At 33.9% G+C, this 121,896-nt stretch overlaps 1 protein-coding gene across 4 annotated transcripts; it reads left to right on the top strand.

Annotated features, from left to right (window-relative positions):
• The first annotated feature begins 307 nt into the window (after window positions 1-307).
• On the top strand, window positions 308-93,555 carry LOC129748482 (probable serine/threonine-protein kinase DDB_G0282963). 4 transcript variants are annotated; one of them, XM_055743133.1, is made up of 9 exons: window positions 309-522; window positions 853-1,782; window positions 8,935-9,323; window positions 39,192-39,376; window positions 39,443-39,801; window positions 82,466-82,836; window positions 83,027-83,176; window positions 83,310-84,036; window positions 84,343-93,555. In XM_055743133.1, the coding sequence occupies exons 2-9, from the start codon at window positions 1,772-1,774 to the stop codon at window positions 84,749-84,751; spliced, it is 2,601 nt and encodes an 866-aa protein (XP_055599108.1). In that variant the 5' UTR covers window positions 309-522; window positions 853-1,771; the 3' UTR covers window positions 84,752-93,555. The 4 variants fall into 4 exon arrangements, with proteins under 4 accessions (XP_055599124.1, XP_055599108.1, XP_055599100.1 ...); XM_055743125.1 differs by having other exon boundaries at window positions 309-713; XM_055743149.1 differs by having other exon boundaries at window positions 308-1,782; window positions 83,310-83,795; window positions 84,377-84,600.
• Window positions 93,556-121,896: the final 28,341 nt, after the last annotated feature.

The raw sequence follows: 121,896 nt of genomic DNA, 5'->3' as shown, positions 1-121,896 counted from the left end.
CTGTTTTCCGAACTGTCAGACGGATGGAAGCTAAACGATTACTTTTTTATGCAATGTCCCTTCTCTCTTACCCATCATTGAACATTCCAGCAACATACCTTTTTGGCGAAAGCAAGAGAGAAGACAAAGATACCAAAAGCAAACCATTCACAACTGCTGCAGTCCGCTCGTCGATGCAGTAGGAGAAAACGAGAACGCAGGAGTTTGTTTTGCTCCCGATCTCCCGTTAGCAATTGATTGAGCAAAGAGGAGAGAACTACGGGATTGAGTGAGTGAGGAGGAGAAAAAAAACGATAAAAAAACTGGTGGCTCCCTGACTGGGCTGACTGCTTGCAGCAGTATTGCAGAAATCGGTGTCAAGTGATATGGGTGCGAACGGTTGAAACGGGGATTATTCTGTTTGCTACGGGTCCCGTGTTATGTTCCGTTTTCGTGTGTCTCGGGAGGACAATTTTTTTAATTTTAATGACGTTGGTGTTTTTCGGTGTTTTGGTTTAGTAAAGTGTTTATCGTTGCTTAAAGGTTGAGTGATGTTTTGATGATTATGGATGGGATTAAGTGATGTGTTAATCTGTCGTATCAGAAGATGTTGACAGGAAATTCCAATCAATGAATCAATTAGTCCCAGTAGTCAGTGTTCATTGCTGGTGTCTCTTTCGTGGGAATGGTTCAGGGTCATTTGCTTCTCGACGTTGCAGTCGTCAGTGTCAGTGGTAGTGTTTTTGTGTTTTGATCTGTTACCAAAATAAGTGCCTTATCGTCAAGGTTGCGTCCGGAATTCGTGACGTTGACAACCGTTAAACAACGGCGGGGAATCTGCATATTTATCCATTTGGATTGTTTCAATTTTAGTATATGTCCAAGAAGCTTTAAGCAGCAAAACGCAAATTCAGATTGGGATTTGGGTTGTTAGTGTATGAGTGTTGGTGGTAAGAAGCAGAGTTGTCCGGATCAAGTTTAAGTGCAATCAAGGGGGAAAGAACCGGGACCGGGTGTGTGTATCCCAGAGAGGTTGCAGCAACGGTACGGCAACAGCCAGCAAGCAAAACAAAGGAGGCCACCGAGCAAAGAAGGCCGTGAGAGACGAACGACAAACAAAACGGGAGAAACTCCAGGGAAAGTATTTGTATACGGGAACAGAAACTAACTGTGGGAACCTAGGGAAGTCTCTAAGCAGCAGCAGCTAAGCCGACAGCTTGGCACGGTTCGTTGGTTTCTGGTCATTTGTGCAGGGCACTAATACACTGCGAAATTAATGTAATACCGTTCGGGGTTCCGCTGATCTTGTCCATTCTCAGCGAGCAAGCAAGCAAAACAGCAGTAAGGAATGCAAGTCAGCCCAAGTGTCGCACACTCTTCGTCCGAATAAGTTTAAGTTTTCCTCTACACACACGTAACAGTAACAACTTCAACAACAAGAATAGAGGGGACAACGCGAAAAGCCGAAGAGCAGGTAAACATTGACCGGACCGATATTGCACGCAACCCAGAAGACACATGTTCGGATAGACTGCGGTCCGTGGTTTGTAATTGTTATTATTGAAGTGGAATAGCAGCAGGAACAGTTTTGCGCAAATGTACCTACACCTGTTTAACCTGAAGCAGCCTACAACATCAACAACAAGAGCCATAAAAGTGTTCTATTGATACACAAGCCGTCGTAACATTCCGGTTGCCACCTCTGCCCTTCGCTGTCCCGAAGAAGGTAAAAAGCGAGGGAGGTGGACAGGACCAGAGACTTCTATTATAGCACCGTGCCGTGTCATTTGTCATGGAGAAAAGGTAATGCTCGTCGTTCGACGGTTTTTGAGCGTTGACTCACATTTTTTCGTGGTTCGTTTTCGTACTTGCTGTCCAGGGATGGACTCATGTGATTAACCGACCGTTCTTATCACTCGAGTTGTGCAACCATGTTAAATGTTAATGCCCATCTGTCATATGACCGATCGTACGTAAGCGATAAGCACCTTTAACAGGTTCATGATGGGTTTGCGTTAATGAGGAGTGCACATCGATGTCAACCGTACGAGAGTGCTTCACGATTTTGAAACGATTTGGCGATGGTTCATTTGGAAGACACAAACCTTCGATTTTTATGCAGGAATTCGTTTAGAGACTTAAACTGTATGAGATAGAGGTCGATAGATGAAAGTGTGCCTCTCAAAATGATTCCCATTCTTCATTGTTTAGTGAATACCTACATGTGTATTCGTGTATTCAACTCTCAATTAAGATATCCAAATTCAAAATTTAAATTACGAAAATTTGGAACTCAAATTTAACATATAATAAGCCCATTATTTTGAAATGCAATGGTTTAATCGATTCATAATCTTGATATCCAGCTCTGTTGACATCTCTAGCATATATTTTCATTTTTTTTTGGAATCTTATTTTATATCTCCTTTAATTGCAACTTGAGTTTTACGTGAAACTGAAAGTTTGTGAATTTAAGAAGCTTTCTGGCGACGTAAGTAATAATGTTGCAGAAACTCGTTTGTCGAATTGTTAAATGTGAAGTTATGGTGTATATAAATCTATTCTTGAGTCAACCTTTCATATTTAAGGGGGGGTAGGGTCTAACACTTTCAAAAAATCGATTTTTTTATTATTCTATTTTCTTGTTGTAAAATATTTCAAGAATGTTGTGTCAAATTTTCAAGTCAATTGAAGCAAAACTGTAGAAATTATAGGCCTTTATCTCCTCCTATCTAATACTGCAAGAAAGCAAGAGCAGAAACTTCAAACGCGTTTTTCTCGAAAGCACATTTTTAAAGTCCGTGGACATCGTCATTTGAAAACTACTTATCCGATTCTTTTCAAATTTGGAACATATTTTCTACATACAAAATACCAGACCCCAACGTTTTTCTTTTTTGTTTTTTTTTACTTTGGGGAGATTTTACAGGGTAAAAATGGCGGATTTTTTCGTGAAAAATCGTATTTTTTACTTTAAACAGCCACAAAAATTTCATAAAATTTTTTTTAAGTTAAATAAAAACGTTGGGGTCTAGAAAAACATCTATTAAAAATATTCTGCTCTGATTTTTTTACTTCAGATGATTCTGTGCTGAGATACAGTGTCCACCGCAAATCCTGTTTTCTAAAAGGCATCCTCGAAAGTGCTCCGTCACCGGCTCATTTTTCAATATTTTTCTACGAAAAAGTTATTAAATGTTTTTTTAACGATGCTTTGTATAATGCAAAAAAATTGAAAACGTTTGTTTGAACGATTGCTCTAGAAAAAAATCGTGAAAATGGTGTTTTTTTTTATAGCCGTTAGACCCTACCCCCCTTTTAATAGACCGTGCAACAAAAAACCTTATAAAACGTTGAATGGGTTTGTTTTCCACATTTTAAAAATGAATCGGACCGGAAAAAAATTAAATTTTTTCAAAAACAAATATTATAATAATGATAATTTAACGGAAAATCTGCCAGTGTTGCTAGTTTCTTTTCATTATAAAAACAATGCTCTGTTTGAGGGGTTAAAACTATTATATTGCTACTCTTATAGCTTTGCCGTTTTCGGCAAATTGTAGGCAGAAAATTTTGCCAGAAAGCTCTATATATTGGAATTTTTTTTGCCTTTCGTATGAACAAAATATTCAAGAAAGATCTAAAAAGTGTCATCTTCCGATCACATATTTTGTGATCTTTCATACAAAATTTCAAATCGAAACATGGGTATCTAAATCTTATTTTCAAAATTTACGAAAATTTTGTCGTTCTTTTTGACCAAAAAGGAAACTTTTAAGGCTTTCATTTTAAATCTCATGAGGTTTCAGTGATTTGAATTTTTGTAACTGATTCAGAATAAAGAATTAATTATGATTAGGATTAAATTTCTGGTCACTATGGTAGTTCTGACTGAAGTTTGATTTCTCGGAAGAATCAACATGAAAAGTGCTCTGGAGGTTCACTTTATGCATTTTCTTTGAGTTGGGAGGACCAACATGAAGAGTGTTCAAAACGTTCACTTTCTCAATTTTCGTTGGATCGGGAGGACCAACATGAAGAGTGTTCTGAAGGTTCACTTTATGAATTTTTGTTGGATTGGGAGGACCAACATGAAGAGTGTTCTGGAGGTGCACTTTATGGATTTCCGCTGAATTGGAAGGAACAACATGAAAGTGTTCTGAAGGTTCACTTAATGGATTTTCGTTGGATTGGGAGGCCCACCATGAAGAGTGTTCTGGAGGTTCACTTTATGAATTTTTGTTGGATCGGGAAGACCAACATGAAAAGTGTTCTGGCGGTTCACTTTATGCATTTTCTTTGATCGGGAAGACCAAAATGAAAAGTGGTCGTCCACCAGGTTCACTTTAAAAATTTTTGTTGAATTGGGAGGACCAACATGAAGAGTGTTCTGAAGTTCACTTTATGGATTTTCGCCAAATTGAGAGGTCCAACATGGAAAGCGTTCTAAAGGTTCTCTTTATGAATTTTCGTTGGATCGGGAGGACCGACATGAAGAGTGTTCTGGAGGTTCACTTAATGGATATTCGTTGGATCGGGAGGACAACATAAAGAGTGAATGTTCACTTTATGAATTTTTTCATTGGATTGGGAGGACCAACATGAAGAATGTTCTGAAGGTTCACTTTATGGATTTTCGCTGAATTGGGCGGACCAACATGGAAAGCATTCTAAAGGTTCTTTTTATTAATTTTCGTTGAATCGGGAGGCCCACCATGAAGAGTGTTCTGGAGGTTCACTTTATGGATTTAAGTTGGATCGGGAGGTCCAACACGAAGAGTATGATGAAGGTTTACTTTATGGATTTTCGTTGGATCGAGAACAACAATATGAAGAAGGTTCTGGAAGTTCATTTTATGGATTTTCGTTGGATCGGGAAGACCAACATGAAATGTTTTCTGGCGGTTCACTTTATGCATCTTCTTTGATCGGGAAGACCAACATGAAGAGTGTTCTGAAGGTTCACTTTATGAATTTTCGTTGGATTGGGAGGACCAACATTAAGAGTGTTATGAAGGTTCACTTCTCGGATTTTCGCTGAATTGGGAGGACCTAAATGGAAAGCGTTCTTAAGGTTCTCTTTATGAATTTTCGTTGAATCGGGAGGACCAACATGAAGAGTGTTTTGGAGGTTCACTTATTTGATATTGGGCATTCGTTGGATTGGGAGGTCCAACGTTAAGAGTTAATGTTCACTTGATGAATTTTCGTTGGATCGGGAGGACCGACACGAAGAGTTTGCTGAAGGTTCACTTTATGGATTTTCTTTGGATCGAGAAGAACAACATGAAGAAGGTTTTGGAAGTTCACTTTACACTTTATGGATTTTCGTTGGATCGGGAAGACCAACATGAAAAGTGTTCTGGAAGTTCACTTTATGCATTTTCTTTGATCGGGAAGACCAAAATGAAGAGTGTTCTGATGGTTCAGTTATGAATTTTCGCTTGATTAAGAGGACCAACATGTAAAGTGTTCTGAAGGTTCATTATATGGTTTTTTGTTGGATCGAGAGGACGAACACGAATAGTTTGCTAGAGGTTCACTTTATGAATTTTCGTTGGATTGGGAGGACCAACATGAAGAGTGTTCTGGAGGTTCACTTTATGGATTTTCGCTGAATTGGGAGGACCAACATGGAAAGCGTTCTAAATGTTCTCTTTATGAATTTTCGTTGAATCGGGAGGACCAACATGAAGAGTGTTTTGGAGGTTCACTTCATGGATATTCATTGGATTGGGAGGACTAACATTAAGAGTTAATGTTCACTTTATGAATTTTCGTTGGATCAGGAGGACCGACACGAAGAGTTTGCTGTAGGTTCACGTTATGGATTTTCGTTGGATCGAGAAGAACAACATGAAGAAGGTTCTGGAAGTTCACTTTATGGATTTTCGTTGGATCGGGAGGACCAACATGAAAAGTGTTCTGGAAGTTCACTTTATGCATTTTCTTTGATCGGGAAGACCAACATGAAGAGTGTTCTGATGGTTCAGTTATGAATTTTTGCTTGATTAAGAGGATCAACATGGAAAGTATTCTGAAGGTTCACTGTATGGTTTTTTGTTGGATCGAGAGGACGAACACGAATAGTTTGCTAGAGGTTCACTTTATGAATTTTCGTTGGATTGGGAGGACCAACATGAAGAGTGTTCTTGAGGTTCACTTAATGGATTTTTGCTGAATTGGGAGGACCAACATGGAAAGCGTTCTAAAGGTTCTCTTTATGAATTTTCGTTGGATCGGGAGGACCGACATGAAGAGTGTTCTGGAGGTTCACTTTATGGATATTCGTTGGATCGGGAGGACCAACATAAAGAGTTAATGTTCACTTTATGTACATATAAAGGGTGTTCGGATAAAAAATGATCAAACTAAATTGTGTGAAAATCGATTGTTTGCTTATCAAAAAAAATCTAAATTCTAAACCGTTTGACAGTTTATGGAACGCGAGTGGGGTTGTCACTTTTTTCGCTGGATTAGATCTTGTTTCGTTGGTCCAATCCTTGTTTAACTATCGTCCAATATATTTCGATCAGGCGAAGTTCTGATGTGTTCGGAGGGTTCTTATCCTTGGGCACAACTTGAATATTGTTGGTGACCTTTCTTTCCTAATGGAAGTATGCCAAATTCGGTCAAAACAGCACAGACACGTCAAATTTCTTCAGGAAAGGCAGCAAACGCTTTCGAAGACACTCTTTCTTGTAAATTTCCTGGTTGACAGTTCTGGTTGCAACTAAAATTTCGCTTTTCAAGCCACAGGTACAGATAGTTCATCAAACGAGATATTCCTAGGCAAACTTTGATAGTTTGATATGCTTGAAAATGTCTGCCACCTTTCCCATTCCGGTTGCTATATTATACTCTTGTCCAGGAAGCTGTCTGAAGACTGCCTTGGCGTAGGTTTTGTCGTCCATTGCCACGCAACCGAACTTTGTAACACCCAGAAAATATTTTGGTTGCTGTATTTTTATGCTGTTTTGATATACGTTTCATGTTCATTATAAAATGATCGTATGAAAGTTAAAAACAGTATTTACCTACCAAAGTCGAATTTTAAGTTCGGGTTTTGAAAAATGTTCCCACTTTAAGCTAAAATTAAGTCATAAAAAATCGATACTAACATTTAGTCAAAAACATACAAAGAAGGTTTTGCTCACGATCTCTTGATTGAGATCAAAAGAATTCCGATATAGAATAAGATGGCTGAGATATGGCCAATCAAAATGTTCATGTTTTTGAGGGGATGATCCCAAACTTTTGGCCGGCAGTGTTTATACATGATATTCAATTCTTTCTAAAGCGATGAAAACTAAACCAATTGGGCGTTATCCGACACCTTATTCGTACATATCGAATGCAAGAGAGCGCAAGATGTTGCTCTCATAGCCTTCAAATCATTGCCAGCGACAGTATTTTCCAGTTTCTCATTGGTCAATATAACTCAATTTCCATCTTATTTTTAGCCATCTGGATGCACTGCTGGTTGCAGAGAAAACATGATAATGATTTTCTCACTTGAAGCTTGCGCGGGAGCAAAATCATTCCGAAATTCACAATCGTGGCGGACCTTATATTATATCCGATTTAAACTGACTTCTTATAACATTTTATACGATCTTTTTACTATTCAGATATTGTTAACTTAAGTTATCATTTCTGATATGATTTAATGTTTGCTGGTTATCGTGTAAGGTTATCGTTGGCATTTGAAGTCACTACCTTTTTATAAGTCGATAGTCCGGATCGCCTTTTAGCTTCATGCACGGTTGTAGACGATATTCCCAACTTATTGGCGATATCTCGAATGGAAAGATTGAAGTTTCGCATGAAAGTGCTAACCACTCTTCTGTTTGTCACTGTGGCTGCTGGATTTTGATTTTCCCCAGATCCCGGCTTCCTAGTGTTCGAAATATGTTCCTCGAACACTTTTATTACTTTGGTGCCTGTCGATTTGGCCACATTCAACGACTTTGCTGTTTCTGCGTGCGTGTAGTTCGGGTTTACACGTCGCATGTACAAAATTTTGATTCGTAGCTCCTCTTGCTTGGACGCCATTTTAATAACTAAAGATCTTAGAATCCAAATCGAAGCATCATTCTACACACACAAAAACTATAGAAGGAGGGGTGTTAAGTTTTTTTTTTATATGAATAATTTTTGAAAATAATTGGCAAATTTAAGTTGATCACTTTTTGATCGGTACCACATTTTACGTATTTTTTCATGGCTAGTTTTAATTATGAGATAAATACTTGAAAAAAAACGTTGCAAGGTGATTCAAAATATACTTCTGCTCTAAAACAAGTCTTAGACTGATAAACGAAAGTAAAACACGAACAAATATTCAATAGACAGTAGGTATATAAAATGTAATCATATATTCTTCCTCTGTAATGATTTGCTAGTTATTTTCATTAGAAAAGCAACAAGCTGATAAAAATTGCTCATCTTTCTATTTAGCAATAGAAAGAAAACTCACTAAGAACACCTGAACCGAACTCGATGTTTAGTAATCCATCATGCTTTACAAGCTCGTTCATTCGCTTACTTGGGCCTAAGTATGTACCATTCGATGCTCAAAACCCCAGACAGGTCTCTCAACCACGTTTTGCCTATAAAGTACGAATCCACCGAACAACCGAAAGCCGGTGAGCTGGCTCAGATGTTTTTAATTGCATAAAACGCATACCGAGGTATCTTACGACGAAACGTGCTCTTCGGGGACGATGCGTTTTCTAACTAGCTATACGCGCCGTTTTTCCACCAAATCCACTTTAGTAGCTCCGCAGGCATTAGCGTGTTTAGCGGGAGAGAGTGAGTGCTAGTAGTTGTACTATCCCTAGCTAGACGCATACCTACCTTGAAGGTAACTAACCGTAATTTTTGTTTTTCTTCTTTCCTTTTTCGGGGTTTGCCGCTGCTATTCCACGGTGTTTTTCCTTTGGATCCGCACAGCTTCGATGAAATAACAGTCTCCAGTCTGTCGGACCTGCAACTGGGAGGAGGAGGAGAAGGAAGTGCTACAGCAACGGTTGGTTCCTCACCATCGGCCCTGTCCATCGGCACGATTGGTCCACTGCTAGGCCTAGGCCATCAACAACATCATCAGCATCGGCCCCAACATCAACATCAACAACAGCACCAGGTCACGTTACAGTCGTCGCCATCAGCGGACCTCTTCGATTCGACCGGCACAGCCATTGCGCCATCCGCATCATTCCTGAGGGAAACCTCTCAACGAAGACACACCGGCAATAGCAGCAGCAATAACAGTAACAACAACCACAACCTAAACAACCAAAACAACAGCAACAACAACAACAACGGCAACAGCTCCAGTAACGGTGAGAAAATTGTTATGCTAATTAATTGAATTATCATTTGGGAACGACCGAGTACGACGACGACGACCAAGAAGACGACGTCTTTTTCCCTCGGCTTTGAGATTGTTGTTTGTTGGGGAGCTTAGAAGAGATACCTAGTGTGAAAGGCGGACCCCCCTCCCCTACTCTTTATTGGCATTGTACGGAAGTGTCGGCGAGAAATATGTATTTGAGCTTGTCTAGGGGAACCTTGGAAGAAATCAGTGCAAAACGAGATTGGAGAATCAATGAAATCGCATTAGAAATGAGAGTTCAATTGGTTAACAATCTCAATGCAAATATCGTAATTCCAACTAAATAAGTAAATGATCGTAAAAATGGGTACTTTAAATCGGTATAAATCGGATATGATAAGAAGTTGTGCATTGAGAGCAAAACTTGCATCTGTTGCATACTTTCAGGCTGTACGAATAAGATGTAGAATATTGTCGCACTTTTATATATTTTATCACTCTAGATCAGGGATCGGCAACCGATGAATAGGAAGTAGACCTTGGTGAAGGTTGCAAAATTTCAATGAGAGTCCGGATTCTGCCCGGCTGTATTAACTTTATTTGCCAAAACAAACAATTTGTGTTATATTTTTTTTATGTTGGCGTCCAAAACTAAACTTTTTGAGAAAGATTTATAAAAACAATCATGAAAAGTTAATTGATAGTCTAGAATACGATTAAGAAAATGCTTATGGAAAAAAATGTTTTTCAAGTTTTTTTTTCCTGATCGGTGTTGAGTTCCTGGGTTTCGACCTAATTTGCCCGGATATTGCCCGGAAATTTGGTTAACATTTTGAAATCGAATGCCTGGATTTTGCCAGGTTTTTATATTAAATATTCCGTATTTGTCTGGCCCGGATACGTGCTGAAAAAATCTGTCAACCTAAGCCTTGGTGCAAGGGACAGTGAATTTTTTTTTTGTGCCAAAATTTCAAAATATTATCAAATGTAAAGCTTAACACTTTTAGCAATAGGACACTTTCTTCTGCTAATAGCTCGTTTACCAGTAATCGGAAATTCAAAATTTTGATTGCATTTTGCTGCCTGTGAAAAGAACTATCCGACGATTTTTATTCATTTTTATTTACGATGCAAGAGAAAAAGAAAAAAAAATTTGCACAGTTTCCTTCAGAATTCATCATTATCAAATTGATAGCTGACAAAACCGTTGGTTTCTCAAAGAATAACTGTGTGTGAGTGGTGGAAAAGTATGCAAATAATGTCAAAAATGCCAACAAAGTTTAAATCAAATCAAGTTTTTTTTTCAGCAGGGAAAAGCCCGCGGGAGTTGAGTTGAGTTGAAGTTTAATATTGAATAAGCGAAAAACTAAGGAGAGATCGCTGAAATGTCAAAAAAAAAATCTCCATTAAACTGAAAGTGTTGCCTTATAATAAGTCATTCAAACTTAACCTATTTTTTGCCAGTTCCAGAGCTTGTAAGCTGTATAGCCGGTACCGAGTCTTTGGAACAGATGATTTCTGATTAACGACACAATTTATAAAATACCTTATTTCAAACAAATTCCAGCGTTTGAATCCTATACCATATCTGCTCGTGGCATGGTCCTGAGCATATTCAAGTATATTTTTTGCTGGTTATTTTGTATAAAATATTATGCCACAATTCTGCTCCTGTGGAAAAAACAAAAATTTTCAATACGGAAACTTTGGTTTTGGCTGTTTTTAAAAACCTAAAAAGAGTTATCTTGTACGTATCCTTCGCAACCTACGATCTATACTAACCGACTATACTTTAAGTTCAATCTCATGATGGTTTTACTTCATTATTGTCAGAGTTTGCCTGCAGAAATCCCAGTAAAAACGCCTTAAAGTGACTCAAAAACAGGCGCGGTCCTATGGGGGGTGGGGGGGTGATCGGAGTGATCACCCCCCCAAGCGGCAAAAAACCGTTACAAAATACCCGTAAATGCTCGAATTTCTATAAAAATTTTGAACTTCCCCTAGTAGATGTCCTTTTGAATTTTCAAAAATTTTCCACTCCATGGGGGTATTTAATCAACGAAAAAGTTTCTTATCACTTAAAGGCTCACGATTAAAGAAAAGTCGGTCTACCAAACTCAAGCAGCTGTAACTTGCAATTCCCTGGATCGAATTATAGCAATCAACTTCTGTTAAATTGTTCAGAGTGTTGACTTTGAATTTGCTAACCATTTATCTACTTAACATTCGAGCTAGGTAATTAAATGTGGGGACATTTTTTTTAATTGTCACTAATATCCCTCATATGCCTAGATTTACATGAGCAAATTGTGATAAATTTTGTATTTGTTTCAAAATCTTAGCTTCTTAATTCTTCATTATGTTTTAAATTTTATTGGAATTTAAAATTTGAAAAAGTCAAATAGGGGAGAGAATATTGTTGTAACACTGAAATACTTTTTTCTACTGAATCATATATTGATTGCCTTTACCATGCAGTTTCTTTTTTTATTCTGTCAGACAGAAAAAAAAAACAAAAAAATACTTAAACTATATACAAATGTATGAAATCATCAGATTTCTAATTTCCTTCAATTTTCATAAATTACTATCGTGTTGAGTGGATTTACAGATCTTGGTCATTCTAAGAAGTGAAAAAAATACCTTTGGCTTTAAGTTTTAAAATTATTAGTAAGAAATTTAAATTGTAGTCACACTCTTAATTGGAGTGATCAGTTTTCCAGTATGCGCTTAAGAAACGTGTGATTTCAATTCACAGTCTTTGGTATCTTCTCATCTTTCTGTTTGACACTAATGTTTCACAAAATAAATTCAATCGTAATATACAATATGTTGAGGCCGCATGAAATCAATTTTCAAGAGAGATTCGTCAACGGAAAGTTCCTCATAAGGATTTTTCTTTCTAGTTCCAAATATCTTAAAAAGCGAAGGAACAAAATATTATAATAAAACTTTACTTCAAGAATAAAAAGCTAAAACGAATCTTAAATTCAAATATAAATTAGAATTTCCAATTCTGTATTTTTTTTTGTTTACAGTTGGTGTATTGATAATTTTGAATCTTTCAAAGTGATGTCTAACTCATTCCAAAATCCAATGCAGTACTATTCTCACTTGCGTTTACAAGGAATTCATAATTGGATTCAAAAATAACAATTGAGTTTTTTAATCATAGTAAAGATTCTCTTGCACGAATTCATCTCTCCCTCGATTTTACATCATTCAAATATGAATTTGGAAACTTCAAACTATCCTTTATTAAGAAATCCAAAAAAAAAAATGAGATCCAATTTTATTTAATTTGGTTTGAAATCTATCACATAAAGCATTCATATAATGGATAACCGTAAAAAGATCAAGTACATACTACCAAACAGAAATTGAACGTGAAAATTTAAAATTTTAATTTGGAAACTGACTTTGATTTATTTCAAGGTACAGAATGCAATTTTATATTTTTTCTATCTGCTCTGTTTTTCGTTATAACATTTGAAAATACATGGTTAGATAAAATTCCTAGACAAAAATAAGTGCACTTTTTAGCAAATGCTAACAGTATCAAATAAAAGGTTCTAACTTCATGATCAATTTTTTTGAAGACTGTGAGTAATTTACCGTGACTTCTGGACGACAAAATTATAGAATTAAGAAAAATGTTAAATTTATTTTTATCAAATCGTTGTTTTTAAGGAAAAAAAATCTGTATCATTTTTTTCTGAAATTCGCCACTTAATGGCATTTTTTCCTAATATTTGCATTGATGAATGAATAAAAGATAATTTATAGATTCATCATAATTATTTGTTGTTCATGTAGGTAAAGGTAAGTTGCTTCATCATTAATCGATTAAACTCTAAACTAATTAATTTTCTTACAAAAAATCTGACGAAAAAATCGAGTTAAGGACACAAACAAATTTTCCAAAATAAGTTAGCCTATTTTTATTTTTTTCCCTTGTGGATTAAAACTTTCCCGTTATCAGTCGATTATTTTTTCGTCAAGAAGGCAATCCATTTAGTTAACATTCGAAAAAGCTTTTTGTGACATTTGACTTATACTGCTGGATTTCAAGATCTACACCAATTATATTGCCGAATTTGCTTTCAGCTCACCCACATAACAATTTTGAAATTTTAAGTTAAAATTCAGTTTAAGATTTGATACTCAACATCTGAAAGTTTGGCTATTTCAATTGTAATTGATAAATACTATTCACTAAACTAACCATGAAGGGTTCATTCCATGTTTTTTTATTATAAATCAAGATCATTTCAAGAGTTTGGTATTATGAAGATACATACATGAAGAAAAAACGATTTTTAACATTTTTTATAATTTAATTGTTGCTATTTTAATTTGTTTCTGTACAATAAAAATTGAAACTTTTGTATTATAACCTGAAATTCAAGAGCAAATCAATTAAAATTATGTTCCAGAAGCTTCATACTTCAGTATCTGATTTTGATAATCTCATTTTCAACTAAATTTATATTTAGAGTGTTGATTTTTATTTTCGAGAATTTGAAAAATCAAAGCCAGAATTTCGAATCACTTTTCAGTAAATTAATCCAATGTAAAATTTAATCACCGATAATCAGTTTGAAATTCATAGCGATAATTAACTAAAACTTATCTCAAAAATATACTTTTTGTTTGGCCTAGCACTAATATACAGAAGCTCAACAACGTGTGTATAATTTTCATTTGTAAAATGAGATTTTGGTGAAATAATAATAAATAAATAACAAGAAATTCTTTAAAGATCTTTGAAAGTGACAATTTCAAACTACCAGATGTACGAATCATGACAATTTTCTTTTTATTAACATTTTTTTGCAGTGAATATTATAGATTTGCTGGTTGTTCTATAATTAATGAAAAAGTTTGATAAAAGATTTCATTATTCTTCTCTTATTTCATATTTTTCAAAATACATCTGATTTTGTTCAGTGAAATAGAAGTGGGGGAGGAGGAGCAGTGTGCAGTTATACAGTACTTATTTGAAAGTGACAACCCTCAACGCCCCCCTGCCCCCCCCCCCCCAAGAGCCAACTCTAGGACCGCCCCTGCTCAAAAATAATCGAGTTTCGTTAATTTCGAAACAACTGTATCCAATAAATTGTCCTCAGTTTCTTTTAAAGAAGAAGTATTGGAACGAGAAGTAGCAGAAATTTAAGGAGGAGAATGTAGCCAGCTAAAATACAGGTTAGACGAAGTATAATTTTGAAAAACTGATCAATATTATGACTGAAAAAAGAACTAAGCTTTAATGGTTATAAATTGTGGAAAACTGATAAATCGTAAGCGTTATTAAAAACCTGTTACTGGTCAGTTTTGACCATTCAGTGACCAAGCTGTATCACAAGCATTTTTTTAAAGCATTTGTTAGCTTAAAGTTGCCAGATGTTTTTCGGCATGTATCCGGGCTATTTTATCCAAAATCCTGGCAAAATCCAGGCATTTGATTTCAAAATGGTCAACTAAAAATCCAGGCCCTGGGCCTCATTACTCAGCACAAAAAAAATTGAAAAAAAATTTCATCTTCAAGCTCATCAGCAGTATTTTAGGCTTTCAAAAAACTTTTCATGATTATTTTTAATACTTTTTTTAAACAATTTTGTTTTGGACGCATAAATAAAAAAAAAAATCACAACACAACTCGCTTTTTAGCAAATGAAGTGCATGATTCCTGGCAAAATCCGGACATTTTTCAATGAAATCTGGAAACCGACCGGACCGGATCGGCTTTTGTCAAATTTTTTGTATCGAATATTTTGACAATCTGGCAAACTTATGTGAGCTAGTCTATTTTTTTTTTCTTGAAAGCATGTTTTTACGAATTTTCTCTTGGACTTTGAAAAACTCAAAATGGTTAGTTATAGATGAATATTGTCAGTAAAATATATTTGAGTTCCATCACGAAGTTTTTCAAACTAATTTTAACTGATTTTTGTTTAAATCGGTAGATAAGCAAGAGAGATATAGAAATTTTAAACAAGGAGTGTCAAATTGACACTCAAGATCTGATTCGGGATTTTTTTTTTGTTTATTATATACTTAACAGAAAAAAAAATTAAAACGCAAAATTAATATAACACCTCTGCATAGTTTGTATGAAGAAATTTAATTCATTTATATTTGAACCTCCCAAAAATTTTGTTTTTGGTTGCTTTTACAGCAAAAAACTCCCTTTAGCTTTAAAAAGAGGTACATTCAGTCAAGATGAAGCACAGCAAGCTTCAATATTGTATGGGAAAAAAATTTTCATTCAAAATTCGCAGGAATGTAAAAAATGTTCAAAAATATTTAGCTTTCAGCGATAATTGAAGATTTGTTTCTGTGCTTGATTTTTTGTCAATAAACCATGAATCAAATTTGTACTCCTAGAAAAATATTCAATGTTGTTTGTTTGTTTATAGAAATGTGGCTTAAAAATATTCAAAACGTTAACAAACTTTTTTGTTACTTTTTATAAGATTCAGTTCAATTATCTGAATTCATCCACAAAAAACTTAGCTTCCTCCAATACTAGTGAATACGAAAAAAAAGACAGCAAAAAAACAATAGTTAAAAGATATTCTTTCTTGAGCCTATCTCAGTTTTCTGGATGAGCTAGTTTTCAAAAAAGTTTTTTTTTGTACAAATTTAAATTAAAAAAAAATCAAACTGGATGCCCTTTTTCAAAAAATAGGAATTGTTTCTCAACATTTATATTTGATATTTATCAAATTATAATTTAATTTAAAAAAAAAATCTTTGAAAACATTTTCAACAGCATTTTTTTTCAGAGCATTTCACAATTTTTAGAGCATTCCTATTAAAGTAAATTGTGTTAATAAGAAGTGTATTCGAATAAAAAAAATGCAAAACTGTTAAGTGGTTTTTGAGGTTGCGTACAATGACGAAATGTTTCGACTTTAATTTTTGTGCAACACGTGCGCCATTTATAATGCATACGATGAACCAGCCATTTTTCAAAATCAAGGGTATTTTTGATTACATTTTCTGTCCTGAACATGTTCTGTTTCCGAAGTTATAACAAATTAAGCCGATTATCCTCCTTCGGCACAAAAACAACATATTTGGCTTTTTATCACTCTACCACCGTTTTTGCGAAATGGCACGTTTCCAGATCCAACCAAAACAGATTTTTAACTTTGTGGGGAATTTCGGAGTGATTTGCAAAGAAAACGATCCCATTTGGAGGTATTCTTCTTTGTATTTTTAGCCATTCATCTTGTCAATCATTATGAAAGACTGAGTAATTTGCAGTTTCCACAGATCGTTTGCCTCCTCAAATTCTAAACTTTAAATTTTTCAATTTTTCTCCTTGTTTATCTCCAGGAAATACAGGCGAGGCTTTTCAACGAAAAATTTTTGGTTAGAAACCGGCCAGGTGATCGCTAATGAGTTCGTTTTGCATTTCATTACAAAATTTTTCATAATATTTCCCCGTTAGCAATCCAAATATTTTGCGCACGATTTGACCACCGTATTTTGTTTATTTTACTGGTGAAGAAAGTTAGTGCTATTTTTTTTCGTTTTTGTCTTTTCTGGATTCCTTCTACTACAGGTAGCATTTAATCTTTGAAGAAATGAAGTCTGGCCTATTTGTATGTCAGCTAGATGAACCAGTCAGAAAAATTTGACTTTTTTTTATCACTTTTTCTATTTATATTTGTGGATTGAGCTTCAAATAACCTTTCACATTTCTCTCACTTCATGGAACCAATCATTTTCACTTTTATATAAATTTCAGCTTACAATTGGATCCTCTAGAATTTCTGAAATAATTTACCATGTGAATTTTGATCAAATAGTTGATTTCCAGCTGTTTTTGTGTCTCCTGTTTTAACTTTTCTGGATTTTTCTCGATTTTGTCCAAAAATTGTTATCAATGATCATCAGTATTGGATGCTTACTCAAAATCCACCTAACAGATTGTCTCCAAGTTTTGTACACGTACACATTTCATTACTCAGTAGCTTCACTAAAAATGTCATCAATTTCCATCCATGCATTCAAGAGTTATTTACAAAACAAAGTGTTGCATTTTTTTTTCGAACATCCTTAATTCACGTTTGATTTAGTGCCAAACAAAAAGTTCAATCAGAATTTTAAAGGCTACATTTGATATTAAAAGTTTTCTCTTGATGAAATGGTGATTGGTACGTGAATAATTGAAGTAGTGGCGTCACAACGCGCCACTTTCTAATTGTTTTTTTGTTTTGAAAAAGAAAACAATTTCGAAGCTTACATTTTTAATAAACAAGTCTACAAAATAAGATATTTTTTAAAGTGATGTCTGAAAATAACTTTAATAACAGTGTAATAGATTTTTGTAAATGACGAAAAATAAGAACTGAGGAAATTGGGAATGGGCACTTTGAATGGGCTCTATGATTGATTTGTGATCATTGGACTTTTTTTTTTCAATAAAACAAATATCTATGGAAAGATAAATTCCTGAATAAAGCTTAGTTCTTTTAGAAATGGGACAGTTACGAATGCGTGTATCTCATAAACCTTTCGTTTGATCTAACTACTTTCTATGAAGGAAAAGGTGGTAATCTTATGATAATTCATAAAAAAAATTCGAAAAAAAATATTTTACGTTTTTTGTTAGAACAAATTCTATTTTATTCTATATACCTCCCTTCGGCCAGCGCACACTTTTTTCAGTCATGATAATGATCAGTTTTTCAAACTAATACTTCGTCTTATCTGTATTTTAGGTGGCTACATCCCCCTCCTTCAATTTCTGATACTTTTCGGACCAATACTTCTCTTTTAAAAGAAACTGAAACCACTTTAGTGGATACAGCTGTTTCGAAATTACCAAATTTGATTATTTTTGACCCACTTTTTGAGCTTTTTAATGGAATTTCTGCTGGCAAAATCTGGCAATAACGAAGTAAAACCATGAGGAGATTGAACTTAAAGTATAATCGATTAGTATAGATCGTAGGTTGCAAAGGGTACATAAAAGATTACTCTTTTCAGGCTTTTGAAAAGAGTGAAAACCATAGTTTTCGTTTTGAAAATTGTTGTTTTTTTTTCCACAGGAGCAGAATTTTGGCAAATCTCTATATTTTATACAAAATAATAAGCAAATATATACTTTAATATACTCAGGACCTTGCCACGAGCCGACGTGGTATAGGATTCAAACGCTGAAATTTGTTTAAAATAGGATATTTCATAAGATTTGTCGTTCATCACAAATCATCTGTCCCATAGCCTCGGAACCAGATATACAGCTTACGAGCTGTGGATCTAGCAAAAAATATTTGCTTGAGGTTAGGTTTGAATGACTCATTAAGAGGCAACACTTTCAGCTTATTGAAAAAAATTTTTTTTTAAATTTCAGGGATCTACCCTTAGTTTTTCGCTTATTGAAAATTGAAAATGCTGGTATGAGACTTGACTTCCCCGATGATCCTTAGCCGAAGTTGCCGATCATATGCTTCATTCCAATGGTGGATTTGAACTTTGTGTACATTTTTGACAGTATTTCCATACTTTTCCACCACTCACACACAGTAGTTCTTTGAATAATCAACGGTTTTGTCGGCTATCAATTTGATAATGATGAGTTTTGAATGAAACTGTGCAAAATAATTTTTTCCTTTTTCTCTTGCATCGTAAATATCTGAAAAACGCGTGAATTTTAAATTTTGAAAAAATAGGTCGGATAGTACTTTTTACAGGCAACAAAATGCTTTCAAAATTTTTAATGTCCGATTACTAGTAAACGAGCTATTAGCAAAAGAAAGTGTCCCATTTCTAAAATAACTAAGCTTTAAGCCGTCTTTCAAAGTAAAATTACAGTACTATACTTGTTCTAGTTGAAATTTGGAAAAAATTTGATTAAAAAAACAATTATTATTTTATTTCTGTGTTTTGAAACATAAAGAAATATTATAAAACTGGATATATTTGCAGGGCAGAGTTTCTTTATATTGAAATAATTTGCAAAGTTTAAAATGTTCTTGGATAGCTAAGTTTATCAGAATTCAAGAAAAAAGAATTGAAGTTACGATAAGTTTAAGTTTCTGTGAAAATTTTATTTCAATTATGTTGTGAATTTAGCTCGGTAATTAAACTAAAGAAATTAAAAGTTCGCTTTCAACTCTCAACGTTTCCATAACGATAAAAATCACTCTTCATTTCAATGAGTGGTTTATAGTAAGCAAAAGAGAAACGGAAAACGTTGCAGAGTTTTTTATGAATATTACCTTTAATGGGTAAAATTAATACTGGACAATTTTAAAAACTATTATTTCACTTGATTTTTTTAATAACATAATGTGACAGCAAGGAAATTTCATGTACTGTTTTTCGAATTTTGTTAGTGATGGTTGAGATACATTTTTCGAAATGGTTGAAAAACAATTCAATTCTGAGAATAAAGTAATTTCGGGTATAGTTTGGCGGGCCACAAAAAGTCAGAATATTTCGATGTCTTCGAATTGTAAGTCTTCATTCAACAGTTTTAACAAAGATCAGTACAGTTTCTGATTTTATTGTTCATTTCCAGTTGCACAAAATTGATGGACAAATGTGAAAACTGTATTTTGTTTATTTATATGTTTTATTTATTTAGGATAGTTGAAAATATGTTCTGGTGTTGTATCGTCTTCATTGATTCTGTTTTTTTAAGTTTATCATTTCGCATTTGTTGATTAATCAAGTTGTATAAATAACTTGACTTTTTTTATATTGATTTCTATAATTACACTGTTGCTACCTTAGCACAGAAAAGAATTTTACTTTTGAGGCTTTATCCAGTAATTGCTGGGAAATTTATTTGACAGATTTATGATAGGAAATCAAAACTTTTACATTCCTTTCACTTATTCTAAGTACGTTGTATCCGATACGATTACATAATTTAAAATTTTATCTGTTAAAGCCATTGTTCTGCTGCTTATCAAAGAAAAAGAAAAAACAGAAGAAAATTAAAACTATCCACCGAAAAAGTGTAGCTTTTAGTTCACACGTTGCTCGGTCTGTTGGTTGTTTATACTCTGAACATTTTTTTTATCACATCATTCCATTTTCCAAAGCTCATTGTCGAAAAACTTTACCCGGTTGGTTCGGGGTGACGATTCTTATCTTGCCCCTGTTTATGTCCATTACCAGAATTAGCTGCCTTGGACGGCGCGACGATGACGTCCATTTTTCTTTCTGAGGCTCCTCCTTTTCGCAATGGATGGGGTCCGATAAAAAATGGAACTGATAACGGCTGGAATGTGAATGTTCGAGGAATTTTCGCTGGGAAGACTAAAATTGACACCAAGAAAACACCTAGCAAAAGTGTTCAGGTGACCGACTTTTACTTTGAAAAGTTTATTCTTTTAGATGGGGGACACAACCTGGAGCTTAAAGGTAAAATATTCCTAACAAATAATGAAAACAAAAATTGAAACTTTGCATTTTTTTTCTAAATTACTTGAAAAAAAACTCAAGCTAATACATTTTAAAGCAGCATCTTTTTATGATTGAAGTTACTCGTGAATTCCCGTTGTCAGTTTCTTGATGCAAAGATTCCAACCGCCTTGGATGACACCTCCACAAAGTATTAAAAAGTAAATAATAGCTATACGCATGACGCCTCACCTCAAAACGCGAGCATTCAAGTTCAAACAATTTAAGCTGCGCGAGTACGCGCGCTAAGGTGTTTTTTTCTTTTTTGGTTATTCAAATAATGGTGCAAGTCGTTGCATGGCGTGGTCTACGAGAACACTTCAACCTTTCCGAATAATCAGAGCATGGCGGGCTTCTACATTTGATTATCAAATGAAGACGATCGGAAGTTCACGCTGTGAGCTGTTTGCTCACAGCATTTGTTTCTGAATTTGAATTTCGATTTCAAATTACCACATTAAGCACCAACAATACTGAGACTAATTTTCATCTTTGTGTTGATCCTGTCTCTAAAAAAAATAACTAAGAAATGGCTCTACGCCACCAAAATTTGTTGAATGACACAGCACAGATCTGTTGCAAACAAATATTTACCGTCTATCAATTTGCGTCTCTTTCCATAACCCTTTGCTAGTTGGAACGCGTGGAAGTATCAATGCCAGTTTAATTTGAGTTTTTTGCACGGTTTATATTTTGCTTTCCTCCTCCCTCGCTTGCATGAACAGTACATATTCGTTTGAATTCAATCAAGAACGTAGGCCAGCTCCCTTGCTGCTGTATACGCTGCCATGCAGTTTGCGCAAAGTCACTGAAAAACAGACTTATTGTTAGAATAAATTTGTGATCTTTTTAACAGTTTCAGAATCAATTTTGACTGGTAACAGTTACCTTTTTTTTATCATAATACATTAATTAATTTAACATTTTACGGTTCATTTATCATTATCGAGCTTTCTTGACTTGTGAATCGAAGATTCATGTTAAATCCATTTATCTGTGTCTACAAATTCCCATGATGCAAACTACTCCGTATAGGTTGCGATGCGATTCGCGAACGATATCGACAACAACCGGTCTAAGTTGGAGAGTTCGTACCGAAATACACTAGAAGACTGGTTCAATTTGTGTTATTTGTCATAAAACTTTTGGATGAAAGTTATTGGTTCTTATTTTAAAAAAAAGCAATAAAACATTATATTTTTTCTGAAAATTGTTTACACAAATAGTAATCACTTATTACTCATTTAATTTCAATAGACAGAACTCACGTCTCAATCCTGAAAAATAATAAAATGTTTTCTTATTCCTTTCTTCTTTGTTTATGTTAGAAATAATTTAAACATAAAAATATTATAATGATCATAAACATCAAATGTTAGGCCCACCATAGAGCAAAGAATGCAGAGAAATCTGGAACACAGGAACAGGAAGAAAAGTGGACTACCACCTTATGCTTCAAATGGGCAGAATCGTTCGAAGTATGCTAAGAATAACACTCCTTGGTAAAGAAATCATTCGTAATGTAAAGTCTCTTTGCCAACCGAAAGAACTACTCATCAGTTGCTGGAAATGACTCGCTTTGTACAAAAAAATTATAAATCACGGAATTCAATTGTGTTTTGTTATACAAATTGAAGAAATCAGATTTTAAACAAACTTCATCAAAATTATACAGGCTATGAAAATTTTACCAGTAGTTGAAAAAAAAATAAACGAGTTTTTAAATTATTAAATGATGGTTGAAAACCAAAAGTTAATAAGGCTTTATTTCAAGTGTAGCGAAAAAAAAATCACAATATAAAATAGAGAGAACAGGCTAAGAAACATGAAAACAGGTAAATTGATTTAAAATGGAATCGACAGAAAGTGAGTTGGCAAGACTGCTTGGTGAGAGTAAAATATCCAAGCAAGTTGAGAAGACAGCTTGCAAAAATTTGAAAAAAAAAACAAACAAGTAAGTTGAGAGGACAGCTTGGTGATCCAGCGGGTTGAGGGGACTGCTAGAAATTCATTGAAAACACCGATAAGTGAGTTGAGAGAACAGCTAAGCGATCAAGCGAGTTAAGAGGAAAGCTTGAAACAAATTGAAATCATCATCAAGCGAGTTGAGAGGACAGCTTGGTGATCTAACGGATTGAGTAAACAGCTTGAAATAAATCGAAAACACCAATAAGCGAGTTGCGAGGACAGCTTAAATAAATTGGAATCACAAGTAGGCGAGTTGAGAGAACAGCTTGGTGATCAATCGAATTAAGAGTACAGCTTAAAAGGAATTGAAAACACCAATAAACGAGTTGAGAGGACAGCTTAGTGATCAATCGGGTTGAGAGGACAACTCAAAATAAATTGAAAACACCAACAAGCGAGTTGAGAGTACGGCTTGGTAATCAAGCAAGTTGAGAAAACAGCTTGAAATGAATTGAAAACACCAACAAGCGATTTGAGACGACAGCTTGGTGATCTAGCAGGTTGAGAGGACCGCTTAAAATAAATTAAAAGCAACAACATGCGAATTTAAAGGACAGCTTGGTTATCAAGCGAATTGAGAGGACCGCTTGTAATAAATTTAAAACATCATCAAGCGAGTTGAGAGGATAGCTGGGTGATCAAGCGAGTTGAGAGGACAGCTTGAAATAAATTGAAAACACCAAAAAGTGAGTTGAACAAGTTGAAACAAATTGAAAGAAACCACCACAAAGCGAATTAGGAGGACATCTTGGTGAGAAAGAAAACTAAAGTTGGTTGTGAGGACAGCTTGAAAAAAATTATTTAAGAAAAATACCTTATTTAGAATGATTTCTGGGGGCAATTTGGTTACCCCATAAATGTAAAGCGAGTTAAAAGGACAGTTTGGAGTGGATAGAAACTCAAAGGATTTGAAAACAATTTGAAACAAGGTTTATAAAAATCTATTGAAAGTGAGAAGACAGTTTGAAATTTCAACTGAAGTGAAGTGAGAGGACAGCTAGAAAACTCATAGGCGAAAAACGGCATCGCTACGAAGATTGAACTTATCTGGACACTAAAAATAGAAGCTTTTTTTGAAGAATTGGTAATTTAAATAAAAGGATTGGAAACTGCTCAGCTAAAATATTTCTTCTTTGAACTGTTTTGGATTTTAGTATCACTCATTTCTGGTCATCGACCCAGGATGTAGCGCATAAACTCGTTTTTGAAAATATAAAAAAGAGGAACAGAAAATATAACTGGAACACAAAACCTTTCAAGTTCTGTTTAGAGCTCAAATGGTTTTAATTTCACAACTTATTTTGTGATAAAAGTCTATGATATAAGTCTTACAATCGAAGTACCCGTCCATGGAGCGGGCAGTTTCCAAATTCAAATTGTGCTAGAAAAAACAACTACATTAAAAAATACACGATAAATAAAAGAAATTGATTCCTATAACCATTTTCAAACTAATGAGAAACACACAAACTCGAAAAAACTATAAATTTAACTGATTCGATTCAAAGTTATCCAGAATCAAAGTTTCTAATCGAATCTTTTTCTTTGTTCTGAGATAGAGATTTGTTTCAAAATAAATCTTAAGCAGTCTAGTTTTCAAATGTCAAATCAAGATTTCCGAAACACCGGGAAAAGAATAAGAATTTAAATTTCGTATGCACATCAAAACCAGAATTTTAATTTTTGGGTATGAGAATCAGTGAAAAGAAATAGAATACACAAAAAACAAGACCAGACTTTAAAAAAATTATAAATACTAACCGTAAAATTATTTCAAATCAGGTCAAAAACTAACCTCGATTAGAAATAAGTTAGAAAATTAAATGGACGCTATATTATTTATTAAATTAATTTAAATTTTTTTTTGTTAATCTTCAATTGAAGGGTTGATGAAAAAATTCCACGGTAATATTCCGAATTCGAATTTCTCAATTGAACAAAACTGTTCAGGCTGTGTTTTAATGACTAATTTGTAAGATTTTGACAACTAAGACTAGAATCTTTTGTCAGATTTTGCCTATCATCTCTAGTATTGGCGATAAGACATTAAAATTGATTGTTATTATTATTATTATTATTATTTTTATAGTTTTCCGCCCTCTGTTGAAGTTTAAAAATCAATCAGATTGTCAACTGATGAACCAATAAATGTACATGGAAAAATTGATTCCAGCTGCACTAAACTGCTAGTTCGCTAATCGCTTATTAGTCTGCTAACTTTTGGTAAGCCAATCCATTTTCTCGCTGAACTTTTCATGAGCTATCGGATTAGAATGTTTCGCTTATTTACCATTCTTGTAACTAAAGAATGTTAAACTGATATATGAAACGAAAAAACTTTAATTTCGATCAGGTTTTGATTTTTTTATAAGATTGATTCTATAAGATATTCGAGCTTAATTTTTTACTGGAAACATAGAAAAAGCGTGGAACTCTTTTTGAATTGTCTTTACTCTTCATAAAGTTTGGATAAGCTGAGAAATTTGCATTGATTGATGCAGAAATATAAAAAATGGTTAAATACTGATTCAAATTTTCTCAATGTTTTCGTTCGTTAGTGATGTTTCATATTCTTGTTGTGGTTATTTTTTCGTTCTTGGATTCGAAGCGCACGAATTGCTTTTTGAAATGCCTGACATTTCGACAATTTTAGTTGGTCTTTCTCAAGGGTATCGTCTATCGTCGTCTGTTTTTGTGAGATTTCATTTTTTAACGCTTAGGTGTCTTCGCTGCTCTTGTTTTTCATCGGGGAAAAAGTCCAAAATAGAATATTGATTCAAATGTTTTTTCTTCAACATATCTTTTTAAAATTATATCGTGCACTAACTAAGATGAGTTGGATAGAAACTAAAAAAAAAAGGATCAATTGAGTTTGCAATAGGTTTTTTGTTAAGAATAATTCATATCAGCACAAAAATTGTTATGAAGAACGAGAGCTATAAGAAAAAATTTCGCCAGAGGCAACCCAGTTTTCTGAAATTAAAATACTATCTGGGATCCAGTAACTTATTGTTAGGACAGTAAATCTATTTCTTGTACTTATTCAAGGTTTAAAATTTTGCCACAGTAAAAAAAATCCCGCTTGTTGAAAGGAATTCAGTCCCGAAAATTGAACTTTCAAGCGATTCAACTAAGCTTGCCTGATGTTGGGATGTGTTCAATTTATTTGCAAAATCGAACAAAAATTTTTGAGCGAGTTCTATCATAACAAACTTGAACGCTTTTATGGAAACCTAAAATATGATTTCAAACTAACTGATTGGTGCTGACAAAAAAAAACAAATTTTTAAAAGTTTTTCATCTTTATTTTTATTGAAGAATTCCCAAATTAACCTAAATCATGTTAAAATTTTGGGTTGTAAAATTTAGTAATTTGAATCCTCTGATTTGCGAGGTTTCTAGATAAGACATCTCGCATTTACCTTTGCTTCGTACAGCCTGAGTGCATGCAGAAAAATATTTGTTAAGTTTAAGATTGAATAATTCCGGACATTCTGGGTCCAAATTTGATAAAAATAAATTAAAATTCATTTTTGTGACCATATTATTATTCTTGATTTTTAGTTCGAATCATTATTGGGACCAAATCCTGTGAAGTATTCCAGTTTTGCACTTCAAATCATGATCAAAATTTGGATATTAAAGAAAACTTTTTATGCTTATGCAGAATTTAAACTACAAAAATTTCTAGAAAGGTGAACTAAAACCGGAAAATTAGAAACACTTTAATCATTTTTGATTTTTAAACCTGTTGATTGGTTTATATACGAATAATTAATTGAAAAAAAAAATAAATCTTGGAAACCAAAAATTGAGAATTCAAATGCGAAATTTCTGGTGAAGGTGCTGATAACAATCTCGCCTCTTGGTTTATAATTAATAAGAATTCTTGGCAGGAATTAAGATTCAGAAATTATTTTCAAACTAAGATATCTAAATTTCAATTCAGGTTCAAAATTCAGAACTTAGATTCGAAATTCAAATTCAAATAAAAAAGACGTTGGAATCACAAACCAGGTAAAAGTCGCATAAAATCTGTACGATTTAGATCCATTTTGAAAACTGCGTCCATTGAGAAATCTAGATTCAAATTTAAAAAAAAATTGTAGTACTTTCGTTATGAAATATTTTTTGATGGTTAATTTTTTGTTGATAAAAGATTTTGTATTTAATTTTAAAGTAAATATTCAGCTGGCAATTTTTTTACTAGTTTTTGATAATTATTTCTATTGCAGATTCTCAACAAAGTTTTGAACTTAAATTTGGAATTTTAATCAAATAAAACTGCAAGAAAGAAGTATAAGAGTAGAAAATAAATCTAATTTGAATCGAACATTCAACATCTTTCCACTTTAGGTTATTTCTGGCTGATTCAAGTTAATATAGAAAGTTTTTGTTTTAAGTGAAGCCTTCGAGATCTTCCATTTATTGAAAAAAGCATCACACGTAGGGGAAACGGCAAAAAAATTACTTCAGTGATATTAAAGAATTATTTTCACCCATTCTATACCAAGTTAATTTTGCTTCTCAGAGCAAATCCGAACTTGGACTGGCCTTTTTCTGAAAATTGTTTACGCTTTTTTTCCTGGGATTTTAACTTTGTGAGTAATTCATCCTTCAAAATTGTTTACACAGCGAAACTTTCGTAGTTATAAATGTTCAACTCTCCGAAGAAACTTTGCATTAAGATTAAATGGAAATATTTATTGTGTAGAATTTCAACGGAGATCCCAGGATTGATCTTTTTTTATCAACTCAATATTTTTTCCATGCATTCGAGTATAAAGAATGCCTACGATTCAGACGAAAAATTTAAATAAAAAGAAATGAAATAGAGTACAGAAATGAACAAGCTGGACAGCTTTCTTCGTTAAAAAATAAATTTCTGTAAATTTTTGCAATTATTGGTGAAATCTTAGAGAAAGAGTGTTAGAATTGAAATTTTTAATTAATGTAATTTTTACAAGCCAGCCTGTGGCTGAAAAGCTCTCAAATAAAAACAAAAAATGAAATTTAATAAATATATAAATATTGGATTTAAATAAATAAAAAAAAATACCAGCTAAAAAATCATAAGAAAGTTTTGAAGTTGGAAAGAGCGATAAAGATGGTAGAAATTGAACACTTAGCTGTCGAAAGGAAACATAAATCAAGATTATTGTATTTTGGACTTGAGTTTGAACATTCTCAATTACCAGGAAAAATAGGCTCAAATTGAGGAAAAAAATTTGTTTGGTTCTCCTGTCGAATTTAATTTTTTTCTTTCGTTATATAAAATTCAACTGTTTGTGTGATTTCACCTTTTTCAGAAATTATTTAAAAATATTCTGTGTTGAAGTTTTTCAAATAATATTGAACAACCAAGAATACGACAATTCGTTTTATTTTTTATTTAACTCAAATTTCAGCAAAGCTATACAAAAATTCAATCGATTCAATGTCAAATTCATTGTCATCTTAAAAACATTTCAATGCACATCCTTTTATCTGTTTAAACAAGACAATTATTTGACTTTCCTGGTTCGAGAATTTACTTTCCTTGTCAAAATGGTATAAAAATTGTTCAAATAAAAAAAAAAGTTTTATTTTCATACCAAATCGAGTTTTCAAAATTTCAAAGGCCTCAAAATCCACATTTGCTCGAAGTGCGCCAAAAACAAATTGGTTATAAGATTTTATATCTTTCAGTTTTGTTTTTAAAGTTTAAATGTCAACTACTGAAAATAGGTTAAGTTCAATAAAAGAATGTGTGCACAATTCTTGGCAAAACTGCAGATTAACACTCACTTTAATAAAAAAAATCTCTTAAACGTGCGGATGTTTTTAAGTCGAAAAATTTCCTAGAGGTTAAAATAAATGAATTCTTGATATTTCATTACTGATTTTTCCACTGCAAAAAAAACAAATTTATTAAAAAAAAGAGCTAAAATTCTTTTAAGAAAATCGTTGTTACTTTACAAAATCACCAACAAAATTTCAACTTTGGTTTCAATACATCACAATCATCCTCTGCCATCAGATGAGCAATGATAAGTAGAGTTCAAATTTCAACCTATAATCTGATCAGTTGTGTCGCTCAAAAAAGTATATTGTTCTGATCAGTTATTGCATTACACTCCTGAAAATAAACGAAAAGTTTGAAATTATTAATTCGTTTTTTTTTTTTAATTTTTTGAGCAGTTTTCTTTAGTTGCTTCGTTCAGTGAATTACGGAAATTACGACGAAATTTTAGGCAAAGTTTAAATCCGAATAGAATCTTAAATGTTTTTCAAATTTTTTTGAAATAAATTTACAGTCTTGGACACATTTGACGGAAAAGTTGGAATTCGAAATTTGAAAACACAAAGCACACTTTGAATAGTTCAGAAATTGTAAAATTTTTTTTAAAGAGAATTTTCTTTAAATATAGATTTGGAATTTAACAAAGCATTGTTTCGTTAAAAATTAAATACTAATTGATTATGATCATCTGAATAAATAAGAATAAAAATGAGATATTTTTTTTCAGGTAGATTTGTTAGCTAATCAGTTTCGATGATTTATTTTTTCAAACCGGATTTACTATGAAATTTCCAAAAGCAATATCACAAAAGCAAGAAGTGATAGACCTATTCTAAGTATATGAAATGCTGTTCTTCTGTTTATTTCTCGAAGTCCCTGAATTCTGAACCTAATCATAATACTGTGGGTTTAGAATAAGGTTGCCAGAACTATTTAAGCACGTTTCCGGAACGGACAAATTCAAGCTATTTTATCTAAAAACCTGAAAAAAACCGGGCCTATGATTACAAATTTGTCGACGGAAAAGCCGGGCAAGTTCGGTCAAAACCCAGGAATTAGTCAATAAAAATTCAGAAAAAAAACTTTTTTTCGTCGTCAAATTTTTTATCAAAAAAAATAACAGTCTTGGTTTTGAAAAATCAAAAACACACTTTTTCGATATCAGAAAATGTTTTTTTTTTAGAATTTTCTTTAAATATGAAATTTAATGTTTTTAAGCATTGTTTCTTAGAAACTTGAATATCATATGAATAAAATAGATCCAGAAAATGTTGTATTTTTTTCATGTTGGTTCGTAAGCTCATTATTTTTAAATGATTGATTTTTTTTTTCATTTTTTCCGACGTGATAGACAAGTTCTCGTAAATATGTGAAATGCTATTGCTCGTATCCTGAATCATTTTTCAATTTTTGAATTCTGAATCTGATCACAGCACTGTGAGTTTAGAATAAGCTTGCAAGAATTGTTTCAGCACGTATCCGGACCGGACTAATCCGGGTATACGGTTTAAAAATTATCGACCAAAAATTAGGGCAAATTTGGTCAAAATCCAGGAATTACTCAACAAAAATCGAAAAATAGCATAAAAAAATATTTTCCTCGGAACTCATCAGCAGTTTTGAATCATTTAGTTGTAATTTTTATAAAACTTAAAAATTTCGTTTTGGACGAATACAAAATAAATTCACAACACAATTTGTTATTTTTGTTTTTTTTTTTTTTTTGTTTGATTTGGTTTATGAAGGGAATATATTCGGGCATAATCTAGACTTTTTCCAATGAAACCTGGCAATATCCGGGCATTTGATTCCAAAATGTCGACCAAAATTCCGAGCAAAATCCGGACAACACAAATCAAGGAAAAAAAATACAGGAAAAATATTTGTTTGTTTTGGCAAGTAAAGTGAATAAATCCGGAAAAAATCCGGGCATTTCTAACTGAAATCCGGGCAACCGGGCCGGGCCGGACTTTTGTGAAATTTTGTGTTAAATATCCGGGCAAACCCGGATAAAACCGGGCATACATAAAATCTGGCAACCTTCAACAAGTCTAAAAATAAAAAAAATGTTTTCCGAATTTCAATTTTGAAAGTTTCAAGAATTAACTTATTTAAAAACAGATTATATTTCCTTATCTATTTCGGTTATTCACATTTTTTATAAAAATACCTACGTCTTAGTTGATTTTATGATTTTGAACTAAAAAGCTAGGAAAAATATCAAAACCTTCTGAACAACATTGTGATACTTTCTCCCCTGATAATTTCAAATTTGATACTTTAAGTGTTATTTCAGGATTTCCAATTTCTTCTTTCTATCTAAATAAAAGATAAGTAAAGAAATGCCAACTTCAATATTTTCGATTATTTTTATTTGAAGGACAAAAAATCGAACTCGATCGAAAAATTCTTATTGGGTCCTGAGTTTTCACGATCTTACGATTTAAATATTCGTTTAACCTCCAAACCTTCTTCCTGTAATAATTGTTTTTGGTGCATGAAGATTTAAAAAAAATCATGTTTTGCCCTCATCTTCCATTGATCACATCATTTCGTTCGGAAAAATATCACGCGCGTGGAGGCATATTTAAATTATTGACAATAATTTAACGTTCTTTAAGCCTCCGTTTCACAGTTTAAAGTATTTAGTAAAATTTATACTAAATAATGTATCGAAGTCCGAAAAATAAAGTGAACTTCAAAGCTCTACTGCACACGAATCTCTGATGAAGCAGTTTTTATTGGAAGAAATTTTGCACAGTTATTTTCAAGATCGAGTTCGTATCTGTTCCAGATTTTTTTTTTTTAGGTTTGAAGAATAATTTGGTTCAAGGATCATAACATAATTTTTGTCAACAATTATTTAATTTTGTATGTATACAAACGATATCTATATGAGCAATTGACAAACGAAGAAAAACTTTCTCTATTCGAGTTTATCACTACAAAATAGAATAAAGAACACTTAATTCAAAGATGCTAGCGGATATTTTTGATCATATATGGCAAAATGAAACCTGAAGATTTTTTTTTTAAAGGGGGGAAAATGAGTCAAAACTTTAAGTTTATAAGGTCTCAGTCCAACTTTAAACTGTCGCCATGTGAGAAAGAAAACGACTAAATTTGCGAAATCAAATCAATGCGCCCCAAGGTGGTGTGATTTTTTTCCTCACATGGCGACCGTTAAAAGTTGGTTTAGATCTCAGAAGACTGTAATAGTCTTAACACTACTATCTACAAAAATGAAGATAATAAAAATTCAAGTTTTGATACTTTTCTAAGCAGAGGATATCATTTATGATAAATTATGATAATCTTCATCCGTCGAAATCATTTAAGTTTGCATGGCCTTAGCTAATCCAAATCAGTATTTGTTCACCAAAGTGTTTCGTTTAATAATTTCGAATTGAAATTTAAATGTCACAGTGCGAGCTGCGTCGTTTATAGGAATTATTGAAAAATACTAAGAAAAACTCGATGAGAATTCTGAAAAAAGTGCAACGCATTCGGTCCAATGAGATTACAAACAACAATTACAAAATTTTCAGAACTCAGCCAATACTTCTGGAAAGTTCAACTATCTAACCCCTAAAGAACAGATTTACGATAACAAAAACATATAGAAAATCTTACTCTCCCCTACATTATGGTTTACAGATTGCCTGGTTCTATCCGGGTTTACCCAGATATTTGATATAAAATTTGGAAAAAGTCCGATTCGGCCCGGTTGCCCGGATTTCATTGAAAAAGCCCGGATTTTGACTGGGTTTATTCTCATTTTCATTTTCAAATCAAACTTAAAAAAAATAAATTGTGTAACAATTTTTTCAATTTATGCGTCCAAAACGAAATTTTTGAGCAAGTTTCATAAAAATAATCATGAAAGGTTTTTTGAAAGCCTTGAATACGAATTTAGGTTTTCACCAAATTAGCCCGGATTTTGGTCGACCATTTTAAAAAAAATGCACGGATTTTACCAGGTTTTAAGATAAAAATAGCCCGGTTTGTCCGGCCCGGATACGTGCTGAAAAAATTCTGGCAACCTTAACCTACATTTAATTTAAAAAATCAGATTTTTTGTAGACCCTTAGAAATAGTTTGAAATTTTCTAAATTCTTTGTACTTATTAGAAGTCTTTTGATAATTAACTTTCAATTTCAATGCAATTTTTGTCGGTTTGTAATTGTCGTGGAGGTAAATATTTTGTAAACATTTAAGTTTCTTGAATCATTCCAACTGAACCGTTCATCGGCTGCCAAATGGCATTCGGCCGCCGGTGTTGGTGGTAAATTTCAAGTTTGTTATTTATTTCGCAGCTGCCCGAAAAAAAAACACACACAAAACTAAATGGCAGCTTGCTCCTACCTGTCCCAAATTGACATAGCCCGAGTTGATTTATTTATTAGGGCTGTGTTGTTTTGTGTTCTCTATTGAAAGTCCAAGCTTCAAAGGAACGTTCCAATCGGCCTAAGATTTATTGAATGATTCTTTAATTTTATTCAAGCCGCACGCGGTGTATGATTCATTGTGTTTTACTTTCATTAAGTCATAATTTGTTCGATCAACAAACTACGTATATCAACAACTTAGGTCTTACGGAGCCAATCTTCAAAACCGAAACGATTGATGTTTGAAAGTTCAAAGTCATTCAATCAACACCCACTAATTACAAATTCGTATACCTTAGTCTTTGACTATCAAATTACACCTTCACCTTCTAAGCTTAAGCTGCTTTTATTTATGGCATTTTCAGCTCTGATTCTTCCCAGTGACGATTTTTCTGTGTCTCATTATATTTTGTTGTTGTTTCTGCTTCGTTTTTTTAGACAAATTAAAAATTCACCTTCCCAAAACGTTGGAAATGTAGATGAAAGCTGACGATGGGACTCTTAAAGCCAAAGGGGAAGTATTGTGTTTCGTTCCTTTCTTTTTCACGCTCAGACTGCGAAGTTAAAACGAAACAGAAATAAAAATTCAAAAAAAAAACGTCTCAAATAACCAACAACTGCCATCACTGAAAGTAAACAAAACAGAGCGTCGTCGTTGTCGCCTTTGAATCGGTCAAGCTCATCGGAAAGGTGATGAGAGTGACTTTTGAGCGTCGTTTCATCAACACGCAAATGACACATTGTGTTTGAAGAGAAGTGCACTCAGCTAGGCAGTTCCGGAAATGCTTCCGTGACCAATTATCTTGGATTTTTATTTGTGAGATTTGAATTTTATTTATAATTTTTTTTTTTAAGTTTATTCTTAACAGTTGTAAGCTTCCAGTTTTCAGCATTCAATTTTCAGTTCTCAGTTTTCAGGTCTCAGTTTTCAGTTTTCAGTTTTCAGTTTTCAGTTTTCAGTTTTCAGTTTTCAGTTTTCAGTTTTCAGTTTTCAGTTTTCAGTTTTCAGTTTCAGTTGAAAAAAAAAAAATTTAATTCTAGTATTAATTTTTTTTAACTATAGTAATTGAACTCGAAACTCGAACTTCTAATAAGGAATCTTGCAAATCGCGCATGAATTTTAAATTCGATATCGACTTTCGTCAACTTTCGATTTTCGATTTTGAACCTTAGGCCTTCGAATTTCGACTATCGACTTTCGACTTTCGACGTTCGCTTTTCGACTTTCGACTTTCGACTTTCGACTTTCGACGTTCGACTTTCAACTTTCGACTTTCGACTTTCGACTTTCTTTCGACTTTCGACTTTCGTCTTTCGACTTTCGTCTTTTGACTTTTTTCTTTCGACTTTCGTCTTTCGACTTTCGTCTTTCGATTTTCGTCTTTCGACTTTCGTCTTTCGACTTTCGTCTTTCGATTTTCGTCTTTCGACTTTCGACTTTCGACTTTCCACTTTTGACTTTCGACTTTCGACTTTCGATTTTCGATTTTCGACTTTTGGCTTTCGACTTTCGACTTTAGACTTTAGACTTTAGACTTTAGACTTTCGACTTTCGACTTTCGACTTTCGACTTTCGACTTTCGACTTTCGACTTTCGACTTTCGACTTTCGACTTTCGACTTTCGACTTTCGACTTTCGACTTTCGACTTTCGACTTTCGACTTTCGACTTTCGACTTTCGACTTTCGACTTTCGACTTTCGACTTTCGACTTTCGACTTTCGACTTTCGACTTTCGACTTTCAACATTCGACTTTCGACTTTCGACTTTCGGCTTTTGACTTGCGACTTTCAACTTTTGACTTTCGACTTTCGACTTTCAACTTTCGACTTTCGACTTTCGACTTTCGACTTTCGACTTTCGACTTTCGACTTTCGACTTTCGACTTTCGACTTTCGACTTTCGACTTTCGACTTTCGACTTTCAACTTTCGACTTTCGACTTTCGACTTTCGACTTTCGACTTTCGACTTTCGACTTTCGACTATCGACTTTCGACTTTCGACTTTCGACTTTCGACTTTCGACTTTCGACTTTCGACTTTCGACTTTCGACGTTCGACTTTCAACACTCGGCTTTCAGCTTTCAATTTTATTCTTGTCAAAACACTTTTTTACTCTTTTCTTATCTCTTTTTTATATTTATGACTATTTTTAGATTCCTTCTAACCCTTTTTTGACCCTTTTTTATTTTTTTCTGATTATATTTTTTTCTCATTTTATACTCTATTTTTGAGTCTCTTCCTTACTTTTCTTGATTCTTTTGAGATCCGCTTTTAAAATCTCTTTTTGGCGTTTTTGTCTTTTGAAATTATTTTTTCCTATAATTTTTGCTTTCTGTTTGACTCTCAGTATGATCTTCTTTTGATTTTTTTAACTTTCTTTTTGACTCTCTTTCGTTTCCCTTTTTGGCTCTCTTTTTTTTTCTTTTTATGACTCTCTTGTTGGCTCCTTTTTTGATTCTCTTTTTGACTTGATTTTTAATTCTCTTATTTTCAATTTTTTGACTCTCCTTTAGACAATTTTTTTCACTCTCTTTTTGACTCTCTTTCTGACTTTTTTCTACTCTCTTTTTTTCAATCGCTTTTTGACTTTTTTTACTCTCTTGTTGGTCTCTTTTTGACTCCATCTTTGACTCTATTTTTGACCTACTTTTTCACCCACTTTTTGACTTTCTTCTTGACTCTTTTATGACTCCTTTTTGACTCTCTTTAAAACTATCATTCTGTCCTTTTTGACTTTTATTCTGCCCTCTTTAAGATTTACATTAAAAATGTTTGTTGATTATCTTTTTGACTCTATTTTGAAATATTTTTTTTACTCTTTTTAAACTCCCTTCTTGACTTTTTATTTGATTTATTTTTAACTCTCTTTCTTTCTTTTTTATTCTTTTTTGGCTCAAATAAAACAAATAAAAGTTTTACTTTTGGACTCTCTTTTTGACCCTCCTTTGACTTTATTTTTGACTCTCTTTTTAACTCTTTTTTTACTCTCTTTTTGAATCTCTTTTTAACTCTGTTTTAAATCTTTTTATGACTTTTTTAACTCTTTTGTTGATCTCATTTGACTTTTTTTAACATTTTTTCAACTCTTTATTGACCTTCTGTATTACTTTTTAAAGCTCTCTTTTTGTTCTCTTTTGAACTCTCTTCTTGACTTTCTTTTTTGACTCTTTTTTAACTTTCCTGTTGTTTTTTTACTCTTCTTTTTTATGACTCTTTTTATAACTTACCTTTAAACTTTCTTTTAGACACCATTTTTTATTTGCTATTTGACTCTCTTCTATCTTTGTTGACTCTTTTTTTACCATTTCTTAGACTAACATTTCAATTCTCTCATTGGTTATCTTTTTGACCCTATTTTGAATACATTTGTGATTTTTTTAACTCTCTTACGGATGTTTATTTGATTTACTTTTCATTCTCTACTTAAATTTTTTTGGCTCTTTTTTGAATCTTTTTTTACTCTGTTTTAATTTCTCTTTTGTACTCCCTTTTTAACTCTCTTTTGACTGCCTTTTCGACTCTCTTTTTGACTCTCTTTTTGACTCTTTTTTTGACTCTCTTTTTATCTCCTATTTTGAATTTCTTTTTGACTCTCTTTTCAATCTTTTTATTACTCTTTTTCAACTCTTTTGTTAGTCTCCAAAGAGTCCAAAAAAACTCAATTTTTGACTTTTTTTTTATTTTTTTCGATTCTTTTTAAACTCTTATTCAGACTCTCTTTTTTAACTTCCTTAAACTCTCTTTTCGACCTCTTTAGGACTCTCTTTTTGACTCTCTTTATTATTTTTTGTTTTCTATTTAACTCTCTTGTTTATCTCTTTTGGACTTTTTTTTGAATCTCTTTTTCACTTTGTTCCTGACTCTTTTTGACTATTTTTATGACTCCCTTTGAAACTTTCTTTTAGATACTCTTTTAAACTCACTTTTTGACTTTCTTTTGATCTTTGTTGACTTTTTTTTTATTCTTTCTTTGATTCGCATTTTTTAATATTTTATAAGTAATCTTTTTGTTCCTTTATTTGAATCTATTTAAGTTTTTTTTCTGACGCTCTCGTTGACTCTTGTTTAGATTCTTTTTCGGCTTCCTTTTTTTACTTTTTATTTGACTATTTTTGGACTCTCTTTTTGACATTTTTTTTTATTGTCTTATGGATACTCTTTTGGACTTTTTTTTGAATATCTTTTTGTCTCTCATCTTGACTCTCAGTTTGATTCTAATTTTGACTCCCTTTTTGACTTTCTTTATGACTCTATTTTTCAATATCTTTTTGACTATTTTTTTTATTTCTTTCGAACTCTCTTATTGACTTTCTTTTTTAATTTGTTTTGGGTCTTTTTGTAATCTCTCATTGACTTTTTTATTATTTATTTTTAACTCTCTTTGTTTCTTTTTTATTCTTTGTAGGCTCTTTTTGACTTTTTTAACTCTTTTTCAGACTCTCTTTTGAACTCTCTTTTGAACTCCTACTCCTCCTACTTAATTTTTTTGGCTCTTTGTTGGACTTTTTTTTAAATCTATTTTCAGACTCTTTTAAAACTCTCTTTTTGACTCTCTTTTTTAAAAAAAAAAAAACTCTCTTGTTGGTTTTTTTTTGACTCTTTTCTTGATACTTTTTTCTATTTTCATGACTCTTTTTTAACTCTTTTGTTCATCTTTTTCGGACTCTTTTTTAACATTCTTTTGTTACTTTCTTTCTGAAGGTTTTTCGACTATTTTCATAACTCTCTTTCACAATGTATTTTAGACACTTTTTTTTACTTGCTTTTTTACTCTCTTCCTATCTCTTTTTACTTTTTTTGACCCTTTCTTAGATTGGCATTTAATCTCATGATCATATACCCTTTTTATATATTTTTTAGACTCAATTTTAAACTCTCTTTTTAATAATCTCTCTGACACTTTTTTTACTCATTTTTTTTTACTTTTTAAAAACATTTTATTTAACACCCTTTTAGACTCTCTTTTTGACTGTTTTTTGGTTTTCTTTATGACTTTCTGATTGCCTTTTTTTTACCTTTTTTTACTATCTTTTAGATATTTTTACTCTATTTTTGACACTTTTTTTTTTCTTTCTGATTCTTTTTTGACTTTTTTTGACTTACTTTTAAACTCTTTTAAGATACTCTTTTAATCTCTTTTTTGACTCTCTTTTTAACATTTTTAAATTTTTTTTACCCTTTTTTAGGTTTGCATTCCCTTTATGAATGTTTTTATGACACTCTTTTCATTCTCTTGTTGTTGCTTTTTGGTGTTTGCCTTTCTTTTTTATCATTTTTCCTCATTTTTTTTATTCTCTTATAGTCCTTCTTTTTTTCTCGCTTTTCGATGTTCTTTTTTTATGATTTTTGTTAGACCCTTTTTTAGATTCGCTTTTTTTATCTTTTTTTAACAATCTTTTTGACTATTTCTATACCTTTTCTATCGACCAGTTTTTAACTCTCTTGTTGACTCTTGTTTGGACTCTATTTTTTATTTCCTTTTTTATTTTCTTTTTTACTCTTTTTTGACTAATTTTTGACTTTCCTACTCTCTTTTTTACTCGCTTTTTGACTTTCTTTTTTTCTTTTTTAAACTTCTGTTTGGTCCTTTCTGAGGGTTTCATTTTTCAACTCTTTTGATTATCTATTGACTCTCTTTGAGACTTGTCTATTGACGTTCTATTTGACTCTCTTTTTGTACTTTTTTTTTACTTTATTCTTTTCAATTTTCAAGACCTCCCTCAAATTTTGATACTTTTTGACTTGTTTTGTTTTCTTGGTTCTCTTTAGAGTTTTTACTTTTAATTTTTGTTTACTACAAAAATGTTTTTTATTCCTTATTTTTGTACTTTGTTGATTCATTGATGAGATGCTTTTTGATGACAATTAAAATTTGGGTTTTGTGTTTTTCTTTGAAACGTTGAGTTTGTTTCGATTTTCAAATTTAAATATTTTATTTTGAACCATCCCGACCTTCGCAATGGACAACGTTAAAACTCTCCCAATGACAAATCCACATTCTTCTCGATCACTCCAATTCCATCATCTTTTCCGTCCGCTCAAAACAGAAGTGGGAGGATTACGGTCGTTTCCCTCTCAACAATTCCACCCGCACCACAAAACAGATGCAGAATTCTTTAATAACTTTCTGTTTTTTCCGATTTTTTTTTTTCACGCTCTCCGTCTTGCTTCCAATTTTTTTTTTTGGTATTTCAACCACAACTCCAATTATGAATCATCTCGTTGTCGTCCGCTAACTGAACGGATGGATCGATGAATGGATGATGATCACTCACTGTTGATCATCTCGGCTGCCGGCATCCAGCAGAAAATAATTTAAATCGATCGTCGAAGAGCTCATTCAAACAGGGCCAGCATCTGGACATTTGGTTGGCCAACGCCATTCGAGGGCTAGAACACAGCAACAGCCAAGATTCGTCGGATCAGCTAGACAGTCCCACGTTGAAGGGCACTTTCGGAGGAGATCCACTTTCGTTGCCGCCCAATTTGGTAGGTTGTCATGAGATTACTTTTATAAAACCGTCTTAAAACTGATAATTTCCGTTTTCTTTTTAGGGTTATCCGGAACTCGGACTGAATTCCGATATTTTTTCGCCGACTCATCAACAGCAACGTAGTCACAACTTCTCCTCGCCAAGTGGATCCGGTGTCAATTTGCCGCCCACGTCCCACTATCTGCAAAGTCATCTGCAGTATCAACAACGACCAGGGTACGGAGGAGGAGCCAACTTGCTGCTGAATGACGGTATCGAGTTCGCGAGTTTGCCGCCTCGTATCAGTCACTTGACGCCGAGTCAGTTGCAGCAACTTCAACAGCAGCAGCAGCAGATTTTGCTGGGAAGGAGGGGAGTTCCGGGGATGCAACAGAACCAAAATTCCAGCTCCTATCAAGATCTGCTCGGAGGACAGAGAATGTGAGTACAAGTTTTATGTATTTTTTATTAAAATTAATAACACCACAGCGTACAACTTTTTCGGATTTCATAAAATTGATTGACGAGCACGAATAAGTTAAGGACGTGTAGATAAAGTTAAACATTTAAAACAATTTATTGAGTTGAACGTGGAATGAAGTTTACTGGGTCAGCTAGTAGTTATCTTTACCGTCACACTGTGGCTTTCAACTATGTAATTTCCCTTTTAATTGAAAATTCTCGTACACCCAAAATTGTGATGTCTCATTTTCCGCGAAAACCGGAACTTCATTGACACCCATTGTCAGATAAATAAACCTTAGCCAGTGTCATTTTAGCACGAAAAGCATCCAGCACAGCACAATTCAGATGTTTGGTTTCGAGCGTCAGACTCCAAAATCCAGGATTGGTAGCATGTATGCCCGAAATCGCATCAAACTCAGCAAGTTTATTTCCAGATAGATTCAGTGTACCCAGCTTTGGCATGTTTCCTACCCGAAAATGTCTAAGATGTTCGATTCGGTTTCCTTGAACGTCCAGGTGCATTAGATTAGCCAAAATATGACTTCCGTTCAGCGTTAAATGCTTTATCTGGTTTTCGACTAGTGACAAAACTGTGAGATTTTCAAAAATGCTGAATTGAGCCAAATGACAGGTGGGAAACTTATTATTTGAAATGTCTATGAATTCCAGTTTCTTAAAATTATTCAGACGACGGCCAATTCTTTCCAAACCATTGTCCTTGAATATCACCGATGTTAGTTCTGGGAGAATCCATGAGTCAAATTTTGTTGTATTCAGCTGGACAGAATCGATTGAAAGCGTTTGCAGCTTTGGCAAAAACACTTTTCTACTAGAGCAATTACTATTCGTGAATATTGGGAACATGCTTCCATTCCTTCGATACGCCTGAAGGTGACCCAACTGCAGATTAAAAATATTCAAATAGTTCAAAAACTTCAAATCTTGCAAAGTGAAATCCACGGAGTCAATCGAAAGCCGATCGAGGCGCGATAAACTGGTAAAGTTAACCGAAAATTGAATATTACTCTTCCGGAGCATCAATTGGTTCACTTTTGTAGGTATTGGACCATTACTTAGAAGCTTCACGGAGCTACTCTGGTCTATCATAAGATCTGACAAGCTCTTGAATGCTCCTAAATCAAGATCAAACTTAATACTGCTGTTGAATATTTCAATTCCTTCTAGAAGGCTTCAACGTGCCTTGTCTGGCATGACGATTTCAGTGATATTGCAATCAGCGATAATCAAACGTTTCACTGTTGGTGGAATCGAAATTCTTGCTGCTGATACGTTCGACAACATAAGTACGTGTCTGTTGGCTACCAAATTTTCGAAAAAGGCGCCCGTTAAATTGTCAATAATGCTGTTTTGAAAACGGATGCTGAAATTGAACCACGCATATTTTGCCGGTAGAAAAAAGGTTCCGTCGATCTTTTCGACTTTGATGATGGTACATTTTGGGTAATCAGCAGCATCTGGGCAGAGCTCCAGGTCACATATCGACGATTGAATGCACACACTAAAACTAAAAAAAAAACATTAAGATTTAAATTATAAAACAAAACAAATGTAGACTTACAATAGACAAAATATCAGACGATATCTTTTCAGGTTGCAATTGGGCAACCCCATGCTGGCTGTAACTTTTACTAGACACTGTTTCTCGAATGTGTCAAAGGCCAGCTTTATACTCGTTCAGGTTCAAAACTGTCATTGAATTGAATTATAATAGTCTACCATTTATAAACCGATTTCCACAAAATTGCATTTTTTATGTCGTAACCGTGATTTGATTCCGGATTCATTTTTTGTTCCATATACAATTACATACATTCGACCCATTCCATCCACGAGTTTGAACCCAAAAGTAAACATCGAACTCAGTTGTACAGGATTAAGTTTTTCAATAACTATCTGCCGACAGCAACGTTGATATTAAGTGGCGTATGCCATAAAGATGGTGAAACTGCATAGCGCCTACCTTTTGCTTCCAGGTTATCAAAGCGTTGGAAGTTTTCAATCTACAGAGGTAGGGGAGAAGCAGGTTAAATGCGCAAACTATGCAGAATACTGTTGTTCTTGAATACTTCAACAAATACACCTGAGCAAAAATCTGTTTTGTAAACATTGGAGTTATTTTCAACTGGAAATCTCTTGCAGTTTTCAAGAAGAAGAATTTTTAATAAAGGTTGTTCAAATGCAGGCTTGATGCGCTTATTGGTGCAGGGGATATAAAGGCATAATGGCCACCTTGAGAAGGACGTCTATTTTACCATAGACAGCTTTAATGTGTGAGTTACACCATTGTTTCATTTTCAGACACTTAAAATGTCTAAAGCCACCGGATACGACAATGGCGCGGATCAAGGTAATTCATGCTTCCGAATTTTGAGTATTTAGAAGGTAAATCAAGGCTAATTACTAGTACGAAAAAACAAAACAAAATTGTGCTTTTGTGTAGGGAAAGAAGCGTTATGGTGATAAGGCTAGAAGAAATAATTTAGAGGGAGAGAGTGTTTGCTAAAATGTAATTATCTAAAATGTTTCCAAGAGGCGTGTATGAACTCGATATATCGAATAAAGGAGATGATGGTTGAAATCACAAAAAAGTGCAATTTGGTAGAACAAACCCCCTGAGAGGGGCAGAATTCGAATGGAGGTAAAAACTCCCTGAGAGGTTCAGTACCAGGATGGAAGTTCATACCCTCTGAGAGGAACAGTACATGAGTGAAAGTTTAAACCCCCTGAGAAGGGGAGGACTTGAATGGGGGTATAAACTCCCTTAGAGGAGCAGTACTGTATGTAAGCACAAACCCTCTGAGAGAGGCAGTACTCGAATGGAGGTACAAACTCCCTGAGAGGGGCAGTACCAGGAGGAAAGTACAAACCTCCTGAGAGGGGCAGTACCAGAATAGGGGTCCAAACCTCCTGAGAGGGACAGTACTTGAGTGAAAGTTTAAACCCCCTGAGAGGGGCAGTACTTGAATATAAGTACAAACCCCTCTGAAGGGTGCAGTTCTCGAATAAAAGTTCGAACCCCTTGAGAGGCGCTATACAAAAATGTGAATTCAAGCCCCCTTTGGAGGGGCAGTACTTGAATGTAAGCACAAACCTTCTGAGAGAGGCAGTACTCGAAAAGATGTTCAAACCCCCTGAGAGGGGCAGTACTCGAATGGAGGTTCAAACTCCCTGCGAAGGGCAGTACTAGGATTGAAGTACAAACCTCCTGAGAGGGGCAGTACTTGAGTGAAAGTTTAAACCCCCTGAGAGGGGCAGTTCTTGAATGGGGGTACAAACTACAAACTCCTTAAGAGGAACAGTACTTAAATGTAAGCGCAAACCTTCTGAGGAAGGCAGTATTCGAATAGAGGTTCAAACTCCCTGAGAGAGGCAGCACCAGGATTGAAGTACAGACTCCCTGAGAGGGGCAGTACCTTGAATAAAAGAACAAACCCCTCTGAGAGGTGCAGTACTCGAATAAAAGTTCGAACCCCCTGAGAGGCGCAATACTAGATTGTAAGTACAAGCCTCCTGGGGGGGGCAGTACTTGAATGTAAACACAAACCCTCTGAGGAAGGCATTGCTCGAAAAAAGGTTCGAACCCCCTGAGAGGGGAAGTACTCGAATGGAGGTAAAAACTCCCTGAGAGGGGCAGTATCAGAATGGAAGTTCAAACCCCCTGAGAGGGGCAGTACTTTAGTGAAAGTTTAAACCCCCTGAAAGGAGGGATCAGGCCCCTTACCAACAAGAGGAGGGGTACAAGTGGTCACCTCGAGTCATTACGAGGAGAGGTCAGATTTCAAGTCGTTAGAGGAGAGATCGGGCCTTGAATCGTGCAGAGGAGAGGTAAACCTCGAGTCGATGCGAGGAGGGGTCGGATCTCAAGTCGTTAGAGGAGAGATCAGGCCTCAAGTCGCGAAGAGGAGAGGTTTGTGTGGGAATCTCGAGTCATTGCGAGGAGATGTCGGTTCTCAAGTCGTTAGAGGAGAGTTCAGGCGTCGAGTCGTAAGGATGAGAGGTTTTGCTGAAAGTGGTCTCGTTAATGAGTATTGCCTTTGAGCGCATTAGCGCGAATAGACCTCCCACTATTGAAGCATAGTGTACTAAACAGTTCGAGGTGGGAACCAGGTCTGCGGCCCCAGGTGGAGTTTAGGGAGTAGGGGGTATACACGGAGTATATCATGAGTCTGCCCATTGTACCCATGGACCCAGAGTAGCAAACTGGGGGGACGCGGTGGCTCGCCGTGCCTTGGAATACAATCCGTAAACCGGGATTTACCACCTGTGGTTACCAACTAAAAAAAAAAAAACCCCCCTGAAAGGGGCATTACTTCAATAGGAGTGCAAACTCCCTGAGAGGGGCAGTACTTGAATTTCAGCACAAGCCCTCTGAGAGAGGCAGTACTCGAATAGAGGTTCAAACCCCCTGCGAAGGGAAGTACTCGAATGAAGGTAAAAACTTCATGAAAGGGGCAGTACTAGGATGGAAGTACTAACCCCCTAAGAGGGGCAGTACTCGAATAAAAATTTGAACCCCCTGAGAGGGGCAGTACTTGAATGGGGGTACAAACTCCCTGAAAGGAGCAGTTCTTGAATGTAAGCACAAACCCTCTGAGAGAGGCAGTATTCGAAAAGAGGTTCAAACTCCTTGAGAGGGGCAGTACTCGAATGAAGGTACAAACTCCCTGAGAGGGGCAGTACCTTGAATAAAAGAACAAACCCCACTGAGAGTGGCAGTACTCGAATAAAAGTTCGAACCACCTGAGAGGCGCTATACTAGAATGTGAGTACAAGTCTCCTGGGAGGGGCAGTACTAGAATGTAAGCACAAAACTTCTGAGAGAGGCAGTACTCGAATTGAGGTTCAAGCCCCCTGAGAGGGGATGTACTCGAATGGAGGTACAAACTTCCTGAGAGGGGCAGTACCTTGGATAAAAGAACAAACCTGAGGTGCAGTACTCGAATAAAAGTTCGAACTTCCTGAGAGGCGCAATACTAGAATGTAAGTTCAAGCCCTCTGGGGGGGGGGGGGGGGCAGTACTTGAATTTAAGCAAAAACCTTCTGAGAGAAGCAGTACTCGAATAGAGGTTCAAATCCCCTGAGAGGGGTAGTACTCGAATAGAGGTTCAAACCCCCTGAAAGGGGCAGTACTCGAATGGAGGTACAAATCCTTAGAGAGGGGCAGTACCAGGATGGAAGTAAGCACAAATCCCCTGAGCGGGGCAGTACTCGAATGGAGGTACAAATCTATATCCCGAACACGTCGAAAAATAAACTCCTTAAAGAGGGGCAGTACCAGGATGGAAGTACAACCCTTTGAAAGGGGCAGTACTTGAATGAAAGTGTAAACCCCCTAGGAGGGGCAGTACTTGAATAGGTTATGTGAACGGATCCAAAGTGCTAATTGGTAATCCTCTGCGTTGATAAAAAATCTTTGGAAAGCTCTAATGGATCCCTGCGAGGGGTTCTGTGAAGTTTTATGAAGTTTTTGTGAGAATAACAATCTGCACGAATTCTCTGGGTTGATAACAACAAAAACAGATATCAGTTACTTCCTGCGAGGATATGAACCTCTGAAAAGCTGGAACTGATCTATGTGAGGATTTCTCAAAAGCTCTGAAAAGCAATTTTTAATTTCCATTTGAAATTCCCTGGGCAGATGAAAATATAAAAAGCTCTGGGAAGATTCATTACATATGATATACAAATATGTGTCTAGATTTTTTGAGAAGCATGTTTGGGCATAATAATTTTTAAAGATTGTGAGGTTGTGAGGGTGAAATATTCTCTAGAGCCACCTGGAGTGCTTATAAAATTTTCAATTTACGAAAAGTTTAGCTGAGATGAATTTTTTTTTGGTTGAATTGAAGAATAATTAAGCAATTAGAACCAAATGTGACATGTGGAGGTATTTGAGTACGAAATAAGCATTATTATATTAATATTTTAAGCCAATTTTTCCAATGAGGGGGATCGGGAGTCCGATTTAAGATGGAAGCCCTATACGTTTTTCGTTGCATATCTATAGAATTAATCATACGATAAAATTATCCCATGCCTTTGTTCAAAGCATATAAGCCTCAAAATACATTGATTAAAAGTTGTTCTATCACCTATTTATTAAATGGCTGTATGCGCATTTAAGCCGATAGGCGCATATAGGTATACCTTCCCCTTGAAGATGGGACGCTACGAAATTTAGGTTTTTTTAAGGTATTCATTGTCCTCTGTGAGTGTATTAATCATGAAAAATCGGATTCTCTTCATACGTATGGAGCCACTTTCAATGCTTCTCACAGAATGAAATACGGATAGTCGGAAATCGTTCAGCGAGTTGTCGTTTTGAATCAGCCAAAATGTTTGTTGGGTTATTCTGATTAAATTGCATAAATAAAGGCGGAATACAGGTTCTGTGGACGCCTTAATTTATGCAACTGAGACAAGCAAAATCTCGGATGGCCTGCAGTTTATATGGAATAATACCATTAAAAAATTACTTGAACCAAGGATTATCATTAGTTGAATGGATTGAACTATTTAAATTTCAGATTTGTTCGATGTTCTAATCCAAATACTAAATAAAGAAAGTTCAGTGCATTTTCAAGACTGTTTTTAAAAAAATCAAGACAAATCAAGACTGTTTCTCGAAAATCATAATAAATACTGAAAAATTTCCAGATTTGCCGAAAAAAAAATTAAGTTTTTTGACTAACTCGGATATTCGTTATTTTGGGAAAGGTCTTAATTTCTGAGTTTTGATCATATTTGCCCAACCATTGCCCTGATTTAAGGTTGCAAATTATGCTAGGTTTTTAGATTAAAATTCAGAAGATTCGGCCAGGTTTTTCGATACAATAGCCAGGATTTGTCCGGCCCGGATATTTAAGTGTGGGAAAAATTCGGGCAACCGTAGTGAAAAATAAACATGGCGACCGTTACACTATTGCTTTTATCTAGTTTATTTCCATCTCAAATGAAAATTCTTGTGTACCCAAAATTGTGAGGATTAATTTTTTTTTTGAAAAAAAAATCAGGAACTTTCTTGACACCCATTATCGGCTAAATAAACCTTGGCAATGGTCAGTTTAACTCGAAAAGCGTCCAACGCAGTACAGTTTAGATGTTTGGTTTCGAGTGTCAGACTCCATAATGCGGGATTGGTAGCTCCAATATCGGAAAATGCATCAAGCTCAACTAGTTTATTTTCGGAAAGATTCAGTGTCATCAGTTTTGGCATATTTCCTACCCGAAAATGCCTCAGATGTTCGATTCGGTTTTTTTGAATGTCCAGATGTACAAGATTAGCCAAAAGATGACTTCCGTTCAGTGATAAATGCTGAATCCTGTTTTCGACTAGTGCCAAAACTGTGAGATTTTCAAAAACGCTGAAAGGAGCCAAACTACAGATGTGAAACCTATTTTTTGAAATGTTAATGGTTTCCAGTTTCTTGAAATCATGAAAACGTGAACCAATATTTTCCAAGCCATTGTCCTTGAATATCACCGATGTTAGTCCTGGGAAAATCCATGAGTCAAATTTTGTCGAATTTAGCAGTACAGAATCGATTGAAAGAGTTTGCAGCTTGGGCAGAAACACTTTACTGCTAGTGAAATTACTATTGGTGAATATGCTTCTGTTACTCCGAAAAGCCTGAAGATGAGCCAACTGCAGATGGGATATATTTAAATTATTCAAAAATTTTACATCGGACAAAGCGAAATCTACGGAATCCATCATAAGTCTATCGATGCGAGATAAACTGGAAAAGTTAATCGAAAGTTGAACAGTACTGTTCCGAAGCATCAATTGGTTAATTTTTGTAAGTATTGGACCATCACTATGAAGCTTCAGGAAGCTGCTCTTGTCGATCGAAAGATCTGTCAGATTCTCAAACGCTCTCAAATCAAGATCCAACCGCACATTGCTGTTGGATATTTCTATTCGTTCTAGCTTACTGAAATGTGCCCTGGTTGGCATGATTATTTCTGTGATATTGCAGCCCGTCATAATGAATCGTTTCAATGTTGGTGGAATCAATATCCTTGGTGCTGACACGTTTGACAATATCAGTTCCTGTTTGTGGGCTATTAGGGTTCCGAATAAGGCGTCTGATGGATTGTCCATTACGATGTCCTGGATATGGAGGCTAAAGTTATACGAAGAATAGTTTCCTGGTAGGAAAAAGGATCCGTTCATTCTTTCCACATTGATGATGCTGCATTTCAACCAATCAAAAGAATCTGGGCAGAACTCCAAGTTACATAGCGACAACTGAATGAATCCGCTGAAACTGGAATAATTTCTCTTTCAAAAATATAAAGGTAAATATTTAAGAAAAAAATAGGTCGTCATCTTACGATAGACAAAATGTCAGCAGATATGATTTGAGAATGCAATTAAGCAAACCCATGCTCGTTCAAACAGGAAGAATGACCCTAACGGGTTAAACTCCTATAGAAAAAGAAAAAAAAATGCTCGTTCAAACGTTAACAAGACACTGTTACTCGATTTAGTCAAAAGCCAGCTTTATACTCATTCAGGTGCAAAAAAAATGTCAGTGAATTGCATTATAATAGTCTACCATTTATAATTCGGGCTCAACAAATTTGCACTTGTTACGTCTGGAAAATGATTTGCATTTCGATTCATTTTTAATTCCATGTACCGTCAAATGGGGCATTTGTTAATTTCTAAATTTCATCCATCCAAACATACATTTTTGAGATTTCAACTGGTAGAATCTTTTGTAGTTAAGCTAGAAATAATAATAAAAGGTGATACGGTCAAAACTCCAAATCGCGATGATAAACAAAATACGACGGCCAAAGCGTGATCCCGGAGGCTGAACACGACAATGCTGACGAAGTTTGACTGCGTGGTAATGGACGACGAAACCTACCTAAAAGCCGACTACAAGCAGCTTCCGGGACATGAATTTTATACGGCAAAAGGAAAGGGGAAGGTAGCAGATATTTTCAAGCACATGAAACTGTCAAAGTTTGCGAAGAAATATCTGGTTTGGCAAGCCATCTGTACCTGTGGCTTGAAAAGCAGCATTTTCATAACTTCCGGGACTGTCAACCAAGAAATTTACGTGAAAGAGTGTTTGAATAAACGTCTGCTGCCTTTCCTGAAGAAACACGGTTGTTCCGTACTGTTTTGGCCGGATTTGGCATCTTGGAGGCCATGGAGTGGTACGCCGCCAACAACGTGCAGGTGGTTCCCAAGGACAAGAACCGTAAGGCCCGGCAATTCGGATTTGGAAAAGCGGAAGCCTAACTGAACATTTTTCTGAATTTTATACTAATTAAACTTGAAAAAGAAATTTAATTTGATTTTTAAATAAACGATTTCACCGATTTACACGCGTTTTCCCTTGACCAAATTTTGACCGTATCACCCTTTAGTACTAAAAATGCACAATAAATCCGGTTCGTCATTGAAAAATATTGAAAATTATGTAATTCCAAGAATTGTTAAAAATATTGAAAAAAAAACACATCTAAAGCATTGAACTTAAGCTTCAAAGATGATACTTGTCATCTTTTTTTAAACGTTTCATAGACTAGCTAAAAAATTATGATCGTTTTGAAAAATGATTGTTTAAAATAATTAAAATGAATTAAACGTTTATAAACTTTCAAACGAATACATATATTTATATAAAAATAACAGACTCAAAAACTACTGAACCGATTTGCGTGAAACTTGGCAGGTGTAAGCTTCTGAGGCCGGGATATGCTCCAATGATAGTTTGAAACCCCTCTCTATCATTGGAAAGGGGGAAGGAGGTCTTTCAAATTAAATTTACAAGTCTTGAGAACTTTAGAACTATTCATTCAAGTGGAGCCAAATTTGGCATAAGAAAGTATTTCGGCGTACCGTCTCGTATGGAATGTTTTAATGATGGTTTAGTATCCCTGCACATTCTTAAAAGAAAATACATAATTCGAGATTTTATCGAGCAATTGGAACCAAATTTGGCATGTAAGGGTATTTGAAATGTATCTATGACTTCCTAGCAGGGAAGATGGAAAGGAGGGAGAGCTTCCATACAATTATTATACATAGCTCGAAAGCTTATCGAGCAAATGGAACGATATTTGGCATGGGAGGGAATTTGAATACGAGAAGTGATTGTACGATAAATTCCTCCTTTCTTTCAGCGGAGATATAAATGGAAAAAGGGAGCTTCCATACAAATTTTTTGCATAACTTGAGAATTCATCGAGCAAATAAAATCAAATTTGACATTAAAGGGTGTTTGAGAACTAGAAATATTTCTATAAATATTAAGTACTCACTCCTCTATCCAATGGAAAGATAGAAAATGGAAATGGGACTCTCTTACATGGTTCTACATAACTCGACCTACCAACTACCCGAGCAAATGTTTACGTATGAATATTCAATTTTATACCCTCTTTTTTTTCAGGGTGGAGTCGGGAAGAAGGCAAGGGTTATTCATAGTTTATTTGACATGACTTAAAAACTCTTATCAAACAAATAGAGCCATATGTGGCATGTGTCATTTTTTCAGAAACTTCAAATATTTTTATGGTATAGTTTGTGAGCCCTTCTAGCATTGATAGGGGGAGAGCGTGTGAAATTTATGTCAACTAATCAATTTAAGAACTTATGAAGCTTATGAAAACAGATTTAAAATATCAAATCTTGAAACAAATTAAGATATCAAGTTTCAGAAAATCGAATCTCCAGCTGGATTTCCTGTCGCATTTCCAGCTACAACAGTTGCTTTTGATTTATATTGCAATTAGATTTAGAAAAGTGCTCACAAAACAATAAAATTTTCAATAATTTTTAGAAAATGTCATTTTTTTTGAGAGGGGCTCAAAAATATCATATATTTTGAAATTTCAAGCTCTAATATTTTTTTTACCCAATCAAAATCTTGGGTCTTGACGACGACAAAAAGTTATATTTAAAGAAGATTTTGTTTAAAAATAAAAAGTATCTTTGGTAATTTTTAACGACTGATATTTTTTAGTTCTTTATTTTCTAATTGGCATTTCAGTCTTTAGGAAGCAAAGTAAAGAATTTTACAATTTGCCTGACGTTTCGGCCTTTGATCTTGGCCTTCTTCAAGGGATAGCTAAAATATTTATTTTTTGATAATTTTTGTTTTTATAAACTTTACAAATATTTTTCTTGTGTTGTACTTACTTTGCATTATACTGTACATGTTCCTGAGTGTATACTATTTGAAGAGAATTTCTGTCGGATTTTAAACTGTTATGATGATAGTTCCATGTTGTATTTTTCTGTTGGATGATTAATTTTTGTGTACTTTACCTATTTCAATGAATTTTCACAATCGTAGAGGTCGTAATTGAATAAAAACTGTTGAATTTTATGTGGACACATTTCTCGTGAATAACTTGTAAGAATGATGTGGATTTGTTTATATTAGATGTTGGATTGTGGTTTTGTATGTGTGAACGAATAACATTTTGATGATAAACTACATATAAGTGTGTGGATGTTTTTTTTGAAAATTTTGCTCTTTTTTATCTAGTGTGTTCTGAAATGATAAGTATACGCACACTAGATAAAAAAAAAGAAAAATTATCAAAAAACATCGGGCAATTTGTAAAGTTCTGTAATTTGCTTCCTAAAGACTGAAATGCCAATTAGAAAATAAAAAAAAAGTATCCGAATTTGAAAAACAAAGACAAACTTTTTACAAAATCTATATATATATATATATATATATATATATATATATATATATATATATATATATATATATATATATATATATATATATATATATATATATATATATATATATATATATATATATATATATATATATATATATATATATATATATATATATATATATAAAAGCAATTATCTGTATGTTTGTTTGTTTGTTTGTCCTCTATAGACTCAGCCGTCTTAAGAGCTAGAGGTCTGAAATTTGGCATGAATACTCATTAGGTCCAGGAAGGATGAAAAATGTTTTCAGATTTTTGGATGACCCCTTCTGAAAGGGGTCGTCCATACAAGACAAATAATGTTTTCGCGATATTGGCGTTACTTTAAGTCTGATTGTGTTGAAAATTTGCACATGAGAGTTTTAAAAGACGAGCAATCGATTGCAGTTATCAAATTTAGGGTTAGGGGTCGGCAAAAGGATGTGCTTTCGCAGACTTCCTCGATCCGGCTGACGTCACTGAGGCAGCTTTCGACGGTTTTCGCATGGGTTTCTTCAGCTGAGAATTTTCCTTCTTCTTTGCGATGTTATTCTCCTTTGGCTTCGGTTTATCGACCTTCTTCCGTAACGCAGTGTTCTTGTGATCCTTCATATCACCTGCCTTCTTCTTTTTAGCTTTGCACTTCTCCCAGTTCCACTTTTTACTCTCCACACTTTGGTTCACACCCACACAACTAAAGTGATTCCATCCATCACAATCGTAGCATTGCACCATCCGGCTATTGTCCACCGATTTACACGTCCGACAGCTGTGACCGACATTTACGACCGTTTTCGCGGAGGAAGTATGGCTAATATCTTTGGGAGGAGTTTTGTGGGTTATGGGGTTAACTTTTTCAGAAGAGGGCCTTTTCTTAGTCGTGCCTGGTTTCGTATTGCCGTTCTGAGAAATGGGGCCAAGAGCAACGGACTTGAGATGAAGGGGGGTATCACTCTTGGCCTTAGGGGACCTACTAGCTACGCTCTTACCTTGTTGAGCAGCAGTGGCTGCGGTGCTGGCTGAATCAGACATCCTTCCGTAAACAATTTTAAAATATTGAATTTGTTGGTTCTTCAGTAACAAGGAAAAATTTATTTCCAATTTCGTAAACGCTCCTTTATTCGTACGAAGTTGATGGACACGTTTTAAAATTCTACAAAAACAATAAATTGTAATAGGAAAACTATAAGGTTTGTTTGTTTTGCTTACGTTTAGTAGCTTTTTCCTATTCGGTTGCCTTCTGTCTGAATTTCAGCTATTTGCCTCCGTTAGCCACCTTTAATATTTATTATGCTAGGTTAAATTTGAATTCAGCTATTTCTCAATTAATTTCTCACCTATACTCGACAAAGCTCTCGGATGACGTGATAGTTTGGGAACTACGTACTTCTGTAGTGTTTCCGTATAGCCTAGATTCAGAAGTTACGAGTTATTCAAACCACTTAAACATTACACGTACGCCTACCTGCACTCGAGCGATTTCACCTTTTCCACCTTCGTACCACTAGTTTAAGTAAGAACTTTAACACTATTTAGCCTTTAGCTCAAAGATTAGATACAAATAAGGAGCTTTGCTGATGCAACCTTTACACTAAGCGCGATTTACTTCTTGTGTTTTGTTTTTGTTTATCTTCATTCCCTTTCCCGCTTAATTAGCCAAATTCATTTCTCACGTACGTGTGAACTCATCTTCTCATTGTAGAACTGTCAATTGAGATTGGGTGCGTTCAATAACGTTTTCGGTATCGAACGCCAGTTCAGTGACACAATATCGCAAAAACATTAATCAGTGGATATGGACGACCCCTTTTGCCGACCCCTAACCCTAAATTTGATAACTGCAATCGATTGCTCGTCTTTTAAAACTCTCATGTGCAAATTTTCAACACAATCAGACTTAAAGTAACGCCAATATCGCGAAAACATTATTTGTCTTGTATGGACGACCCCTTTCAGAAGGGGTCATCCAAAAATCTGAAAACATTTTTCATCCTTCCTGGACCTAATGAGTATTCATGCCAAATTTCAGACCTCTAGCTCTTAAGACGGCTGAGTCTATAGAGGACAAACAAACAAACAAACATACAGATAATTGCTTTTATATATATATATATATATATATATATATATATATATATATATATATATATATATATATATATATATATATATATATATATATATATATATATATATATATATATATATATATATATATATATATATATATATATATATATATATATATATATATATATATATATATATATATATATATATATATATATATATATATATATATATATATATATATATATATATATATATATATATATCTATATATATAAAAAGCAATTATCTGTATGTTTGTTTGTTTGTTTGTTTGTTTGTTTGTTTGTCCTCTATAGACTCAGCCGTCTTAAGAGCTAGAGATCTGAAATTTGGCATGGATGCTCATTAGGACCAGGAATGATGAAAAATGTTTTTAGATTTTTGGACGACCCCTTCTGAAGGGGGTCGTCCATACAAGACAAATATTGTTTTCACGTTATTGACGTTATTTTCCGTCGAATTGTGATGAAAATTTGCACATGAGTGTTTTGAGAGACGAGCAATCGATTACAGTTATCAAATTTAGGGTCAGGGGTCGGCCAAAGGGGTCGTCCATATCAACTGATTAATGTTTTTGCGATATTGGCTTTATTTTACATTGGATTGTGATGAAAATTTGCACATGAGTGTTTTGAGAGACGAGCAATCGATTACAGTTGTCAAATTTAGGGATAGGGGTCGGCAAAAGGGGTCGTCCATATTCACTGATTAATGTTTTTGCGATATTGGCGTTATTATACATCGGATTGTGATGAAAATGGGCACATGAGTGTTTTGAGAGACGAACAATCGATTAGAGTTATCAAATTTAGGGTCAGGCGTCGGCCAAAGGGGTCGTCCATATTCTCTGATTAATGTTTTTGCGATATTGGCGTTATTATACATCGGATTGTGATGAAAATTTGCACATGAGTGTTTTGAGAGACGAGCAATCGATTACAGTTACCAAATTTAGGGTTTGAGGTCGGCAAAAGGGGTCGTCCATATTCACTGATTAATGTTTTTGCGATATTGGCTTTATTTTACATTGGATTGTGATGAAAATTTGCACATGAGTGTTTTGAGAGACGAGCAATCGATTACAGTTATCAAATTTAGGGTTTGAGGTCGGCAAAAGGGGTCGTCCATATTCACTGATTAATGGTTTTGCGATATTGGCTTTATTTTACATTGGATTGTGATGAAAATTTGCACATGAGTGTTTTGAGAGACGAGCAATCGATTACAGTTATCAAATTTAGGGTTTGAGGTCGGCCAAAGGGGTCGTCCATATTCACTGATTAATGTTTTTGCGATATTGGCGTTATTATACATCGGATTGTGATGAAAATTTGCACATGAGTGTTTTGAGAGACGAGCAATCGATTACAGTTATCAAATTTAGGGTTTGAGGTCGGCAAAAGGGGTCGTCCATATCCACTGATTAATGTTTTTGCGATATTGGCTTTATTTTACATTGGATTGTGATGAAAATTTGCACATGAGTGTTTTGAGAGACGAGCAATCGATTACAATTATCAAATTTCGGGTCAGGCGTCGGCCAAAGGGGTCGTCCATATTCACTGATTAATGTTTTGCGATATTGGTGTTATTATACACTGGATTGTGATGAAAATTGGACATGAGTGTTTTGAAAGACGAGCAACCGATTTCAAGTTTCGAATTGCAGATCAGAAGTCGGCTGAAGGAGTCGTCCATACCCAACTTTAATGTTTTTGCGATTTTAACGTTATTCTACATTGGATTGAGATTAAAATTTCCGCATAGGGGTTTTGAGGGACGCTCTTTTGCTTTGAGGTTTCAAATCTTGACTCAGGGGTCGGCAAAAGGGGTTATTATCTGTTCACTGTTTTTACGATATTCTCTTGATTGAGCATAGAATTGTAATGAAAATTGGCACATGGGAGTTTAACAGAAAAGATAATTGATTTCAGGTGTCAAGTTTTGAATCGTGGTCAAAAAAAGGCCGTCCATGTTAGTTTCTCACTGTTTTCGCGATATTATCGTAATCATGCATCGGATTGAGATGAAAATGTTCAGATGAGGGTTATAAACTATGAGCAATTGACTCCAGGTAGCATGTTCCGCGTCAAAGGTCGGCGAAAAGGGCGTCTATATTCAATGTTCACTGTTTTCAAGTTCCTGACGTTATTTTACACATAATTTGAAAAGAAAAAATGGCACAAGGGAGTTTTGAGGAACGTAAAATTGGTTTCAATTATCGAATTTCGGGCCATGGGGCAGAAAAAGAGGGTTTCATTGAAAGTTCAGTGTTTTATGCAATAATTTTGTTGGAGGCAGTTTATTAATACCAATTTAAGTGTGAAGGTCAAGCAAAAGAGTCGTGCACATAAATAAATAAATAAATAGTACATGTTTCTGCCATAATGTCTAGATTTTGCAACCGATCCAGAAGAAAACACTCTCACATAAATTTTAATAAAAAGCCAATCAACCATTTAATTTGAATTTCAAGTAATAGTAATAGTAGCGACTTTAAACACTGTTGATTTTTTTTCCCCAAAATTGTCGAAAGAATGTTTAAAGCGAAACGAAGTTTGTACGGGATCAGCTAGTATCTCATAAAATTGTAACAGTTTACAAAGATATGCTGTCAATTTGTTTGAAGAAGAAGATGAAATTTTATTTATTTAAAGAGAGGTTTAACCACGCAGGGTCAATTTATTTGAAAATAAAAGAAACCTTTCAGAATTCAAAGTCAGCTAGGAATAATAATAAAAATGCACAACAAATAAACAAATTGATTTCTTAAACCATTTTCTTTTCAAGCATTTTTTAACTGCTATCAGTCTCAAATTTTTAAGTGAAAACGACTTTAGAAAAAACAGTCGTTTTTACTTAAAAATCTAAAGCTGATAGCCGTTAAAAATCCTTAAATTAATCAACCTAAACAGTCGATCCATTTGTAAATAAACTTTTTTCTTACTCATGTATGACCATCACAAATGCTAGAAAAAATAATAAGTTTAACTAAAACGATTCAAAATCAATCAGAATCAATGTTTTAAGTTATTGTGGTTTCCGATAAACTATTGATAAATTGATCCTTATTCTTTATTAGAAATTTGCTTGTAAATATATTTTCAGCAGTCAAGTTTACAAATTTGAAATCAATATTTCAGAAACAGAATTTAAAGCTTCAAGAATCAGTGCACCTTAATGGATTACATAAAATATAACACCAGATTTAAAAAGAAATAAAAACCCAATTTTAAAATAAATTTCAGTCTTCAGTTCATCATTGATCGCTTAAATTGACAATGTACAGATTGGATAATGAGCGATGTTTTGAATGATCAATATGGAACTGATAGAAATATTAATAAGGAATTTTCAGTTGTGTTATAAATATTGAAGGCACGAAGCATATAATAATTTGCTTAACATTTCACATTAAAACTTATGTAGCTTTACAGCTGCTATTCTAAATCATTTTTCGAACTTTCCATAGATTATTAGAAAAAATATGATCGATTAAAGAAAAATGATTTAAAATAATAAAAAGAAGGGATTTTATTTTAATTTTTGAGCGCCAGCTTTGGAATACTGGGTCCTTGAACAAAATATAGAAGTCATGATTTTATAATAAAAAAATTAGATTTATAAGCTTCCAAAAAGATTATTTTCCTCTAACACAAAAATTCAGGACACATAGCCATAGATGAAATTGTTGAAAATATTACAAAAAAAATTACAATCGGATTTTAAAAATCGATTAAACTCAAAAAACTGTTTTATAAAAATCGGTAAAATTATTTGAAAATCAAAACAGCATATGAAAATGAAAAAGATAGGCTGTTTCAGATGGAAAGTTTTTAATAAATACATCTTGACATTTTAAAAAATTATTTAAAGAAATTTATTGATTGCTCAAGGAAACAGCATTTTGGAGCCTATGACTTCAATTATTTGGTAGATTTTAGCGCCCTGAGCTCCAATTATTTGTAAGATTTTGTCTGTCACCTCTAGTGTTGGTGATATAATCTTTCTGAGTTTTAAAATGAAGTTGGGTTGAATTTTAAGTGGAAAAAATAACTAATGATAACTGATGAACTAACAAATCAATATTGAATAAAAAAAAAATTATCCTGAATTGGTTTATTATACTTATTAAAGTAGGGTACAATATTTCGATGATTATAATGAAAAATGATCTTGAAAATTTAAACTTTACCGTTTTGTAAAATTCGAAACTATCATCACTCTTATTACATACATTAGTGGGAAAGTTTGAAAAGCAGATTTTATTGCATTCAACAAATTTGTTAATTCCTGTAAAATAGGGTTGCCAGAATTTTTTTCACCACGTGTTTGGGCCGGACAAACCGGGCAATTTTTATTTAGAAACCTCGCAAAGTCCGGGCTTTCGATTTCAAATTGATGACCATAAATCCATACAATATCCGGGCCAATTTTCTCACAACTCAGAAATTTCTTAACAAAAACCAAGAAAATTTTTTTTTTTTCATCAAAACTCATCGATTGACTTTGAACCGTATTTATGGCTTCCAAAAAACCATTCATTTATATTTTTATAAAGCTTGCTCAAAAAATTTCGTTTTGGAGGTGTTTGTTGTTTTTTTTTGTTTAATTTGCCAAATAAAGTGAATGAATCCGGGCAAAATCCAGCCACTTTCCAATGAAATCCGAGCATTTTTCAATGAAATCCGGGCAACCGGGCCGGGTCGGACTGTTCTCAAATTTAGTATGTAATATCCGGGCAAACCCGTATAAAACCGAGCAATCTGGCAACCTTACTGTAAAACGATTTGATGTTTGCTTTAAAAGATATCAAATATTCAATTAGGTTAAAAACTTTTAAAAAATCGTTAAAACTTCCGTCTTTTACAAAATGAAGTAATGGAAACAAACAGAAATTCTATTTTACTTTTTTTTGCAGAAGTTAAAGGTTCTTGTAGTTTTGGAAAAAATGGATGATTAGTTTATATCTTTCATTTTAAATTTTAAAAATTTTGCCAGAAAATGCTGAAACTTCTTGAATGATATTTACCTATTTTCAAAAGTTCGTTGGAAAATAAAGCTGATAGAAAAAAAGCTTATTGAATATTTGAATCAAGGGCACCCAAATTAGCCATATTAAGTTTAAAAACTCTTTGCACCTTGGAAAGAAAATGTGAATTTTGTGGGTTTGTGCAATTTATCGGAATCCTTTTGAATGTGAATTTGAGCATCGAGAAAAACAGAAAAAAATATTCAATTGAGTCTGAAATTTGATTCGAGTTTAAATAAAAACGGTTTAATAAATCGCAATTCTAAACCTACAATAAAAAAATAGTTTCAATTTGTTAAGGTCGTATAACGTCGTTGAAATAAAATGTGTTTGGCCTAGAATGATTTATTATAAACTTCCGACGGAGACGAGCCAATTTTCTGACATATTTGTTTAAACTTATTTTTGAACACCTTTTGAGATCAAGGAATTCGGGATACTTTAGTAAATGAGTGATGTGAAGTGAAAATTTTAGTATGAAAAAATCTCCATGGAGGGGGGGGGGAGTAAACCCCTTAAACCCTCCCCGTTCACACGGCCTTGATTCTAAAATAAATGTCAGTTCAGGTGAAATCCTAACAATGATTAACTGATAGGAAAATAAAAAAATGTGTTATTTGACATTTCTTTCCGTCATTTTAAACTGAAGGGTTCATTGAAAAATTCTGCTATAATGTATTGAATTTTTTATAACGATAAAATTTAAAGATTTATGATTTAACAACACTATTTACGGAATTTCATTGATACCTCAAGGAAGAAGCATTTTGGTGCTTATGTTTTAATTATAAATTTATTATATATTGTAACATCCTAAACTCGAATTTTTGGCAGATTTGAACTATAATATTTAGATTTGGTGATTAAAAGTTTTAAAATGAGTCAGTTTAAAATTAAATCAATTTAAACTGATTAACTATCAAACCTACATTTGAGAAAAAAAATCTGATTCTGATTTTGTTCATTCGATTCAGCAATCATATTTTTTGATGATGATTATGCATGATATAAAAAAAGTAGAATTCAACAGTATTTAAAAAATCGGAAAAATGTGATAAGGTACAAGTATTTTTAACATTACTGCAGAAATTTTTAACCAAACTTGATTTCATTTAACAAATTTGTTGAAACCTACAAAGCGGTTAGATTTTTGCTTTGAAAAATATTTTAAATTCAAGTTGGTTTTAAACTTTTTTTAACAATTCGATAAATGAGGAAAAGTAAACAATAAGAAAATTTTTACAACTCAGAACAGAACTCAAAATCACTTGAATTTTTGAGGAAAGTTGATAACTGATAACTGATAACTGATAACTGAGTTTTATTTTATAATATTGTGTTTGTCAAAAAAGAGCAGAACTTTCTTAAACAATGTTGACCTATTTTCAAAAGTTATGTCAACAACAAAAGCTGATAGAAAATTGCATATTTAGATTCAGGGCACTTAAAAAAGTCAAAACTATATTTTAAATTCATTGTACCTCGGAAAAGTGTAAATTTTGTGGCCTTGACTAATTTATCAAAATCTTTTTAAATGTGATGCTTAGCATTGAGAAGAACAAGAAAAAAAATTTATGAAGGCTGAAATTGGTTTCTTGAAAAATATTTTATATCAAACGCATGCCTGCTTATATGAATGAGGAGCGAGAAAAAAAACGCAACTGCATTTTTTTTAACAAAAATGTGAGGTTCACCCTCACCCACTCTTCGGTTGGGATCATGAGCTGAGCATGACAGCTGTTTGCGATCCCCTCGGAGGCTTTTTTCATGCTTTATTTTTTGAACCAACTACTTGCTGGCATTCCGTGCGTGCCTGTCGATCGTTATGGTTGTGCTCCGGGGCTTCATAGTTATTATTTCGGTGCTTCAATTTTTATCTGAAAAATTCTTTAAACTTTGATTGATCTGATTCAGAAAACGGTAATCGGAACCAAGAGCTGAAAATTAAACTGTGATCTGATTCCTAGGTGCCTTTTTTCATATACATATTTGTATCGGATTCATATAAGTGAATAAGTTTTATTACAGCTTTTATTAGTGCCTAAATTGTGATGTGAGAATTGAAAGTTACTTGAAACATAAAATGACGAATGGAAACCACTATTGAAGTCATTCAACATTTCGTGAAAGTTATTGACCAGTGCAATTTAAGATCATTTACCTAAAAAAAAATCAATCGAGGTGACACAGAAGACCATTGTGGAGTGCGTATAAAATATGATTCATTACCTCTCGAGAGGTGCATTAAGTGCATAAAGCACCAACATTTAGCTCAATTGCGAGCCATCAAAAACGAAACCGACTTTCGATGTTTCTCCTAGAGAGTGAAAAAAAAACAAAAATAAAACGCAACTAAGTGATACGATCGGCTCCGGCTCCGATTAACGAATTTCAACACCATAGGCTTATGAAAAGCGAAAACAAAAAAAAAATAAACCAAGCCGCCCGCCGATTCTTGTCTGTAATAAAACCGGGCAGGAAAAACCGATGAAAAACGTTGAAAAGTGACGGCCTCTCAGAGAGCGGCCATCGACAACAAAGAGCAAAAAAAGTTAAAGAAAAATATCCAAACTCAATAGTAAAGAAAAGAAGTGCAACAACCTAACTAACCTAACCCTCGCGCGCACCTCAAGCCTAAATTACTTGCGATTTTTATGACTGATGCGTTCGAATTTGCACCTGTTTTGAGGGAAAAATAACAGTAGCAGCAGGCAACAGCTCAACAACAACAACAGAAATGGTGCAGAAAGGCAGCAAATATCTCCGGTAAGCTAGATTTATTGACGTTTTGTTGAGCAAAGCTCAACAACTGATGAACGGAATGGATTGGGAAACCTCTTTCGTGAACTATATTTTATTTGTTTTATTAATCCGAGATATGTGCCTATTGCAGTGGGTTAATTTTGAAATCGAGAATGTTATCAAACGATTTTCTCTCAAAGAAAAATCTCCACTAACGAATTTATTATAAAAATTCTAGTTTTAGTACTCATTCCATTTTTCTTGAGCCGAAGCTCTAAGTTAAGATTTTAAGTTTGGAATATGAAAAAAAATAAATCGAAGATGAAAATCCTGTATTTTAACAAAATGACTGCTTTGCAGAGTTGCCAAAGTTCTAGTCAAAACTTGGCCTTTTTCAATGAAATTATTTCCAAATTTTCTATCATTTTTTTCTTGATTTTCTTAATTTTCTTGAGTTTCTTAATTTTCTTGCTTTTCTCGATTTTCCTTATTTTCTCGATTTTTTTTTTTGATTTTTGTATTTTTTTAAATTCTCATGATGTTCTTGATTTTTTTGATTTTCTAAATTTTCAAACTTTTCTTGATTTTCTTAGGTTTTTTGATTTTCTTGATTTTCTTAATTTAATTGATTTTCTTGCTTTCTTGATTTCCTTTTTTTCTCGATTTTCTTGATTATCTTGATTATCTTGGTTTTCTTGATATTCTTAATCGTCTAAATTTTCTTGATTTTTTTAATTTGTTTGATTCTCTTGATTATCTTAATTTTAATGTTTTTAATGTTTTTCATGATTTTCTTGATTTTTTTGATTTTCTTAAATTTCATGATTTTTTTGGATTTCCTCGATTTTTTGGATTTTCTCGATTTTCTTGATTTTCTTGATTTTCTTGATTTTCTTGATTTTCTTGATTTTCTTGATTTTCTTGATTTTCTTGATTTTCTTGATTTTCTTGATTTTCTTGATTTTCTTGATTTTCTTGATTTTCTTGATTTTCTTGATTTTCTTGATTTTCTTGATTTTCTTGATTTTCTTGATTTTCTTGATTTTCTTGATTTTCTTGATTTTCTTGATTTTCTTGATTTTCTTGATTTTCTTGATTTTCTTGATTTTCTTGATTTTCTTGATTTTCTTGATTTTCTTGATATTATTGATTTTCTTGATTTTCTAGTTTTTTTTTTGATTTTCTTGATATTCTTGGTATTTTTTTGATTTATTTTTGAAAAAAAATATTTTTTTAATTTTTTTTTATTTTCTTGATTTTTTTTTATTTTTTTCATTTTTGTGATTTTCGAGAATTTTGTGATTTTTTGCTTTTGAAATTTCCATGATTTTCTGGCTGACTTATAAAGTTGAGAAGTATAAATTAATATTATTAGGTTTATCGATTTTCTTGATTTTCTTAATTTTTTAAAGTTCCTTAATGATTTTGTTTTTAAATTTTTATGACTTTTTTAAATATTCTTGATTTTTTTTTAATTTTCGTGATTTTCCTGATTTTTGTGATTTTTTGTGATTTTCGTGATTTTTGTAATTTTTTTGATTTTCTCGATTTTCCAATTTTTTTTTTTTTTTTTGATTTCCTGAATTATTTTGGTTTTTTGTTATTCTCTTTTTTTATTTTCTCTTTTTTTTTATTTTCTTACTTACTTGAATTTCTTTATTTTATAATTTTCTAGATTTTCTTTATATTCTTCATTTTCATGATTTTCTCGATATTCTTGATTTCCATGATTTTCTGGATTTTCTGAATTTTCGTGATTAAAATAATTTTCGTGATTTTGTCGATTTTCTGGATTTTCTTGGATTTCTTGATTTTCTTGATTTCCGTGATTTTCTTGATTTTCTTGATTTTCTTGAATTTTTTGTTTTTTTGGAGTTTCTTGATTTTTTTATTTAAGAAAATCAAAATGATCGAAAGAATTTCTTGATTTTCTTGATTTTGCGACTTTGTTGATTTGCTTGATTTTCTTGATTTTTTGGACTTCCTTCATTTACTTGAATTTTTGACTTCCTGGATTTTCTTGATTTTTTCAATTTTCATGATTTTCTTGATTTTCTTGTTTTTTTTTTATTTTCTTGATTTTCTTGTTTTTCTTATTTTCTTGATTTTCTAAATTTTCTAAATTTTCTTGACTTTCTTGATTTTCTTGTTTTTCTTGATTTTCTTGATTATCTTGATTTTCTTGATTTTCTTGATTTTCTTGATTTTCTTGATTTTCCTGGTTTTCTTGATTTTCTTGATTTTCTTGATTTTCTTGATTTTCTTGATTTTCTTGATTTTCTTGATTTTCTTGATTTTCTTGATTTTCTTGATTTTCTTGATTTTCTTGATTTTCTTGATTTTCTTTATTTTCTTGATTTTCTTGATTTTCTTGATTTTCTTGATTTTCTTGACTTTCTTGATTTTCTTGATTTTCTTGATTTTCTTGATTTTCTTGATTTTCTTGATTTTCTTGATTTTCTTGATTTTCTTGATTTTCTTGATTTTCTTGATTTTCTTGATTTTCTTGATTTTCTTGATTTTCTTGATTTTCTTGATTTTCTTGATTTTCTTGATTTTCTTGATTTTCTTGATTTTCTTGATTTTCTTAATTTCTAGATTTTCTTGATTTTCTTGATTTTCTTGATTTTCTTGATTTTCTTGATTTTCTTGATTTTCTTGATTTTCTTGATTTTCTTGATTTTCTTGATTTTCTTGATTTTCTTTATTTTCTTGATTTTCTTGATTTTCTGGATTATTATGATTATCTTGATTTTCTTTATTTTCTTGATTTTTTTGATTTTCTTGATTTTCTTGATTTTCTTGATTTTCTTGATTTTCTTGATTTTCTTGATTTTCTTGATTTTCTTGATTTTCTTGATTTTCTTGATTTTCTTGATTTTCTTGATTTTCTTGATTTTCTTGATTTTCTTGATTTTCTTGATTTTCTTGATTTTCTTGATTTTCTTGATTTTCTTGATTTTCCTGGTTTTCTTGATTTTCTTGATTTTCTTGATTTTCTTGATTTTCTTGATTTTCTTGATTTTCTTGATTTTCTTGATTTTCTTGATTTTCTTGATTTTCTTGATTTTCTTGATTTTCTTGATTTTCTTGATTTTCTTGATTTTCTTAATTTCTAGATTTTCTTGATTTTCTTGATTTTCTTGATTTTCTTGATTTTCTTGATTTTCTTGATTTTCTTGATTTTCTTGATTTTCTTGATTTTCTTGATTTTCTTGATTTTCTTGATTTTCTTGATTTTCTTGATTTTCTTGATTTTCTTGATTTTCTTGATTTTCTTGATTTTCTTAATTTTCTTGATTTTCTTGATTTCCTTAATTTTCTTGATTTTCCTTGAATCTTTCCTTGAATCAAGAAAATCAAGAAAATCAAGAAAATCAAGAAAATCAAGAAAATCAAGAAAATCAAGAAAATCAAGAAAATCAAGAAAATCAAGAAAATCTAGAAAATCAAGAAAATCTGAAAAATCAAGAAAATCAAGAGAATCAAATAAAAAATACAGAGATTCGGGAAAATCAAGAAAATATAGAAATGCAAGAAAATCAGCAAAATCAAGAAAATCAAGATCATAAACAAAATCAAGAATATATAGAAAATATAGAAAATCAAGAAAATAAAGAAAATCAAGAAAATCAAGAAAATCATGAAAATCAAGAAAATCAAGAAAATCAAGAAAATCAAGAAAATCAAGAAAATCAAGAAAATCAAGAAAATCAAGAAAATCAAGAAAATCAAGAAAATCAAGAAAATCAAGAAAATCAAGAAAATCAAGAAAATCAAGAAAATCAAGAAAATCAAGAAAATCAAGAAAATCAAGAAAATCAAGAAAATCAAGAACAGGCTTCCGAAAAGTACTGCATTGCGATGACAGCTTTTTCTTCGCCGATCAAACTGTCTCGGTTTTCCTTGCCACTCGGTTCGTTGCTGTACCGTCGGTGACGAATCAAAACGCTTCGGCTACGTCGCACACGTTCGGGAACGAAGACTGTATCTGAACAATCGGCTCAAAGCTTGCGCTGCCGAAAATGTTGTGCTTTAAGCTGTAGCGAACCGAACCGACAGTTCGATTTTCATTCTTTCATGCCTCCTGTTTCGCAAATAATTTCATCCTAACTGTCGGCTATAGGGCGTGACAGTTTTGCGCAGGACTGTCACGGGCGACTGTCATGCCCATACCGTATTCATGCCCGGTCGTATGCTGCTGATGCTGCTGCTCGGTTCGAATAGATCGAACGAGCAATCTTTTCCAACCGAGCAGCAGCATACGACCGAGGCGTAACGCGATGTGTGGTGTCGGTGAAGGTTGTGCGAAAATTGTTATAATAATTACCTTCGATAAAAAAAAAACCTTAAAAAGACATGAATTCAATCGTACAATTTAATACTTTTTTATTATTTTATTTTTATTTTTTATTTAGAATCATAGCCTTAGAAATTATTCACTCACGGGAGAAGTGGGTTGGGATGGAACACATTTATTGTGTCGATTCGAAGGGAAACTTGGCCGTTATAATTTTTCTCAAGAATTTGTTTGAGTATTAGAAAAAATTAAAAAAAATTGAGAAAACGAATTGAAAAAAACTAATATAAAAGGCAAGTGATGGGAACCATGAAACATAAAATAAATACTCGTAGAAATAATCATGTTGGGGTGAAAATCTCGAAGTGAGATCTTGTATTGAATCTCAATCTGGAATTTGAACCTGAAACATAAATCTAAGCCTGATATCTTCAACTAGAAATTTGAATGTAGAATTTTAATCTGAATCTGAATATAAAACCCTTCTCTAAAATCTGAATCTGAAACCTGATCTCAGAATTTGAACCTGGAATCTCAATATTAAATTTGAATAAGAATCTGAAATCTCAATCTTAAATAGGAATCTGAAATCTGAATATCAAATTTCAAACTGAAATCTGAATCTGAAATCAGAATTTGAAATCTGAATCGTAAATCCGAATCTGAAATTGGAACATGAAATCTGAATCTGAAATTCGAATCTTACATCTAAATACGAAATCTGAATCTGAAATCTGAATCTGAAATCTGAATCTGAAATCTGAATCTGAAATCTGAATCTGAAATCTGAATCTGAAATCTGAATCTGAAATCTGATTCTGAAATCTGATTCTAAAATTTGAATCTGAATTTGAAATGTGAATCTGCATGAAATCCGATTCTGAAACCTTAATCTGAAACCTTAATCTGAAATCTGAATCTGAAATCTGAATCTGAAATCTGAATCTGAAATCTGAATCTGAAATCTGAATCTGAAATCTGAATCTGAAATCTGAATCGTAAATCTGAATCTGAAATCTGAATCTGAAATCTGAATCTGAAATCTGAATCTGAAATCTGAAATCTGAATCTGAAATCTGAATCTGAAATCTGAATCTGAAATCTGAATCTGAAATCTGAATCTGAAATCTGAATCTGAAATCTGAATCTGAAATCTGAATCTGAAATCTGAATCTGAAATCTGAATCTGAAATCTGAATCTGAAATCTGAATCTGAAATCTGAATCTGAAATCTGAATCTGAAATCTGAATCTGAAATCTGAATCTAAAATCTGAATCTGAAATCTGAATCTGAAATCTGAATCTGAAATCTGAATCTGAAATCTGAATCTGAAATCTGAATCTGAAATCTGAATCTGAAATCTGAATCTGAAATCTGAATCTGAAATCTGAATCTGAAATCTGAATCTGAAATCTGAATCTGAAATCTGAATCTGAAATCTGAATCTGAAATCTGAATCTGAAATCTGAATCTGAAATCTGAATCTGAAATCTGAATCTGAAATCTGAATCTGAAATCTGAATCTGAAATCTGAATCTGAAATCTGAATCTGAAATCTGAATCTGAAATCTGAATCTGAAATCTGAATCTGAAATCTGAATCTGAAATCAGAATCTGAAATCTTAATCTGAAATCTGAATCTGAAATCTGAATCTAAAATTTGAATCTGAAATCTAAATCTAAAATTTCAATCTAAAATCTAAATTTGAAATCTGAATTTGTTTCTGATTCTGAAATCTGAAATCTGAGTCTTAAATCTGAATCTGAAATCTGAATCTCATATTTGATCCCTAAATTTAAAACTGAAATTTGAGTCTGCAATCTGAATTTGAAAGTTGAATCCGAAATTTAAATCCTAAACCTGAATCTGAAATCCGAATTGGAATCTAAAATCTCGATCTGAAGTATGAATCTGAAATCCGAATTTGTATCTGAAATCTGAAATCTCATATTTCAATTTAAAATCTGAAATCTTGAACTTTATTATTCATAAACGACATCCAATTTCAGGCTGGAAAACAACACGCATCATTGCGTGTCGACCAACTAATAACGTAAAGATAGCCAGCCGCAGTAGCTAGCTTGAGCTTCAAGCAGAAGTTCGTTAATTCTAAATTAAATCGACCCGAGCGTGAGCCGATGATGATCCAATGCGAATCTCGGCTACAGTCGGACGTAATTAGCAGTAGGACTGTCATGCGAAGTTTAACGCATTGAAAACTGTCACGAAGATTTTCCCAAAACTGTCACGGAGCTTTAAAGGCTATCATATCCACGAGCAAACTTTCGCATGAGGTAAACTAAGGCGTCGTTGTACATCACACGACCGCGCCTTTTAAAACTGTCGGGGAAGAAATATTCGGAAAGCTTTCACCGAGGTGGATGTGCGACGTTAGCAAGAATACTGTCGTTCGGCAGTACTTTTCCGAAGCCTGATCAAGAAAATCAAGAAAATCAAGAAAATCAAGAAAATCAAGAAAATCAAGAAAATCAAGAAAATCAAGAATATCAAGTTGATCAAGAAAGTCAAGAAAATCAGAAAATCAAGAAAATCAAGAAAATCAAGAAAATCAAGAAAATCAAGAAAATCAAGAAAATCAAGAAAATCAAGAAAATCAAGAAAATCAAGAAAATCAAGAAAATCAAGAAAATCAAGAAAATCATGAAAATCAAGAAAATCAAGAAAATCAAGAAAATCAAGAAAATCAAGAAAATCAAGAAAATCAAGAAAATCAAGAAATTCAAGAAAATCAAGAAAATCAAGAAAATCAAGAAAATCAAGAAAATCAAGAAAATCAAGAAAATCAAGAAAATCAAGAAAATCAAGAAAATCAAGAAAATCAAGAAAATCAAGAAAATCAAGAAAATCAAGAAAATCAAGAAAATCAAGAAAATCAAGAAAATCAAGAAAATCAAGAAAATCAAGAAAATCAAGAAAATCAAGAAAATCAAGAAAATCAAGAAAATCAAAAAAATCAAGAAAATAAAGAAAATCAAGATAATCATAATAATCCAGAAAATCAAGAAAATCAAGAAAATCACAAAAATCAAGAAAATCAAGAAAATCAAGAAAATCAAGAAAACCAAGAAAATCAAGAAAATTAAGAAAATCAAGAAAATCAAGAAAATCAAAAAAAATCAAGAAAATCAAGGAAATCAAGAAAATCAAGGAAATCAAGAAAATCAAGAAAATCAAGATAATCAAGAAAATCAAGAAAATCAAGAAAATCAAGAAAATCAATTGATTTTCTGGATTTTCTAGACTTCCTTGATTTTTCTAATTTTCTTGGTTTTCTTTATTTTCTTGCATTCTCGATGTCCTAATTTTCTTGATTTTTTTTTGTTTCATTTTTTTCATGTTAAATGGCCGGCCTTCGACCAGAACGAACTGAGCGCCATTGGAAAATTTAAAAACAACAGAAACTAAACCTCGAGTTATTTATATCCTAGATCGCAAAATCGAATACGAATGATCAAAATGAATTCCTTGAATTATAAACTATTGATTCTAGCTCATAAAAATCGAAAATTTTGTTTCTAGATGAAAATATTTGCACATGAAGTTCAAGTGTCTCGAAAAAATGCTGTTGGCGTTCAGTTCGGTCTGGTCGAATCCCGACCAAATGGTCATAAACAAATGTTCTTAGTATTTTTATTATTGTCTTTTTTTTAATATTTAAACTTGAAAAAACTTTCACAATTGTCTAAAATATGTTAATTGACAATTTTTTCAAAAATGTAAATTTTCATTACTTTCAAAATTTTCATGGCTTTCTTGATTCTCTTGACGTTTTTATTCTCTTGACTGTCTTGATATTCTTGACTTGCTTGACTTCCTTGACTTTCTTGACATTCTGAATTGTCTTTACTTGTTTGACATTTCTTGACTTCCTTGACAATCTTGACTTTTTTGACTTTCTTAACTTACTTAACTTTTTCGAATTTCTTGCCAGTCTATTTGACGTTTTTGACTTTCTTGACTGTTTTAACTTTCTAAACCTCCTTAACTTTTTCGAATTTCTTGCCAGTCTTTTTTACTTTTTGGACTTTCTTGACATTCATGACTTTCTTGACTTCCTTGACTTTCTTGACTTCCTTGACTTTCTTGACTTTATTGATTTTCTTGACTGTCTTGACATACTTGAGAAATTATCAATATTTCACGAAAAACCATTAACTAGCAAAGAAATACAAATGGAAAAAAATTTAATCAATATAAAATATTTATTCAATGGAATTAACTAAAAATTATTATCAAAATATTTATCAAGGTAGAAACAACAGTTCTGAAAATCGAAAATTTGAAAATTGTGAATTTTGATTTGAAAATTTTTTTCAGAAAGATAATGTTGATACGATTGGAAATGAAAGAGTTGCAAAGCAGGCTGGAGAATTGAAATTGTCTTAATTTCAATTCTCAAGCCTGCTTTGCAACTCTTTCATTTCTTATCGTATCAACATTATCTTTCTGAAAAAATTTTTCAAATCAAAATTCACAATTTTCAAATTTTCGATTTTCAGAACTGTTGTTTCTACCTTGATAAATATTTTGATAATAATTTTTAGTTAATTCCATTGAATAAATATTTTATATTGATTAAATTTTTTCCATTTGTATTTCTTTGCTTGTTACTGATTTTTCGTGAAATATTGATAATTTTTCAAGAATGTCAAGACATTTGAGAATTGAGAATTGAGAATTGAGAATTGAGAATTGAGAATTGAGAATTAAGAATTGAGAATTGAGAATTGAGAATTGAGAATTGAGAATTGAGAAATGAGAATTGAGAATTGAGAATTGAGAATTGAGAATTGAGAATTGAGAATTGAGAATTGAGAATTGAGAATTGAGAATTGAGAATTGAGAATTGAGAATTGAGAATTGAGAATTGAGAATTGAGAATTGAGAATTAAGAATTGAGAATTGAGAATTGAGAATTGAGAATTGAGAATTGAGAATTGAGAATTGAGAATTGAGAATTGAGAATTGAGAATTGAGAATTGAGAATTGAGAATTGAGAATTGAGAATTGCGAATTGAGAATTGAGAACTAAGAATTGAGAATTGAGAATTGAGAACTAAGAATTGAGAATTGAGAATTGAGAATTGAGAATTGAGAATTGAGAATTGAGAATTAAGAATTGAGAATTGAGAATGGAGAATTGAGAATTGATAATTGAGAATTGAGAATTGAGAATTGAGGAGAGAAAATTGAAAATTGACAGTTGATAGTTGAGAGTTGAAAGTTGGGAGTTGAGAGTCTAAAGTTGAAAAATTAAAGTTGAAATTTGAAAGTTGAAAGATAAAAGTTGAGAGTTGAGAGGTGAAAATTGAAAACAGAGAATTGAAAATTAACTGTTGAGAGCTAAGAGTTTACAGTTGAGAGTTGAGAATTGAAAGTTAAGGGCTGAGAGTTAAGAGTAGAGAGTAAAGTTGAGCGTTGAATGTTGAGAGTTGAGAGTTGAGAGCTGACAGTTGAGAGTTGAGAGTGGAGAGTTGAGAGTTGAGAGTTGAGAGTTTGGAGTTTAGTGTTGAGAGTTGAGAGTTGAGAGTTGAGGGTTGGGAGTAGATATTTGAGAGTAGAGAGTTGCGAGTTGAGAGTTGAGAGTTGAGAGTAGAAAGTTGAGAGTTGAGAGTTGAGAGTTAAGAGTTGAGAGTTAAGAGTTGAGAGTTGAGAGTTGAGAGTTGAGAGTTGAGAGTTGAGAGTTGAGAGTTGAGAGGTGAGAGTTGAGAGTTGAGAGTTGAGAGTTGAGAGTTGAGAGTTGAGAGTTGAGAGTTGAGAGTTGAGAGTTGAGAGTTGAGAGTTGAGAGTTGAGGGTTGAGAGTTGAGAGTTGAGCTTAGAGTTGAGAATTCAGAATTACTTATTTTGAGTTCAGATTCAAGAATGAATTATAGTTTTTTGTTTTTTAAAAATTTTCCAAGTAAGATGGATTGAACATTTAAGTTAATTTTTCGGAATTAAGCACCACCCTAGCTCTAATAGATTTAGATATTTATGGTCACGCATCGCGATTCGTTCTCGCCGCGCTTTAATCCGTCCATCGATCGAGAACGCGATTTATTTCGCGTTTTTTTTTCGCTACCCTTTTGAGTTGGTGGTACTTTTCGTTGTTTTGCTATTCCACCCGAGGCATTGACTTTGTGACGGTTGGTTGGTTGAATTGCAAATTAGATTAGTAGGAGATATCAAAATCGTTTCAACTGAACGGCGGACGGGCTCCGGCCTCATTGTTTTTTTTTGTTTTAAATTTTAAAAAGCGCTCTGGGTGAGCTTGACTTTTCTTTTTTTAATCGGGAGTAAGTTTGACTTTGACTTTTTCGGTGGTAATTAAAACGCAAACCATGAATTTGAAATTTTTGATAGTCGGGAATCGAAAGTTTATTTTATACTGCTTTTTACAGACACCCATTAGAGCCTACATAAAAGTAATATCTGCTCATTTTATTCACAAAAGCATCCAAAGTGGAACAGTTGAGGTGAGCGGATTCCAGACGTACGTTATGAAATCCGGGGTTGTTCATTCGAAGCTGAAATATTGCATCGAAATTGGTCAATTTGTTTCCAGTGAGATCCAATCTGGCCAATAAAGGCATTCGTGCGCCAGAGAAATATTTCAGTTGCTTTATTTGGTTGCCTTGCAGGTCCAAAATTGAGAGATTTGGTAATATGAACTTTTTATTTAGTTTCAAATGCCGCATTTGGTTTTCGTTGAGGCTCAAATGGGTTAGGTTGACGAATGCGACAAAAAACGACAAGTCACACGTGCGAAACTTATTTTTCGAAATAGTTATGGTTGTTAGTTTTTCGAAATTTTTCAATTTTTTCGGAATTTTTATCAAGCTATTATTGCGTAACAACACTGATGTTAGTTCTGGAAAGCTCCAGAAGCCAAATTTAGTTTCATTTAGAGGAACAGAATCGATCGAAAGCGTACGCAGATTTGGCAGAAAAACGTGTCTCCCTTTATGATTAATATTGCTGAAATTCGAACTATTATTCTTCCGATGCTCTTCTAGATTAATTAACAAAAGAACAGTGATTTTCAAACCACTCAAAAATCGTAAGTCGTCCACAGTAAAATCTACGGAATCCAAAATCAGTTGATTGAGATTGGAAAAGCTGCTAAAGTCAATGGAAAATTTGATGCTACTTTTGCGCAGGATCAGTTGGTTCAATTTTTTCGGAACTGGATCATCACAAATAAGCCTCAGAGACTGGCTTTGGTCAATCGAAAGAAACGTTAAATTCTGCATTGATACAAAATCAAGATTCATCTGCAGGTTGCTGTTGAACACAGTCATATATTCTAATCGACTAGAGTCCGACGTGTTGGGCTGCATGATTATTTCAGAGATATTGCACTCCCTCAGAAACATTGCTTGCAGTGACGTTGGAAATAGTAACTTTGGCCCTGTTACGTTTGTCAACGTCAAATCTGTTCGATTTGCTACTAAATTCCCGAAAAAGGCATCCGTTAAATTTTCTAACACGACGTTTCGGATCCGGATGCTGTAGTTGTAGAAAGATGCATTTTCCGATAGCTGATACGACCCGTTCATTCTTTCGATGTCAAAACTCGAACACCACATGTTTTTAGGTGTACAAACTTCCAAGTAGCCTTCTGACGGATGGCTGAATTCTGATAAACTAGAAAAATTTTGATTAAAATTGGCCTAAAACAAACAAAAAAACTACTTACTACAGAAAAAGAGTTAGAAGCAACACTTTTATATTGCATTTTGGTTGAACCATCCTGTATAACTATTTGACAGATACTGGATTCAACATCCTGGATTCAGGCAAAATATAATTTTCTATTCAAATTGCTTTTTAAATATCGTTTGGCTCAAGTATCACAATCAGCGGTGATACACTCAAAGACCGAATTTTATACCAAAAATGGCAAGAACAAGTTCGAAAGTGGAACAGTAGTGGTGAAATGGACATTGAACAATTTTCTTCCTGTATTCCTCAATGGTTACCTTAGTGAAGTCATTTGGAGATCCGTGCATTGTTTGTTTCAGTTTGGGTCATTTTCCTACACGCTCTTTTTTTGATACTCAAATTAAGTTTGATCGTGGTTTAAAACATTGTTCGATTTGATGAACGTTAAGCTGAGATCCATTCTTCCTCCTCGCGATGGATCAAAACGGAGTTCAAACTGCGAACTCAAAACTTACTTAATGTTTGCCATTTTTCCGAACTGTTTTTTTGGTAGCTACGAAAGAAGGCAAAGAAAAAGTTCAAATTGAAGTTCAGTTGCCGAACTTTTTTTTTGAGTATGCCAGTCAGAACTTAGTTTTGCGATTGCCCAGTCGAACTCAAATTTGAAGGCTGCCACTAAACTGTGATTTTGACAGTGAGTAAAACATGGATCGATTCTATGAATTTTAAGTTAAGTTCCTCCTTGGGATGGTTCGAACTGCGAACTTAAACTAATCCCATTATTTCTAATTTGGAGCTTGAAAAAGGAGCGTGTATGTTACCATGTGTGTGGGCCAAGCTCGATATGATTAACCAAGTGCGATTATAACGTACACTGGTTTAAATTTCCTGGATTCAGTCAAAATATAATTTTCTATCCAAATTGCTTTTAAATATCGTTTGGCTCAAGTATCACAATCAGCGGTGATACACTCATAGACCGAATTTTATACCAAAAATGGCAAGAACAAGTTCGAAAGTGGAACAAACAGCAGTGGTAATTTGACATTGAACAAATTTCTTCCTCTATTTCTTCGAGGTTAGGAAGTAATGTGTAGATCCGTGCAACGTTTGTTTCAGTTTAGGTAATTTTCCTACACGTTCCTTTTTTGGTACTCAAAATTAAGTTTTACCCTGGTTCAAAACATAGTTCGATTCAATGAACTTTAAATTGAGTTCCATTCTTCCTCCTAGCGATGGATCCAATCGGAGTTCAAACTGCGAACTCAAAACTTACTTAATGTTTGCCATTTTTGCCGAACTATTTTTTGGGTAGCTACGAATGAAGGCATAGAAAAAGTTCAAATTGGAGTTCAGTTGTCAAACTTATTTTTGAGTATTCCAGTCAGAACTTGGTTTTGCGATTGCCCAGTCGAACTCAAATTTGAAGGCTGCCACTAAAATGTGGTTTTGACAGTGAGTTCTATTCTATGAATTTTAAGTTAGATAAGTTCCATTCTTCCTCCTTGGAATGGTTCGAAACGGTGTTCGAACTGCGAACTTAAACTAATCCCATTATTTCTAATTTGGAGTTTGAAAAAGGAGCGTGTATGTTGCCATGTGTATGGGCCAAGCTCGATATGATTAACCAAGTGCGATTATAAAATTATTTCCCTATGCAAACCGTTCATATGAATGCTGTTTACCGCTGTAGCTGTTCATGTTGTTATACATCGCTAACATAGCAGATTAATACCACACTGACGTTTTGGTACCAAAATGCCATTGAAATCAAATGAAAAACTGACGTTTTGGTTCCAAAAAGTTAGTATTGTCCATTTGTTTGTGATTTGGCAGTTGTTTCAGTGCCTTTCATTCGCAAAGGCAAAAAAAAATCGAATGCAATTAATTTTTATCATGATCACTAACATCATGATATTGGTTTCCTCCACTAGCTCAGTTTTGCACTTCACCATACAAAATTGAACAAATATCATCGTCAGTATTTATATTTCTGACCCACTCACTCACACGTTTATCCGTAACACTGGCGGAATCAGTATACCACCGTCTACTTTCAGTTCAAATCTGGTGCACAATCAGTGCAAAACTGAGAAAGAGTGCTACACTAGTGGTGACCTGGTGCAATACTGGCCATTAACGAATACGCTGTTCTCAAGGTTTGTTTTGGTTCACCACTCTTTTTGTATTCAATTAGCAATCGAAGAGCAATGGATCAATGATTGTTGATGACAGGTGATTGTGTGGGTTATACTGAAAACTACTAATGCCCTGTGTAAAATGCCCTTTCCTCCAATCGCTAGTCGCTGTTATGCATCACTATTACAACGGACCTTAATTGTGGTTACCCGGTCAGTAAGCAGCTCATCGTCAGTTTGGCATTATGTGGTTAACATATTTGGCGATCCTTCCAGGAGCCAGTTTTTGGGCCAACTATTGAGTTCAATAAATATTTTTTTTAGTAGAATTCGTACCGCAAATAAGATTTTCTAAAAGAAAATTGAAATTGAAAGCATGGATGGACACCTTCGACATTGGTAAACTCTTGTTGCATTGCAACCATGCTGTGTTTTATATCATAGCAACAAACTGAATGAGCTACTGTTTTTTTTTCAGCTTTTCGGAGAGGAGGGTGAATGTGCAAATGTTTACATCACCACACGGTTAAGCGAGACTACTCAAATTGGGTTCGTGGTAACACAACAGTGTGCCAGATATTCTGGGTAAGAATAGCAAAGCACTCATTGAGAAATGAGTACTTTTCCGGTTAGGGAATATTTATGAGGAGTGGAAAGTGACAAATAATTATCGCTGATGTAATGGGAAGTTATTTTAGAATTTGGCGAACAAAACGAATAAAGATAACTCTAATCCACCGTTGAAACCTGCGTTTTCCACAATCTTCCATTCATCCCTTTTTCTCCTTTGAATAAAATCCCAATGTCGACAGAGTTAATAATGACTCAGATACTAGATTTTTTACTTAGCGCTTCTGCAAAAGCAATCCTTAAGAGCAAACCAGGATTTCATTACCTTAAAAATGACTACGTAGCGAAAAAAATGTTAAAAAAAAACAAAAAAAAACATTTTTCAATTAAAAAAATGGCTCATTTCGGGGAGCTCCTTCCAAATAAACATTCAACTTATAATTTCTTATTTTTGAGAAAACTTTTGAAGATAGTTAAAAATAAATTTGTGCATTGGCAAAGCCACAGAGAACGTACGTACAAGCTAGCCTTCAAAACTTGTGTAAAATTTCCAACGATCATTTTTTACCGATTTTAGTTTTTTGGCTGGGCCTGGGGCTGGGTGATGTCTCCAGACACACCAAAAAGAACTGACAAAACCAAACTAAGAAAAAAAAAACAAAATTTTGTCAGTTTTGAACAGGTCGTATGAACTGATGGCTTGTTTCAAGAAAAATGATGTTGAAGTTTCGTGACATTTTCGCCACGTTGCATAATGGAAAAATATGCTAAATTTAGAATAATGGAATGCAAAATCGATACTCGAAAGTAACCCACTTTGAGATGTTTAGAATAATCATCATGATGGGTCAAGAATGTTCCTAATTGACAGGATATAGCCGATTCGTCTTCTGACGATAACCGTCCAAGAAGTTCAAAAACTTATTCCAAAATTGTAAGTTATTTTGACTGCCTCAGTAGTGTACAAATGAAGGAAATGAAATTCTGTTCTAACAAAGGTAACTCTTATTGCATTTATCTAGCGATAAATTGAACCCGTTTATTTTAAAGCGGCAATAGTTTGTTAATTAGCTCATAAACGATTACGCCTTATCGAAAACTGATCACTTGAAAATTTGATTAGTAACTTTTGAATGGCGCAATAGATGGCACTGTTTCAAGTCGATTTTCAACGTATTTTTTGGATGTCAGCATTTGAAATTTTACACATTTTTTTGAAGATTTTTTGTCCGAGCTTGTACGTCTGTTCTCTGTGGCAAAGTTTTATAACATTATCAATATTTTGAAGATAAAGGTTTTAACACAATGATCAACTTTCCCGAAGATCGCGAGCAATTTTTACTACTGAGAAAAAAGTAATTGTAGTTTTCTTTTGGTTTGTCTTTCAAAATCTATTAAAACACGATTATAATCAATCAATTATGTATATTGAACGGACTAAAAAGATTGGCAAAAATGCTACTTTTACGTATTTTAAAGTCAAATTCTCATGATTACAACAGATGTTTGGAGATGTCGACAGCTTTTTAAGCCAGAAATTTAAAGGATTATTTTTAAGAGTCATGTCAATGTAGTCAATGTTTTAATATTAAAATCGTGAAATTTCGGTATGCTATATTGTTCGTGTAGATTGAATTGTGAACAACTTTTGACGAAATTCGGCCCTTTCAATGATTTTTTGAATTTATTTATTTTTAGAGTTTATTGTTTTTGTGCGTTAGTTTCATAAGGATTCACTTTCCATTTCTTATTCATTTAAGTTTTGAACTCGAGAAACCCCAAGCGTCAAAATCGGTCGGTTATATTTTTAATAAAATCCTGTTCCCAATTTGCATGAACTTGAAACAAAGGCGTCTAACGGTTGGGAGTTTTGAAATCGACAACTGTGTTAAAACAGCAATTAACGCTACCGGTGCCATTTTTAACTGGTTTTACTCACTTGAACAGGACTTAAATTATTTACTAAAATTCCCGCAATACTGGTGATTTCTGTACTTTATTTTAATGTTAATGGCATCCTTCGCCTAAAACATAAAACTGACGATTCTCGCATGAACTGGACTTAAATTGTAAGCGGACAAACTCTATTGTTCTTTTAGACTAATGTTAAAAAAGAATAAACTAACGATTTTCGTCTGAACTGAACGTATTTCTACTTATTTCCCTACAAATTTCCTTTAAAATAAACCGAAGTTCCCAACTGCCAACTTTGCCTTTACTGAACCGAATCCCTTGACTGGCAACTTTGCCTTTATTGGACCGAAGTCCAATGGATCTCATGGTAAGAGAGCAAATATACTGAGATGCCACATTCTCCTCTTTTTAATGTTTGATTTTAATATTGTTTATCTTATTATTAGCATTTCCATGGGCTGAATTCGGCTTCTGTTTGTTTCTGATGGCCATGGACTAAAACCCGGCTTATTATCAGAAACTCGGCTATTTATTTATTTTTCTAATATTCATTTGTTATTATTATTGCTTACGGCGGCCATTGGCTGGAACTCGACTAACAATCGTTTAATTATTATTTCAATATTATTTTATTTTCAAATTAATATACGACGGCGGTTCTAGCACACCCGGCTAACAATCGTTCAATTGTTATTTAGAATAGTTTTTCCTTTCAAATTACTACACTCACTAAGCCTGTTAGGCTTGCCCAAGTTAGGCTGTTTTATTCTTTTTCGAATAAAACGCGACCCTACTGGGCAGTCAGATTTCCTCTTGCCTTATTGAGCGATCGAGTTCCCTCTTACCCTATTGGGTGGTCGAATTCCCTTTTAGCTATTATAAAGCTTTGCCAAATATTTCTTGCCTCAATCGGGCTATCGAATTCCACAGTCAACACTGACTTTCATCTATTTAGTAACCTGAGTTGGGTACCACTTCATCCCAGGTCCCATCCCTACCAAGGTTGCCAAAATCACAGAAAAATCTTTAATTTCACAGAATTTTTAGCCAAATTTCATCACAGAATCTGTGTCACAGAACACAGAATTTTTAGAATATTCACAGATTTCACAGAATTTAAAAATTTTGGACGTTTTTTTTTTTTAATTAAATTTGTTATATCAATTCAAATGTTGGACAATTATCTTTGAATTGGAGAAATTTGACAAAACTGATACTGTCAATTGATTTTTCTCAAGTAAAATGTAAAAAAGACGCAATTTGACATGACTTTTGAATGAAATTAATGGAAAAAGCATCACAGAAAATCGTCACAGAATTTTAGGGAAACATCCCAGAAAGTCCGATTTTTTTTTCGTCAAAACACAGATTTTTTTTTTCGGCAACCTTGATCCCTACCCGTTACCAGTGGAGCAACGCCATTGAATTTCCTGGCAAGATCTGCCAATGTGGAATCCCGGACGACTTATTTCAGGGTTCATCTGAAAATCATTCATAACTGACATTATTGATCTCTAGATACTAGAGAGCTCAGATTTGTCAGCGATAACTATCACTGATGCTGAAAGCTTGCCTTTCAACATGGCTTTCGTGATAAGAGAGCAAAGATACTGGGATGCCACATAGGTGTTTTCGTCAAGAGTTACTTATTATTTTTAATTAACTTTAAAAATATCACTCGTCACCAATTCTTAATCGGACAAACCGGAAATTCCCTCAAAACTAGAGCTATTTCCTTTAAAAGGTGCTCATTTATTAAACAAAATCCTGGAAAGATCGCCATTGTGAAAACCTAATAGAACTAAAATGGCTATTGTTGCTTACTGGAACGCTGACTGCGCGATAACTGACCTTAAGGGTTTTTCACTAACATGACAGGTTGTCCCATGATGAATCTAGATATGGTTGTCTCACTTTAGCAAAAAGTAGACGAGGGTTGGATGCGGAGGAGGGGCAAAACGCAAATTTTACAGCTGGCTGTTGTCTGTCTGGGATTCCAGGTGCTCTGACTTTTTGTATAACACGAAGTTTTGCCAATCATCAAGATATTGCCAAGACAAAGATTTCGCCTTGATTTTTGAAAATATAATTCATAGAATCGAAAAAAAAATCTTCCGGCTGAGTTCCGGGCTGGTAAGCAAAGCTGGAAGACGTTGGACCAATAGTCGACGGTGCCAGCTTTGTCGGTAGCGGTGGGTAACATTAATGTTGCATTACTTCTAACAAATGTTTATTCAACACTATTTTCTTCCAAGAACTGTCTGGAAGCAGCAAAAAGTCATCGAATCGGATGGTAACATGGCGAGGCATGACATTCCATAGTCCGAGAAGCGGCTGACTTTCCTGCAGGAACATCCGATCTTCATCGAGATGAAACAGCTGCTTGAGGAGGACCCCCGTCTGTTGCCATCGCTGCTCCAGAAGATCCAACCGAGTAATCCGGATCTGATCGGTATCATTTGGGAGAACCAGATGGAGTTTTTTGTCCTTTTGAAGGAGGGAACCGATGAGCTGAAGGGTGGTGGAGGGGACGACGTCAGCGGTGCCAGTGAGGTAGCGCATTATGTAGCCTCGACTGCCGCATCGATGGTGAACACCCTAAGTACGACCTTGATGCCATCGATCGGACAAGCAACATCCGGTTTAGGATTTTGGTTGTTTGGTCCACCCTTAAAAGATCCTTCCTATTATCACGGTTATTCACAGCTATTTCGGAGTATCCGAAAAGGTCGGAGTGTATATTAATTTAAGATACAAAAAAGTGTTTCGAATATAATGAGTTCATTGAATACTCAAATCATTTCTTTGTTTTCGGAAGTCTAATTTAAATATAATAAAATATACAAAAACTCAATTTGGTTTTAAATCTTTTGATCTTTGGTCTACGAAAAATTTGTGCACAGACATACATAGACTTTTTTTTTCCAATTTTCTCTGATTTTTCATCTCAAACACCTGGCATCCATGGACCCCCTTTTTCGTGAACACTTCAGCCAGCTGTCAAAACTTTTTTCAATATGGCTGAACGTGCGATTTGGCTTTTGAGAACACCATACTCGATTCATCATGGTCGGGGAGTCAGAGAAGAGAGAGAGAGAAACGGTCGATGTATTTTGACATATAAAGGGGTGATCGAATGTTAAAGTCGATAAACACACTGAAATCAGTTCATCGTAAACAAATCACCTACTCATACTTGTCAAATCATCAACTTGCGGGCAAATTTATCTGCGACGGCAGATTTTAAGCTACTTGGAGTATTCCTCTTATGCGCATTTTTGGATATCTAGAAAAAATATCATTCAAGTCACACTTTTTAACAAGAAGAAACGTGTGTGTTAAATATTTCTTCTGGTTCTTTTCAAAAATCTGATTTACATACCGTTGAACGCTCCTCTTGCTATAACTACCTCGCTCGTTGCATTTCTGCTTGACACGTTCCTACTGGGTTTGTAGCGAACACCTGTTTTGCAGGACAGTCATTCGGCATTCTCATAACATGTCCTGCTCAGCGTATCTGTCCAGCCTTCGCCGCCTTCTGGGTACTGGGTTTGCTGTAAAGTCGCGCAAGCTCGTGGTTCATCCTTCGCCTCCACACTTCGTTATCCTGCACGCCGCCAAAGATGGTTCTCAACACTCGTCGCTCGAAAGCTCCGAGTGTGTGCTGGTCCTTCTCAAGCAATGTCTATGTCTCTTGCCCGTAAAGAACAACCCGTCTGATGAGCGTCGTATACAGGTTCCACTACGTGCGAGGACTAAGTCTTCTCGACCGCAGTTGCTTGTGGATTTCGTAGGAGACACGACTTCTGTTGATCATTCGCCACTGGATCTCACGGCTGGTGTCATTGTCTGCGGTCACCAGTGAGCCGAGATATTCAAAGCCTTCGACTATCTCCAGCTCATCGCCGTCCATCTTGACCTTGTTATCACTGGACAAGCGGACTCGGTCGGAAGGAAAGGAAATTCTTAAACGTATTAACCATCAACCCAATCCTTCCTGCTTCGCGTTTCAGTTTGCGATAGATCCCCTCCACCGCCGCAGGTGATCTGTTGAATTTGCCAATGTCGTCAGCAAAGTAGATAAGCACTATTTCCTCCCTAGCGGCGTTCTCTTCGTCCATTACCCTCCAACATCCCTCGTTGAACCAGTAGTTCCGTCAGGTTCGTTCCACATGCTCGATGACGTTCTCCGGAAGCTTGTTGATGGCAGCCTTGATGATATTCCAACAGTCCTCGAGAGGGGCCTCTTCAATCGCTCCAGTCAAGAGTTTTTAATGGCTTATACCTAACCATAATTTTTCTAGACTTGAACTCTATCCATAACGACAAATTTGCTGACCAAATACACAGCGTAGAATTAAGATAACTTACACAAATTGTGACCAAATTGTTCCTCCTATCGCACAATAACTCAAGCAATCCCTTGTTTCCTCTGTTTTTCAGGATGGCCGATGCCTACACGAACGATTCCTCGGACAACGAGTCCAAGAACAGCTGTGCCAAGTCCAAACTGGAGAGCGCCGAAGGTCTGCTGGCGGATCTGAACCTGCTGAACAGCGGCCAACATGGGAATGGCGGTGGTGGAGTCGGAGGAAATGGTAATAGCGGAGGACCGCTAATTGGAAACGCTTCAGCTGGAATCGGAGCTGGCCCCTTCAACGGAACAAATTCGTCTGGCACCGGGGCCACCAACAATAGCAATAACAGCAACAGTAACAATAATGCCAACAACCTAGTTCTAGTACTGCTGAAGGAGATCGGCAAACTTCACGAAACGAACAAGAAAATCTGCCGAAATCTGCACGAAACCAAAGGTAGGAGCATTCGAGTGGTTTTTGTAGAGCTTAAGATTTTTTTTCCGTGTGTAGCTTCAGTAGCTAATTGTGTTTTTTTGTACTTTCTTTTCTTCAAATTTCTTCCACACATCTTTGACCGTACTTTTCGCTGCTTTACTTTCGGGAAAAATTCAACAAATAATCAAAAATTAAAAATATCCCACATCAGTTGAAATGGAAGCTTTGAAGCATTCTCCACACTGGGGCCTTAGCCAACGTAGAGACAGCATTAGCGGTCTGAGCACCAATAGTCAACCGGTAGGAATGCGTTACAATAGTTTTGGGCTGCAGAGCCCGGCACCGACGTATCACTCACAAGGTACTGTGTTTGTTTGAGTTATCTATGTAATGTTGACTCTTCTTAGTCGTTTTGCTTATGATTATTCGTAGGTTGTGTAGCTTGGAAAAAAGGCTGTACCTTTCGAATTTCTAATGTGATAACCTCATTTTAGGAAACTACACCCCAGGCATCGTTTCGGACGTAGTCCGGGAGATTCGGGAAGTTTCTCGGGTTCGCGAAGAGGCCCTAATGGACCGGATGAAAACCATGATCGAGGAACGCTCCTGGGCTCTGAACGAGGCCAACTTTCGGTTGCTGAAGGAAACGGAAGACATGAAAAAGTCTATTCAAACGGTGCGTTCCGAGATGAACCAGGTCGTTGATCGGATGCTGAAGCTCGAGAATGAGGTCATCAACCTGAAGGCCCAAATGAACCATCATCATCAGCAGCAGCAACAGCAAAATTTCGTGAACCTCCGGGAGCGGGACTCCTATGGAGTGGGATCAGCTGCTGGGGCCAAAAACCTAAGGAGAAATAGTCTACACATCAACTACGGCAGGATCAACAATACGGACGAGTTCTACGGCAACAATTTCAACGATCTGGGTGCCGATGTCCGATTCGCGAATGGAAACCAGCTGGGTTCCCGGAAGTTTGGTGAGAATAGCTTTGGGTCCCCTGTGCCCTCGTTGGCCGGGGGACAACAACTACAACATAATGGTGGCGGCTCGGGTGGTTTAGTAGTGGGCGGAGGCCTTACGAGCTCCGAAGAACTGCATGAAGACTCGTCATCCAACAACGATCAGGTGCTGCTGCTGGAGCGGGACGCGCTGAAGCTGCGCCGTGAGCTCCAGGACGCCCTGGCCTCCAAGCAGGAGTCAGAGAATCGAATTACAGCGTAAGATCCCTAACACCCTTGATTCGTAGAGGTTGAGGTCAAGTTGAAGATGTTTGTGGGTCCTCCGTGATCCCAAATTGTACAGTTGTAGACTTCCGCATTCCCTTTTGCATAAGCATCTTCAGCAAACCCCAAACCAGTAGCTTAGATTGTGTGGTTCTAACATGGTGCTTTCTTTACATCTCCATCTTTTTCCGTGCTTCCGTTTTTGAAAACGTACCTTTTGGCATTGGTCCATACCTATCCGATTTGTATGTATATCTCCTTTTCTTTGTCAACGAAATCAAAATCAAAATCCAAAAATAGTTTGGAAAATATAGTAAGCACTCTCAAAGAGCAGGTCCCACCGGTGGCAGTGGTGCCAGTTTCATCGATAAACCATCACCACGGGGGACTCGGCGTGACTACGAACCCAGCGGCAGTGACTAGCAGCAGCAGTAGCTGTGGCAGACGCAGTTCCAGTCCTTTCTACCAATTCCGGACCAACAACAGCAGCTCACCGGGGGGTTTGGGACCAGGGACTCAACAACCTCCTACAGTAGCTCCAGGAGCCATTTCGCCAAAGCTGCAAAAGGCGGCACAGATCCAGAGCTTGGCTTCACCACCAACGCAGTCTAACAGTGGATCCCAGCATCAACAACATCATCCTTTTTTGCATCACCTGACTACTGGATCCGGAACGATTAACGTTTCCGGTCCCGTTACGGATCTATAGAGGGCTTTTAAAAGTAGATTTGACTTTTGATAAATGCTGAAGAGTTGCGTTGTTATCTTGGTTGATTTTTTTTTTGTAATTTTTTACCCCAACATAATTATGACTTTACCGAACGTGACAAGTGAAATGTTAGTTATTGTTGAATTTGAGGGTTCAATTTAATAGTTTTTTTTTAAATGGACGTTACCATCCTTAAATTCCAAGTATGAATAGATGACACCAAATTCATCACACTTTGAAAAGTTTCTGGAGCGTTTTTTCAACCAAAAGGTATCATAGTAAGTTTGAATTTATCCTTATGGTTAGAATCAATCAGGCAGACGTTTTCTTGAAAATTTGCTTTAGATAACTTTATGTGGTGTTTAACGTTTTCAACGTTTCAACCATTATAAAAACATTTTCAAGGTTTATTAATCTAATGTTTTGTTTTCCTATATTTATTGATCAAGCGTAGGTAGCTGAAAATTAGGGAAGTATTCCATGGGTTTTTATTCAAACCATTTATAAAATTGACAAAAATTCGACAATAAAACAGAGATAATGGCATAAAACTCCATAAATAAACTCATTCGTAAAAATGAACATTTTTATTTAAAAAAAAATTACACTTTTGAATGTTCTTTAAAGCACATCGTATGTAAGGGGTGAATTTTCCGCGATGACGGAAATCCCGGAAAAATAAAACGATTGAATTACATCTCCCGTTAAGCACTTCATTTTTTACCATTCCTGTAATTCTAGTATATATGACATCAAATTCATAACACTTTAAAAAGTTTTTGGAGCGTTTTGCCAACCAAACGGTGGCGTAGTAAATTTGAATTTATCCTTATGCTAAGAATCAACCGGACAGAGGTTTTCTTGTAAATTTGCTTTAAAAAACTTTATGTAGTGTTTTACGTTTTCAACGTTTCAACCATTATAAAAACATTTTCAAGGATGGTTTTATTTATTTATCGTTCAAGCGATGATAACTGAAAATTAAGGAAGTTTTTAATGGATTTATTTTCAAACCGTATATGAAATTGACATATTTTTGTACAATAAAATGAGGTATTGGCATAAAATTTCATGAAAAAACTCATTCGTAGAGAATATACATCTTCATTAAGAAAAATTCACACACTTTTGAATGTTCTTTGAAGCTCATTTTTCGTTAGTATTGCAGCGCTAATGTAATAACACTACGATAATCGGTATGAAATTGGCTTTCTGTTGAAAATATATTTATGGCGGCAATTTTGAGTTGATAAACTAAAAATCCAGTTCAAAGTTGTATTTTTATATAAGAAAATCTGAAAAAATTGCAAATTGACAAAAACTTTGAAAAAAGCTATTTTTGAAAATTCGTAATAAAACTTGTGTTTCGTATTTAAACAATCTTAAAATGCAAAAACGTGCCAAATTACGTGAATTTTTCAATCCTCTTTTCAAAATTTATCTATGACGATTAAAACAATTTTGGCGGTTCATTGATTGGAAAGTACGGTTTTTATACCACTTATTTACAATATTTTTTTGTCATGATCTTTAAAAAAAATCAAAAAAATCCTTATGTGCAACATACTTCTAATAACTTCTAGCTTCAGCTTTCTAGTACATTAAATGACATTTTTTTAGCATTCAGTAGCTTATCTACAGCCTTTTTTCCAAAGCATGTTTTTTCGAACTTTTTTCAGACTCTGAATAAAGGAAACTAGCGTTTAATTTCGTTAAAAAAATCCATTCGTAAAAAATATGCATCTTTATTTGGATTAAATTCGCACTCTTTTGAATGTTCTTGAATGCACATGTTTCGTAAAACACCTCATTTAAAAAATGATTTTCGAAATTAATTTTTGGTTCATTGTAAACAGTTTGATCTTAAACTTAAAAACCCTAAACAAGATTTCTGACCAAGTACTAAAAACTGATACAAAATTTCGAATGTCAACTATAGTTACGAACCAACCAAAGTTTGCAAGACTCTCTAATAAATGCATAAATATTCTAAGAACAGGTTTCAAATTTTAATTCAGCTTTGTTTTTTTAAAAGTTGATGCCATATTTCTAAAAAAAGTAATTTATTTTTCTATTTTTTCCCCAAATTTAACTAAACAAAAACAAACTTTTATTATCGCTGCCAAACTTTGGAACAACCATTTTGACGCTGATCCTGATATCATCAACCCGAAGTTAACACAAAATTAACAATAACATATTTATTCCAACCGTAATGATGCTGTTAACGTGTCATGTCATTTCATATTAAATAATATTTAAATTGAAAAAAAAAACCGAATTGAAATAATTTATTTTTCACAATTCTTTGGAAAGAAGCTGAAACGCTTTCACAACCAAAAGACATCGTTAAGAAGTTTGTTCCATAAGGTGACCAGTGAAGATTAACCAAATGGTTATTTTTGGAGCAGATTTAGCAAAAAAAAAATTACAAGCTACAGCAGGTATCCAAAATTTAGATTTAATACCAAAAATATTACATTTTCCATAACTTTTCGAAAAGTTTCTGGAGCGTTTTTTACACCAAACTGAAAAGGAGCATAATGGAACTTGTTGTGTTCTTTTTAATCCGTTAGTGTTGATAGACTACAAGAGTAGAGGAAAAAAAAAACGAAAATAACGCGACCTATATCTCTCGAAATTTATCTGTTAACTGATTCGTGGTTTTATTTAGATTCCCGATAAACTCTCTACACAAATTTTCTCTTAAACGGACGATCTCAAAAAGCATAATTTGCTGAGTAGTTACATAAGCATGAACAGGAACTTGCTTACTCTTGTACAAGTGTTGTCATTCTCCTAGCTTTTCGTTTTTATACATTCTGACAAAGATATTTATCCTCACTTTACTCCCTACATTCGCCTTCGCCTCTTTACTTCTCAACTAGTTTGAAAAAGTTTGGTAAGAAGTTATTTTACTATCTTATTTGATTTCAAATCTTGAAAAGTTGCACTCAGGGGTGTGCACCTTTCTTACCTAGGTACTGCCCCTCTCAATTTCTGGGTACTGCCCCTCTCAGGAGTTAGTACTTTTTTTTACTTTGGTACTACTCTTCTCAAGGGTTTGCATTTTTTTTTTCTAAGTACTGCCCCTCTCATGGGTTGGTACCTTCTCTTTCTTGATACTGCCCAATCTCAAAAGGTGGTACTTTTATTTACTTGGCACTGCCCTTCTCTGTTTTTTTTCCTTTTCCCTTAATTCTGCCCCTCTCAGGGGTTGGAACGTTTCCTCTCTTGGTACTGCCCCTCTCAGGGGTTTGTATCTAATTTCACTTGGTATTACCTCTCTCAGAGGTTTTTACCTTTCTTCCCTTAGTACTGCCCCTCTAGCTTGTACCTTCCATTTCTGAATAGTGTCCCTTTCAAGAGTTTGTATCTTCCCTTTCTTGGTAATGCCCCTCTCAGAGGTTGGTACCTTCCCTTTCTTGGTAATGCCCCTCGCAGAGGGTTGTACTTTTTTTTACTTCGCAGGGGTTTGTACTTTGTTCCCTTTGTACTGCCCCTCTCAGGAGTTTGTACCTTGATTTACTTGGTACTGCCCTTCTCAGGGGTTGGCACCTACCCTTTCTTGGTAATTCCTCTTTCAGGGGTTTGTTACTTTCTTCACTTGGTATTGCTCCTATCAGAGGTTGGCACCTTCCCATTCTTTGCACTGCCCCTCTCAGAGGGTTGTACTTTTCTTTACTTGGCACTGCCCTTCTCAATGGTTTGTTACTCTCTTCCCTTAGTACTGCCCCTCTCAGGAGTTTGTATCTTGTTTCACTTGGTAATACCCCTCTCAGGGGTAAGTACATTTCTTCACTTGTCAAGGGTTTGTACGTTTCTTTTCTTGGTACTGCCCTTCTCAGGGGTTGGTATCTTTCCTTTCTTGGTACTGCCCTTCTCAGGAGTTTGTACCTTTCTTCACTTGGTACTGCCCATCTCAGGGGCTTGTACCTTCTCTTTCTTGGTAATGCCCCTCTCAGAGGGTTGTACTTCTCTTTACTTGGCACTGCACTTCTCAGGTGTTTGTTTCTTTCTTTCCTTAGTACTGCCCCTCTCTGGAGTTTGTATCTTGTTTCGCTTGGTACTACCTCTCTCAGGGGATTTTGACCGTGGACAAAGCTTATTAAAGCTTCGAGAAAATCGATTACCCAATAGGGCAAAGCTCAGTTGAGTTACGAAGGGTTCGATCGCTCAAAAGATCAAAGCTCAGTTAAGTTACGAGGGTTTCGATCGCTCATCAAGCCAGTAGTGTAGTAGTGTATTAATTTTTAAGAGTAAAAATAGGATCAAAAAATCCGTCCCGAATGGGTTAGTGAGTGTTCTATAATTGAAAATCATTCTGAATAAATAATAATCATAAGTCGGTCGGTAGTTAGCCGAGTTCCAGCTCATGGCCGCCGAGATTAAAATGAAAAATCAGATATAAATTCAGCAGCCGACTTAAGCCGGGTATCAGCCCATGGCAATCGATGGGAAACAAAGAAGTAGGATTCATCCCATGGGAATGGGAAATGTGAAAAAATGAGAGAAATGTGACATCCTGGGTATGCCTCTGAAATGTGACACATCAAAGAAGATGACTGCTCTGATCATAAACTGTAGCAATCGCAAGTCGTTTTTTTTGTTTCGATTACAGTCGTTTTAACATTTTTATGTCATTCGCGACTTAAATCGCAAGCTCTACTGATTCCTCCCGTTGGTAGTAATCTATTAGGACAGTTGTGTAACAATCAAGATTTGGACTTCAATAGGGTCCAAACTGAGATTGCCAGACTTTTTTCCGGCACGTATCCGGAAAGATTGCCAAAAAAAATTTTGTGTTTTCGTGAAAAACATTCTGACGCTCTATGATTTTTCCTAAAATTTCTGTGATGGTTTTCTGTGGCGTTATTTCAATATGTTTCTTTGAAAATTCATTTAAATTTGGGTCTTTTTTACATTTTACTTTAGCACGAACAATTAATTTTACTAATCTTATCATATTTTTCCAATCTAAACTTAGAAATCCAAAATTTAGCTTGACATCAAAAATTATAATTTTGAAACAACGTACAAAAATTCAAAAAAAATTATGAAATCCATGAATATTCCCAAAATTCTGTGTTCTGTAACAAAGATTCTGTGAAGAAAATCTGCTCAAAATTGTGTGGAATTAAAGATTTTTCTGTAATTTCGGCAACCTTGGTATCCGAGCCGGACAAATCCAGGCAATTTTATAGAAAAACCTGGCAAAATTCGGCCATTTGATTTCAAAATTGACGACCACTTATCTGGGACATATCCGGAAAAATTCAGTCAAAACCCAGAAATTATTTATTCAACAAAAATCGAGAAACAAAATAAATTAAATAAAATGTTTTTTCAAAACTCAATGATTGATTTAAAATTTTATTTGAAGCTTCCTGACGTTTTTCTTCCTTTCGTGACGATTTTAATAAAACTTGCTCCTGAAATTTCCTTTTGGAGACATGAATGAAATAATTTACATCACACTTTTTTTGTTTGATTTGCTAAATGAAGTGAATAAATACGGGCATTATTCGGGCAACTGGGTTAAACCGGACTGTTCCCAAATTTTTCTGGGCAATCTTGCAAAACATAAACTTTAATTTCAAAAACAAACAATTTATCGTAGCTTCAGAATTTTATCTAGAAACTTGGAACTCCGATGTTGAACTCGGATACTGAATCTCTATATATCTCTTTTTATTCAGTTTTAAGTTTTAACAAATTGTTGACCAAAAACGAAATATTGCTGTTTTTCGCTCGCAGCAAGTGTATTACACTTTGAAGCAGGATTGCCAATAAGACTGATTTTCAGGATTTACCTGATTTTTTATGCTAAACTTGAAAGCCTGATCTCCTGGCCTAACCTGGCCTTCGGTTTTTCTCTGATTTTTGTGAATTTGTTGGAAAAGACCTTGGTGGAGGTTAAAATGTGTAAAAAAAAGGTTCTCACTTCGACCGAAATTTTCGTTAAAACATGCATCTTGATTTTTATTTCCAATGTCCCTGAAGTTTGAAAAATAATGTTGGCAACCCTACTTCGAAGCATAACTGAAAAGTTATAACTTCAATAATAAAATTTTATTGGACCAAATTGAAAACAATATTAACGGCAAAATTGAACAAAACTCAAAGCCGTTTCAGAGGCCTCGAAAGCCAAATTTTGTATTTCAAGGCTTGGATTTCTTCGCGGTCCTTAATGTTAAAATACAAAAATTGGCAGTTGTTCCCAGAATGGATCATTTATAATCCATTCGTGTAGGACAATTCTAAGTTAAATATAAAATAATGATTTTTAAAATTTTTATTTTAAGATTCTTGCTGTCCGTTGGCTTTATTTCTGATTTTTGATTGAGGATTTCAAATCGTAGTTTTCTTGATGAATTTCCAAAAAAATGTCTCTCAGAGTGAAAATCAGGCAAATCATGAAAAATCTGTCACATTGGCATCCCTGCCTGGAAGTTTACCGATTATGGCCGATATGTGTTCGAAAGTTAATAAGTTTAACTTTATGTGTGGTCCGTCAAATAATTTTTATTTCAAAATTAGCCCGCTGAGTAAAAAGCTTGCACACCCTTGATTTTAAAAAATATCCATGCTGAAGATGGTGTTTCGGGTTTTTTTTTTAACTTTCTGACAATTTGAGCCGGAAGTCTTTAGATCTTTCCCGAAATTTAAAATAAGACTATTTTTACTAATTGAAAAAACACATGCATTTTTCAAATTTCTAACATTTTTTTTTTAGTTTAATTCGTTCGGATTTTTTGGAGATTAAACTAAACCATATTTCCAAGCTACGTAACTCTGTTATTTTCCAACGGAAATCGCAAAACAGTACATCAAGATATATTGAAGTTTCATCAGCTTTCCAAATAAAATATCTCTAAAAAATTAAATAATGACTTTGAACATTAAGAATTGCAAATAATAAATGGTGTCTTAAAGTACCGTTTGCATCACTGAATATTCTGCAAAAAATGCCGTTGTACGAAACAATTTGTAATGCAACTTTTATCTGATGACACCAAAAAAAGCCAAAAAATTCTTCAAGAGTTGACAATGACGATATTCCTTTTGGAATTGATTTTTTTTTATAATCTCGTTTATTTGGAATGGTTCGGACATTTAGATTAACGGAGCCATGATCAAGCTTTTGTTTTAACAATAAAATTCTTAGAACCAAGGGTAGGTGAAGAGAGAAGTTAGGTTTCAAAAATATTACAACGGTACCTTCTTTTTGTGATTGAGACTTCTGGTTGTGTATTTCGGTGTTGTTTTTAAATTGGATTTATTTCTGATTGAAAACAGTGAACAACCTTTAATTCTTTGCTTTTCTCAACCATCTTTAAGCAACTCTTCAGCATTTATTCATTCATCCCTTTACAGTTAATCTTAATTTAAAAAAAAACAGCAACAAAGCAAGAACATCTTATAAAAAAAAGCCAACGGAAAAACAACAACCCTAAAGTGCCATCTGAAATGCGCTCGACTCGCGATTATTGTGGGACTAGAATGCCATAAAATGTTGCATGCAAGTTGTACTATAAAAGCCAGCCAAGGCAGGGGTGTGAGATGTTTCCCCGAAACGAAAATGTGCAGAGCGCGAATGAAAGGTTTCCGACAAAATATCGGTTTTATGAAAAATGTGGAACATGATTTGGAATTTAAAAAGTCATCCTTCCAGTAGCTGACTCATAAGTAAAATATATCACTCAGCAATAATCTGATACAGGACAGTGGAAGAGGCCTTCTAATTGAAAGAAAGAGCTTAAAATATAGAAGATTAAAATGAAACCGGATACTTCATAACCAAGTTAAAACATCTGCAATCGGTGCTATTTTTGTTATGCGCCCCTAATCAACTTACCTTCTGTCTACTTAACCGGATTAAACGTCGATTTTCAAGATTGACTGAGTTTTCGAGAAAATAATGGAAGTCATTGGTTTCACTGAAAATTTCGCAAGTCACACTCATGAATTAGGTATCAATCAATCATTATTACGTTACAGAAAATTTGAAAATGTATAAAAGCAAATGAAAAAGGAAATACATTTTTTTAGAGTGTTATTAGGTTTTGTGTCAAGCAACCAAAGACCTGCAAATCTGTAAGAAGATCAAAAACTTCTTATCAGCTAATACGTGCTCACCTGAAATTATTTTTAACATCTCAACTATGTATTATTTAACTGATAAGCAGAAACCCTTTCAAACAAAACTAACTCAACATGTTAAAATATTTATTTGCGTTGAAGTAGGTGGCAAAAGTTTCCATTTAATTGAACTTAAAATATCAATAATAATTAGCAACACCCATCACCGAGAAGGCAAACTTTTAGTATTTTCTAGATTTTACTTAAATTACGATTAAACAGAAATGGAACTTTGTAAGAAAAAATAACTCACAAACGAAACGAATCGTTTACACCTGCAAAATGTATTACAGAGATGTTACTCTTGTTTTTTTAGAACTGCAACCAACCACCAATTATCGTAGCAATTCCAAATGGAGACCGGTTTAGTTCTTAAGGAAACAATGTTTTAACTCAATGATTAGTACTTTTTTTAATCTCACCAATAAGATTGCAAACGGATACAATTTTACACCACTGAAATGATTATTTTTTCCTAAACATTCAGTTGTACAGTAATTAAGATACATAAAAAAAATTATAATACTTTTGAAATAATTGAAAATCGAGGCACTCATGCTAAACAGCGGGTAAGTGGAAGTGATCTTAGTTTACTTGTCTTTATTTGCGGAAGCGCTAACGATAGAATTATCAAATGTAATAAAGGCGTACTCATTTTAAAACTACTCGTTCATTTTTGATATCCGAAAAATCCTATCCTAGATTGAAAAAAAATTGATCATTTTTGCCATGTGAGCTCAATTTTTTTTATCTAAATTGTAAAATGAAGTAGCTACAGGTTTGTTAATAAAGTTCCGGTAAAGTTTAAACGGTAAAATATTATTCCCAATGTTCAGAAGACCCAGAAATTTCCATAGGTCTTTTGATGAAAATGTAATAGAAACTATTCCCGGTCTTGAAAACGGCTTCACACCAAATTTTACGTTGATCATTTCAATAATTTCCGAAAATTGTTCGAATTGTGTTAAATTTTTGATAATTTAGCATAGGAGTCCTCCTATTTTGGACGGGTTAAGAATTATTATAGAAACCGTTCCCGGTCTACAAAAGGTTACAACAAAAAAATCACGTTAATTGACTCAGTAGATTCGGAAATTGTTATAATTATGTCATATTTTTATATATTTTGTATGGGAGCCCTCCCCTCTCCTCACCTTTCCACCTTTAAGTTGAAATGGATTGAAAGCATGTTAGAAACCATCTTCGACCCTCAAAAACTCTTACAAAACCAAATTTGACATTGATCGGTGTAGTAGTTTTCGAGTCTATAGGAAACAGACTGACAAACATTACTACCCCCACCCCCACCCATTACCCTCCTAAGTGCCCTCATTATTCAAATGGTAAGCGTCTATCAATACAACATTTCAAATAATTAGCTCGAAACCTGTTTGCCAACTCAATAAACCACCTCATCATGAATATAAAATTGATAAATTTAAGTGTTTATCAATTTTTGACAAAATTTGTTTGAATTTTATCATATTTTTGAATATATTGTAAAGGAGCCCCTGTAGGTGCAGAATAGGAGTAATTTATAAGTTGCATTACAATTATATACTTTCAGAGCCCGAGTAAAATATCCTACGAATCGAGTAACACGTCTTAGTGCAACTATTTGTCTGAATGAGGGACCAAAATAGGAATCGGCACAGAATTGCTATGGTGGGAAATCTTTGTTGGATTTTAGAGTCCTATCTGTCGCTGATAGTGTTCGTGATATTATACAGGCATGGCCGTAGGAACGGGGGGGGGGGGAGGTTTGGGGGTTAAACCCCCCCCCCCTCATGAGGACCCAATTAGCAAGCGATGTATTCTACTCTTCATTCTAAATTTTAAATTCAGAAGCAAATTATGATAATAGAGTAAGGCAAGGCCGTGCAATTGGAGATTTTTTCCATGTCAAATTTTTGCACAGTATCGGAAAACTACTTGACCTTAAAAAGTGTTTAAAAATAAGTGTTAACAAGCAAGTCAAAAATTTGGCTCGCCTCCGGAGGAATTAACTCTAAAATCACCCTAGGCTTGAGACTTTTGTATTGAAACTCTAAATTAGAAATACTTTTATAAGGAAGTGTAACTAACCAAGAATAGAGTTTGAAACGAACCATTTTTACCTCAAAATTAATAAATCGAATACTAATTTTATACATCGACAAATTTGATACCGACGGTTACCTCTCACGATGGTCAACAGAATTTGTTAAACAAATCTAAAATCTAATATCCTATTACTGAAAATTTTTATTGAAAAAAAAATCATTTATGTCATCAGAAATGTTATGTTGATATGAAATATTCTTCAAGTAAGAAATTTTCGTCTAAATTTTATTTTGTGTTTATTCATTTTCTAAATACTCAATATCACATTTGAAAATGTTTCGAAAAATTACACAGTCCATGAATTTTACATTTTTCGAGATGCAATGAATTTAAAACGTGAATTTGACTAACTTAAGTGCCCTGAATGTAAATATGCAATTTTTATGTCAGCTTTTGTTATTGAAATAACTGTTCAAAATAGGTTATAATTATTTAAGGAAGTTCTCAAATCTAATAGTTTCGCAAGTTCCCAAAAAATTGTGAATGAAATCAAGTTTTTTTAACTCTTTGCAGTAATGTCAAAAATTCATATCTTTCCAAATTTTTAATCACTGCTGAAATTTACTTTTTTAGATCATGCATCATCATCATCATCAAAATATTATTCCTAAATTGGATGAAGTATCCTTAATAACGAAATCAGAATCAGATTTTCTCTTAGATGCAGGTTTAATAGTACTTAATCACTGACCATGACTGACTTCACTTAAAATTGACACTTTTTAAAACTCAAAACTAAATGTGATGGTACAAATTTGACAAAAGATTCAAGTTGAGGACGCTCAAATCTACTAAATCAACCATTAAAACATAAACACCAAAATGCTGGTTCTTGAGTTATCAATTAAATTCTTTATATAAGTTGTTTTCTAATGGTAAGACGTGTTTATAGAAATTTTTTTTTCTGAAATGTTAAAAAAAACTTATCTTTTTTATTTTTTATTTTTTTATTTTATTTGGAGTCTTTGACTACTGTCATACAGACTTAATATTAAAACTAACTTATGAATAACATTACAAAACTATTAAAAATTAGTTAAAAACTAGTTTACATCACGGATTGCACTTTTAAACGTAGATTTAGATATATGAAAGTCAAATAAGTGCGAGACAACATTAAAAGCTTGACAACATCGGTATAAGGGGTGATTTTGTCCAAATACTGTTCTACTTCTTGGCAACCAAAAAATCAACTGACTGCGTAGTTGTCGAGCTGGGGCGTAGAGGTTTAAACTCTGGAGCAGTTGAGGACAGTCAACAGCGTTGGTCAAAATATCGTAGATGAACATTCGTTGAAGATAGTTTCTTCTTTGACTCAAAGGCGTCATTGATAGTAGGCCACACCTCTCAGAGTAAGGAGGTAGCCGTACGGGATCTTGCCAGGGCAGACGGCGTAATGCGTACTTTTTCATATTTTATTTTAATTTTCAAATGAATTTACCAAATTTTATGAAATTTATAGAAGGTACATTTTTTTATTTTTTAAAATAAACTTACCGAATTTTAAAGTCAAGCTATTTAAATTTGAAGTAATATTTTTGATAAGTTTATCAATGTTTTTCAATTCTGAGTTTATGTGTTCTAAAAACATAAACATTTAAATTTTTTCCTCATAAAAAAATCATATTTCAACTCGCGATTATTTTTTTTTTTAAATTATAAACACTGCTGCGGAATTTTTCAATTAACCCTTCAGTTGAAAATGAAGAAAAGAAATGTTAATTGAGATAAATAACAGTTATTATCATTTTACCAATTTTACTGACTATTCAAATATTTATTTCCTTTTTGAAAATTGGACTGCTTAGAAATTATTTTGAAGCAAATTCCTAGTCCAAGATAAGGAACATCATTCTGAAAAATTTATCAATCACTTATCAAAAATATCATTGATTTGAAACTTTCATTGTGATTTGTTTTGAAAATTTTGAGCTGTTCTGTCTGAGTAAGAAAATGATGTTAGTAATGTATATCCATGTTTATTGTGTATTTTTGGTATTATTATTATTTTTAGCTAAATTTTGAATTTCGAACCCCCCCCCCCCCCCCCCCCATGGACGGGTCCTTCACACGGGCCTGGAGTAAGGTGAATCTAGAGTAACAATCTAGATTAAAAACTAATGCCAAAACCTCAAAAACCCAATCCAAGTCTTAAATTCTGGAACACTTTTTCAAATTTTTTCACTTGTTCATCGAAATTCAGGTCTGAATATTAAGCTTTGAATTAAATTAAACCCGTTTCGGACGATCTGATTCTATAATTCCGAAAACCAAAATTGTATTACTATTTTCGTATTTAGGATTCTATATCCAGTTCAGGATTCTTGAATTTCAGTTCGAATAATCATAAGAAATCAGAAATGAAAAGCTGCTTTGAAATTCTGGCTCAAATTTGGTTTTGCATTTCATATCAAATTTGAATAATATTTTTTTAGATCTTTTGCATTTTTAGTATTTTGATAATACTTTTCCGAAAATGAAAAAAGAGGAAATTTGTTTAGAATTCAAATTCAAAGACCTTAAACTTTATTCTCACACAAAATTCAAAAAAAGACAATCCAAAATTGAAAAGTCAGATTCGGATCTTTTGGATTCATATTTAATTTCTGATTCACAATACAGATTAAAAATAAATAATTAAAATAGTGAATTTAGATGAAACCTGAACTACAGAATTTTAATTATGTATTCATGAATTAGGGTTCAAAAACTTACTCATAAAATTCCAATCTGGATTAAGATTCGTAAATCGTATTTTTTTGTACATTACAGAAATCGTATGAAAAATCGGATACATATTAAAAGCGCAATTTTTGAATTAAGCTTCAGAATTCAGATTCTGAATGCAGTTTAAAAATTCAGAAATAGATTTAGCTTGTGAATAAATTTTACAATCAACATAAATTGTCGATGAAATCAACAGATCGTGAACTTTAAGTGTTAAACTTTATTCAACAAAATTCGAATTGTAACTTAAAAAAGCTTAATTTGTAAAATTTGAGCCAGGGGTTTCTTAGATATAGAATGCCTAATTTCTGCGTTTCTCATCATAGATTTCTTCGCGGTTCTTAATGTGTTAAAATTTTTTGGCAATTCAAATTACAGATTTCAATTTTTTAAACATAATTAGTTTTTCAACACAATTCAGCTGAAAATCAGAAATAAAAGTTCAAATTTGAGTTTTTTGTTTTATAAATAAAACCCAAATTTCATCCTAAAAATTCATCCACCGGATTGTCGTTATGGAATTGATTCTTTATGAAAAATTTTTGCTGTTAAAGAAACCTAAAAAAATCTGCCCAAAATTCAATATTTTCAATGATAATCTTCGGTTCAAATGATATTTAAATGATGTTATTCGATATGAACTACAGGCCAGCCAAGGTTATTCTTGCTTCAGTTGCATAATTCGTGGTGTCTTTAGCACCTATATTTCGCCTTTAGTTATGCAATTGATACATAACTGTATGTTATTTTCACCAAATCAGTGGTGTCCTGAAAAATCCTGATTTTTTATTCACGGTGTCCTGATTTTTGACGAAATGACCTGGCACCTCTGGTAAGTTGTGATAAACTTTAAATAATCATTTAATATTCGCTTCAGGCTCATTTGGAATTCACTTCGTCATTCACTTAAAATTCACTTGACCAGTCACCTCAGTGAATTTTATTTTACGGTCACTTAAAATTCACATGAATTTGAAGTGCTACATTGGAACTAACAAATAATTTGATCAAAACTAAAACTTTTTCTTTCAAATTTCATACGATTCACATCAAAACAGATCATATTTTCAAAATCCATTGACGCCTTTCGATTTTTGGTCCTTGAGCTTAACCACTCGCTGCAGAAGCTCAAGGCACATATTCTAAAACGCCCGCAGGTGGTTTATGTGGTATTTTGTCCCAGGATTCAAATAGATGTCGCTTCAGAACTTCCAACCCGTCATGTTTTGTAGAGTAGACTTCGGGCTTCTGTTTACCCTAGACAGCCAAGTCCATAGGGTTCAGGTCCGGCGTACTCCCCGACCACTCTGTACTCGAAATTAAGCCTAGAAAAAAAAATCGTACACAAAACTTGGGACCTCTTTCCTTTGTAAGCCAATGCGAAGTTCTGCTGAAAAACCACCAACCAAAACCAAAATTAGGAGTTCGAGGACATGCCGTAGAATTTTTTTCGATACGTAAATTGATTGATCTACACCTCTTCAGGGTGTTCGCTTGATCTTCACCAGGAAAGTACGGGCGATTCCGACCCAGACCTTTAATAAGACAGATTTTTGTCGTCATGTGGCCTTTAATACGTTTGCATAGGTTCGTGATCTTTCTGGCAACAAAAATTTGTAGTTCTGTTTTTTTCACGAACCGCTGTACGGCGACGAATTTATCGAACACGGAAACACGATATTCCCCAATTTTTTTCATGCGCGGACCGCGTAAGCTGCGCCTTCGCCCTTTCTACACGCTCTTGCTTCTGTTCAAACGAGAGGTCTTGAAATCTTAGGATCTTGTAAGGCTGGACCTAAAGATCATCTTCCAAGATTCGACGGCGATTTTGATCCCGTGTGTATGAAAATCTATCGCCAATTTATTGTTACTACGCCAAGAATCTCTCTAAGGGTGCATCTTGATGATTTCACCATGGTAGGTGTCGCCACTGTAGCTTGACGATCCCCACCATACTATACTTGGGTACTTCTGATCTCCAGGTATCTTCCAAGTGCGAGCCAAAATTTAAAAAAAATACATATATCTACTCATTGGACAACTCACGAAATATGTCTTTCTACCGTGTCACAGCCTGGAACTAGGCAATCAAAGAACTACGTTAAGGTTCGAGGACTATTTTTACAAAAAAACACTTGATTACAAAGTTTAAAAAAATATATACTTTGACATCTTAGACAAAATGTAAACGAGGTGACAAGGTGTTATACTTCGAAATAATCACTTTTAAAGTTTTGTAGCAGTTCAATTGCCGGACCCTGTATACTTTGTGGTTAATGATTGTGTCCAGAGGTTCTCGTTCAGTTCTAAATTTGATTTGCTTACAAATCAGATACATATGATAGGCATTTGAAGCGAAATACTAATCAAATTGGAAAACTTTTCAGGAGAAACAAATCATCATATGAATTAAACAATGTTGATTCATTATTTTTGATTTCACAGTTTTCCGTCACACGACATAACTTGATGCACACAATTCCTTAAATTCACTCGATCTATGGCAACCGTTCTCCAATTTCTTTAATGTTGATTCAATTATCATCTTATCAGATAAATAAACGATTGGAAATACCTGAATTATAATAATTAATAAGTTAATTTATTATTTTAAGATATGATTGAAATTTTTTTTTCAAGAAATGAATAAAACGGAACTATGAATAAAAATTCTTGATTTTAAATTGATGTTGAGACATGGTTTAGAGTTTGGTATGGTTTTTATTTTATTTTCATACTTATCCGTATCGCGATAAAACTTAACGAAAACAATTCCTAAAATTCAACCGTTCTCAAATTTCTCTTCTTTTTTTCTATAAGTTGAAAAATTCACCATGGGTGCACAGTTTCACTGCCATTTATCCAAAATCAATTTATTTGCATGCTAAAAGTAAAGGCATTTATAGATTCGAAAGAATTTTTTTTTGTATACATGGTTCTTCACTATGGGTGCACGGTTTCTCCGCATTTTCAGTTTGGTATAGCTGCGATTTGTCAAAATAATTTTTCAAAAGAATTCAATATTTGATGAAAATGCAGTGAAGCCGTGCACCCATAGTGAAGAACCATGTATATAACAAAAATTTTCTTTCGAATCCATTTATGCCGTTATTATTTACCTTCAACATGCATAACGATAATTTTGGAAGAACGGTAGTGAATTCGTGCACCCATGGTAAACTGCTCTTCTTATAGAAAAATTACGCTTTAAAACCAACAATATCAGGTATGATTATAAGCAACATGTTGAAAAACTTCATATCAGTGGGTGCTAGAAAATATCTGCTACGATAAAATTTACGAGAAACCGTGCACCCATGGTCAAAACCCATAACTATTTAACTTTATTTTCTTATGGGATTAGTAATGTATTTCTATTTTCTGATAACTATTTTAAATTTTTAATTTATGACATATACGAGATCGTCAAGTATGCCAAAATTCCGTGCACCCATGGTGAAAAAATATTTCTTTTTAATAACAAAAATATTATCGAATAAGTAACAAAATAATACAAACAGAAAAAAGTTAAAAATATTATGTAGTAAACAATTTCTCATTTACCAGTCATTTTGACTGTTATGAAAAAAATAAGCCTGAGATAATTTTGAGGTGAATTTTGTTCAAATAAATTCATTCACACGTCTGCGATAAAACATATTTAAAGTTTCAAAAATTCTGTTGGAAAATATTTCTATGGTTTTGAAAGAGCTTTGTTTTATTTCATTTAGTTGAACCCAAAAATGTCATACATTCTTAGTTGAGAATATATTTTTTTAATCTGGGGAAAATTTCTTTTCAAAAATTAATTTTTTTCGGTATTTTGCTGAAATTTCGGTTTCCTAGTAAAAGAATGATATTCCGAATTTTGTCCGATACTGCTGATTTCCCGGTTTGCTAGCAGCTCTTCATCAACCAGCTATGTTTATTAAATGCAGGTTACTTATATTTTTTCAATTTGGTGGCCCATTCAGACCAATCTGATGATATTTTTTCCATTTTTTTTCGTATCACAGCACACTTTGCAGTGTTCCGTTTGTAATTAGCCTGGCAATAAGCTCACGTTATCTGAAAGTTGTGTTCTTAATCCAATATTTTCTAATCTGTTCTCAAATTCTAATATCAAGTCTGGAACGCAGCATATTTTGGCATTTTGGTGATGTTTGGCTTTCCAAGCTTTTTAATTAATTTATACGTTGAATAGTTCACACGGATTTTCAAGCTAAACGAAACGACTTTTTACTGCCTCCCAAGCTACAAATAGTTATTCGATTCAAATGCTAAAGAGCGAAAATTTGAAAAGAATTACAGGATTTTTTAAATAAACAATTTACGAGAAGTTCACAAATATTTTACCTTGCTCTGTTTAATGAGTAAAATTCTTTTTTCATGACATTGAAGCTTATTATGGCACCCATGCTTTAGGGTAAATTTCTAACTAGAATATTTCCATGAAGGCAAACCATTAATAAAAGACATTTTTTGTTGATATTAAAAGTTTTATTGAATTTTAATAAATTAGAAAAAAATCAATCAATTCAATTTGAAGCGAAATACTAATCAAATTGGAAAACTTTTCAGGAGAAACAAATCATCATATGAATTAAACAATGTTGATTCATTATTTTTGATTTCACAGTTTTCCGTCACACGACATAACTTGATGCACACAATTCCTTAAATTCACTCGATCTATGGCAACCGTTCTCCAATTTCTTTAATGTTGATTCAATTATCATCTTATCGGAAAAATTGGATTTGAAATACCTGAATTATAACAATTAATAAGTAAATATATTATTTTAAGATATGATTAAAAAAATTTTTTCAAGAAATGAATAATACGAAACTATGAATAAAAATAGTTGATTTAAAATTCATGTTGAGACATGGTTTTGAGTTTGGTATGGCTTTTATTTTATTTTATTTTCATACTTGTCCGTCTCACAATAAAACTTAACGGAAACAATTCCTAAAATTTAACCGTTCTTAAATTTCTCTTCTTTTTTTCTATAAGTTGAGAAATTAACCATGGGTGCACGGTTTCACTGCCTTTTACCCAAAATCAAGCTGAAAGTAAAGGCATTTATAGATTCGAAAGAATTTTTTTTTGTATACATGGTTCTTCACTAAGGGTGCACAGATTCTCCGCATTTTCAGTTTGGTATAGCTGCGATTTGTCAAAATAATTTTTCAAAAGAATTCAATATTTGATGAAAATGCAGTGAAGCCGTGCACCCATAGTGAAGAACCATGTATATAACAAAAATTTTCTTTCGAATCCATGTATGCCGTTATTATTTACCTTTAACATGCATAACGATAATTTTGGAAGAACGGTAGTGAATTCGTGCACCCATGGTAAACTGCTCTTCTTATAGAAAAATTACGCTTTAAAACCAACAATATCAGGTATGATTATAAGCAACATGTTGAAAAACTTCATATCAGTGGGTGCTAGAAAATATCTGCTACGATAAAATTTACGAGAAACCGTGCACCCATGGTCAAAACCCATAACTATTTAACTTTATTTTCTTATGGGATTAGTAATGTATTTCTATTTTCTGATAACTATTTTAAATTTTTAATTTATGACATATACGAGATCGTCAAGTATGCCAAAATTCCGTGCACCCATGGTGAAAAAATATTTCTTTTTAATAACAAAAATATTATCGAATAAGTAACAAAATAATACAAACAGAAAAAAGTTTAAAATATTATGTAGTAAACAATTTCTCCTTTACCAGTCATTTTGACTGTTATGAAAAAAATAAGCCTGAGATAATTTTGAGGTGAATTTTGTTCAAATAAATTCATTCACACGTCTGCGATAAAACATATTTAAAGTTTCAAAAATTCTGTTGGAAAATATTTCTATGGTTTTGAAAGAGCTTTGTTTTATTTCATTTAGTTGAACCCAAAAATGTCATACATTCTTAGTTGAGAATATATTTTTTTAATCTGGGGAAAATTTCTTTTCAAAAATGATTTTTTTTTCGGTATTTTGCTGAAATTTCGGTTTCCTAGTAAAAGAATGATATTCCGAATTTTGTCCGATACTGCTGATTTCCCGGTTTGCTAGCAGCTCTTCATCAACCAGCTATGTTTATTAAATGCAGGTTACTTATATTTTTTCAATTTGGTGGCCCATTCAGACCAACCCGGTGATATTTTTTCCTTTATTTGGGTATCGCGGCACATTTTGCAGTGTTCCATTTGTAATTATCCTTTGAATAAGTAAACGTTGTCGGAAAGTTGTACTCTTAATCCAATATTTTCTAATCTGTTCTCAAATTCCAATATCAAGTCTGAAACTCAGCGTATTTTGGCATTTTGGTGATGTTTGGCTTTCCAAGCTTTTCAATTAATTTATACGTTGAATAGTTCACACGGATTTTCAATTCCAACGAAAGACTTTTTACTGCCTCCCAAGCTACAAATAGTTATTCGATTCAAATGCTCAAAAGCGAAAATTTGAAAAGAATTACAGGATTTTTTAAATATCCAATTTACGAGAAGTTCACAAATATTTTACCTTGCTCTGTTTAATGAGTAAAATTCTTTTTTCATGACATTGAAGCTTATTATGGCACCCATGCTTTAGGGTAAATTTCTAACTAGAATATTTCCATGAAGGCAAACCATTAATAAAAGACATTTTTTGTTGATATTAAAAGTTTTATTAAATTTTAAAATTAGAAAAAAATCAATCAATTCATGTGTAAAACTAAAAACTTAAAAATAGTTTGAGTATTTCCTTCTGTAATGGGAAACATTCAGAAACAAAAAAAATTCTTGTTAAATTTTGCCTTACGAGCTACGATCTATAAATTTTTTTTTAAAGAAATCGGACGTCAAATGCAAGTATTAAATATTCACTGAGATGAAAGAAAAAAAATATTCAGATGTATTTAATTTTTCAATTCTTTTTTCCAACAAAAAACGGGAAACTGACATTTCTATCAGAGTTTGAGAAATAAATTTGTACAGAGTAAAAAATATTCTCATCATATTGAGATTTTTCTTTAATGTAAGCTTTTAAGAATATTTCTGATTTCTCAATTTATTTTATTTTGAAATCCAATTTGAAAATCCTCTTTGATAATCGTTCTTTCATTTTAAATTTATAAATTCACTATTAAATACATGATTATATCATTAATGGTTCTTTATACATAATCTTTAATGAAAATAAATGTCATAATTCAATGAAGATCATCCAAACTCTAAATGAAATGAGAAATATGAGCTTGCGCATTCTCCATCGTCTTTCAAATTGCTCAACTCAAATTTATTAATTGAATTGAACTTAGCTTACCTTATAAGCTGGAAACGCTATACCTGAAATATTTTTTTTTTCATTTTAACTAAAAAAAAAGAACAAAAATAAAAACAATAAGGAACAAACATTAAGCTCAAAACTATCGTTCGCTGGTTCCTCAAACAACAGTAAGACTAATTCAAAGCAAAGGAATCTTCAATGCTGTCATCAATCGGAAAGAAACCCAAAACTGTCAACAAACTCGATGCTTTCAAGCGGTTTTTATACTAGGATATATTTTCATAAAATAAGATCGCTCCCAGTTCACATATTTCACATTTTCTTTAACAAATATTCTCTGACGTTTGTTATCTTTTCTTTTATTAGAACTCTGATAGGGCTTTAAACATAAATCGTTTTTAACTTGTCCATTCAATTATAATTTCCTTTAAATAACATATTTGCATCACATCATTTTTTCTTATATTATTTGAAGAATGATTCAACAGATAAAACGTTTTTACACAAATGCGATGTACATATGTACATAGTTTTAGAGTAGTTTTTGATTCTGTTTTTTTTTCAGTAGCAACAGCTGTTATGAACATAATTTTTTTATACGTTTTGAATTGTTTTATGATTTTCCTAAACTAAAGTAGGTCTATTACTTACTTTTTTTCCAATATTTGCGCGCTCAATTTTACCATTTTTAGCTCTAGAAGCATTTTTGCTTATTGATTTTGTACGTATACATTCAGATTATTTCTTTTTTTTTAGCTTTATTAATCAACTTACTTAAGTTTTATAAAATAATTGTATTCAATCCTAACCTATAAGCGACTGGGGTCCAGGAGCTGCATTAGGGATCACACTCACACACTCATCGCTGAAACATCGAAGGTACATTAACTCTTATTAACGATTAATCTTAACCTTTAACTTTTGTTTACATTTCGGTAAGATTTTGGTCTTGTTCTACTTCTCACTTTATACATGGCTTTTGGGTTTTCCTCTAGAAACATTTACTTGTTCTGATTTTTATCTTTTGAAACTTGCTTATTTTTATAGGATTTTGTTCGAAATTATGTACAAAACATTTTAAAGGAATCATCGTAATCAATGATCACTGAATTCTGAAACTTAGCTCTGACTTATTTTTTTTGGTTTAGGTACAGATATTCAAACAAATTTCGAAGTCGAAGCAAGTTAAAGATTTACTTATTTGAAATTTTCCTTAAAAGTTCATCCCAAAAAAAGCGCAAATTTTCCATCGGAACGAAATCAATTTATCAAGCCACATTTCTCCCTTGGTTCAATTTTTCCGATCCCTCTTCAAGTGACGTTGAGCTTGTCGCTGATCGCATTTCCTTGTTCAGATTTGTATCATCCATATGGCCAATTTTGTTATTGGAATTTTTTTTATAGGTACTCACTTTCCGTCACCCTTTATTTCATGCTAAAAAAATCATCCACCAAAAAAAGGGTGCACCCCCAAATTTAGTAAACCCGGAAAAATGTTAATGGAAAACTCTATTTGGGAAGTTAGTCGGGATTTTTCCTTCTAGCTTTTCCTGTTTCCAGACAAACTCACTAAGAGAAAAAGAAAAAAAAAACCTTCACAAAAAATATCACCCGGTGGGAGGATGTGCTTTTTTTTCCTTCTTCGGTCGGTCATAATCTTTTTAACTCTCCCTCACTCTTACGGTTTTCTGGTTTTATATCCTCCCCAAAATTTGTCGTCTTTGTAGTAAAAAAAAATAGCCGGAAGATCTATGGTCTGGACATTTCTTTTAAAAGCTTTAAGCTTTCTGGGGGTACTTTACTTTCATTCTCACACTTGCCGAAAGACGCCGAGCAAAAAAAAACAGATAAACCTACTAGGGGGGAGAATGTTGATTTTTGTTGTCCCGCCTGAACAGAAGAAGACCGGAAGTTGGATCGACCTTTTGGAGTTTTTTTTTCTTAAGGAAAAAAAGGGAATAAATTCGATGATCGGCTTTTTGTGGGGTTACCTTTTTTCTGAAGGAAACCAAGACAAAAAAAAAAGGTCAAGTGTGTCTCAATTTTTTGATATTCGAAACCTTGGAGCGATTAAGATTGATTTGAAGGTTCTGTTTTTCTGGGGTGAAACTTGACGATTGTTTGTTAAAGAAGGAGAAAAAATCCTATGATGATACCAAGCAAATGATACCAAAGCCTTTTTTGAAAAATAAAAATTTCAAAAAAAAATCCGTAGAAATTTTTGATGAAAATTGAAGTTCTGAATTTGAACTAGCTTTAACTTTTAAAGCATCAAAATTGAGCTCCAGAATGCATCCATCAGCATATTCTCTAATCTACACACATCCGGGATGGCTCCTCCATCTTCCGTTCTGTAAAAAAGCGCCAGGAACTGATGCCAGATGATTGATTTATCACCTGAGGCATGCTTCGTAGCCATTAAGCTCATATCCGGGGAGATCCATTGTCGACTTTTGCCCGGTTTTCGACACATCTTTCGAGACCAACTGACTACCTTCAGGCATCAGGTGCTAAGAGTCCTAGTTAGTTAGACTAGAACTCTAAGTTGTTTGTTATTCAGTCTTTCGCCCATTCATCCCCCCTTTCCTCGAAGACGTGTGTTGCGTCTCGAGAAGGTCATAAATTTTGACACGACCCATTTGGTATCGGTTCACCCCTTTTGTAGTTCAGGGTTAATTGTGCGGAACCGCACGTGATGGTGCTGCTATGCGATGCTCAGGCGGAAGCTGAAAAACTTCTATCTGACTAATGATCGGTTGTCAAATCGAGTGACAGGCAACTGCATCGTCAAAGGGTTGATTGAATATTACCGAGGGCTCTCAATGTTCAGATGCTCAAAATTAAGAGTATGAATCAACCCTGCACATTTTCATAGACTCATAACAATTGAGATTTCCAGATTGCTGAATTAAATATAAAACTAAATTATTTCTTTGTGTCAATGAGGTCATGATTAATATATTTTCAATTCCAAATGTTTTGGTTTAAAGACAAGTCCACGAAGAAAGTGTTAACTATCCGTTGGAATTAGACAGCAATATTTTTTTCAGAGAGAATCCAACATCCTGTTTGTTTTTTATAACATATTCTATGATATTTCTAATTGTGCCTAGAAAGTCAACGGAAGTTAATCTAATGAGGTTAAATATGTAAGAGCTTTAAGAATTTTGAAAACACTAGAAAAAATGTGAAGAGCACTCTATAAATATCGCACCTATCAGAAATCATGTTATCGATTAAAACTTGAAGAAATTCATTGATTGAAAATATTAGAAGAAATCTTCAGAAGTTTTTTTTATATTTGAGAACTCAACATAAAAAAAATATTAACCAAGCCAAAAAGCCAAGTGAAAATGAACCAAATTTTCAATTTTGGCGAAGATTCCCGTCAGATAATCAAAAAAAATCCCAAAACTATCAAACACTGATCATTTGAAAAATAAGATTTTCAATAGAAGATTAGATTTTTGTGATTCAAATCTCATTCTTTCATACTCGATCCAAACTAAAGATTTGAGATTAATATTAATCAATACATAAAAAAAGAATTCCTGGCTCAATATTTAACCTTAACGGGAAGATTACATATTTCTTTATCAGCCAATAATTTCGTTTAAAATCAATTCTTTAATGAAAATCTTAAAGAAGATTTTTAATATAAATAAAATCAAGCTGTTTTTAATTTATCAAAACTTGCGAAATAAACTCAAATTCTACTAATATTTGTGATTTTTAATCCTCGATAATTTAAACACATCCGGAAATACGTCGTTTTATCTCTTACGCGAATGTGTTACATTCAGAAGCATTATTCAAATGTAATAAATTTAATCGTTAAACTACATTAAACATTATTTAACACAACAGTTTCGGTTATTCGGAAATACTAAATTTGTAGAATAAAGTCAAGAATTGAAATTTGTTTCAGGGCCATCAGTCATAAATCATTGTTTGAAATATAAATTTATTTTTTCAATAATTCATGTTCAATTTGACTCGCAAATCTGAAATCCAATATGACTTTTGAATAAGAAATCTGATTCTGAGTGTTCCATTTTGGATCGCCTTTTCAAAGCTTTGTTTAGTTTGAACTTTGCTTTAGAATAGAATTAAAGAACTGCGAATCTGAATGTGGAACAAAAACATGGGATGGTTTTATTTTATTTTATTTTTTTTTACATTTGGAAAATTTCTATCGAAATATTTAAAATGCATTTGAGTTTCGGAAACCATGAATCAAATTTGGAATTAAGTGCATAACCAAATTTGAACGACGAATTCAAAACGGCTTTCCACATCAATTTTATAATGATGATTTGAACTGAAAATTGTGAATCTTTAACTGAATATAGAATCCGAAACATGGAAACAGAACAGTTTTTCAAATGAGAAAATTTTGAAAAATTTTAACAAAATTCTGATTCAGGGATTCGTTTTCGAGGTTTTGGCATCAGTCATCAGAGTCAATCGTGAATTACTTTAATCAATCAACAAAATTCGATCGAGACACGAACGCCACAAACGTGGTAAAGTGTCTATATTCAGACAAAAAAAAATCAAAATTCGATAAAAAAAAATTAAAATCTTTGATGAATATTAGAATAATTCGCTTGATTTTTCTGGACCCTCCTGGGAAGGACGTTAGACCCCAAAAACCAACCCTCCTGTTTAAGTTCCTGAGTTTAAGTGCAAAAATGATTGAGTTTGAGTTAACAATACGAAACGATTTTTCATGTTTCAAAATATATTTGGTGATTTCATCTGATTTTTTAAAATTTATTTACTTACATACCTTTTCGTTCGGAAGAAAATACAAATTTTCAAAAAAAACGTATGGAAAATGGACAAACACAACAACTTGAATGCGTGTTTTCTCGAAATTAGCTTTTATGCACTTATACCCCCTTTTAAGGCCTCAATTATGAACATCAAAAGCTACTGTAGAATAAAGTAAAGTATAAACCTTTTAAGAACTCTTAAAAAATAATCAACAAGATTTTCACTTCAGAAAAAAGCAAGCACTTAAGATTCTTTTAAGCATTTATTAAAAAAAATTAAATAACAGTTTCGGAATCACTTCCACAACCCAATTTTTTTTATCACCCCTAAATACCAATTTTTCAGATTTCCATACCGATAAAAAATTTTTTTTTGGTTCAAAAATACCGATTCAAATGTGGTATCACTGGTAACAAACAAAAATTAAGTGTTTAATCTCTTCATAATTTTAACATTGTTTTATATTTTTTGAAGGTGTAGCAACGCAAACCGGGTCAGAATGTCAAGTGGGTATGTTTTAAATGAAAAGATTCATTACTCTGTGAAGAAAAGAGATAGACCACTACCCAAGAAACCAAAAGTCTCATAAAACAGGTACAAAAACGCTTACTCAGCCCATCATTGATATGAAGTACGCTCTATGCAGCTCAAAATTTAAGTTCTTATTGATACTTTTAAGTTCCAAAACTAGTTTAATAATCTTCTTTTTTCATTCAGCTTCCAGCGACCTCTTAATTCAGCTTCCAAAAAATCGCAAAATGAGCTAAAAAATTCTCTCTATCTCAACTGAACCGTTGGCTTCGGTCCATATCACCTTCTCTTGATTATTTACTGTGTTCTGTACCGGTGCCGCCATCATGCCACGCGCCGGATTTCAAACTCGACAAATTGCTCAAAAAACTTGCCCGGCTTGGGGATCGAACCCCGACCTTCGTGGTGAGAATCAAACATGCTACCTCTAGACCACGCCTAGATGTTGTTCTAACTGAAACTTAAACTCGAAGAGGTGATTTGATTTTGAAAGCACATCAATGCACTTTTTGTGACTTATCAAATCCCGTTTGAGCACTTTTGTGCCCATTATGTGACTTACCAAATCCCGTATTGAGCACTTTTGTGCCCTTTATGTAACTTAAGTCCCGTATAACGTACGTATAGATCACTTTTGCAGCTATCAAGTTCGTTAATGAGCACATATAGTTCACTAATGGGAATTGGGCAAAACAAGTCACATACAACGTAGGGGGAAGTCGTCTATGACCGGACACCTTCTATGGCCGGACAACATTGATTTTTCGAAAACGATATATTCTTATAATGTTTTAACACCATGAAAATAAAGTAAATAGTAGCCTGATATGGTGTTAGAAATACGGTAATCTAATCTGAAAAGGTAAACAAATTATAGGCATCGAAAGCTTTCGCCAAGTAGTTCGACGCGGATCGCCTAAACTTTACATTTATATTGTGATCAGTTTTTACGGCTTGTCAAATGTGAACGGCTTGTGTGGCTGGTAAACGGTGGATAATGTGCAACACGAGACCCCATAGTGGTCATATCACCTCTTATTCACAACTCCTATCTCTACCTCCCCGCGGTGCCGGCTGGGGTGCGAGTAACCTAAGCGGAGATCGGGTACCCAACCCCGGTGGATGCTTTGGTCGCATGCAGACTGAGAAGGTGGCCGCACGCGTCTGTTCCCCAGGTCAGGGGCGGCGTGCAACAACAACCGAGCGTCTGTTCTCCAGGTCAGGGGCGGCTCAAACAGCGTCTGTCTTGCAGCAAGCGGCTGAATTTATGAAATGCGGCTCCCGCCAGCTAAGTCCAAGATGGCAGCCCCATCGCGGGATAGGGACTTTAGGCTAACAACCTACTGCTCCCGATTCATAACTTGTTACGGAATCCGAAAGAAATGACCGATCTGGAACTTTGGCGACGACTTTTAGCATGAAAACACGGACACGAATTGGAACTTGGAATGTTTTAACCCTTGCCCAACAAGGCAAACTGGAACAACTTGCTAGAGAGGCTAGCCGCCTCAAGCTTGAAATTCTGGGACTGAGCGAAGTCCGTTGGCCTAATACTGGAGAACACAAGACACAATCCGGGCAAGTCCTGCTTTACTCTGGCATACGAGGAGAACATGCTACTCGGGAACGAGGAGTTGGTTTCCTGTTAAGCCCGCAGGCCTACGCGGCCCTCATTAGATGGGAACCGATAAACGAAAGAATAATCGTAGCCAGATTTAGAACACGGGTTAGAAACCTTACAATGGTCCAGTGTTATGCGCCAACTGACGTTGCCGATTTGCAGGAGAAAGAGCAATTTTACAGTCAACTGAACAGCGTGGTTGAGAGAATTCCGAAGGGTGACATTCAAATCCATTTGGGCGACTTCAACGCAAAGATTGGCTCCGACAATCAAGACCTTGAGCGCATCATGGGGCGCCATGGCCTAGGACAGATGAGCGAAAACGGAGAGCTGTTTGTAGAATTTTGTGGCAATAACAACATGGTGATCGGTGGATCGCTCTTCCCCCATCGACCAGCACATAAGGTCACTTGGGTATCCCGAGATGGCCGAACAGAAAATCAAATTGACCACATCTGCATCAGCCGAAAATGGAGAAGGAGTCTTCTTGATGTTCGCAACAAGCGAAGCGCAGACATTGCATCTGACCATCACCTCGTCCTTGGCGAGATACGACTGAGAGTTGCGCGTGTCCAACGGCGCGAGGAGAAAGTCGGGTGTCGATACGACGTCCGCCGGTTGGAGAATCCAGAGGTGAAAAGGGCATACGTTGAACAGCTAGAATCCCGAGCCTCGGAGCTGCCGACAGACGGAACAGTCGAAGAACAGTGGTGTGGAATCAAGAATGCCTTTATCACGACGAGCCATGGTACTCTCGGTAAAGTTTGTGGAAGAAGAAGTGAATGGATGTCGGATGAAACTTGGAGGATGGTCGATGATCGGAGAAAGGCGAAAGTCGGAATTGAGCAGGCATGTACCGGGTCAGCCAAAGCAGCCGCCCGCTTACGATATGCGGAGCTGGAAAAGGCAGTTAAACGAGCTTGTAGACGAGACAAGAGAGCCTGGACAAACTCCCTAGCCGAAGAGGGGGAAAGAGCCGCCGCCAATGGAGATATCCGATTACTTTATGACATTTCTCGCCGCCTCAGTGGTGCAAGGACTAATGCAAGAATGCCGCTGAAAGACCGAGCAGGTCAGTTATTGACCGATCGAACAGATCAGCTCAAACGATGGACTGAGCACTTCGAACAACTCTTCCGAGTCACGAATAGCGATGGTCAACAGAACCCGCAGCTTGAAGCGCCAACAGTAAGTCGCATAAATGGCGTCAACTCGGAAGCGCCCTCGCTGGCTGAAATAGAAGCGGCAATCAAAAACATGAAATCCAACAAAGCACCTGGGATCGATTGCATCCCTGCTGAAATGCTGAAAGCCGACCCTGCCCTTTCAGCACAAATGTTGCACCGTCTTTTCGCTGACATCTGGGATACTGCAACATTCCCGGCCGACTGGATGCAGGGTATCCTCGTTAAGGTCCCGAAGAAAGGAGACCTGACAGAGTGCGGTAACTGGCGAGGCATAACGTTGATCTGTACAACCCTCAAAGTACTCTGCAAAGTGATCCTGAACAGGATCCAGGAGAAAATCGACGCTACACTCCGACGGCAACAAGCTGGATTCCGATCCGGACGATCATGTGTGGACCACATCACAACGCTACGAATCATACTGGAACAAATCAACGAATTCCAGGACTCTCTTCTGCTGGTGTTCGTTGATTTCGAAAAAGCATTCGACCGACTTAATCATGAAAACATCTGGGCGGCTCTAAGGCGACGAGGGGTCCCAGAGAAACTAGTCCATCTCATCGAAGCACAATACGAGGCATTTTCGTGCAAGGTCTTGCACGATGGTGTCTTGTCCGAACCAATCCCGGTAACTGCTGGAGTGAGACAAGGATGTATCTTATCACCGCTACTTTTCCTCATCGTAATGGATGAGATTCTGACTGGATCGATCGACTGTGCACCGAACCGAGGATTGCCGTGGAATCCTTTAACAATGGAGCAACTGAACGACCTTGACCTGGCTGACGATATTGTTTTGCTCGCCCAAACACAACCGGACATGCAGAGCAAACTCGACAACCTCACCGAAAGCTCCAAGGCAGCAGGTCTCAAAGTCAATGTCGGAAAGACCAAGTCGATGGAGATCAACACAGGAAATCCCTCCAGTTTCATGGTAGCTGGGCAACAAGTTGAGAAAGTGGAGTGCTTCCAGTATCTTGGTAGCCAGATAACGCCTGATGGTGGTACCAGGAAAGACATCGAAACCCGGATCAGAAAGGCCCGATTTGCGTTTGCGAGTCTCCGAAACATCTGGCGGTCACGCCAGATCTCTCTACGAACGAAAATCCGAATCTTCAACTCAAACGTCAAATCCGTATTGCTGTACGGGTGCGAAACTTGGTGCACATATGCGGTGACGACGCGAAAACTGCAAGTATTTGTAAACCGCTGCCTGCGGAACATCATCCGCGCTTGGTGGCCTGGCAACTGGATCTCGAATGAGGAACTACATCGTCGGTGTCATCAAAGGGCGCTAGAAATCGAGATTCGGGAACGAAAGTGGAGATGGATTGGGCACACGCTGCGAAAAGATGAAAACGAGATTTGCAGAGAGGCGCTTGACTGGAATCCAGAAGGTCATCGAAGAAGAGGCAGGCCCAGAAACTCGTGGCGGCGAAGCCTAGCCGCTGAAATCCGAACTGTCGACGAGAATCTTGACTGGGACCAGGTGAAGACGCTGGCTCCGGATCGTCAACAGTGGAGGTCTTTTACCACGGCCCTATGCACCGGAGGATCGGCGCGGGATCATTAAGTAAGTAAGTAAGTAAGTAAGTCAAATGTGAATTGCACATAAACGTCTTGGTGGGTTGTTATCTTTCGACTTCAGTAGATGTAAGATAACAAAACGGAAGTTTAAACAAAATATTAGGAAAATTAAAAAAAGTGCGATTTCTCTATGACCGGACAACATATTGTTCTCTATGACCGGACAAGAAAATTTTCAAAATTATAAATGATTTCAACTTGAAACTTTAATTTTTTCATCTCTATAGCACCCTCAATTGGTTAGCTGAAGATACGGATTCAATAACCAAACTATTTCGGTCCTCTGATAATATTTAAATTTTGCTGTCCGGTCATAGACAATTTTACTCTAGTTTTTTCGAAAGAAATGTTACATTCTGGTTTGTCAAAAAAACTTTTATAAATGGCTTCATAGAATGTTCAGTATTGAAAAGTACTTACTCACAAGACCTAAGCAAGTGATTTCAGTCATTTTGCTACGTTTTTGTGCCATTGGTGACAACTTTGGTGATGAAATTCGTAGTGTCCGGCCATAGACAACACTTTTGGAAATGAGTGAAAACTAACATAAAATGATTTCTCTTACCACATGAATATGTTGTAAATTAATTGTTTTCTAATACTGTTTAGTGATCATAATATTGATACTCTTCAAATCAGTAAAGGAACCAATGTTTACAAAAACTTATTTTTGAAGTTATTGCTTAAAAACCTTAAGTGTCCGGTAGTAGACAACTTCCCCCTACATATTAATCACTTTTGCAACTTTCAAGTTCATCAATGAGTACATAAAGTTCACTAAAGGGAATTGGGCAGTTGATTCTCTTTGTCAGCCAATATGTAACTTTCTATGCCTTCATTCAAGTAAATATAGTTATTTCAGCAAAGTATCGTTTTTTAATTTTTTTTTTTAAACGAACACAAACACATACAGGATCTCAATGAAACTTGATGTTTCCTCGAAGAGATTCCTTTCACTTAACTCTAAGCGTACATCTTTCGAGGATATGATGGCTAGCATCTTACAAATGCTAAAACCACCAATCCACAGAAAGTGTACTATGTATGCCGTGACCGGGATTTGATCTCATGACCGTTGGCTTAGAAGACTGGAAAGCTATCATCTACGCCACGGGCTGCGGCATCATGCAGATAAAAACTTTGCCTCTTTCTCCCCAAACATAAAAGATTGAGATTTTTTTGTAGAAAGCTTTAACTAACATTTGAAAATCTAATTTTCGAAGGTGATGGAAAGTACGTTCGTTGATTTCGAAAAAAAAATCGACCGACTGAACCATGGAAAAATCTGGGCTACGAAGAGTCCCAGAGAAGCAAGTGTATCTTATCGAAGCATAGTACGAAGCATTTTTTGCTTCGTGCTTCCAGTATTTTGACAGCCAGACTACTCCTGATGGTGGTACCAAAATGACATCGAATCCCAAAAAAAGCAAGCAAGGAATTCTACTCACTCTACACTCAAATATTTTTTTTTTAATTTTTTTTTTTTATTTTGGGAGGCTCAAAAATTTTAAATTCATAATCAAATAATAATAAAAAAGTAAGGTTATTTGCTTAAACTTTAAAAACTCATCCCAAACTCATAATTCTGCTAGAGTTTTTCAAAAAAATTTTCATTTGTTTTGAGAAATTCAGGTTTGAATGTTAAATTTAAAATTGGACTAAGCGCACTTCGAAGACTCTGCTTCCATATTCTCATAACCAAAAACTGAATTTCATTATCAAGCTTAGGATTCTAGATTTTCAGTTCGAATAATCATAAGAAATTAGAAAAGAAAAGCTGATTTGAAATCCGGGTTCAAACTCGTGTTTGCATTTCATATCAAATTTTAATAATTTGTTTTTGAAAATCATATGAATTTTCAATATTTTTATAATAGTTTTCCGAGTATTAAAAATAGAGAAATGTTGTTTCTTATTCAAATTCGCAGTTGTTGAACTTAATTCTACGCAAAATTCAAACATACAAATCTTCAAAATGGCGATCCAAAATTGAAAACTCAGATAAGGATTCATCATTTGAAATTTATGTATAACATCCTGATCAGGAATTATAATTCGAATATTGTATTATTTTAAACATTTAAGAAACCGTTAATTCAGAAACATATTAAAATCTCAATTTTTTTATTTAATTTCAGAATTTTGATTCAGAATGTAGATTCAAACTTTAGAAAAAGTTTTAACTTGTAGGTAAATGAGTTTTACAATCAACACAAAATTGTTGATGAATTCAAGAGATCGTGAGCTTAAAAATTTGCTTATCGATTCATTAACAGGATGATTTTTTTTTTTAAATTAGTTTCATTCATTTTTTTTGTAGCGTGGTTTCATTATAAAAATTGAGCTCACCTTTTAGGTAAAGGACCAATTTTCTAAAGTAACGATTTAAAACGAAAACTATTAATGTTAAGTACTGAAAAATGTATAACCATATAGAAACAAAAAAGTTTGTTTTATAAATTTTTATTCGTGCATAGTTGGCTAATAAATCAATTATTAAAATCAGTCATCAAAAATCCCCCCATGAGTCGGTTCTTCCTACGGCCCGGGTTCCAGGAAACCCTGAACAAAATGTTCTCTCTTCTAGAGCAAAAATTTTCAAAATACTCTCATTCAATAAAGTTAACTTACTTGTTTCTAAACATTTAATTCTTAAAAAAATTGGTTTCAGAATATTGGCGTCATTGTTTAATTAATGTTTCCATGGAATTAGATTGTCATAAGACAAATTCCACCGTAATGTGAAATCACTTTTCCGAACTTTTTTGATTTGTTATCATTCTAGAAGTCAATCAATGTACTTGGAAATAAAAAAAAAATTGTAGCAAACTGTCGCCAATTGAATTTTCTTCAAAATGAATATAATTTGGTCATTAAAAAAATTTAAGTTGTTTTTGTTGTAATCGATTACTTTTGTTACTTGAATTCACGCTTGAATCGGCCATTTTTGATTTCAGTACAGATTTTGATTTCCTGTTATTTCTGTGGAAATTGAATATCGGTGTCTCCAAATGAGTTGTAGAAAAAACAATTACCCACAATTTGATGTGCGAAGCTTTACAATTGATCAGCAACGAACGAAGTTATGATTATGAAGTTGTTACGTGAATTCATTAAGTTTAAAAAAAAAAAACGGGGTAGTTGACTGTATTCACATCACGAAATATCAATCCCTCAAATTCTATGTGCACTTTTAAAAACGTTATTTTGTTATTCCCACTTTTACAATCATAAATTTTCAGTATCTTCTCCTTACTTTTCCCTTATTTTGATTGGCACTTGAATAGCAACAGAGGGATCATACGTCAAAATTACTAATGTTTCTCGCAGTCTTCATTTGAAGATTCTCCAAAAAAAATCATATTTTTTTTTTCAATCTTTTTGTATTTCTATTTGAACATAACGAAATTATTTAAAATTAAACTAAATAATGTTCGATTTGTAAAAAAACGACCATCTGGAGGGTCAAAACAACTTTCAAAGCATATTTTTCTTATGAAATTTTACAAAAAATCTAATTCTGTGACGTAATTGACTCATTCGCGCTGATGTAACTCAGCAAGATTTCAACCGATTTCTTTAAAATTTTGTGTTTCAGAATCGTCTTATCATTTTCGAAGAAAATCTCATTTTTTATGTTAGAAAATGTCGAAGTTAAAAAGTTCCCTTTTTGTGACATGAATTCACTCATTTGCGGCTGGTTTTGTTTGCTTTTCAAAACAACAATATTGGATAAAAACAATTTTTATTACAAAATTAAGCAGTGTTTCTTGGCTTCCAAACGTATTAAAAAATGTCCAAAACAAATTCATCCATATATTTTAATAAAATATCTTGTAAAAGTTGCCAAAATAACCACTTTTTTCAACAAAAAAATAGATTTTCAAAATCATATAAAACATGTGTAAAAAGGTTTTTTTTTTCTCTTATTTCTGTTGTTTTTTTATTTGAAATATAAAAACTATAGACAAGTTAGAGATTTTTTATACGCGAACGGATGAAAATCACTTTTGAGTGGTACAAGAGCGTGGAATGTGTCATGTAATTTATTTTCTCAGTGTAGATCTCCAACCATTAATTCAAAAACCAATTCGTTGAATTAATTGTACTGATTTCAAAGAAACAAGAATTGTGTGGAAATCCTACACTGAAAAAAAAAATGCAAACTACACACTTAAAGTTGACTAGAAAAAAATTGCAGTCCCTGAGTTCGGTGATTTGCTTTGGTTGTGAGGAAAAATGTGGTCTTCGACTCTTCTGAACATTGCAAAATGAGCACTCCTAAGAGAAAAAAAAATGTTTCAAAAACTTTTTTTTTTTTTGGAAAAACGAAAAACAAATGTTTTGGGTGTAAAATTATAAAACCTAGTGGGAATAAAATCAATATAGTAATTCATTGCTGTTTTTAATCGTACGGGGTTTTTCGTTAGAAAAACTTCTGTAGTGTAGAAACCATGTATAAGTGAAATATGCACATTCAAAAACAAGATTTTGGCAGAAAGAAAGTTAAGTCAATTCTCGTGTTTGAGTAGACAAAAATATTATTTTCAATCCTAAGATGATGAAGCTGTGAAATGAATTGAATACTATAAACTTTAGAAACAAGCTTCAAACCATTGCAATAAACTATAAGTTTTGAATTAAATGAAAATTATTTTATTACAGGATGGACTAGAAACAGTTTTTACAAAAGAAACTTTTATACCTTCCCTTCTTTGAAAAAAAAATCATCAACTTCTGAGATGGTTTTTTTTTTGGAAATTGAGTTGAAGTTTTCAAAATACATTTTTCTCAGCGTTCAATTTTAAAATAATTTATGACAGTTTTTTTTTTCTAAAAATTCAATCATTTTTCTTAAACTTTTCGGTAGACCACTTTTGTGTAGAAATTGTAATTTAGGAGCTAAAAATTTTCCTAAAAAATTGGACTGAAAAGTTTGGCCTTTTCCAAATGGTAATCTAGATGTTCTTTTGGAAAACTAAGTATGCCATGTGCTTTAGCTACGTGAGGACTTTACACATACAAAGTTTCATTCAATTCTGAGAGGGTCATGCCAGATACTGTGTTGAGTTGGCGTGAAATCCGTTAATTAAAACTTGGGTACTAAAGTGTCAATTTTCCGGCATTTTCTCGTTCCTGGAAAACGGGGAATCTGGCAGTTTATTTCCCGGAAATTCCCGAAATCCCGGGAAAAAATTTGAAAACATGAAAGTGTTTGTATTTGATCACTATACATTTGACTAAAATTGTACTGTCCGTACAGGTTCAAAATATATTATTTATTTTGTTTTTGAACTAATTTTTATTCAAATGAATCACTCAAACAACAAACTAGAATATGAATTAAACAGTGCTCATGCAGGATTCATTCAGGCAGTAAAGGGTAAGTTGAAAAATCTGATCAACTTCAAAATAGAATAAAAGAAAAAATCTGCAAAAAATAATATATTTTCTTATTATTATTCTTATCTTCATAAAATTATCAGGATCACTTTAAATGAAACACCCGGCTAAACATTATGTTCAAAAAATATGATTATTATCTTCCATAACATTAACATTTGCACCAACTGGCTGAAAGATGTCTTCTACAGAGATCGGCATTTTGTAAAAGAGCTTTTTTATGACTACCTACATGATAAAAAAAACAGGCTTTTTAAAAGCTTGTGTAATGTTCGCTGGATTATAAAAAAAATAAAAAAATGTTCCTGAGGATTCCAAGCTATACGATCATCAAATTTTTATAATCGGGTAGATAATTCCCGGGAATGAAATTAGGCCGGAACAAATATAAATTTCTCCATTTGTAACCCCCCCTCCCCCTCCGAAATTTCCGAAAAATCCCAAAGGGGGGAATAAATAAAGTTTGAAGAATTTTATGTAAATTTCGGAAAATTTATCAAATATCCGAAAGATAACAAGAGCAAAAAACAAATTGTGTAAGATGAGAGTTTTATCACCTGATATATTCTTGGTTTTATTGATCTTTTCGATAAAAAACTACTTGATTTATAGGTTTTGTGCAATGATATGGTATGCAAATTTCGGAAAATTTATCAAATATCCGAAAGATAACAAGAGCAAAAAACAAATTGTGTAAGATGAGAGTTTTATCACCTGATATATTCTTGGTTTTATTGATCTTTTCGATAAAAAACTACTTGATTTATAGGTTTTGTGCAATGATATGGTATGCAAATTTCGGAAAATTTATCAAATATCCGAAAGATAACAAGAGCAAAAAACAAATTGTGTAAGATGAGAGTTTTATCACCTGATATATTCTTGGTTTTATTGATCTTTTCGATAAAAAACTACTTGATTTATAGGTTTTGTGCAATGATATGGTATGCAATTTGTTGCATACAAGCTTTCGTGCAATTTATGCCAATTTATTAGTTTTTTGCATTACTTTTTTTACTATCCCCCCCTCGCAATGTTCCAACTCCGAGTGACAAAAGAAGGATTTAAAATTTGTTCCGGCCTGATTATTCCCGGGAAATGGAAATTCTTTAATTTTTCTAATTCCCGGTCGAGAAATCCCGGAAAATGCCACTCTCATGGGTATCTGATTCTGTCGTTCGTTTTGACTTTGAAAACTTTTCAGATTATAAGCGTTTTGAAATTCGAAAAAAGATGCTATTCCACCCACCTGAGTATGGATGTAGATTGAGCTATTGGTTTTCACCTTTCAGAGCACAGTTTTTAATAATCAACAAAAATTTTCAAAACTTTCAGTATTTGTGTTCATTCAATAAACTTTTCTCGTCAGCTTTTGAACATGAAACGGTTAAAAATTGTTTTTCAGAATATTGGCGTTATTGTTTAATTAATGCTTCTGTGAATATATTTTATCATAAAACGCAGTAACTTTTCAAGATTCAACTTTGCAATACCGGGCTTGACGTAGGTTCAAATGTGACGTAAATATGGAAATCATATACATGTTTATGGAGGGCAGCATAAAACACCAGTTTTTTTTTCTATCATTCTTCACAATACTGACTGATTCCTATTAAATTTTTTTTCCGGAACTCAAGACAAAAATAAACAATTAAACAGAACACTCTATTTTGATAAGAGTTAGCTTTTTAAGCACTTCCATTAAAAATTTTATGTATAGTTTGAACTCATAACGCAACTTTTTTCCGTTGTTCAAACTATCTAAAACTGTCCGTGT

The sequence above is a fragment of the Uranotaenia lowii genome, chromosome 1, assembly GCF_029784155.1.
Source record: "Uranotaenia lowii strain MFRU-FL chromosome 1, ASM2978415v1, whole genome shotgun sequence".
Taxonomy (NCBI): Eukaryota; Metazoa; Arthropoda; class Insecta; order Diptera; family Culicidae; genus Uranotaenia; species Uranotaenia lowii.
The sequence above is the reverse complement of the archived record's forward strand: the minus strand, read 5'-3'. Positions and strand labels throughout refer to the sequence as shown.

What these genes read in the sequence shown, in the direction of transcription:
- LOC129748482 (XM_055743133.1), top strand. An exon ending in CTGCTCGGAGGACAGAGAAT is followed by an intron (nt 39,802 to 82,465) that starts GTGAGTACAAGT and finishes TCTGTTTTTCAG; the next exon opens with GATGGCCGATGCCTACACGA. An exon ending in TCAGAGAATCGAATTACAGC is followed by an intron (nt 84,037 to 84,342) that starts GTAAGATCCCTA and finishes ATCCAAAAATAG; the next exon opens with TTTGGAAAATATAGTAAGCA.